Source organism: Strongylocentrotus purpuratus, unplaced genomic scaffold, assembly GCF_000002235.5.
Source record: "Strongylocentrotus purpuratus isolate Spur 01 unplaced genomic scaffold, Spur_5.0 spur5_scaffold_17, whole genome shotgun sequence".
NCBI lineage: Eukaryota > Metazoa > Echinodermata > Echinoidea > Camarodonta > Strongylocentrotidae > Strongylocentrotus > Strongylocentrotus purpuratus.
Window position 1 is genome coordinate 25,679,393 of NW_022145602.1, and position 144,179 is coordinate 25,823,571.

The 144,179-nt window shown below is 37.1% G+C and overlaps 5 protein-coding genes across 7 annotated transcripts in view; 2 read left to right on the forward strand and 3 right to left on the reverse strand.

Annotated features, from left to right (window-relative positions):
• Nucleotides 1-8,925: 8,925 nt before the first annotated feature.
• On the forward strand, nucleotides 8,926-28,915 carry LOC115924959. Of its 3 annotated transcripts, none has more exons than XM_030987969.1 (11): nucleotides 8,926-9,647; nucleotides 10,171-10,228; nucleotides 16,341-16,741; nucleotides 18,410-18,457; nucleotides 19,265-19,476; nucleotides 21,390-21,479; nucleotides 22,097-22,247; nucleotides 24,198-24,380; nucleotides 25,659-25,955; nucleotides 26,642-26,838; nucleotides 28,573-28,915. In XM_030987969.1, exons 3-11 carry the CDS (start codon nucleotides 16,360-16,362, stop codon nucleotides 28,813-28,815), a joined length of 1,803 nt encoding a protein of 600 aa, XP_030843829.1. In that variant the 5' UTR covers nucleotides 8,926-9,647; nucleotides 10,171-10,228; nucleotides 16,341-16,359; the 3' UTR covers nucleotides 28,816-28,915. The 3 variants fall into 3 exon arrangements, with proteins under 3 accessions (XP_030843829.1, XP_030843830.1, XP_030843828.1); XM_030987968.1 differs by lacking the exon at nucleotides 8,926-9,647 and adding an exon at nucleotides 9,675-9,974; XM_030987970.1 differs by lacking the exons at nucleotides 8,926-9,647; nucleotides 25,659-25,955 and adding an exon at nucleotides 9,671-9,974.
• A 19,479-nt stretch (nucleotides 28,916-48,394) lies between these two features.
• LOC115924960 (glutamine-dependent NAD(+) synthetase-like) lies at nucleotides 48,395-92,642 on the reverse strand. Its single transcript, XM_030987971.1, has 19 exons — nucleotides 92,490-92,642; nucleotides 87,985-88,045; nucleotides 86,950-87,066; nucleotides 86,275-86,328; nucleotides 76,710-76,851; nucleotides 75,790-75,878; nucleotides 74,871-74,988; nucleotides 73,980-74,111; nucleotides 70,862-70,936; nucleotides 69,948-70,121; nucleotides 67,768-67,870; nucleotides 63,572-63,740; nucleotides 61,290-61,425; nucleotides 59,856-59,962; nucleotides 58,418-58,549; nucleotides 56,174-56,243; nucleotides 54,718-54,846; nucleotides 51,646-51,822; nucleotides 48,395-48,924 (listed from the first exon to the last, which is right to left on the reverse strand). Exons 1-19 carry the CDS (start codon nucleotides 92,572-92,574, stop codon nucleotides 48,562-48,564), a joined length of 2,433 nt encoding a protein of 810 aa, XP_030843831.1. The 5' UTR covers nucleotides 92,575-92,642; the 3' UTR covers nucleotides 48,395-48,561.
• Nucleotides 92,643-92,726: 84 nt separating this feature from the next.
• Nucleotides 92,727-102,105, forward strand: LOC752659. Its single transcript, XM_030987972.1, has 8 exons — nucleotides 92,727-92,831; nucleotides 94,248-94,390; nucleotides 95,135-95,300; nucleotides 95,872-96,092; nucleotides 96,613-96,723; nucleotides 97,411-97,537; nucleotides 98,423-98,531; nucleotides 100,809-102,105. Exons 2-8 carry the CDS (start codon nucleotides 94,269-94,271, stop codon nucleotides 100,946-100,948), a joined length of 996 nt encoding a protein of 331 aa, XP_030843832.1. The 5' UTR covers nucleotides 92,727-92,831; nucleotides 94,248-94,268; the 3' UTR covers nucleotides 100,949-102,105.
• Nucleotides 102,106-108,655: 6,550 nt separating this feature from the next.
• On the reverse strand, nucleotides 108,656-121,348 carry LOC115918724 (GSK3B-interacting protein-like). The gene is made up of 2 exons (XM_030987973.1): nucleotides 121,138-121,348; nucleotides 108,656-109,011 (listed from the first exon to the last, which is right to left on the reverse strand). The coding sequence occupies exons 1-2, from the start codon at nucleotides 121,297-121,299 to the stop codon at nucleotides 108,829-108,831; spliced, it is 345 nt and encodes a 114-aa protein (XP_030843833.1). The 5' UTR covers nucleotides 121,300-121,348; the 3' UTR covers nucleotides 108,656-108,828.
• A 21,594-nt stretch (nucleotides 121,349-142,942) lies between these two features.
• LOC100891684 (indole-3-acetic acid-amido synthetase GH3.3) overlaps nucleotides 142,943-144,179 on the reverse strand; it is a 13,065-nt gene continuing 11,828 nt past the window's right edge. Inside the window, exon 7 of the mRNA XM_003728196.3 lies at nucleotides 142,943-143,192. Within this exon, the coding sequence (XP_003728244.2) occupies nucleotides 142,971-143,192 (222 nt within the window). The 3' untranslated portion in view covers nucleotides 142,943-142,970. The remainder of the gene's footprint in view (nucleotides 143,193-144,179) is intronic.

Consider the following 144,179-nt stretch of genomic DNA (forward strand, 5'->3'; position numbering starts at 1 on the left):
TTTGTTGTGACCCACACATAATTAGTAATTTTGAACCAGCTGTTGAAAAACGAGCGCGTGATACGTTTTATTCAAGTCAATGCTAATATTGACTTTTGTTGGCCTTTTCGTGTTGGTTATAAAACGCCCAACTAGCTGGCCCGTGTATTGTTATTATTATTTAAGTAAGTAAGTAACGGTCACCGAATTTTGTTTAAAGTGGAGCTGAATTAGTATAATCGTTTTTAATCTAAATCCTTACATTTTGGAGTCTAAAAATCCCTTCATAGCAATGTTAGGTTCTAAACGGACACTAGAAATGTCATGAATAAGAATAAGAGCAATAACCATGCATTCGTAAGGCATTACGGCCTTAAACAAGAACTCAACTATTCCTTTAAACATGTGGTTAAGCGCATGCTTACCTAAAAAATGTAATATACAATCGTTTTATTTTGTTATGTACAATCACCATAATATTCCTCCTATCTCAACGTAAATCATTTCCATTTGATGCATACTTGTGGAAAATTGTGGGTATGAATATAGCATTGTATGCTACGCATATATATCAGCCAGATAACATGGATAACGGCTACTCTATTCCTTAACTTTCATTGTATCTTTAAGAAATGTTATATATATGTTGCTAGTATCACATGTTAGTTAATTTGTTAGTTTTTTCCGTTTTTCGACATCCGTAAACTTGTTAAATGTTAAACTTCTTCTCAAAAAAGAATAGTCGGAGATTAATCATACTTGGTGTGAATCATCGTTAGGGAAGGGAAATCTGAAGATGTTCAAATGGGACACATATCCCCCAGCGGGGCCTCGGGGCACTACCACCAAAGTTCTTCAGTGGCAGTAATTGCACATTTTTTTCTTCTTGAAAACTCACGACTAGATTATTACCAAAACTAGTAGGAATCACCTAAAGAAAAGGTAAGCAAAAAGCTCTTCAAATGGGGTATATGCCTTTTAGGGGGCTTGGGGCAACATCCTGCCAAGTGCCCCGATGGCAATAATTAGACATTTTTAAAACATTTTCTTTCGAATAAATGTATAGATTTTGACTTAACTTTATAAGAAGCATTCCTCAGGCAAGGGGATATATAACCGTTCTGAAGGACTACTAACCACTCAATGAGTAGTGGGTTTTCGAGTAGCACCCCCCCCCCCCTCAAAAAAAAAAGCCCTGTGGTTTACATTATTGACTTCTTCTAAAAAAAAAAATACATGGTCAGATTTAAACAAAACATGGTAGGAATCATCTTTAGCCGAGCGGGCTTTCAGAGCAACACCCCTAGATTGCCCTACTTTTCTAATTAATTCCATGTTCCTGGTGCTAAGGGGATGGGAGCTAGGTCCTGTATTGCAAGGCCCCTACTTTCATCGGCTCAGGTGAGTGTGAGGTCAGAGGAGACACTACATACATGTACATGCCGATCATCATTATGGGAAAGGGTGTGGGATAGATAAAAGTAGTTATGTATTTGTTTGTATTTCCAAAAGAGTTTAGGATGCACAATTTCTTTCTCACTCTGGATACTTTCACTTTTGAATTTATGGTGTTAGATATTTTAGGAATGGATGTGGGGAAAGGAGTCCTTTCCCATCTTATGAAAAAGTCTGAGGTTTTAATCTCCGAAACCTAATTATAATCGAAGAAATTGATGAATAAACTAAGAAAATGCATATATTTTGAGGATGGTCGTAGACAAATTTGGAGTTATTAAGTCCCTAGAATGCTTCACAGTGTGAATTGCAGGAATCATTATTTTTTACAAGACATACAAATAATACCTCCTGGCTGCGTTTGAGAGCGAGTCCTCCATCCCTCAACAATTTGAAAGAAAAAAGTGAGATTCGAAACTATTCAGGTACATTTAGAATGAAGAAACAACCTGCACATCTGAATTTTTAGAGGGCATTGCTTATTGTAGAAATGAACGTACGATAAGTATTTCATATTTGAATCGCCTGGCTCGTGACAGGTCCCTATAAATCTGCCGACAAGTTCGAGGGCATGTAGGGTAAAGCGGTTATCAAATTTAATTTCAGTAAACGTGGTGTCAGCCCCTCATCCCCTCTCCCCTTCCCCTCTCCCCTTTCCCCTCTCTCCTTCCCCCTCTCTCTCCCTCTCTTTTCTCTTTCTCTCTCTCTCTGTCTCTCTGACGACGATTGTGCAATCACTTGTTTTAAAATAACAAAAGAGTTTCGGGTAGGCGAACTCGTCGCAAATTTTGAATGGAGTGCGCGCGCACATAGTGGTTGTGAATATTGCCACGTTACAAAATTCTTACACATACCAGGAGATGTACGAGCGTCTGTAAAAAGCCAGCTGAATATTTGTTTTACTTTAAAGGGATAGTTGGGTTTTGTTGCAGAGGGCGCTACACAAAATAATTGTTTGTGAGATAATGAAAAACCGAGCGTCAAATCTTTGTTTGGTCAAAATCGGTTCAGAGAAGGCTAAAATTTCCATAAATGTAGCCATTTATAATATTTGTTGTGACCCACACATAATTAGAAATTTTGAACCAGCTGTTGAAAAACGAGCGCCTGATACGTTTTATTCTAGTCAATGCTAATATTGACTTTTGTTGGCCTTTCCGTGTTGGTTATAATACGCCCAACTAGCCGGCCCGTCTATTGTTATTTTTAATTAAGTAAGTAAGTAACGGTCACCGAATTTTGTTTGAAGTGGAGCTGAATTGGTATACTCGTTTTTAATCTAAATCCTTACATTAATTTTGGGGTCTAAAATCCCTTCATAGCAATGTTAGGTTCTAAACGGACACTAGAAATGTCATGAATAAGAATAAGAGCAATAACCATGCATTCGTCACACTGTATGAACACGTTCACAACACGCTTATAACCCGTTACAGAACGGTGATGAAAAATGGAGAGCGGACTGACCGTTGCCGTTCAAATCGGGGTATTTATGGCAGTCGTGTCATGACGTCAGCAGTCCGGGGACTCGCTCACAGGACGCTCCGAGCGGTGAGGGGACGCTAAGTGACTGGTAGGTGGCTGCTACAAACCCGGTGCACACGTTCGAGACCCGGTATGGGCCCGGTATGGAAACGGCCAAAATTTTCAACAAAAGTCAATCGGGGCGGTGAAGACGGTAGAAGCACGTACAACACCCGGTATGCGCCCGGTGAGAACGGTCAGAAGATGGCAACGAAACGGTGAAAAGATTAATTTTATGAATTTTTTTTGCGGCCGGGGACAAGTTCGCTCAAAACCCAACGTTCTGGACTCTGTTGTTTTGTTAATAGCCCGGCAGGGAGACGGTAGGCCTACACGGCAGAGTGTGAGAGCTCCATTAGGGAAGGGAAATCTGAAGATGTTCAAATGGGACACATATTTTTGTCTTCTTGAAAACTCACGACTAGATTATTACCAAAATTAGTAGGTATCTCCTGATATTTTCTTTTTGTTGGCCTTTTCGTGTTGGTCATAATACCCACAAGTTGCCGGCCCGTGTATTATTATAAATAATTAATTAGTTAACTAACGGTCACCGTATTTTTTTTAAAGTGGATTTGAATTGGTATGATCAAATTTAATCTAAATTCACACATTTTGGGGTCTAAAATTACCTTCATAGCAATTTTAGGTTCTGAAAGGGCACTAGAAACGTCATAAAACGGGCACTAGAAATGTCCAAAAAAAAGCAACGCAAAGAAACCTTTTAAATTTCACTTTTTACCGCTATATTCGAGATTTAATTGTGCCGTACCTACCTGTGCTGGTGATATGTGTTACATTGTGCACCATTATTTGAGCTGTGGACTTCTAAGGAACACGAATTTTTGAAAATATTGAGTAAAAAGGACAGGAAGGAGGGAAGAAATAGAGAGTGTATACAGACACGGAGTAGAGCTGAAGATCTAGCCGAACTCTCAGGCGACGAAACTCACGATAGAGACGGTCAAGTCGACGCCAGTCCAGATGGTCAGTCTGCTGGTAGTCCGGCAGCCAAATCCAGATTATTGGCCTAACCTTGTTTTAGGGTCTATAGTTTTTTTTTCAATGGATTTTGATTGCCTAGACCTTCTATTTCAAGAATCCGATTGCTGACACTCTGTCAGCCTTGAGCAATTTAAGATATATGACGTCATACAAAATGGCCGCCAAAGTACATGATTTTCCTTTAAAAATGAATAATAAATATATAATAAGGATTTTTTCTACAATTTTTGGCAGCCAAATGTCTGTATCTCTCTTGGACCATCACTAAAAAAATGTTTCGTGATGTTGCATGGCCAAAGATGACCAGCTTATTTGCATATTTTGAAATAGCGCCCTCTATAAACATATTAATTTGAATAAAATATGTGTGCCAGCCAAATGCCAATTTCTTAAATCTATGTCACGTTGAAAACATATTAAATGTTTTTTGGGCAACAATTGCAGTTGTGCTGCATTAATCTTTCATCGTGTTTGGTACAAATTTAGATAGGGTAGGTGTGGGGAATGGAAGACCCTTAAGCACATTTGCATAATTTACATAAACATGAACAATGTTACACATACAGACATTGTATTCACTTTAGTATTTTTTCTCTGTATTTGGTAACGAAATTGTGGTCATGATGTAACTGATTAATAAGATAACAATGATTAATGACGTCATCGCCAAAGGCCTCTCATTACCTACATGTGTAGGTAATAAGGGACAGTTACAAATCAAGGCATTTTAAATACAATTTGAATGAAAATGGGATTGTTATAGTTCAAACACTTTTTGAAAGAGATACATGCAGACAATGAACTTACTGTAATGTTGAAACGGTTTTAAAACAATGTGGCACAAAATATTTCTGTAGTTTTTTGTTTACAGTAATAAAGGTGCTCTCAATTATGTTAAAATACTTTCAGAATAATGTTCTGGCAATATGACTTTTACATCGATCAAACTCCCAGCATAGAAACAACTTCTTAAAATTAAATGCATTCAAATTAGAATGGTGTCACGTACAACCAAATATGTTTCATGATAGTGCCTTTCAACATGAAATGGACAACTGGGGAGAAGTAGGCCCCCATCTTGGACCTGGTGTCCCCCATTACCTACACACATTTCTGATCAGACACCATTCATGGTTGGCACATTTCATAAACTTCGTTTTAAAACTGATTTTTAGGAGCCACCCCTAAATATCTGCATACACCACAGCATTCAGTGAAAATTGTGTTTTTATATCAGAACAACATTTTACGATCAAAATTGCTTATCTTGGTCAATTTTGCCAATTTTCTCGTTGAGAGAACGCATAGTAGTCTTCGAAATGAATTGGATATATGCAGTAGTGTTGTTGAAGACCACATATGTCGCTATACCAATATTGGAGCCAACACGGACAGACAGTGATGGGTTCAGGCTTGGTGGTCTCCAATTCCCTAAACCTACCCTACATATGTCAAGAAAAAAAAATGACTATGAAAGAATTCATTTTTCATCAAATCGGTGAGAAGTGGTTTTACGGCACACATCATTATTCAATTGATAGGCTTTATTTAGACCAGCATTGCTCCAACGTCAGTAAATGTGGATAAAGCAGTTGACATCTATACTAGACAGATGCACGATTTTCAAAAGAAATTACCTGGTGGATTCTATGACACAATTTCCAAGAAAGTTCAAACCGTGGCAGCCATGAAGAAGTCAATGTTGGGGGTACGAAAGTCTATGAAAAGTTAATCTACTCCAGAGTGATATGACTGCAGACAAGTTCAAGAGAGGTCAATGTCAAGGACATTTTGTCATAAGAGCTTTCACCAGTCCCAACAGCACTTTTTGATGATTCTGGAAACGAGCACTCCCATGTCAAAGACGGACTTATAGAATTTGACAAAAGTTGAGATGTCAGCCAGGCATGAGACACTGGAACAACCATGTACAGTTATTGATGGTTGTGCTCTGCTGTGGATGAAAATCTGATGATGTTTGCTTGGTGTTTGACAGATCCGACAGTATCTAGAGGTCATAACGGGTCGAGAGTCTTCCAACTGAGTCCCGCGTCACTGCTGCCCTCCAAGAAATATCTTACTGTTCGTCGTCGTTGTCATATAGATCATGGCTCACCCTTGTGACCCGTTTGATGAGACCTTTTGATCGGCATCTGTCTCCTGCAATCTGGTAGAGTGTCTTTAGTATTTAGAGGGTGGCTAGTGATTTCCCTAAGGTCGTCAGTCCATCTGAGCTTGAGTCTTCCTTTGTTACGTGTTCCTTCAAAGGTACCTTGAATGATAATTTGTCAAGGTTGTCTCATGATCTTCTGCTAACTTGACCAAACTATTTGTAGCTTGTACTTGTCAATCCTGGTCGCAAGTGGCGATTGATCTCCGATGATGGACATTAATTGTGTCCATTGGTGTTGTAATCTCTTCATGATATCCCAAGTAGCTTCGATCTAACACCACATTTCAAAGGCAGATATTTGCCGAGCTTCCACCCTCCTTGACAATCATTGACCCAGGAACATTATATAAACTTGTCCACTTGATCAACTTCTTCTTCATAAACCACCATGCTCTGTTGCATGTAGTTAATTTCCACCAATCATGATCTTGGTCTTTTTCACATTGAGGTAGGGTCCAAATTATTCACTTGCACCCTTCACTCTTTTTTAAGGAGTTCTAGTAGTTCTTCTGATGTTCTTGTTATAAGTGTTGTCAGTGGCATACTGAGCAAAAACACTTAGAGGGGCTGAAAAACAATCTGCATCACCACCACTCATACATGTTACATGCAGGCCCCGCGGATCTTTTTTTAAAGCGGGGGTGGGGGGGGTGAAGTATTTATGATCAGGAAGAGAGGAGCGCAAATTGGCATGGTGTTCAAGGGGCACAGCCCCCGGAAGCTTAAGAGTTTCAGGTATTTATTAACTGTAAGATGAACATATTTTGATACCTCATTTCACCTCGGGTCACTTTCTTTCTTTCTAGTTCTCTTTAACATACTTTATACAAAAAGTGAGGGGGGCTTGAGTCCCCTGAGCCCCGCTGTTCTGCGGACCCTGACATGTAGGCTTTTAAATAAGCATATTTTTTGCTTGACTGTGAATTTAGGATTTGTCATTTTCCAACATACGCTTAACAAATAATAATTTACTAAAAAGTGAGAAAAAACCCAGGAAAATCATGTCATTTCAGCAACATTTGTAAATTACTGGTATCGAATATGTAGACAAAACAGTTTGAATTCTGTTTGGGGGTCAACTGTCCCCCCCCCCCTAACCCTTCCCCATCAATACGCCAGAGAGTGTTGTATTGTCGGCGTATCTTAGGTTGGTGATCGTTCGTCCACCAACAGAAATTTGACCAGGGAGAGAAGTTGTTGAAACGTGTCTCTAGTGTTGCTAACCTCACTATCTTTTCATGACAACAAACGACAGTTGATCGACATCATAATTATATGCGCGAGTCTGCAGGATGATTGGGTGCTCAGAAATAGACAAAAGCACGAGCAGGCCTTTACCGTCAAGATGAGGTTCCTGTTCAAGTGATTCCAGACAGTGATGTCATGCCAAGGAAAGGTCTGTCCACAACATAGTTATGATGAAGCAGGCAACATCAAAGTACAGCAAGCGATTTGAATTGATGCTAATGAGAAGATGTATGTTAGGGTCTTAGTGGATGACACAGACGTCTACGTACTACTTTTGCATCATTATCTACATGACGGACTTATAAAACGCCAATGACCATGGAGACGCCCCTTCACAAATCGAACTGTTACTGATGTTCCTGCCAATGTAGACAAGTTAGGAGATATCATTCCATCGATGTTGGCAGGACATGCGTTGACGGGATGCGACACTCTTGGGGCATACTTTGGCATTGGATAGGGTACAATGCTGAAGTGATGAAGCAGAAGATTCGACTCCCTTAGGACTCAGTTGGCAATGTTGATGCAGCATGGTCATATGTCATCACTCAACCTACTCAATGCTTTTCTTCATGTTATGGACAGTCAACAATCAACTGAATGTCAGAGGCTCGTATCAGCGTGTGGCTATCAAGGGTCCGAAGACTAGGAGCTCCAGATACCCCCAAACCTTGCCTCACTACCTCAAACTACTGAAGCGTTTGTAGAAAATGTTAAGAGAGCTCATTTGCAAACATGCGTGTGGAAGCACGTATAACAGTCACGACCTGACTGTGCAGAATTAAGTGTTAAATGACATCCTCTTCGGCATGGAATATTTTAGGGTTCCCAACACTTTAGAGGGTTTTTAAACAAATTTCAAGATTTTGAAGCAAACATATAAACGGATATAGTCCTGTATCGTATTGGTAGTTTGTAATTTTTAGGTTAATTTAAAAGAATCTAGTACCTTAGAAAACAAATCTAGTTTCTTAACGCTGTCACTGAAAATGGGCATTTATCACCTTATGCCACCTCATATCTATGGGACAGAGAGCATAAAATTCAACCGTGTTTTCTTTGAGTATTAAATTACGAAATAAAAAAAATGTGCAGCATAATTTTTACTCACTGTATCCAGTGCATCTGACTCATGACATATGATAATCTCATGTTAGAAATTGGTATTTGGCCATCATTTAGAACTATGCAAGTTAATGTGTCTATAGAGGGCGCCATTCCGAATTATGCAAATTTGCATATCATTTGTGATCATACAGTATCGCAATTTTTATTTAGTGATGATTCTAGAAAAAAATCAAGATATGTCACTGCAATTTAATGTAGTAAAATGCTGTTAAAACTTTTTATATCATTAATTTTGGTTAAAAAGGGGATTTTGGCGGCCATTTTGTATGACGTCACATATTTCAAATTGCTCAATGCTGACAGAGTGTCAGCAATCGAATTCTTCAAATTGATGGTCTAAGGAACTATAATCCGAAGAAAAAAAAACTATAGACCCTAAAACAAGGTATATCGAGATGGCTGCCGGACTATGGTCACTCAGCCGTGGAAGAAGAATGCGTGAGTAGTGAACTAAAAGACGTGATATGCAAGGAAATTACAAAGGTACTACTGTCGGGCCCTGTAATTGATCAGATTGTTGACTCTGTATATGAAACTGTGTGTAAGAGATTCGAAGAAAAAATCTCACAAAATGTGCATGATGGAATGCTACTTGAACTTGAAAGCAAGAAAAGAGAGGTGAAAGACGTGAAAGATAAAATGGATGCCTCGACAGGGAAAGGGCAGCAATCGAATACCTTGAACAATATACTAGACGCAACTCGTTGCGGATATACGGAATACCAGAATCTCAAAACGAAAATACTGATAACATTGCCCTCAATTTGTTCAAAGATAAGTGGGATCTTGACCTCATTCCTACAGATCTGGGCAAAAGTCATCAAGTGACACCTCGCCCACGAACAGATAATGGCCAATTCCGTGGCTCAGAAAATCGTCCGAGAGCTGTGATAGTGAAGTTTGTCCGCTACAACATGAGGATGTTGGTCTACCAAGCCAAGTCGAAACTTCGAGGATCCAAAATATACATCAAAGAGGATCTAACTTCATCAAGACAGGAGATAGTCGGTGCCTGTGTCAACAAAATCAAAGAGAAGCGTGTAAAACGTGTCTGGACACAGGACGGCCGCGTTCTTGTCTTGTCAACTAACGACAAGTTAATCACCATCAGAGATCTCCGTCCTGTTGAATCTTTGTAAGTGTTCTGCAGTTTGGTTTATTTCTTCATACCATAATTAATGATGACCAGTCGTGCTAACATGAAATATCGTTGCTTGATATGTAATACTTCAGTCAGGAGCAACCAGAATGAGTGCATTGTCAACAATGGTGCCATGTTAATGTGGAGTCCCAATATCCGACTATGAGCGAGACATTGATTGGACTTGTAATAAATGTATATTTCAAGAACTACCGTTCCATGATCATTGTGAATCTGAAACATTCACACCACAACTAGATGACATAGATGATATGCCTGCTACATCTCGTGACTTGGACGAAGCCCGGTTAAATACTACATGTAATTCCTGTTCTATATGTGAAAAACCTGTAAAGAGAAATCAGAAAGCAGTGCTGTGTACTAATTGTTCAAAATGGGTTCATATTAAATGTGCAAATGTTCGACGTGCTAATAGTAATGATCCTAGCGAGAAATTTGTTAATTGGCAGTGTACAAGATGTTTATTTTCCCAATTATCTTTTTCTATTTGATACAGATTATGAACAAGAGACGAACAAAGATTCGTCTGATAGTAATGTCAAGTCAAGATGTGGGTGAGTGGAACCATGCTGATTTTACATTTTCCAGTGAAAAGGGGCTTAAAGTTGCTCATTTAAACGTAAGAAGCCTTCGATATAAAACGGCTGACCATAAAGTGTTTTGTAAAACGCTATCATTACGATTTTATATCGATCGTTATCTCATGGACCTATTATGGATGGACATTCATCGTTTTCTTAACGAATTCATTGTGATTGTCTCCGTCAATGTCGTCTCAATAACATTCCCTACATGTTTCTTCACTTTGATCTCATGATGGTCACCGCCAAAAAGCCGGGACAGAATCAAGATAGTGATTTTACACATGTTAATATACATGCCCAGAAAAAAAATACTCGCCTAAATCATGGAAAATCGATGTGCAGTTCTGGCTTATAATCGGAAATTGTTGTTCCGTGTACTGTATTTTCTTTTGAAAAACATCTTGACATACTAAATAGAGGTTATATTTGGATTGGTTGTGATTTAAAATCCAGTTTCCCCCTATTTCCTCATAATATTCCAGAGTTACAACGCACAGGGCTTATAAAGATCATGGCCTTCTAATTGTTTTATAAGGTCATGGGTGTGTGCGAAAATGTGCTAATCAGTAATTATACATTTCGTATCACCAAAATCGTCTGCTTTTCAACTTTGCTGCTGGGATGTTTTTATTTAAGACACACTCTTACAGAGCACACCATCCAAACAAAACCCAAGAGAGGGAAACTGCTCCTTTGTCAATAGGGACTTTTAGCTTTGCGTGGACTGATACGTGTGACGTCCATTCAAGGCAGTGCATTAAAAGGACGTCGACCGTAGCAATCCCCATTGTCTTCGTGCGAATCTAAAAGTCCCTAGTGACCGAAAATGCTTACGCAGTCGTTATTGTTAAAACAGCTGAATGTTTTCATTAAGATGCACATAATCAGAAGGCAGTGACTATCATTGGATCAATGAAACTTAGTGCTCAATTGGTTGCCATTCCTATTGTTCGTATTTTCAATCAGTCAATACAATCTGGGCGTATCCCAAATGACTTTAAGATGGCTAACAAAGTCCCTATTCCCAAAACAAAGACTAGTCACGAACTAAGTAACTTTCGTCCTATCCCCCTCTTGTCCACTGTTTCCAAAGGGCAGTCCACTCTCAATTGATAGAATATCGTCATAATGAAGAATTGATGTCCGATCGAAAGTCCGGTTTTAGGAGTAAACATTCTACCTCAACATGCTTAACATAGATTTGTGAATTGTTATACGATAACCTTGACCAAGGGCGATTTACTGGTGCTGTTTTCTTAGACTTGGGAAAGGCGTTTGATATCATCCCCCATGATCTTCTTATTAAAAAATTGGAATAGATGAATGAAAATGGACTAGTTGTTTACACAGACAAAACTAAAGTTATGTTATTTTCAAGTCGAAGGAAGAAGAATCCAGTCAAATTACAGATAAAAATTGATTGTAAACTGATAGAAAATGTATCGAAATTTAAATATCTGGGTGTTATTGTAAATCAGAACTTAGATAGGTCTCCCCATGTCAATGATGTTGTTAAAAGGATTATGAACTCGCTCATATGTATGCGGAGGGTTAAACACTGTTCGACCAGGGAGGTGAAAGAAAAGGAGGCGAAACTCTTGTAATTTATTCAAACGCATTCTTGAGTTCTTAAGCGTAACAATGGGATGTGTAACATTCCACTTGGCTTTGAAGTTCCATGCTCCGAACCGCGCTTCCACTGCGGGACTTTCGGAAGCCAGGCACCAGTTTTACATTTATTACAAAATATTAAATTACCGGCAAAATTTCAGTGTAAATCAAAGCCTTTATATGGGGATTTTATTGGGAATAGTGCATCAAACAAATTTTCAAATTTAGAACTCGTCCTTCCTTTAATTTGTGTGCCAGAGTTGGTAAAAGAAAATTACATCCTGCAAAAACTCAATATTTTAGGATGATGCGCTAATTTGTGCATGCTTAATGTCCCGTTATTTGATCCATGATTTACAATCTTCAATAACATTAAGTTTGCTAATGCGTGTTTTCGCGTGTTTTTTGTATTTTTCAAGTTTAAAAAAGGATGAAAGTACACAGTTTGTGTTCGCTTGTTCTACTCTTTACACATTCAACAATGGATGAGAAATCATGGAAGGGACAGCGAACAGTTGCAGTGATACCATTTTCTGATGTAGGAATTCTAAATCCTGAAATTTCATGCGCTCTTTTATCTCACCACCTGGTCAACAGTGCAGATTAGCGCATAACTTTTCGGCGGCTTGGAGCATGGGGTCAAAGGAGAGCGGCTTGATTCCTGTCCTTCTCTATCACGTCCCTGGTTCGACAAAACGTGTATTTACTAATTTATACTATATTTTAATTCTTCCTCACATTGATTATTGTTCAACTCTTTGGGGATCACTGAAAATGAAAGATTTAAGCGACTACAGACATGTCAAAACAAACTTTGTCGTTTAGTATTAGATACAGATTATTATACGCCTGTACAATCTATGTTAAATTCTTTAAAGTTGCAATCCATCAAACACAGATTGGAATGCAATTATCAAGTACTTATGTATAAAATCCTGAATAGTCTTGCTCCTGTTTATCTAAAACAAGGTCTACCTCAAAGTGCTAACCCGTATCCCACGAGATCAGTTTCAATGCATCAATTGTACCTTGCCAAACCCAGAACCGATTTACAAAAACAGACCTTCTCGTACACAGCAGCAAAGTTATTCAACTCACTACCCATACTTACCAAATGTTCTGCCTCACTAATTTTTAAACGAAATGTCCCTGAAATTCAAGTGAGTTAATTTTGCGATCGCTTACATGAAGTATTCCTACCATCCTCTCTCTCTTTCTCTCTTTCGTTTACTCCTCTTCAATTTTCATCTAATTTCCTATTTGTATGAAATGTTTTATAGTTTGTTTATATTATGTTGTTTTTTATTGTATATTTATGTGTATTGTAAGATATATGAAATGTAATTTGTTTGTTACAGCAGGGCTCCCTTGTAAAGCAGCCTTGCGGCTTGAATGGGACCACCCTGCTTTTATAAAGAAGACATGAATAACAATACAAAAATAAGAATAAATAAGAATAAGAGCAATAACCATGCACTTTGAAGGCATTACGGTCTTAAACAAGAACTCAACTATTCCTTTAAACATGTGGTTAAGCGCGTGCCTACCTCAATCATTTTGTTTTGTTATGTACAACCACCATAATATTCCTCCTATCTCAACGTAAATCATTTCTATTTGAAGCATACACTAGGGAAATTGTGGGTATGAATATAGCATTGTATGCTATGCATATATATCAGCCAGATAACATGGATAACGGCTACTCTGTTCCTTTAATTGTATTGTATTTTTAAGAATTTATATATATGTTTATAGTGTCACATGTTTAGCTAGTTAATTGTTAGTTTTACTAACAAGTGTCAGTAGTTTTTTTACTCACCTGAGCAAGAGGCTCAAGTGGCCTATTGCGATCGCTTTTTGTCCGTCGTTCGACATCCGTAAGCTAGTTAATTATTGTCAACCTATTCTCAAAAAGGAATGATCGGATGTTAATCAAACTTGGTGTGAATCATCCTTAGGCAAGGGAGATCTTAAATTGTTTAAATGGGGTACATATCCCCAAGCGGGGCTGGGGGCAGCACCACCATAGTTCTTTAGTGGCAGTAATTGCACTTTTTATTTTCCTTCTTGAATACCCATGACTAGATTATAAATTAAATTGTAGGAATCACATGCAGGAAAAGTATTGTTATGTAGTGGTAGTACTAGTCTACACCCCCTCTCAGTAATAGTTTATGATATCACCCAGTATGCCCTTAAAAGAAGAATAGAAATAGCTCGGAATACATTTCTGGCAATGAAAATACTTTATATTCACAGATAGAAAGGTGAAATTTGTGCTTTGGTTAAGACTAGTATACTGTAATGTATGGTCTGTCATATTGTATGGAGCAGAAACATGGACAATAAGCATGGCCATAGAAAATAAAATAACATCTTTTGAAATGTGGATTTACAGCAGAATGATGGAAATATCCTGGAAAAACAAATGAAAACCAACAAAGATATATTTCACATGGCAGGCCGTGAAACAAATTGCACTGGTAGGATTAGTTAATGAGAGAAAATTCAAATATGTTGGTCATGTTAAAAGGCACCAAAGCCTCTTAAAGGATGTGTTGGAGGGAAGAGTGTAAGGAACTAGACTGAGAGGGAGACCCAGAATAAACTGGGAAGATAATGTCAAGAACTGGAGTGGACTAAAACTGCAAGAGTGCACCAGAAAGGCAGAACATGGAAATATGTTGCAACCAACCTCCGAACCGGGAGGAGATACATAGATAGATTATGTGTATAGCAAAAACAAGTAATAAATCATACTCCCAAATTTACATAAAATTTATTTCATCTTGTTTTATATAGGAAAGTGCATGAATCCCGAAACCAAAAACCAAGAACCATATGGTGTGGTTTGCTTTTTTCAGATTTAATATTGTGGTCATGATAGATATTAATCTCATCGACCTGTAATTTCATTTTCGGTTTAGCTTAATCAAATTTGGAGTTGACTTTGAAAGATTATTATTATTATTATTAATTGTTCCACAGAGAAGTTACCGGCTTGGCAATAGCGATCAAAGTGATCTGGTAGGCAAGATCAAAACCCAAAACCAAGAACCATATGGTGTGGTTTGCTTTTTCAGATTTAATATTGTGGTCATGATAGATATTAATCTCATCGGCCTGTAAGTTACGGGCTTGGCAATAGTGATCAAAGTGATCTGGCAGGCAGTCCAATCATCTCAATAAATACAGAGAAATCGGTTGGTGTAGAATCACTTTTAGGCAGTATCCCCGCCAACTATAGCTGTAACGTCGTTTAATACGTCGAGACAGATGCCTCTTTCCTGTCGTGCCTTAGAAGAAAGAATCAGTTACCAAGATTTCTCCAAAGTCTATGGTAAGCAAACTTAACATCCATTAAATGTTCAGTGTAATATAAATCGTGTAGAGTTGACTATAAGTGGAGGGCCAAAGTCAGAAAATAGAGGTTTGCCTGTCACTACCACACAAACCAAGCACACCTTGTTTATTCGAAAGATTTTACAATGATACACAACATTTCAGAGGTGTTTTATTTTATTGTATCGAACACCCCTGAATCGAAGGGAGCGTTCTAAAAAGCTGCCCTTTTGATGAAAAAAGGTGTTTTATAAAGGATATCTTTGAACCACCCTGAGTTTGGTGTCACATCAAGGAAAATTTAATTATCTTAATATTTATTGAATAGCGATCAATTAACATCTTAAAAATTGTAAGTAAAAAAACATGATAATTTGTTTTTCCTCGGATAATTGAATGTTATCAAAAACTGTTATTTTTTCCATAATTATATCAAAATCGGAGACATGCATTTTTTCCAAACTTTCTAGAAATTTACCCATGTACAAGAAAAATATCATGTGCTAAGGCGAGGCTTATATCTATTTTTTTTTTAAAGTGTTATAGCAACCCAAAGTTACTGATTTGATTTCCACACAAACTAAATTTTTGCCCACATGTTTATTAACTGTATGTATATAGATTACGTGTATTATTGCATTGATGACGTGTTTGGTGTGTTTACATCGAGTTTTAAAGATAACTTTGAAGTAAAACCTGTAATCACCATGTATTTGGTGCCAAGAGATGAACATATTCTGAACCGACAGCACCGACCTTTAGGGTTGAGTTTGTATTTAGCTCAAACAATACCGCATTTCACAGCGATTACCAGACATTTGCCCCTGCTACAATTGCTCGGTTTTATTTCGTCGAAGTTACTATATATGGTAAGGGTTAGGGTTACATTTTGGTTAAAGGTTACGTTTAAGGTTAGGGTTTAAGGGTTAGGGCAAGTAGAGCGTTGAATTTAGAGTCAAACAGAATGTGCTTAGTGTAGGAGAGTAACGCAGAGATGTTGTCACAGGAGCAAGTGCCGTACAACCTTCCAATCATTCATTTTGAACAACCCATTTTTAGATGCGCAGGCCGGCTACTCGTAACACTCTCAGTTATTTTTTTCTTGTTTTGTTGATATCTCTTGTAGTATTCGAGGACCATCAAGAATGTTTGGCGGAAAACATGTTTTTCTTCTTATCATCTCGACACTGGTAATAATTCAAGATGTCAAACGCTGTTGGGTTACGGCAGATGAGCTTCCGATCCAGCACGGCGTCCTCTTTGTCGGTGTCGGCTATAACATGATAGATGGTAACCCTGAAGGGGGTGACTTAACAACTGGAGGCGTAGATCCAGGTATATTGATCAGTCGACGGATCTTCAAATTCACTTATGACCAAGGGCAAACAACTTCTGACCTGACGAGTCGCATTCCCGACGAGATATCGTTCGTACGGCGAGACAGTGCCTTTTCAGAATCATCACTGTCAACGTTTCATGGTACAAAAAGTTACGCTTCCAAACTCGCCGCTCAAGTTGAAGTAACAGGTGAGTGTTATCTAAACTTGGGAAATCAGTACTGACGGAAGGGAAATTTTTACAATTATACGACTTCCAAGCAACAATGGACCTTTGCAGACAGGGGAGTCGCTTAAAGAGGGGGAGGACGTGACACCCCCACACTAAAAAGGAAAAAAGGGAAAGAGAAAAGGAGAAAAGATGAAAAGAGAAACAAAGAAAAGGGAGAAGAAGAAAAGAGAAAGGAAATGGGAAAGGAATGAAAGAAAAGGGGGAAAGAAAAAAAAGGAAAGAAGGAAAAAAGAAGCTAAGAGAGAAAGAGAAGAAGAGAAGAAAAAACGGAAGGGAAATATGAACAGGTATATGATTGAGAGATATAGATGAGAGATGACGAGGAAATACTAAGAAGAACGATAACGGCAAAACAAAAATAACGAGGCCGCCGAAGTAAAAGTATTACAGGAAAAAAAATCAGAAAATCCTGACCAGAAATGTGTTTTAAATTTTTTCCTCTTTCACATTATGATACAATTTAAGCGAAATTTTGCCATCAAAATTGTTGGGGCTCCCAACACTTTACAAGAGCTTTAACGTTTGCAAAAGTGAAACGATATTGTATGAGGCCTTACGAATCACAAACTGCAAGAACAAATAGTGTGTAACTACATTTTTTCAAAGATTTTGATACGAGATGGATGACATGAATTTTACTGACTTCAGTCTTTAGAAATATCGAATAATGTATTTTTGTTAGGCACGCACAAATAAATGAGTCTATTCAAGTAGCTGCCTGTAGCCCGGAGGATTACCCTATTGAGCCATATTGCAGGGCAATCGCTCATCTGTATGAAAGCAGAACAAATAAGAAAGACAGAATGGAGAAAGTACGGAATAAATAGGACTCATAATAAGCATATTGCTCCGATTGTCTCATTTTCGCTCGCGTGAACATTGCCAGCACAAACCACTGACCTCTACCTCCTGAACGGATCATCGCCCATTCCCATTCACTATACGTTACGTACTAAAAGGCTGTATTGTCTGACCGTTCATGAATATTCATGTTTTTGCTAAACTCAGCAAAATGTTTGCTTTTACTAAATGGAAAAATTACGGTGGGGGGGGGGGGTTGGATGAAATAGACATAATGAAATAGGCAGAAGTGATCTATGATAATTCATGCTTTTGATGTTTCGTGTGCTCGACCTATAATTTTCAAATCGCTTGGTAAACTGAGTCCAAAGTTAGACTTGTTTCACATGTGTATTAAAGGCAATGACGAGCTTGCAACCTATTTTGAAAAATTACGGTGGGTGAACTTTCAAAAGTCAATGAGACATAAGGGCTCCAATGAAAGAGCTAGTGAAAACGTACGTCGGGGTAGATGTGCTTTTCGTTTAAACAAAAAATGAATTTTTTACGATTTTTTAAAACAACGTCCATAGGCTAACATGTTAGGCTGCTGACTCTGATCATGCTCTGACGATAGGGGGCGTTGTGAAATGAGACTAAACGGAGCCATATGAGAGTTATGCATGTTTGAAATATAAGATTACTAAATGTATGTGAATCTGAAATAGTAAATTTGGTGGATCAAATGTTTCGTAGACGCGGACAACTCTTCCGTTCAACGTGTAATACATATCACTAATCATGTTTTTCTCGCACACCAATCTCCTTCGATCTATTTCTTTGCAGGTGGATACGAAGGTGTCATGGCCGAGGTCCAATTCGCTGCAAGTGCCCGTAAGTCGTCTGCTTCCACTTAATACCACAGTCACGCTAACGAGTTCGACCCCACACGGACAGCATAACGAAAAATACATTACATTCATCTACATGGTTGCAAGATTCGTTAGATCTCCTCATCTCCATCTATCCTATCTTATTTTTCTCTCTATCTCCCCCACTCACTTTCTCTCTCTCTTTCTCCGTTCCAATTTCTATAATTATTCAGAATTTTGTTTACTGTAACTCAATCTCTTAATGTTCTTTCATTTCTTGTTCTATTATAGGCCTATATACTTTCCCCTCTCTACCTATAAATCTCTATTCGAGGTGGATCAATAATTCTCGGGCAGGAGGTGGGGGCGCAAGTGTGACATTTCTGTGACAGGCAATACAACAAGGACCAAACATTAATCAGGCCTCTTCTTACCCCTTTTTCGAACTCTATTTTGGGACTGAGGTCATGTTTGAAGTCCATTTGAAGTCTGGCGGTGTGACTGAGGTTTGAAGAGAGGGAAATTCGTATGTTGTTCAATATACAGATATATCATATTTGGTGACCTAGCTGTTGCAGTATCTTTTGTGATGAATGTTAGATTGGTGTGACACTGAAGTGTAAAGAACAGTATATTTTCTTCAAAATGAAATCATGGTAAATTATATTATTATTAATATGTACCAATCACCTTTAAAAAATGTGTATAGCTAGAATGTAGTATAATGTATGAATTAAATGTAAAAAAAAATTGCATGGCATTATGTAGGTTAACCATGTTAACGGTTAAAGAGTATAAAGAAAATGATTAATGGAAATAATTCCTGTAGGTTACCAACAAGTGGCTGACAAAACGTCAGGTGAAGGATCTGTGTTTCTAAGTAACGAGACAATCACAAACCTTGGACAAGCACGTTACCGGACGGAACTTGCGCTCACCGGGGAGCATTTACTCTCACCCGGCTTTGTGGCTGCCGCCTGCCGCCTTCCACAGACCTACACGGAAGCAGATTATATGGAATTCATGGAAGACTGGGGAACGGTAAAAATACACCCCTAAATAGATCTCATCAGCATTAATGATGTTCTTCCAGAGGCCCCACAATTATTACAACTATATTTGTTTTCCGTGCAGTATCTATCATATTTTTCGGAATGGTATGTGAAATGTTACATGTGAGGCGAAAGGGAAGAATTTCGAATTCGTGAACCCCAGCCCACATGCCATTAATTCTCATTTCACTCTGTATATTTTTACATATTACTTCGAATTTATCAGGTGGGCTGTTTATCGTACAGACCACCTTATAATTTCGTTAGAATTGCCTTTATCAGGTGGGCTGTATATCGTACAGACCACCTTATAATTTCGTTAGAATTGCCTTTATTATCAGGTGGGCTGTATAACGTACAGACCACCTTATAATTTCGTTAGAATTGCCTTTATTTATTCTTTATTTTTCTTATTTCGAACCACTTTTTTGTAAGCACGATTACTTGAAAATGGCTTGATCAAATGCCTTGAAATTTGGCGCACATATGTATAGGCATATGTACAAAGCACAATATTGTTTTCAACGTTGATCTTTACTGATGACGTCATCTAGGCGCCATTTTGTAAAATTTTACGAAAATCAACTCATGATCATATCTTCATAACCAAAAGCTATTTCTCATTCATATTTATTATGATCAAGGTCAATATCCGTCCGGTCAATTTCAGGTCAAAGAACGCGCGCGTCAATACGCGCGCAAAGTTTTATAATGCTCAAAATCGTCTCAAAATCATTTTGCATACGTTTTAGGCCATTCTAAGCATTTTATGAAAAATCGCGCACAGGCGCATGCGCGCGCGTTTTCGCGCGTTACACCATTACACAACGTAGAATCGCCATTTTCTTTTCTTTCATGATGTTTCACATATTTTTACAAACAAATTGATAACATGTTTATCTCTTTATGACTATTAATAACGTAATGAGCGTCCGTTTAACATAAATTTCCGTGCGCGCAAGCTCTTGTATTACATAGCATATATGGGCAAAAACATGCCTATACAAAATCCATTGTAGCTCTTTAGGAGTCAAGGTGACCCCAATTTTTTTATTCATATTGTGATAGAATATGAATTGGAGATATGATTTCATGTCTCATTTGACTCTCAATTTTCTCATGACGTCATCATAATTGTCTCCGAACCCATAATTTCAATTTGCATATTATGATGTCAGCATATTTTTTGAAAATTGATTTTATCGCTGTAAATATTGATTGATTTTCTTCCAAATTTTGATATGTTCTAGCTGAGACAATTTTCTACAAATGCAGTTGCTACTATCCTTCATTTTTACAAAGGCATCATGGCGTATTTTTGCAATTAAAGGAGGCATGTCAATTTTTTCACATTTTGCGTGTATTCTCTGTGGGACATGTCTTTTTCTCAAAACTCGATTCTACATTCCCGTCTTTCGCCAGCAATATCTACAACGTTTTAGCTTCGTTTACGCTGAACTTCGAGTATTTTGTAGCTGAGACAAAAAGCTATCTCAAATGTACCCTTTATTTTGTCTCAATTTTTTGTTGGATCACCCCACCTATACTTGTTCCAAACAAGTATTACAAATGTAGTTATTCTTAAATTTGTTTATGGTCAAACGAATAAATGAATATTGGATAGATTTTTATATAATATCTTTCGGGAAAGGCCATATATGAATAGAAATATTATTATCTTCATGAGTATTATCATTAGTATTATAATTAATAATAATAGTAGTAGTAGTAGTAGAGTAGTAGTAGTAGTAGTAGTAGTTATATCAGGAATAAGTGAGTAAGTAAATATACGAATGAATAGGCCTATACTAATTATAATACTACTAATAATACTAAAAGTAATACTAATTAACAATAATACAAACGAAAATAACAACCTTACTATTATTTTTTATTCAATAGCATGTCATCGAAGAGGCTAATTTGGGAATTAGGGAAGGTCAAAACTTGGAAGAAAAACGATCATCCTTCGTCAATTACGCAGCTCAAAATGTAAGAATGTTCACCAGAAATGCATTTTCGTATATTTGTGCGTGTGGGTAAGTACGTGTGTGTGTGTGTGTTTGTGTTTGTGATTGGTAATGGATGATTGCATGACAATGTCTTTAAATTATGTTGTGTTTTGAACATTCTGCTTACACGTCAGCCGAACACACTTGCTTCGAACTATATCGAACGATAGTGGGGTTTTAGCAATTTGTGTTTTGACCCCAAAAGGCATTATATTCTGACCCAACAATCAAATCTTACAGTTGTAATGCCAAATATGGCTAATCCCATATTTAGCATTTTTTCCATGAACAACACAACTGCAGCTTTTAATAATTAAAAGAGATAATCAAATTTGGTTAGGATTAAGGGGAATTTTACATTAACATTCAAACAGTGCAAACAAAAGAATTCGAGGATCAACCGCAAAATTAATACGTTACTTGATTCCCCACCCCCTCCCCCCCCCCCCCAAACATGTTGTAGACAGACCACCACAGGGTACACTCCAGATCAATACGGGCATATTTTCTTTTTTTAGATTAAAAGTGAAATTCAAAATCATTATTATTACCATTGTTATTATTTTTATAATTATTAATATCATTATCATTGTACAGGTTGAAGGAAGCATCTCAGCTTCAGGAGCCTATGCTGGCTTCAGTGCTTCCTTATCGGTTGATATGGAATCATTCAATAGCGCAATGGACAGTGAAACTAAGTTTGGCAGCAGTTCTTCAAAGTACAGAATCGGAACCAATGAATTAAACGGTAGGGTATTTTACTACACTGAGGCCGTAGTCGATCACATTCTAGTTCCTAAACATGCTATGTCCAAATTTTTAAAAGTAATTCAATATAGCATTATTGCATATTTCACAATCAACTTTTACGATTACTAAAATGGCACAGTCACATCACATTAGTTCTTAAAGCACTCCTTCGGCTTCATATGAGTGAACGCATTGTTTTTAAAATTATTTTGCTTTTATTTTCGTTTTGTCCAAGGCTCTGCTCAAAAGTACAACATGACTTTGATAATAATCATGTTCTGTCTAGAATCTCGACGTTTCCTAAACTCTGGATGACTCGTTCTTCCTGAGCTAAATGCAAAGTTGGGAGGGGTGATTAGCAGTGTGTTGGGGGGAGGGGGCACATACGTGTAATCGATCGAGGTAAAAAAGGGGTCTAAAAAAGTTCAACCGATCTTGGAAATTTTAGGGGGCACATCCCCCCCCCCGTGCCCCCCCCCCCCCCCCCCCCCCTCCTCCCGTGGCTACGTGCCTGGTGATTAGGCTTTTAACTACTATAATAAAGTACCTTTTCTTTCTTTCTTTTTTCCTCGTTAATATGTTGTATCTTACTTGGTTGTTTTGTGTATGTGTATCGCGTTTGCTGCTAGAATGCGTTGACGTAAAAATAGCGCCACTTAAATGAAAAATTGAATTTGATTCGATTAGGTAATATTTGCCGTTGTTGTTTTGAATATATCTCATCTTTACTAATACTCTGATTTATCCCGTATTTCATTATGTTGAAGCTGAGATTGCACTCTACAAATGAACTGTGATTCAATTTTAGATCAGAAGATGGGATCGTGGTTAAAACTCTGTTTTAAAATTAAGGACAGGGAAGACTGCAAAATCTGCCATTGTGGTTTTTACTTGTACGTGTTTTTTAATGGAGGCTGGGATTTTTTTGTCAGAGTCCGATTTTCTCATTGACTCGGTGCTATTACGTGATCGGCCGATTAACGCGGCTCCTACTCGTTATTCTTATCACCCACCCTCCCAACAGGCACGTAGCCAGAGTTTGATGTTTGGGGGGGACGTATATGTAATCGATCGAGGTAAAAAAAGGGGTCTAAAAAGTTCAACCGATCCTGGAAATTTTGGGGGGCACGTGCCCCCCCCCTCCTCCGTGGCTACGTGCCTGCCTCCCAAGCCTTCGTCAAAACATGATACTTGGCTGGGTCGTAAATCTAAACACGCAGTCTAGCCTTTTGATTTCATGGTCAGATTTGGTGAACGCCTCTTAGTTCTTACTATTCTTCATCGATACTTTATCTCTCTTACAATTCTCATCTGCACATTTTCTCCTAACGATTCTCGACTGTCAACATCGCTTTCCTAGCTGCTCTGTCTGCTCTGTATGTACCGAACAATAGTCAGAACAATAATTTCTACTGTTTCTACATCATTGCTTGCTAAATGAGCTAGTACATAGGCGTGTTATATAAGTGGATGGTGGATTTTCTTTTATTAAAGACCAAATCTCCCATTGAGATTTGTATATGTATTATGTCTCGATCAAAACGGCAGATCACCTTATTCATCTCCGTGACGAATCCCAAGTCTAGTCCCAATCATTGTTGTTATTAATATTATTATTATAATTATTAATATTCAAATAGTCAATTTAAGACAAATAGATATTTTTAAAAGGCACCTTATTCCTAAAAAGTGATTAAACATTTTAGCTTAATATTCAGTAGTATTTCAGAGCGATTCTAAATTATAACATTGATAATAAACTGTAGATAAGAATGACCAATCGTTGTTTTCTCAAACTGAACTATATAGGTGCAGCATGTTTTGGGACCGAACTCTCCATATATGTAGAGCTTTTTTTTCTAAAAATGTTTTGTCGTTAAAACCCCATTTCGGATCAGAACATGGGTTTTAATTCAACTTTTGTCTTATTTCGTCTTCTTTTCTATAGAGCCCATCAGCCTAAAACTGATTGCCATGCCAGAGATCTTCGTAAACGACTACTGGACGGGATTAGATGACTATATATCTGAAGGCCACTGCACCGCCTCTTTTGATCTGGAGAGCGTGAAACAAAATATGGACCAGGCTTTATCGAACTACGGCGAATGGCGTGAAATAGATAGGAGCACAAGTATGAAAAAAGAAATCTTGACTTTTTAATTTGTCTTTTGATAGGGATAGAGTGACAGAAATTATGAACAATGTTTTACGGGAAAACGGCGCATGGAAAAAAAAAGCCAAAAGCAGAAGAATGAAAAAAAAGTCCTTACTTTCAATTTGTTCTTTTAAGGTACCAAGTAACTAAAAATATCTAACAGGCTTTACCGACATATCAGGAGTCAAATAACAGACTTGTAGTTATGCTGTTTTATTTGTAATTCAGGTATATTGAAAGAGATAACTTTAAAAAATAGCTCGACCAGTTTTTTTTTGTTGAATGAAAATGTAGTGAATCTGAGTCAAAAGAAAATTTTCAACACTCATATTTGAGAGATTGGTCTGCCGTCCTAGCCATTGAGGGTGTGCACTTTCTATGTGTCTTATTTTTCTATATTTTTTTTTAAAGAATTACAATTTTCGTTTCAGAGCAATACTAGTCGTTCAAAAGGTTGTGAAAACCGGACATAGGCAATTTATTAAAGCCTTTGCGTTGGCCAGATTTGTCCATATAATAATAATATTAATAATAATAATAGCTAGTTCTTATTTAGCGCTTTTCAGGACCGAAGGCCCTATCAAAGCGCTTTACAGATATATATATTATTACCCCGGCCAAGGGATTCAGGCTTACCCGCACACAATGTATGTACATTCTCCACTCCCAGGGGAGTATTCCAGCCATATGGCAAACGAGCTACTTTGCAAATTGACACTGGTGACTAATGAAAGGTTAAACATAACTAAGAGATGGTGTCCTCCTTGTTTTTTGTTTTTTTTTATTAACCACAGTTTTATCTTTATAGGGCAGCACTTTTATTAGAAACTTCTTCTTCTTGATTTGTTTTTGTTTGGCAATCAGTCACAGTTGACTATTTTTGCCACACACTATTTAATGAATTATTTATATATATACATATGTACAATTTCATGTCATAAATGACTATTTTTAGGATTCTTTCTCTTTCCATCCTCTATCTGCTTTCCACAATGGCCTTGTTGGTGTAGATAACAAATTATTTTGTTATACAATAATATTGAAGACAGAAATTACAGAAACCAATTATTGCTTAGTTCTATAAACATGAACCAAATATTGACTTTAACAAAAAGAGTAATTTATTAAAAAGAAGGCGAATTCAAAGACTTTCGTTGAAAACTACAAAACAGCGATGTTGAAGAAGAACAAAATCACAAGTAGCAACAAATTTTAGGATGTGATCATGTCTCAACTTGTCGTTTTATCGGTTAGATCCAGTCATCCAAATACCTCTAACGTGGCCGGATGGGGTCTACGGTCTTCCCAAGCCCTACAACGGTTGCCCTACTACTGATTGGGACGAGGGATCTCGCATTCGAATTTATGGCCCAAAAGATGAACGAGAAAACAAATGGAGCAACGTTAATCTTTTTGCGGGTTATAGCATATCATCGGTTTATTCGAGACAAGAGTTTTGCATAAAGACTGTATCTAGCATTCCTGGTTCTAGATGGCAATGGCAACCTGGATCTTATTGCATCTACCAATTTGATTCGACATGCCCACAAAGTATGAATTAGTTTTATAATTATACTGGACCACACGCATCAAATCCACTATAAAACCTTGTTAAGATATGCAGTGGCAATGTTGGCGAAGCGGGTGTTTATTTCTTGTATTACTTTTAAAAAAAATATATATGATGTTGTACAGTGTATATAAATTATACGGTACACATTTCCTTTTTTAGAATAGATAGGTTTATTTAGGCTATTTAATTCCTAAATTCGGAAGCACAAACCGGTCTAATCCGGTACTCTAAGCTTGTAGACCTACATGTATAATTGTGTGATCTACAGGCTGTTGTATATATTTTCGGTTTTTATTTTTGTACGACAGTAGTTACTCGTATCATTTGTGGCTAATAACCCTCAGTAAGCTGTTTTACTTAAAGAATGTGCTTAATTATAATTTTTCAAGTTTAGGGGTGATCTGACTATTCCTTCACACAGCTTTCTATTGAGTTGAGAATTCTATTAATTTCATGCAGCTCATAGTTTGCTGACAGTGACCGTGTGTTTTCGGGTTTCTTTTTCATTTTCTGGATCGCACTAAATAGCAGCCTGCCTTGTAGAGTATCTGATGAAATGTTCATATATGGGTGTGTGTTTGTCCCATTTATCCCTCCATGGTGCAAGACTGGATATTTACAATCTTTCTCATGTGTTTTCATTTTTGTCCGGCCCCTTTCTTAGGCTTCACATCTAGTAGCATAGATTGGGGTTACCCAGATAATGACGCCACATTTGGCATGACTGAGGGCGTTCAACCTTCTGGGACAGACACTGCAATCAACTTTTGCTGCCGGAATGATAACGTTGTTTCACAGAAAATACACCTCCCCGTTGATTCCAACTTCATGCTTTTATCACGCTTTGGTAAATGTCAAATGGTGAGTAGATGACCGTCAATGTCCAACAAAGATACGTTTTCTCTTCACACTGACATCCATTTATTTTGGGAGGTGTGATGCCCCCCACCCGACATAATTTCATCCAGGAACACAAATTGTGAATGACTTGTCAATCACTTTGAAGAAATCATTCCAAGACAAATTAAAATCAAATTATTTAACCTCACAAAGTTAGGATTTCACTTAAAATATTCACACAAAAAAGGAATATGGCTCGATCAAAAGGCGACAAAGCAAAGGGAGAACCGGGTTTAACTATTAAAGTGACTCGGTAACATTGTTGAAGGGTGATGAAAAAACTCCGTAATTTGTGTATGAAATGTTACTTATTATATTCCTTCTACTGTTCTAACCCTCTAACATGCAAACAAATCCTGAAACAATTCTCAAACCACAAAGATATGTATGGCTTTCTTTGAAGGCGTCACTGTGCGACACCTTCTAACCTTTTTTGAATTTTTCTAACCGTTTTTCCATGAAAAAAAGACATGACAGGCTTTTAAAAATCTGTAAACACTTTAATATCTGGAATGGTATATATAGAGCCAATTCATTGCTTTGTGACAATTTGCATTTACCTAAAATGTAATCAAATTGTAATAATAAAGATGGGAGAAGTAAGGAATCGATCAGATCAACGTTTCCCCATTTTTATCGTTAATAATGGTCCGTTTTCACTCAACTTTCAGATTATCTTTAATTGTACATTTAGCATTGAAGTCACTACCTTAGCACCATTTTCTCTCATCTGAACAATGTTACTAAATCCCTTTAAGCCCAAAATAGCAGATTTGAACGCCAGTATCATGCTTTAACATTATCTGAAAACGTAGAAATTAATAGCTCATGTTGTATTATAACCCATTCAACCTGACCTAAAACTTAATCCAAAAAACATCAGGCCAACAAATCTGTTGAATTGCTTTGCTTTAAGGAGGCGTGATGGCTCAGTGGTAGAGCAGAGATATTGTATTCGGGAGGTCCCAGTTTCAAAACCAAGTCGAAGAATTAGTGCCCTTTGTTACAGCATTAATCCTCATTTGTAAATCCCAAGGAGAGGATTTAAAGCCGTAGGTTTTTGTACACTAGAGCCGGTTAGCAATTCAAGTGCAACATTAATTATAAGTTTCATTGTAGCAATATAGAGCTATACTGAAGTGATGGCCTTGTTGCAAAGATTTTGAACTTTAGATTGTTGTTGCTGCCCATCAATTAGTCTGAAATCGGGACATCATTTATCAATTTGAGATAATTTATAGCAGAGTTACTTTATTCCTCCATCTGTCCGTTGAAATAAAAATAGGTCAATCAGAAATGTCTGATTTCGTGCCGACGTATCCATTTTACTCTTTTAATCTGTTGAACGATGTCTTTTATCAGTTTCTATTAACTTCCCTAAGTATGTAATTACTTTGTAGACATCTCATAACTTGAATTGTATATTGTTAACTTTTAGGTGCCTATTTATTATGTTATGTCTTAATATGGAGGTTTAACAAATGCAATACATGTAGTTTTATGTAAACTTTTGTATAATCTTCCTTACTATAATTTGTTTTATATTGCTTACTCCTTCCTTTGTAAATTTAATTCATGAATCGTTATTAATTTTTATTACAAATATACCTTTGATGATTTGTACAAATCGATGTAAAGCGCTTAGAAACATTAATAATAAAGTGCTATACCAAAATATATTATCTTTTGGTATAGGTTCATGGTATGTCGGTGAAGAAGGAATCGATCTACTGGCCGACTGATGGCAAGTCCATAGTATCTGGAGATAATCCTAGCGACGGTTTGTATAACCAGGGCGTGCGACTGATCTACTGCTACTACTACCATAGTGACTCAGATATCCAATTCTCACCTGTAGCACAGACGGATCGATTCACATCTGAGCATAATCGATTCGTCGAACTTATTTTTAAGATTGTTGCTGGCGAAGTTAATTAATTAACCAAGTTTACTTAAGTTAAGTTTTGTTTTGGTTTCTATTGTTTTTTCTGTTTTGTTTTAGTCTAGGTTTAGCATGATTGTAGCTACTTTCGAAAAATCAATTCAAGAGCAATTTCAATACCCTATTGTTTATCCCATAAAAACTTTTTCGGATTACTCAATCCGTCATTGTCATGTTTGCAAATTTCAATAGGCGAAGCAAAAGAATATTTAATTTAGGTGGGTTTTTTTAGGTTCAATCGAATGTAGTTGCGAACGTGTTATTTATTTTGTTAAACTTCAACACAATCTTAAAGAGAAGGTTGAGTTCTGGGAAGAGGTGACAAATAATTTGTGAGCGTTGTCATTGTTATTACGCAAGTGTGGAAGAACATCATATCAAACACGTTCCCTGAAAAGCACGGCTCCCTAAATGCCTTCATATTCTAAATATGTCATGTTACATCGTAAAAATCCAGGGTAGGATTTTTACGCCACGTGTTCGTGTAGTCCCATATACATCTTTCTGTGTACAGTGTTTGTAATTTTACCAAGACTTGGCCTAATGTATTATCATTTTGATGATTCCAGAACCGTGCAATACACACAAATACTTATATGCTAGATGATCAACCTTTTCTGATCGATTCCACACCGTTCCTTTCACAATGTAATCGCATGACCAGAACTCAACTTCATCTTTAAACAAAAAAGGAGTTGGTGAAGATTTTTAAAACGTTTTTTTGAAGGTTTCTACAGTGAGTGTTAATGAACTAAAGATGACTAATTAAACATTACAGTTGATAAGATTAATTAGTTGAAAATTAGTTCATTGTGCCATAACCCTATTTTAACTGGGCTATTTCAGACCAGGTTTCTACTGGGGGGGGGGGGGGGGTCAATTTGACCCCCCCCCCTAAGATCTCGGCCGTTTCACCGCCGAACGCCGCGAAAATTTGCATGCATGTCACGTGAAGTGTATAGAATACTATGGTAATTTCAAATTTTTGAAAAATTCACTCATTTGCATATTTATGGTAATTTATTCAAATAAGGTCATCAAATTCACATTTCTGCCCATAAATCATAGATTATTCATGTTTACATATTCTTTTTCATTACATATATTTATTAGACCATAAGGAATAATAATACAACACAAAAAATTGGAAGAGCCAGGTTATTCCTTATGTTATCTCTTGTTTTTTATAATTTCTTATGTATTTCATTGTTTTTTTAACTTATGTATTTTATTGTTTTTGTTGTTTTATTTCATTTATAACTACAATTCAACTATTTTGACTCCAAAACAAACATCTAAACTTTAAACAAGACTGAATAACCAATGTTTTATCTATTTTTAGGAAAAATGACTTTTACATATGTTTTGTACACAAATCACGAAAATGAGCGATTTTCGGGCTGACATGCAAAGACAAAAGGTCACGTGACCTTGTAACCGTAAGTCCGATTTTCAAAAAAATCGTTTTAAAAGATGCGTAAGACTCTAAAGTAAAAAGTCATGAAAGGAAAATTTTATATCTGCCGCGGTTTCGGAGTAGTCGCGAAATTTCTACAGGGGGGGGGTCAAATTGACCCACCCCCCCCCCCCAGTTAACATAGGGATAACATTTATTTATACACTTTTCTTTCAATTTATCATGCATAATTTAAAGGGGAAAACACAAAAAATGATCTTGACTTGCTCCTGGTCAATTTATTGGAAACTCGTTAAGTTACCTTTCCTACAATGTAATGATTATCTTACCACTTGGCATGAATTATATATAACGAATCCACGAGTTCAGTTTAAAATTATTTTTATTGCATATTTAATTGAAAATATATGTTTCCTTTTTAAATTGTTGATATTGATTCCAATATTTTTCTTGACGATTCTGAACAAAAATCTATAGGTCCAGTTTATCATCTAATTATTCAGTTTTAAAGTCGTTCATTACTTTTTTGATTTATTCTTGAATAATTGCACACAAGTTTGCAGACTTGAATTTAAAACTGTAATTTGAAATTTTCTTCAAATTTTGTTACTTCATTGTTATACTTAATCCATTTGAATATGTTACATTACTTTTCAAAACATATTTTCAAATGTTTCTATCAACAATTTTGCAGAGATATAATGAAAATTCCAGTTGCTTGTCTAATTTCAGATATTTTTGTGAATGGTGGTGGTTAATTCGTTCGAAAATCAGTATAATATTTCTTTCATTAAAAGCAAATGGTAAAAAGGGTACTAATTATGCAGTAACATGGTTTCATATTTTCGAACTCTAACCCCCTAAAGTTTTTGGTTTATTTAGCCCCAAACCTTGGGGTAACATAGCATATTTATAAAGCAAACTGGTGTGTGTGTGTGTGTGTGTGTGAGAGAGAGAGAGAGAGAGAGAGAGAGAGGCAGACGGAGACAGAGACACATAGAGAAAGAGAGAGAAAGAGGGGGAGACATACAGACAGAGAGGCAGAGAGATAGAGAGGGGCTGATAGATAGAGGCAGAGGCACATCAATAGACAGACAGAGGAAAGGAAGAGACACAGGAAGAGAGAGAGAGAGGAAGACTAAGGCACAGAAAGGTCGAGAGGGAAAGATTGTCCATTAATGTACATATTTCAAATGTCATTTAGTAATTAGAATATACAAATAATTAATTCTGCAGCCCTTAACTGACGATTGTCCAAGCATTACAGTTTCCAAATTATCTAACAAAGGGGAGGAGGCTAACCTTCCCCCATCCCTACCCGTCACATTAAAAAAAGTAATTGTTACTGCAGTAAATCGATATACTGTCTCTTACAAATCAAAATGAATGAACTTGAATCTTTATTCGTTTCGAGACAGGGAAATTTTAAGGGCTGAATTGATCACATATTTTTCTTTAAATTGGCAACAGAAATATCTTTTTCCTTTGAATGCTACATTCATATAATAAAATTCAATGTCTCAGAAAAATATACTTAGGTAATAATTTCGTCGAAAAGTAGATATCATTGTCAAGTTTGGTCGAAAAAAAACAATGATTTTGAATCTTTAAGGTGTTGCCAATTTTTTTCAATTTCAATTTTATTAATTTGTATAAAATACAAAGATACAATGTATAATAAAATTATGCCTGGGAAATCGCATTAAAATGCCAGTGGCTTGCAGTAAAACTCAGCGATTCCACTTACATTCTTTGTAATAAAAACAGCAAATACAACATACAACCAAAGCACAAAACGTAACGAAAATCATTGGCGCTACACATTACGAAATATATATATATATATATATATACATTGTCAACGATGAAGAAGAAAAGGGAATTATGAAGCTAGTAGATATTTTTAAAGATTTGTTTAAACTCAGATTGAAAGGCATTTTTGGAGTGTATGGTTTTAAAAAGAGATTCAAGAGCATTCCATAGTTTAGTACATTTATAATTACAGAGTTACATTGTGTTGAGTTTAAAAGGGCAGTATGGCAAGATTTAGTTGTTCTTATCCTCCTACCGAGGTGTCTTATATAACATACTGATCATCAAATATATTTTTTTTAAATTTACATTTTAAACATAATATAAAGGACAACAATACAACAGTAATTAAATGAATGGTTTTAACTTTAACATTTCTTGAATAATTTCGTTGTGTTTCGTCAATAAAACACGCTGCTTATTTGCAGTATAATATCTTAGTTTTGATATGAAATTAACAAACAGACTTGTAATAATGATAACATGAACACTTAAAATGCGCCGGTATCAATCACAATAATGATGCTTATGACGCCGTAGAAAATAGAGTAGAAATAGTCACATGAACATGAGTACAAACATTAAAAAGTGAATTCGTATACAACACCTACGTGGATCCTTGTCATTTGATTGGAGGATTGTTGGTCACATGATATTCAATAGATGTTATATTTCACGGGCTTGCATATTTGGTTATATGCGCCGTGCATTCTTGGTTATATGGCAGACTGCATACCTCTCTGCCGCGCGCGTATCCCTGCGTGTATCTGACGCGAAGGCAATCTGAATGTAATCGAGAAGGCTTGACTCCAACTTTAATTTATCTTTAATATAAGGAGTAAAGCATAATTTGTTGATTAACGTTCTATTAGCTCTTCCTTGGTGTTGTATAAAACAAATATTGAATGTTTTTCATTCGTTTAATAGTGAAAATATTTTCATTCGTTGACAGATTAACGTTAATTCTATTCAACTCGGCTGACGCCTCGTTGAATAGAATGTTAATCTTTCAGCTCATGAAAATATTCGCACTATTGAACTCATAACCATTTATTATTTGTATAATATAATACACTAAACTTAATACTTAGCAGCATGCGACAACTTAACAATATGAGACATTGAACAAGTATGTCTTGAGTGCGGTTTTCAACTCATTGACAGATGACAAATTACGAATAGATTGTGGCGGTTTGTTCCAAAGTAATGGACCGGCAAGAGAAAAAGCCCTATCCCCCCAATAATTTCGAGTTTTGTGGTACAACCAACGAAGATGAATTTGATGATCTCAGATATCTAGAAGGATTGTATAGGGTAATTAAACTACGATTGTGCAGCGTTTTACTATTATACTGGCTTTTACTACAATTATACTCTTTACCATCATAGAGAATTTGGATATGCATTATGAATATTACGTATTGGCATAAAGTTAACTTGGAGTTTATCTCAAGGTTTTCTTTTTCTTCAATATAATAACCTATAACTAATGTCTTTTCATTAATATCTTTTTGCTCATGAAAGTAATTATAAAATAAGTTTTCAATAATTTTCCAAAAAACGCGAACCTTATTACATTTTTTTTTTAATGAAAAGTTGTTTTGTTTCTTTACGTATACCACACTGGTCATTGTTCATTTAACGCCATCTGCATAGATTATGTTTTGATGGAAAGATGTTAACATGCTTTATCCAGTTATCTCCTATTTGTTACAAAAATTAAAATTTACTTCTTTCTGCCAATTAAAAGAAAAAGGTAAATTCAAATAATCTTCCGGTAACGTGTAACAAGTGGTTTCTGAAGTTTTTGTATAAGGAGGATTAAATAATAATGTTTCGCCTTCAAACTAACGAACAAAATCTCATGTAGCTACTTCTATCAAATTTGAACTGTTTTGTTTACTACTCAAGGGAACATTCTTTCGAATACATATTTTATTTAACCAGTAGCTTAAAAAGTTTTTCTTCAATTTCGCGTATTCGAACTCATATAATAATTAATTAATTCTTTTTGGTGTATGTCTTTCTTTTTTTTTTTGTTCTTCCTCCGTTTCTTGTTTTCTTCTTACTTTCCATTCTCGTTAATCATCTTTTCTTACGTACCTGTTCTCTTTTTGGTTTCCTTGAAATTATTCTTTCTTTTCACACAAAAGTGTGCACTGATCCTTTTATTTATTTATATATATTTAGTTATGCTAAGGAAAGCAGATAACTCTTCCCCCTTTTTTCTCCATTGTTTACGCTATGTTTAGTAACGTGTGTCACTTAAAGATAACTCTCGTATAATCACATGCTTTTGTAAATGTCTTATGTTTATCCAGATACCCTAATGTATATACAAACCTATTAACTGAGACCTACATAATACAGCTTTGCTTTTCAGTAGATCCCCACTTTATTTAGCGTTTTGCAATGTAAACTTCATATACCCTGATGCATTGAAAAATATGAATATTATTGAATGTATTTATGAATCCGTTAGCTGATATTGATCCAGATTTCAATTTATATAATTTATTGAATACAAATTCTTGCTTTTACACACCGAATGAGTTTAACATAAAGTTTCATAAACATAATGGTCTCAGTATATTACATGTCAATGCTCATAGCCTTCAGAAAGATTTCGAAAGAATTTCTGAATTTACATCATCAATTCAAATTTCATTTTCAATTATTGCAGTGTTTGAAACGTGGATTACTGATGTACCACATTTACCATTTGAGCTAGAAGGTTATACATTTTTGAATTCCAACAGACTTGTTGGTCGAGAAGGAGGTGTAGCTTTTTTTTGTATCAAATCAGTTGAAATATCGAGTAAGAAATGATCATATTATTTATAATGAGAATGAGATAAATGCTTATGAATATATGTTACTTTATTGATATCATAAATCATTGTCACACCAAAACTACAGTTGGTGTTGTACAGTGCGTCCCAGATAAAACGAAACTGGGAATTATCGATGTTTTATCATAACTTAATCTCAATTATAATTAATAAATGACACATATTTGGAAAGCTTAGATCCTCTTCTTTCATTTGATGCAACTCATTATAATGCATATTTCAGGTATGAGTGATTAAAATCAATTTGAAGAGAGGAAAACAAAAAGTCATTTGGCGGACGATATCTAAATTCCTAACAGAAAATCACATTTCTAGAAAGTTGAGTTTCTGCCCTTTCATATGACACCTCAATCAGGAGAAATGAGCTAGGAATAACAAAGTTCTGTTTGTTTAAAGTAGTGCTTGCATTTCCAAAATTTGATTAAACTAATTCGTTTGCAATGGCTGCCTGCCGTATCAACAAACGAAATTAACAAAAGACTTAACTCCGTTTTATTGACAATCAGCCGTAGACGAAAGACTTCATGCACGGCTGATTGTCAACGAAACGGAGTTAAGTCTTTTGTCAATTCTACTTTTTGCTACGGCAGGCAGCAAGGGAAAACGAATTTGTTTGCTAAAATTATGAAAATGTAAGGGCTACTTTAAACAAACAGAACTTTGTCGTTCCTTGCTCATTTTTTCCTGATTGAGGTGTCATATGAAAGGGCAGAAACCCAACTTTCTATAAATGTCTTATCTATAATGATTTTCTCTTTGGAATTCAGATACCGCCCGCCAAACGACTTTTCGGTTTCCTCTTTTCAAATTGATTTTAATCAGTCATGCGTGAAATATGCATCATAATGAGTTGCATCAAATGAAAGAGGAGGATCTAAGCTTTCCAAATATGTGTCATTTATTAATTATAAATGTGATTAAGTTATGATAAAACATCGATAATTCTCGGTTTCGTTTTTTCTAGGACGCACTGTATACAGAAAGCCAAGTGGTAATATTAATGATTTCCTGGATTTTTATGATTATATGTTATGTTAGCTCAAATGTGAACATTCGAACTTATATATTACGGGGATTTTAATATTGATATCCCTAAACATTTAAGCAGTTCTGATGCTGCCAATTTTTTAAGTATCAATTCCTCGTATGGCCTCGTACCCCTCATAAAAAATCCTACTCGTATTACTGTAAATACTGCTTCCTTAATTGATAATATATTTACCAATGTTATTAATTCTACAGTTGATAGTGGAAGTTTGTGTGTGGACATTTCAGACCACCTGCCTATTTTTCATCTTTCTTAGATTGAATGTAATGTAAATAATGTATCAAATACTCAAAAATTATCTCGCAAAATTACAAATGACGGCATTAATGCATTGATTGCGGAACTGTATGTTACAGATTGGTTCTCAATGTATTTTTGCTCTGATGTGAACGAGTCTTATGAATTGTTTTATCGAAGTTACTTAATGCATTCGATAAACACTTACCATATATTAAACGTAAAATAAAGAAACCACTTATCCGTAAACCCTGGATTACGCCAGAAATGTTACGTTGTCTTAGAAGAAAAAAATAAGCTTCATAAAGTTTTTTTGAATGATCGTTCTTTTTCTCATGAGAAAAAATACAAGGCTTATAGGAACAAAGTGAACCAGATTCTACGACATGCTAAAAAATTGTATTATTCTAACAAATTGAAGGATATATGTATGCATAATAATGTTAAGGGCACATGGTCTGTTTTGAATAATTTACTGAGAAAATCAACAAGTTCTCTTTCCAAGTATTTTATACATAATGCTAAATGTGTAGATGATTCACAACAAATTGCAAATGAATTTAATAATCATTTCATTAACTCATGTACCAAAGCAATTACTTCACTGCTCGAAGATGATAGTTTTTTATCCTCAGATTTTCAAGATTATCTGAAAAATCCTAATGCTGTCTCTTTATATCTAACATCTATAAATGAAAGTGAAATTATATAATTGTAAAAAACTGAAAAATACCAACTCATGTGGATTTGATTATATTAGCTCTGTCATTTTAAAAAGAATTATCAATGCAATTGTCAAACCAGTAACAAATATTTTTAATCAATCCTTGGCTACTGGAATTGTTCCAGATAAAATAAAGATCGCTAGAATTGTTCCTGTTTGTAAAAAAAAAGATGATCGTCATGCTTTTGAAAATTACAGGCCTATTTCAATCTTACCTTCTCTGTCTAAAATACTTGAAAAATGTATGCACAAACGTCTTTATTCTTATCTGAGTAGCAATAATTATATTATCAACAATCAATATGAATTCCGCTCAAATCATGCAACTGTGCATGCTTTGATAGATTTACAGGACAAAATAATTACAGCCATAACAAATAATAATTTTGGAATAGGCATATTTATGGATCTTTCCAAAAGCTTTTGATATTGTGGATCATGACATACTTTTATATAAGCTTAATTACTATGGTGTTAGGGGTATACCACTTCACTGGTTTCAGAGTTATTTACGTAATCGCTATCAATATACTGTATTTAATGAATATTCTTCGGGTCGTTTCCTAGTTAAAAATGGTGTGCCCCAAGGATCTATCTTAGGCCCCTTGTTATTGTTATTATACGTCAATGATATAATTAAATCCTCTGACAAATTTGAATTTACAATGTATGCAGATGATACATTACTCTACACGCAACCCAATGTTTTAGATTTAGAACTCAATGCTCATTCGGATTTGTGTAAAGTTTCTGAATGGTTTAAAGCTAATAGATTTCTTATAAACAAAAAGAAGACTAATTTCATGACATTTTGTTTGAATAGTACGTTTGAAACTTCTAATTCATTGAGTGGCATTACCATTTGCATTGATTCCATTCCTTTAAAAAAGGTGAATGCTGTAAATTTTCTTGGAGTATATATTGACTGTAATTTAAAATGGGATACTAATGTGAACAATATTATTTGTAAAGTATCTAGATGTATATTTATACTGAAATACTATCTGTCAGATGATGCTCTGTTCTCATTATATAATGCACTTGTATTACCACATTTATCATATTGTGTCAGTGTCTGGGGTAACTTTGGCAAACTAAAAATGAACATCTTATTTAAATTACAGAAAAAAAGTGCTGCGTATTTGTACCAGTAGCCATTATCTTGTTCATTCAGCTCCTCTTTTATCAAGCTCAAAACCTTGGATATATTTATTTTATACCAGTATCATACATTAGTGCTAGGGTTCCTTTATTTTCATAATCTTCTACCCACTCGAACATGTTCCCTACGAATCTCGGTATTCATAATTATAACACAAGAAATCGAACCAATTTTCATCGTTGGAAAATTATGTTTATGTATGAAGAAAAATCTCCTCGGTGTAATCTCCCGGTGATTTGGAATTCATTACCAAAATATATTCCCCTTTGCAATAACCAAAGATTATTCAAAAAATATCTTAAAATGTATTATTTGTCCAAAATTTAATACTGACATAAAACATAACTATGTTTTAGACTTTGTTGTTCCTCTGGCTTTTTGTTGTTGTTGTTTTGTTTTTTATTCACTGGTAGTTTTTAATTTGTTTACATGTCTTTAAGTAACAGAATAAGATGAAAAACCAAATGATAATTTATACTTTTGGGGAACTTATTTTACAAGGCCCTTTGGCCTTATTTTTAGTTCCCCTTTTCTCATTTTTCGTCTTGTAAATGTGGTGTCCTTGATACTGTTAACTTGTATGATTGCATGTAATTTTTTTTATATAATGTATATTGTTGTAATGATCTATTGTTTTTATATGAAGATGGAAAATAAATGAACAAATGATTTATCATACTTATGATTGTATCTTTTGTTATAACTATTACCATGTACATTATGTTTCTATATTGTATGTTTAGCTATAATTATTACCATGTTCATTATGTTCAATTATGTTATCTTCGATAAAGTGGAAATAAATAAACTTGAAATTTGAATACCAACTTCACTATTCAACAGAATCGAATTTTTTCAACTTCAATTTTTAATCACGTACTTTACTTTTAAAATTCCAGCTACATACCACTTCGAAAAAAATAATGTATAATTTTTAAATCTAATATGACTTTTTTTCCATAATATTTCTTCTATTTCCGTTACCTCAACTAAACCTCGATATTTAAATTCTGACCATGCAATAAGAAGATTTTGATAAAACTCTTGCAGTCTATTTTGTTTAAACAAGATTTTCATATCTTTCTTATTTCAATTATTTTTCAGATATCTGGGAAAATTATAATCATTTCAATCCAATATTTTAATAGTGATTTCCATCTATGAATCTCTTCATCCAATAATTTGCTTATCCAAGATAGGTACAAATAATTTATTTTCGATTCAATGTCTACCATATCAAGACCACCATCTAAATTGTTGTTTATATATGAATTTTTGTTCACTCTTTCTTTGAAGTCCAAAGAAAAGAAAAAACAGTTGTATTCAATGATTTAATAACATATTTTGGAGCAGGTACTGCAGTTGCCGTATAAACAATTTGTGAAACGACTGAGGCTTTGGTAACAACCACTTTGACTTGGTGAAAAACACTGTTTACTATATCCGTAATTCAACCAATCTATTAATAAATATTTTATCTCTGACCACAAACATATGTAGAACTTAACAATTAAGCGGTCGCTTCCATGTGCTTTGTTATTATGCATAGAAGACAGTGCTTCTGCACATTCCTTTTCCGTAAGGTCACCTTTACAGCTTAGTGCCCCATCTTCTTGTGCTGTGAACTAAAAATTTCGAACAAACAAAATTATTAATATATTCTTCTTTTTCAGTACTACCATCTCTTACACTTTACAAATCTTTGTAATGATTATTAATTTCTAATAATGTATTTTCCTGTTTTACAATTTTCTTTCGAGACTTTTCTTTACCATTAATTTCCTTTTTTATACCAATTTGCTTTTCAAGCTGAAAGAAATAACGAGTTGATTTTTCCCTTCTTTTAACCACTTTCCCCTGGAACGGATGAAAGCTCCTTTATATTTTCCCATTATAACCTGATCAACCAGATCTTGAACGTCTTTTAACTCTTGCATTTTTTCTTCAGCTGGGTTCTCATTTACTACCTTTTGCAATGAACAGTATTTCTTTTCTAAATCTTTAAAAATCAATCTTCTTTTCTTACTAATTTCTTTTGATTATTTCATAGAAAAAAAATTAATTTTCACTCAACACATTTCCCATTTCCTTTTTACACAAAAATGAATCATTTAATTTGACCTTTCCAATTCTTTATTAAAGATATTTTCTGTATACACTGCATCATTAAACAATTGATTAATAATTTTCCAATAACCCCTCTCACGTTCTTCCTCTGAAGTTTTTTATTTTCAAAGAGACCGCATTATGGTCACATTTGATAGCAGGTCTAATATCTGTTGGGTAAAGAGAATCACATACTTGACGAGAGACGAGCAAACAATCTAGATGGGAGAATAATTTTAAGGATACTTGCCTCGAAGTGAAATGCCTCTCATTCAGATTAACCTTTCTCCATATTTTTATATTCTTCCTATTTTTTCATAAACAAAGTAAAGTACTTTTGGGTAAATAAGCACTAGACAAACATTCACAATCTAGAAATTTGTTTTGAATACAGTTCCAATATCATCCAGCAATTACTTGATCATTTTGCCCTTTAAAATTTAATAGCCAATTTAATAGACCTTTAAAAAAAAATCCTTTTCAGCCTGTCTGGTATGAGCGTATACATTAAGCCCTAAAAGTGAATCACCTTTGTATACGAATCCCGAAGCGATTGCTCTTCCATCACTTTTAGAATGTTTTTGCTTAGCAAAATAGCAACACCCTTTGCGTGTTTTGATCCATGATTAAACAAAAATGTACCATTCCATTCAGAAACTATAGTTGACTCTAGATCAGTTGACCAAAATGTCTCCTGTAGAAATACAACATCACACTTTTGGTAATTAAACCATTAAAAAATATCTTATTTCGTTTCATTTTGTCCCTTACATTTAGGGACAGAAAATGGAGGAAAAAAACTTTTCCATAAGTCAATTCGTGAAAAGAAATTTGGTTCATATATCACTTCTCTCATAATTTTTTCTCAGTATTTTTGTTTCTTCTCGCTTTGGCAGTATTCCCGTAACTATGATGAATGAATATTTTTGGACACTTACTTCTTCCGAGCTTTCGTTTGCAGATTTTTGGTTGTTTTTCTGTTTGCGGATTGTTGTTGCACACTTTGCGAACTGCCGTCGTCAGGACCTGGAATCTTAGTTCTTGCTCGTTATAGATCGACTCAACAGTTACAAAAATTCCTTGAAAAATGAAATAGTTGAAGGTCTTTCCCCTATACCTAAGAAAAAGTAGCATATTTTTTTTCTTGAAAACATGAACAACTCCAGAAAGAAATATATTGCTCTCGTTGCAATGTTCCTTAATATATATCTTTATATGTAATTTCGCACCCGCACTGTACGATAAAAAAAAGCAATCAATAAATAAGTAATCATCCCGATTGCCTTCTTATAAGTTATACTAGAATGGCGAGCTAGCGACCTATTTTGACCAAATTACCGTGGGTGAACTTTCAAAAGTCAATGGGACATGAGGGTTCCAATGAAAGAGCTAGTGTCAACGTACGTCGGGGTGGATGTGCTTTTCGTTTAAACAAAAAATGAATTTTTAACAATTTTGGAGGGGGGGGGGGGGGTAAAAGTCCATAGGCTAACATGTTTGGCTGCTGGACTCTGACGATAGGGGGCGTTGTCCAATGAGACTATTCGGAGCCATATGTTCATATCAAGTTCAGATCGGGTAAGTTTGCCATTTCCAGGCAGTCCAAGCCAGTCCGTTGTCAGTTTAAACCAATTATTAACTAGTTGTACCTCGTTCCCAAAACGTCCAAATCAGTTTTAACTAGTTCGCCACTTGTTTTAACTTGTTTGAAACCCAACCACTCCGTTCAGAGACAGTTCAACCCGTCCTTATCTCGTTCTTAGTGCGTTCAAACGCGCTCCTAGAGCGTGTGCAATCCCGTCCTGGCTCGGGGAATACATACATGTCCTGAGTTTGATGGTAGCCAGTCCATCGGTTATAATGATGTGATCACGAGTTATTTGTGCATACATAATGAGCCTTCCTGACCTTTAACCTCATGACCTTTTGATCTTATGACCCTAAGATCTTATCACTTCATTGGGTCTACAAGATACAAACATGACCCAAGTTTGGGAATTCATCCATCGGTTCTTGAGATAACGCGATCACGAGAACACGACGTACGTACGTAGTAACGTAGTACAGACGGACGGATAACCCGAAAACAAATTGTTGCGGAGGGATACAAATCAACTCAGTTTTCAGAAGACCACCCCTGACGTAAAAATATGCTAAAAATAACGATTCTCGCAGTCGATGTCACATGACGAGATTTGGTCCAATCACAACTTTGTATTAGTAAGAGCTACATGTATCTACCTTCTACCATACACACGCCAAATTATATTATTGTTATTATTTTTAGAAACTTGAAGAAAGAATACAAAACCAGGAACATCAAATATATGTGAGTTAATTGCTTTAATACAATTGATTATGAATGTGACCATGTAACATTGTTGTAGTAGTTGCAAATACCGATTCATCTAAGAATAAAACTTAAGCTATGGTCACAAATCAGAGCAGCGACCGACCGATCAGTAGCCTGCTCGGTCGCTGCTGGAATTAGGCATCGCCCAGCGATTAGGTCGGTGCCCGGGCGGCGACTGCCCAGGCACCGGGCGTATTTTGGGCGGCGAGTGAAAAGTGAGCAGGCGCCGCCCAAATTTTAACTCCGCGCTAAATCTTCAGCGGCGACCGCCCTAAAAACGAGCGGTGCCTGGGCGGCCGCCGGGCAGAATTGGTTAAAAACTCGCCGCTCGGCCGCCGAGCAGGCAACTTTTGGCTAATGTGACCATAGCATTAATGATGTGTATAGCTACAAAACAGTATATACATAACAATCTTTCATAAGTATAAGCCTAAACCATATTACATTTATATGAATATCAATAGGGCAGTCAATAGCTGAAAAAAGAATCACACAAAATTCCATTTCCTGTAACAAAACCCAAAAATATACATAAGGTAGTAAATAAAATCTCTGTCCAAACGATGCAAATTATATACAAAAATTCCGTAAGCAACTATACAAAGGCACAATCGACTTATATAACTTCTATTTCTTTTTTGGCATGTCAAACACAAACAAACATAGTCATTTGCTAGGAAAATAGTGATGATAATTATGAAAGTGGAGTTTAGCATAACGGTCATGTCTGGCACATTGCCACTCCCGGTGCTCCATTATTATTACCCTTGCTTTAGTACAGCAGCCAGTACAGCACTCAAGCATTTTAAGGAATTAATTCATGCTGGGTACTCATTTACTTCACCTGGGTGGAGTGCTGCATATGTAATGCATTGCCACATGAAATTAGTGCTGCGACAGGGATTTATACCCTATAACGTTTGAAGACTATCCACTGCACCATGCCACCTCTACACGTATTAAAGTGTCTAGGTTTTTCAAAAATATAGAGTACTGATGCAAATCAGCATTTATTAATCAATGGTCAATGAATGATACCATAGCTACGTGATCCCTTTTGTATATAATACCCTGAAATCTGCACTCAGAACAACAATTTGCGGTATAGGAAACAATTTGTCCATTAATAAAATTAAAGTAAAATTATGTATCACACAATTGCATTGTCTCACAAAGGGTATTCTGGCACTTCACTGCCTAAAATTAAACCATTTCTAAATATTGCAAGAGAGGCAAGGCGAGCGAGGAAAACAGACACTTAATTGTCTTTACATAGTTTTTCTTCATGACAACAAATACACAGCAATTGACGTTTATTTCATTGAGTATCCAAAATGAGACGTTTGCTTTATTTCTCTCCAAGCAACCCGGTTGAAAAACGCTGGATTAAAGGACTCCTCTAACACCAGTCTTAGAAGGTAATAGTATGATGTCATGAACAATCTCTATAAACCATGTTATCTTTTAAATAGTTCAAACATTTTCCCCAAAAATGAAAGAACTACATGTAGATGGCAAGATGAATAAACATGGAAAGCAGGAAAAAAATCATTAAAACAATTTCGTGGGCTACTTTTCAACCTTGCTTGCATGTAAACAACACTCTACATTTGTTTTGCATTGAACTCTATGCAAATTTTTGGGGGGCTCTTTAATGACTTTCTGGGGCTTTTTTGGGGCATTTCGGGGTCTACACCACCCAGAGCCCTCATATATTTTTTTCACTGATTGAAAGAAAAATTAAGCACATGATTATGCTCCATGAAGATCAATGATTGTTCTGAGCCTTATGTCAAACACAAGACGTACTCAGACAATGGATCCCATTGTACTGAAATACAATATATTCATATCTAAGCCAATGCTCTGAAGCAAATTTTTTATCACAGCCCAGAGGCTATGTTGAATTACACAGTCAAACATCCTTTAATAGTGACCGCCTGTCTACAAAGACATTTTTGTTTCCCTTAAAAATGGTTTCTCATTGAAACATGTAATATAATGAACTTGTCTACAAAGACAACCTGTCTACAAAGGCCACTCTTTGTGTTTTCATTGGGCTATCACTATTGACAGGTTTGACTGCATCATGAATTTAAGTCACCTCGAAAGCAGTGTGCATAAAGAAAATACTTGTTAATACATTTCAAAACGAACTTGCATCAAAGCCTGCTTCATCTTTATATATATATACTGCAGTCAGACAGAATATCATAAAGTGTCAAAATCTGCTCTTTTTTTTAATCAAGGAAATGTTTTTATCGAATTGGAAACATTAGTTGTGCATTTATCTTTTCAATCATTCATGCAGTGTGTATCCATGCACCTAATAACAGGGTCTAAAAACTTTTTTTTTTCTTTTTCCGAAGAACTTTTAAATGGAACTTAATGGTGATTGATGAATTTGTACATCTAGGGTCATGTGACTCTGTAACTCTAAACTTAAACGTTGTCAACTTAATAAAGAACAGGATTTGTCTGAAAAACAGTAAAGAATTTCCACACAAACCGAATAAATGATGCATTTTCAAGCATTATGCTACTCTGCGATGTATTGCTTTCAACATACATCAGGGCTGGTATTCAATTCAAAACTTATGTCAGAAAAAATTATGAGTATTTTGTTTTGGGCCTAGAAAAAAGGGTTAGGCCAACTTTGGTATTCAGTTCACGCTTTTGGCTAAGTATTTTACCTTAAATTTAAGACAGGTTTTTGGCAGACTTAAGCCAATTATGCTGGAGGCCTTGATTGGGAGGCATACGATTGTGATACAAAGTCATAATTAGCTGCACACATTTATATTAGCGTGCATTTAATGTGACATGTTAATTGTTCCTTATTTTGGATTTCCAATGTGATGTCACAACGATTATCAGTTAGTATTTTACCTTAAAAACGGTAATGAGTAAAATGCACAGATGTGATCTGAATACAAGTTCAGACATATTACTTAGCCAAGTAAAATACTGATTTATAAAAAACACACATACTGAATAAAATACGGATTCCGATACAAATAAGCAGCTGATTGCATTATTACTGAATACAAGAGAAGGAGGTCAACACAGAAGGCTTGTACATGTATCACTTCATCATATTTTACAGAAAAAAATATCAATTAAATTAAATAATAATAGTAATAATAATTTATAGTAGTAATAATAATGTATATTTGTAACGCGCACTTATATCCACCACGCAAGGTGCTCAAGGGCGCTACATTACTAACCTGGCTCTGCTAAGCAACCATTTTAGGTGCTCACACCATTCAAGGAATACCTTCCAAACTCCTGGGTGGACTCAGTGGAGACTGACATATTAAAGGTACTATGTCCCATTTGTAGGCCAAAAAAATGAAAAGGTTAAATTCCAACGGCATTTGAAAGATAATACTAATTAAGAACTTGACTAGTCCAAAAAGAACTATTAGGATGTAGTAAAGAGGTACAGACGTACAGCGAGAGCAGGCGCGGTTCCAGGATTTCTTAGGGGAGGAGGCCCAACTTTTTTTTTTTTTTGCTCCCGAAAATTTGAAAATCGCGCCGGCCGAAAAGTCGCTCAGTGGGGGGGGGGGGGGGGGGGGGGGGGGGGGGATAGTGAGCACATTTTTTTTTTTTTGATCCTCAAAAAAATTCCAATTTGCACCCCCCCCCCCCCCAAAGGTAAAAATCACGTGATTTTACATGATTTTTTTCTCAAGGGGGGGGGCCGGGCCACCCCCCCCCCTGGATCCGCCACTGAGCGAGAGAACAGGGTGGAAGAACATTTAAAGTGACTCGGTAACATTGTTGAAGGTTGAGGAAAAACTTCATAATTTTTGTATGAAATGTTAGTTATTATATTCCTTCTACTGTACTAACCCTCAAACATGCAACAAAATCCTGAAAACATCTCAAACCAGAAAGATATTGATGGTTTTCTTTGAAGGCGTCACTATGCAACATCTTCTAACAGTAAATTCTCACAACCATTTTTGAATTTTCCCAACCGTTTTTCCATGACAATAAGATGTAATACATTTTAAAAATCTGTAACACTTAAAGAGGCATGTTCCCCGTATTCCAGAGGGCGTTCAAAATACGTACCCGCTGGCGGACGGTGCTAGCTGCCTATTGGCACCAACAGAATACGGCTCTTATGCAGATGACATGTTCCGAATGCCCGCACAATGCCGATTATCGCATACATGTGCCGAAGTAATACCAATCGCAGTTCGGTTCTAAGATTCGGCTGCTGTTTCCGCCCACTTTCGTGACGTCAGGATCGGCAGCGATCAGCTGGCTTGGCAAAGGCAGGCCAGGACGCGCGTACTTTGATTGACAGCTGTATGCAAATTAGAAGTCGATCTTCGGAACCAAGATGGCGATGACTAGAGCAGCGATAACTACAATGGCGGGAACGTGCACCTTTAAATGATTAAAAAGCTATATAGAGCCATTTCGTTGCTAAGTGACGATTTACATTCACCTAAAATGTAATTAAATTGTAATGATATAGATGGGAAAATTTTCCCAATCTTTATCATTAATAATGGTTTGTTTTCACTCAACCTTGCATTGAAGTCACTACCTTAGCATCATTTTCTCTCATCTGCACAATGTTACCAAGTCCCTTTAAGACATTCCAAATATGAATTACAAAAGTCTTACACATATCACTACTCGATACAACATTTGGAATATAACAAATATTGAAGCACCTTTAAACATACTTTTCAATGAAAGGTTATACATACCTTATACATGCCTTTCAATAAAACCATTCATGCATTCCACAAAAATATTACGGGTTAAAGTAAAGGCCATCTCAAACTACCATTCCTCTTGTAAAAAATGAGTACAATGATGAGAAGTAACATCAATTATTATATATATATATAAGGCTTCCAAGTGGAACAATAAATCAGTGTATTCAATATCTTTGGCGCAGTACGGATGACCGACCAATATTGTTTAGTATTGCTCAGTCATCCGAGAACTTCAACTATTGATATTGATATTATATCGATATTAAACAACAAAACAAAGCTATATTTACCGAGGTAAGTCAAATCTTGTTATTTTGCTAGTCAGATAATATAGATAATAATAATTTTGTATGGCTTTGTTTTCATGTGATACAAGAATATGATTGCTCTCTCTAGGACAATATTAGACTCGTCTTTGACTCTTCCAATATTGTCATAGTTCGAGCAATATATTCTTGTATCACACTCAAAGCCATCAAATATTTTATGTGTATTTTTGCACCTGAATTGGTCACTGACGGGTGCTTATCTCCTCAAATCAGCTCTCAATTAACATAAGAAAAAGGGAACCATGGCGGACCAACGGTCACCAATTAGGCATTGTTTGCTATATCGAGGGCCCAGTGCAGCAGGGCTTTTACATTTGATGTTAGTACATGATTGTAGCAATACTGCATCTCAATAAATCAGTTCAACTTTCCTCTTCACTTGATAAAATTGGCAGATATAACACTGTCTTTCATTATTTATAATCAATCACTCAACAGTTTGTGATTGTAACTTGCAAACTTCCAATATCATGCATGAAAATTGAGAGAATTGTCAAGTTTGGATTAAACATGTATAGGTACACCAATTAGATATGTCCGAAAATAAGAAAGCAACTTGAACATATAGGAAAAATTCAGACTTATGTTGTTAGAGTACAGAGAAGCATTTCCATTCTGTTAAAAGGCATGGTGTATCTTTCATTAAAGAGAAGGTTGAGTTCTGGGAAGAGGTAAAAAATAATTGGTGAGCGTTATCATTGTTATTATGTACAGTGCTTGTAACTTTGCCAAGATTTGGCAAAATTTCTTATCATTTTGATGATTCCAGAACCTTGCAATACACACGAATACTTATATACTAGATGATCAACCTTTTCTGATAGATTCCACACCGTTTCTTTCACAATGCAATCACATGACTAGAACTCAACTTTATCTTTAATATCATGCACAAGTTTGTTAATTTCTATACATTTTACACACTTTGTTTAACACAATGGACGTAGATCAGCTTTACACAGATCCAACACTCTCTCTTATCCAATTTCCAATGTGTTTCAATGGTGAGGGTTTACCCCCATTTGAGTTATTTGAGTTGGCGTTTGGCGACCTGGCCCGCTTATTCTGGCTGACCCCAACCGTGACCTCACCTGACCTCTTGCGTGTCAATCTCAATGGAGGGCTGACCTCTGTCAGCTTGTCAGGTGAAGATTGGCCGTCCATGGGTTTCTGGGCGTCGTCGCTGGAGCGCCGCTGGGTTGCGACACTGGTGATGGTGGTCACATGGGTGGCAGAGAGTGCGCTCTGATTGGTTGATGAGGTTGTGACATCATGAGATGAATTCTTGGCGTCTAGTTTCTCTTGAAGACGCGCCGCCTATTGTTAAACATACAAAACAGTATATTGATGAGGTCCAGAGAAGAACATGTTTTCATTCTACATTAAAGGTAATGCAAAGTTTCAGGAAATTTAGAAAATTGGCTGGATAGTGATTCTTTACAATTTTGATATATATTTGGATGCCCATGTAGATGTTTTATAAGCACTACAAAATTTAGCCTCTAAAACACTCCTGCTTTCGAGAAAATTTTTGATTAATTTCAAATAGCACCTACGGCAGTACAATGGAAGCTGCGACCATGAAAATCTTAGAATATGTAGTTGTGATATACATGTATAAATTCCAAACAGGAATGGCCAATCGGTCAATTTTAGTCAAGAAACATCGTTTTATAAACTTGGCCAATATCTTGACCTTTAGAGGGAGCTATACAACATAAAGCCCTTATTATTTACAATTTTATCACTTTACACTCGATTTCAATCACGACAACGATCACTGAATATTGTAGGATCGCATATGCTTCCAATATGTTCATTTGAACCATATTCATGACCCCATACCAAAACTTTGTAATACCTTAAAACCTCTTCTCCTTAAAATATCTTTAACAAAGTGGTTGTGCTGCAAACTAAAACAAGTTGAAGTGCAAGTTGCTAATTTTGGTTGTTCATACACTGTAAACCACTTGCAATATTTTTTTTCCAAATGCATATTAAGAAAAGGTTTGTTTAGATCACATTCATTGAAAGCAAGGATAGTATCTCCTTTTGCTTACTCAGCTGTGTGGATTGATTCGGGTATAACACATGTTTTTTCATATTCCCTAGCTAGACAAATCAGATTGCTAAATATGACTCTGCAATTCATGGAAAATGTACATGTAGCAATATATCTGGTATTCTTACATTCTTAGGGATGGGACCTCCCAATTGCGCAAGTTGTTGATTCTGCAATCTGGTAATTCTCAAAGCTACACTATCCTTGGTGTCGATCATGATATACACATAACATACTTTTGTTAGATAATGTTTTTTATTGCATTCACAGGGCTGACAAAATTAAACTTCCCAGATTATTATCATTATCCTTTCTCAGAAGTTTGATCGCTCTAGAATGTATATAAATAATATTTATTTATTTCGACCCGATTCATTACATGGCATTATCAACATGTGAATACATCAACAATAGCAGCAAACTAAAACAAGAGGTCCGGCGCTAAGAGACTTCGGTGGTAAGCGCCTTATAAGTAACGTTTTTATTATTATTATTATGGACCTTACGCTCACTTGAGCTGTTGGAAGTAGAAACCTTGCAGTAATGGAACCTAGCTCCCATCCCCTTTGCACCAGGAACATAAGAGTAGGTCAAGTTAGGGGCGCTGAAAAAAAATTCCTACAAAGTTTAGCCAGAAACCATACATTACTTAACCCTATTTAGCCAGGGCTATTTTGAAACTGCATAGCCCGGGGGGGCTTCTAAGGCCCCCCCTATGATCTCGACCGTGAAAAGCCTGATTGCCGCGAAATTTTGCATACATGTCAAGTGAAGTGTATAGAATGCTATGATAATTTCAATTTTTTGAAAAAAATATTTATGGTAATTTATGCAAATAAGGTCATAAAATTCACATTTTTGCCCATAAATCAGACATTATTCATATTTAAGCATTCTTTCTCACTACATATATTTGTTAGACCATTTGGAATAATAATACAACACAAAAAATTGAAAAACCAGGGTTATTCCTTATGTTATCTATTGTTTTGATAATTTCTTATGTATTTCTCTGTTTTTTAAACTTATGTATTTTATTGTTTTTGCTGTTTTATTTCATTTCCAACTATAATTCAACTATTTTGACCTCCAAAATAAACACCAAAACTATAAACAAGACCAAATAACCAATGTTTTATCTCTTTATTTGAAAAAGGAGATTTCCATATGTTTTGTACACAAATCACAAATTGAGCAATTTTCGGGCTGACATGCAAAGACAAAAGGACACGTGACTTTGTAATGGTAGGTCCGATTTTCGAAATATTTCCCATTAACCAGGCGTTTTGAAAAGGTATCCTTAATTCAAATGGAACAAATTCTTTTTTTTTGTAGATACCTCATTTAAACAATTTTAGATCTCCTTTGACTAAAGATGATTCCTACAAAGTTTGGTTAAAATCATGCATTTTTAAGAAAAGTCATCAATGTACACCAGATGGCTTTTTTTTTCTTGGGGATGGGGTGTGCTACTCCCAAGCCTCCTACCCCTGGAGGGGTCAGAACAATTCCATATCCCCCTGCCTAAGGAATGCTTCCTATCAAGTTTAGTCCAAGTCTATACATCAATTTCAAAGAAAAGGTTTTAAAAATGTATAATTACTGCTATAGGAGCACTTTGCGGGAATGCTGCCCTAAGCCCCCTCATAGTATACCCATTTGAAGAGCTTTAGGTATACCTTTCCTGCAGGTGATTCCTTTAAAAATTGGTAAAAATCTAGTTATGAGTTTTCAGGAAGAAGAAGAAAATGAATAATTAATGCCACTTAAGAATTTTGGTGGTGCTCCCCCTAGACCCGCATGGGGATATGTATCCCACTTGAACAACTTTTGATCTCCTTTGCCTAAGGATGGTTCACACCAAGTTTAGAGGGGGGGTGTTGAGTAAAAAACAAAATTGTGCTTCATACATTTAAAAGTATAAGAGCATGCACAGGTGACGCCAATACTCCAAAATAATTATAATGAATACACACCTCCTGATCGATGAACTTGAATTGCCAGGGCCATTTAGCATTGTAGAGGAACTGTCTAAGATCAAAGCGATTGTCATCTGGGCTGTAGGACTCAGCATGGCACGAGGGTGTCAGGGTAGTCATCTTGTGGCGGTTGATAGAGTAGGAACGGAAGAAGTGCTTAACTTTGTCAGCAACCTAAAAACAACAATCATGTTGATGAAAATTATTACATCCCGCATAATAAGAATCTTGCAATCTGATTGGTCTAAACGAGGTCACATGATCAGTACTCTCTGCGATAGGACTTTTGTACCGTAATTTTTTGCTGCTGCCCCACTTGCCCACCCTTGCCCACTGAATAAGCATAGCAACGTAGGTTACGCGAAATGTCAATGTCAATGTCAAATGAGCGTGCATCGACTTTATTACATGTATGCATCTTGTGCTTTGTAAATTCTAGCTTAAGCTAAACTGTCTGCAGAATCAGTTCCTTTAATTATGTAAAATTCACTTTAAATAGATCTTATTGGGATGTGGGATATAAACCAAATATTAACCTCCTTTACTCCGGCAATGGATACAAACTATCATCGCCTCAGAGATCTCGGGCTACCATCATCCCTCGCCGCAACGATTAATATTTGCTTATTGATAATATTGACAATTCTAAGCCTACAAATGATCAACAATTAAAAGTTGAATTACAGTAATAGATTTAGATCAAATTATTGTAATGTGTTCAATTATAGGAGTTTTATTGTCATAATTATTGTCATTTGTAATTATTGATTTTAAATAGTTCTAAATTGAGCGGTTGATAGAGTAGGAACGGAAGAAGTGCTTCACTCTGTCAGCAACCTAACAACAAATTTGATGATCATTTTGTTATTATTTCACTGTTTACATGGCTCTGCTCCGCAATACAACATTGGCTTGATCAAGCATTACATTCCCTCTAGACAGCTACGCTCTCAAAACTCTGGCTTACTTGTTATTCCTAGGGTTAAAACTGATCTTCATTATGGAATACACTACCTCAATGGATTAAAAATAGCAGTTCTGGTGAAGTGTTAAAAAATAATCTGCAGAAATATCTGTTTAATTTAACCTATAATTGATTACCATTACCTTTCATGTCCGCACCTTTTTGTATCGCACTTTTGTATATATATTTATGATGCATTGCATCTTTCGCAAAAGCTCCGCCTTGAGCATTTGATTTTCAAGTGGATTTGGCGCCTGACAAATCTTAACTATTAATATTATTATTATTATAATAATTATTACTAATGACAATTCTAACCTCACAAATGATCAACAATTTAAAACGATTATTGCTAATAATAATCACAATGACCATTACTATGACAATACTGCTCCTATGATATGCAATAGTGTGACTGCTACCTTCAAATTTGTTGCGTATTGCTGGGTACAGCTGCGTATTGATATACCCAGCATACCATAACAATACGCAGCAATATACGCAAAGGTGTGAAGTAGCACTGATCCCCTTTTGCAAGGTACAAATGGCCTATATATGTCAGAACAAGCTACCTCCATTGGACTATACTATTATATTACTAGGCAAGGAAGTTAACCACATTTTCACATATATAATAAGATGTTTTTGCATATTTAATGAGCTATGACCTTTCACCTTTGATCTATATACTCAGAAATCGAACTTAGGCTGTACATGTATTTTTGATACCAGGCACCTTCATATTAAAATTTTGTCAAACGTTACTCAAGTTATCGAATGGAAACCAGATTTGCATATTTAATGAGCTATGACCTTTGACCTACATACTCCGCAATCAAACTTAGGTTGTGTTTCGATACCATGAACCTTCATATCAAATTTCATTAAAATCCGTCAAACATTACTAAAGTTATCAATAGGAAACCAGATTGTGTATTTTTTCGCATATTAAATGAGCTATGACCTTTGACAATTGACTGATGTACTCCAACATGGAACTTAGCCTGTATTTTGATGTCATGTACCTTCATATCAAATTTCAATAAAATCCGTCCAACATTACTGAAGTTATCGATCAGAAACCAAATTTGTTACGCACGCACGGAAGGACGGACGGCAGCATTACTATATCCCCTCCGACTTCGTCGGCGAGGGGATAATAAAGGGTATAGACCAGTTTTGGAAACGCCCCCCCCCCCCCTCTTATTACCAATCATGTGAAAGAATATGATTTGAATAATACGTGATGATACAAATTTTGCAGGGAAACCGCCTACTAATTGATATATATGGTAAATTATCATATCGATCCAGCTTGGATAGATATCGCGATGCACTTCAACATTGAAGATTTGGGCATATATTTCTGCTTTTTTTGTTGTTGCGAATTTAGGTTGAAATATTGCCATCTAAACCTCTGAAGGCAATATTTAAACAATATTGAATGGACATTTTGCACCCAAAACTCGCAATTTTACCAATACCGGTCTACATGTATATCTTTAAGTTAAATTGCAAAAGAAATTAACCTTACAAAGTATATATAAATGTATGTTCTGAAGGAAGAAAAAGACTGACCATTAACTACAGAAGGTATCAACCGCCTATATGAACATATACACAATCACACACAAACGCACAAGAGCAATACAAAGAAAGAGGAGAGGTAAGAAAGAGAAGAAAGGGTCTACTAAATCAAAGATGACATCGTTTTAGAAATGTAGCGTTTTAATTGAGTTCTAAAAACGAGAAAGTAGGTAGTCTCAAACACAATTTTCCTGATCCATCTTCAATCACGTAGATAATTCACTTACGTAGCCGACAGACAGGTGACACAGAAATTTTCCTGCGAAAAATCATGTAATAAAGGAGAATTTTCTTGGTTCGTTGTAGGATTTTCCGGGGTTTGTAGAACAGGTGTCACCTGTATATTTACCTGTGCTACTTATGTTTACATAATAGCAGTGAAGGGATGTTCCTTTATCTACCACAGCAATCGTTGAGGGTAGAATGAGGAACTGTATATTTGTCCGCTTTCTTTGTCCGTCATGTTCATAGTGATAAGCACAAATAGAATAATTCCATTATCATAAATATCAACTTACCTGTGTCGGGGAACAAGACTCCTTCCATTCGTTGACTAGCTTCATGAACATGCTGTACGGTCCACAGAGACTGATCTTCCTCAGACGTCCAAAGATGGATAACTCGCTGTACGTCATTCCCATGTCAACCTGAAAATGTTGTAATAAATGTATTAAACGTTTAGACTAGGTTTTGAAATGCCCCCCTTTTAAAAAAAGAAATGGAAGCTCTTATTATTTAACCTGTATTAGTGTAGTCATCAAAATTTAATTAGATTACTGTACTTTTACATAATTTGCCTTCATTTCTCTGTAATTGAGGTTTATGATTGATTATTATTAATCTTGTCTTTATTTTGATATTTCTTTAGTTCATGAATTAGTACACTGTACTTAAATGTAATTTTGTTGTTTTCATATTGTAAAGCGCATCGTTATTTTCTTTGAAGATGAAATGCGCTATAGAAGCCTAGATTATTATTTTTGTTATTATTACCAATCGTGTGAAAGAATATATGTTTTGACGAATATGTGATGATACAAATTTTGCCCTCAAACCGCCTACTAATTGATATATCTGGTAAATTATCATATCGATCTGGCCTGGATAGATATTGTGTAGTCCCATATACAGCTTTCTGTGTACAGTGCTTGTAACTTTACCAAGACTGGGCCAAATTTCTTATCATTTTGATGGTTCCAGAATCTTGCAGTACACACCAATACTTATATGCTAGATGATCAACCTTTTCTAATCGATTCCACAACGTTTCTATCACAATGCAATCGCATGACTAGAACTGGTCTATACCTTTAAAGACACACAGAAGTGGGCTCTCATGGGGAATTCAACACCATTCGGGTGATTACCAAATAGCTAACAGGTGTTGTCAATCACCAGAATAAGCCGTCAGTTTTATGTAATTCTATGCCTTTTCCCTATATAAAGGTAAAGTCATTATCTGCCATTTGCATCATTTGAAGACTACCTTCTAGGCATATTTTTTACAACGTGTTTTGAAAATTTGTAACTGTCGATACAATTCCACATAAAGGCAATTACCTGTTCTAATCTTTTAAGAGGAGTTTTTAGTTGATATTATCTCTTATTTACCATAAGATTTACATAATTTAATATTTCCAGCCAGCAAATTGAACAGATTACCTTTAATGTACACATGGTCTACTCTGTTTTGTCGGGGGGAGGGTTCTCTCTCTCTCTCGCTCTCGCTCTCGATCTCGCAATAGCAAAATCAGAATTCAAAATCATCTTAAAGGCCGTCTGTACAAGTGTGGACAGGAAGGATTAGACCACCCAGCGAGGTCACTGACAAGTGGCTATCTCATCAACTCAGCTCTCAATTAACATAAGAAAAAGAGGATCATGGGGGACCAACAGCCACCGAGTAGGGATTGTTTTCTATATAGAGGGCGCAAGTAGCTATAAGTAGTGCAGTGGAGCTTAAAAGATTCTGACCTCGTCTGTTTGTGACACTTTGCCGGCCTCTAATGGCTCCAGTTCCGCAGTGGGTGGAGCATCCATTATCCTGTAGATAAATGAATTGAAATAAAGAGGCTCATTTATATAACAAATAACAAGATGCAACCTTTCATATTCTTTTTCATTTTTTAGATGTTTCTGCATTCATTGATAAATCAAATATAAAACATTCAATTAACAATAATAGTATATAATATAATTGATTTACATAAAGAGTGACAACTGAAATACACAAACATAAAAAAATGCATATTTATATAAATATATATATATATATATATATATATAATTGAAAACTTGAAAGTATGGAGGTAAGTAAAAGGATCAAGATAAATGCAGAGGCCAACTATCATAAGCATGAATGCTTGAGTCGATATACAGTTGACAACTAAATTATTCACACCATTACCAAGTCTGGTAATTGCCCGGTGGGGTCACTCAATGTGACTTCCGGACCGCATGATCGTTACCAAAATCATGGAAAAAGGGGCCAATTTCAAGCAATGTCCGCGGACAAAATATTCCTCGAAATAACGAAAATAGGGGTGCACAGGTGTCCTCGAAATTGATAAATAGGGGTCAGGAAAAGGGAAAAGAGAAAAACGGGAAGAAAAATTCTCGGAGCTGAGGCTTGTCCTTGAAATATGGTAAAAATAGGGGTAAATTTGCGAAAGTGTCCTTACAATCTTATAAATAGGGGCATTCCAAAGAACGATTTTGTGCTTGTTTTGACGTAAAAAAGGGCGTTAAATTTCACAAAATGTCCTTGAAATTGACCGCAAAAGGGGGTTATTTGCATGTGTGGTAACGGTCATACGTGTCACCCTCTGCGGGGGAGTGACCCCACCGGGGGTAATTGTATTAGTATGTACAAAAATGATTTCTCCTGATTCATGTTTCTCGAGATGCCACATATTGAAGCTTGCATGTAAAAGTATTCAACAAACGCCCTACTTCAACCACCCCTTCTTTCATCCTTGAGTTACGAAAAACACACACAAAAAAATCAAATTTAAAGGGGTATGAATAATGCAGATGTGAACTTTATAATGGCAATGAACGTCATTTCTAAACGTGGTTTGTCATTCACAGTTCTGTCAATTAGTATAACAATACCAACCCATAAGGCATCAGATTATGATATGACACAAAATAGAACTGGATGATTCTGTTATGCGTGTGTGTGTATTGGGTTTTTACAGACGTGTATCCATCAAATATGATTATTTACGTCTGGGGATCGACCTTTAAACGTCACCATCCAAAAGACGTGACTCAGTTTCAAACCTGCATCCTCGGCTGAATCAGTTTGTAACTTCCACTGTTAGCTGGATTACAGGCGCACGCAACGACGCCTAGTTATACATTCCCTGTCTTCATTTAAAACAAGGCAAACGCAAACAGCTGTCTCGCCTGCATCTTGCAATGCGAGTGAGAACGCAATACGCATTTAAAAGGGAACCAAAACCTTCATACTAAGTTACTTTTATTGTAAAGTTTAAGATATTCGAATAAAATCAGTGAAAATTTGAAAAAAATCAGGCAAGGAACAAGGACGTTAAAGCTTTCTGAAATGACTAGTCACTAGAGGGCAATATTCCATTTGATGACATAATTTGTGGACAACTCTCCATGCCTTTTGTACATTTCACAATTCCTTCGTTTTCTTTGTATTTACTTGTGTTCTTGATCCGACTTTATGACATGTGAAGTAGAATATCATTTTGCATTCTATACCTTGCTTTAAGGGGAATAGATTATCTCAATCACAAGAAAGAAGGAAAAACATGAAATTTGATGTACAAAAGGCATTCTTCTGCTACTTCTCTATTACTAAAAAATGGGCAGGGGAAAGTTCAATTTGCACCCATCACACACACCCACTCCTGGTTGTCCTCAATTTCTGAAGCAACTAGGCTTTAATAGTAAATAAACAATATCTGGGGGGTGTTTCACAAAGATCCTAAGTTGAACTTATCTCTAAGTTGGACTTAACAATTATGGAAAGCCGTTCGGATCTATGAAAATATTTTATAAAAAATGTTGATTCAAATCATTCATATTTTCTTTCATCAAGGAGATTTCATATTCTTGATGTGAAATTTATGAAAAGTCTAAAATACTTCAATTTTTGCTTTTAAATAAACTTCATTTCAAGGCTACCAATGGCTCTCCATAATTTTAAGTTCAACTTTGATCTGGCAATCTCATCATAATTACCCTTGCAGTGCAGGCAAGTTGAATTTCTTCATGGCATAGATGATGAAACTCCTCAGATCAGTCTTGCTTATACCACCTATGGGGTTGAGGTCAGCACTGGAACAGTCGTATTTTGTGAAGTACCCTCTCAGACTGCAAAAAGGAAGATAAAATGAAATAATTGTAACCGACGGCAACAGAGCCATTTCTATATTCATTCATATTTTTGGTAATTATGTTTTATATGGAGTTTGAAACCAATCAGACACTTCCCAACTACATGTAGTGTTTAAAATGAAAGTCATATCAACTATCCCTACTGACAACCCATACAACTGTATGTAATATAGCTGTATATTAATTTATGAATACATTTAATGATTCAAGAACATAACTAAAACAATATAGTCAAAACAACTGTAACAACTAACAAATTTCTCACAATACAATATTTCCCAATGTGTTCTCAAGCAATAGAGATCTCCATATTGGACCTACATGTACATATCCACCACTCAAGCCCCTCATCTATTAGGCTTTAGACCTATTTTTGGAATTAGTTTGTACCTCTCGTAAGATAAGCTGTTCACAAGACCAACAAGTCCCAGGTCTATTCTAGACCTTCATGGCAATATCCACCATTACATTCAATCATCTATTAGGCCTCAGTTCCCTCTTTCAAAAACAATGAGTCACATATGGATGGACCTACCTCTCATCGACATTAACTGTTCCCAGAACCAGCAAACCAACTATTCTACATAGGACTCATAGACTACGCCATCCATTCCAACTCATCTACATGTACATGCAGGTCTTACCGGTAGTCCTAGACCCATACAGTGATATTTGGACCTACCTCTCATCTACATTACCTGTTCCCAGAACCAGCAAACCACCGATTCTACATAGGACTCATAGACTGCGCCATCCATTCCAACTCATCTACATGTACATGTAGGTCTTACCGGTAGTCCTAGACCCATACAGTGATATTTGGACCTACCTCTCATCAACATTAGCTGATCCCAGGACCAGCAAGCCACCAATTCTGCATAGGACTCATAGACTACGCCATCCATTCCAACTCATCTACATGTACATGTAGGTCTTACCGGTAGTCCTAGACCCATACAGTGATATTTGGACCTACCTCTCATCAACATTAGCTGATCCCAGGACCAGCAAGCCACCAATTCTGCATAGGACTCATAGACTACGCCATCCATTCCAACTCATCTACATGTACATGTACAGTAGGTCTTACTGGTAGTCCTAGACCCATACAGTGATATTTGGACCTACCTCTCATCTACATTAGCTGATCCCAGGACCAGCAAGCCACCAATTCTGCATAGGACTCATAGACTACGCCATCCATTCCAACTCATCTACATGTACATGTACAATGTAGGTCTTACCGGTAGTCCTAGACCCATACAGTGATATTTGGACCTACCTCTCATCTACATTAGCTGAAGCCAGGACCAGCAAGCCACCGGGTCTATCCAGGCTCCAAAGTGAGAGCTGAGCAAACAGGTAGGACAGGACCATCCGAGTTCTGGCCTGTCATGTTGGAAAAAGGGAAGTACCAGAATGGAAATCACTTCATGCGAAATCAAATTAAATCATTTCCTCTTCTTCTTCTTCCATTTTGAGTACATACCTCTTTACAGAGTATTATCGTACTTTATAAAATGATGACATACATGCAGATCCTTATCAAATGATTGGTTGAAAGCGTACACGTGACCATGCATTTATTTAGCTTAACACAAAATTTGGATAACTACCGGGATAATGACCGGTCACTGGCGATCACGTTTTGCGATCGAACCATTGAGACTTATTGTTTTACTTTTACTCGCGAAGATGGCTGCCGCAGAATTTAAAACGCATCTAGATCAGTCAACGATGTAGACCTAGAATTATTAATGTACGGACTTTGAGATGATGCAGTGATTTATCAATTAACAAAGGATCCACGTCATAATTTTATAAAACAAATAAAACACAGCATTTTGTTCGGGCATGAGTAAAATTACCCACACAAGGTATCTTTGATACAGTCTAAACACCCTCGGCTATTGCCTCGGGTGTGTTAGACTGTTCCAAAGGTACCTTGTGTGGGTAATTCTTACTATGACCTCACTGCAGTGCATTATTTGTATAATACTGGGGTGTGTGTAGGTGGACCCCTACTCTTATACGAATAGTGCAGTGGGTTCTAAATGTGCAAAGGTAGTGACTCTTCTCTACAAGGGGCCTCCATTTAACGTCCTATCCAAGGGGCAGAGTGTTTTCCACTTAACATAGCCTGCGTCTATGAGGATGGGGAGGGGCACGTTAACACACAACGCAGGCTTCAGTCATCTGTCTGGGTGGGATTCGAACCCGGGATCTTTGGTTCGACAGACAGACGCTTTACCAACTGAGCCAACTCACCTCCTCCCAGGAACTGGAAGTTCCATGTGTGGTAGAGTGACCACAGTTTGTGCATGACCTAAATTTGAGCACAGTTCCATATCTCCAAAAACAATGTAAGATTTCGAAAAATCTGATAACACTAGTAGACAAAGGAACTGAAGATTACCAAGAGTGAAAGTTTTCTTTACAATTGGGTGTGAAAATATGAAAATATTGAGAAAAGATCCATGCAACCTAAATGCTGCTTGTAAGTGTTGGCTTGCATGGTGATGTAGATATACAGTAGGCTTGCGGGTGCACCATGTGAGAGAGAGAGAGAAGGGTTGAGGAGTCTTAAAAAGGACTCTGACTCGGTGATCACCCCCAGAAAAGATTACCGAGTCAGAGTCCTTTTCAGGACTCCTCAACTTTCTCTCTCTCTCTCTCTCTCACATGGTGCACCCGCAAGCCTACTGTGTATGATTACCTGAATGTTCTGTAAAGCAAGGTTTTCTCGTTGAGAGCCTCCCGAAGCTTTGAATTTAGGTTGCGTACCAGATGCCTTCTCAAAGATACCTACGGAGGCCGTAACAGCATCGTCTATGTTGATAGACTTATGGTGGCTACAAATGTAAAATGCAAAACAATATCTCTTAATACATATACAGTAATAGTTATACTTAATATATACTTAAATACTAATACCCTTATCAGGTTTTGTGATTATTTAAGTTTGTAAAACATTGCTTTGTCCTGATGTATGTTTCTTGTGAATATGACATATAAAAGCTTACTTCTATAAGTATTCAATAAAGGACCTAATTCAACCAGTCCACCTTTAATTCTTGATTTACAAAAAAAAAAAAATACAAGGGGTATGAATAATTGAGTTGTTTTGAACTGGTCAAATAATAAAAATTTGATGCCCTGGAATTTTATTTCATTTGCATAAAGTACCATAAATAATCAATGGAGCAAAATCTCACAATTCTGTGTAGAATTTTAGTGTCCCAAATTTAGCTCGCCCAGATAAGGCAAACCAAATCAAAATCGGTCAAGAAATGAAGGAAAAGAAGCAATTTGGGGTATTTTTGGAATAAATTTGCATAAATTACCATAATTAGTTAATGGAGAACAATTTCAAAATTCTGTGTAGAAGTTTCGTGTACCAAAGTTAGCTCTACGATATAAAGCAAACCAAATCAAAATCGGTCGAGAAATGAAGGAGAAGAAGCTTTTTTGTGATTTCAAATAAATTTGCATAAATTGGCATAGATAATGAATTTCACAATTCTGTGTAGAAATTTTAAATCCCCCTCCTAGCCCTATCATATGAAACAATCAGAATCAAAATCGGTTGAAAAATAACGAAGAAGAAGCATTTTGAAAATCTTGATGTTGATGCCACAACAAAGTCTAAGTTTGTTGACCTTAAATGACCTTTGACCTTAACTTAGTGACCTGAAATTCTACTCACATGATTGGGGAGACTTGATAACCCTATAGTCCAAGTTTCATTGACTAAGAACTTATACTTTCAAAATTATATCAAAAATTCAAAAACTTAACCTTAGGTTAAGTTTTCGATGATGATGCTACAACATAGTCCAAGTCTGTTGACCTGAAATGACCTTTGACCTTGACTTTGTGATCTGAAATTCTGCTCACATGATTTGGGGATACTTGATTACCCTATAGTCAAAGTTTCATTGACAAAGAACTTATACTTTAAAAATTATATCAAAAATTCAAAAACTTAACCTGAGGTTAAGTTTTTGATGTTGACGCCGCCGTCGCCGTCACCGGAAAAGCAGCGCCTATGTCTCGCTTTTTGCTACGCAGGCGAGACAAAAACAATATCTTTTAGTACACATATTATCATCTATGGGAATAACACTTACCGGTATAGTGGCCAGAAAGGTAAAAAGCAAAAATTATTTTTGTTATATCTTAATTCATGTACATCACAAATGTTGATAAGACTTATGGTGGCTATAAAGGTGAAAAGCAAAATCAATATCTGTTATTACATCAAGTAAATCATCTTTGTACATTGTTTGTCAATGAGACACAATAAGATAATAAATGAGAAATTTGTCGGATTTATTATCCGGCTCATTGTGACTGGACATAGTGCAGTGCACAAGTTTCAAAGCAAGAATTATTCATTTTACAAAATAGGTCTCTAAATTTAATATAAAGTCAAGAAACAAGCAAAAACCCTCATCAACATGCCAAGAATAGCAGTCATTGCCAGTGGGGGCTATCATTTGAACAACACCACAGTAAAGCAGCCTCACAGTGCAATGCATGTTTCAATGCGCATATTCAAGTCCATGCCATTTGAAATCGCCTCCTAATTTGTTACTTTCCAGAGATACGCGTATGCACATCTTAGCATTGCATTATCCTTCTTTTGATGGGACTTTGCTTGCACTGCAGGCGTGGTAGGAAAGAATGATGCATGGTCACATGGTGCCATTTGACCACTTAGATTGCCTCCATGCTAGAACCTGTTTTTCATAAAAATCCATAATGTTTTTCCAAACTGGCAAACTTTATATATTGAGTGGAGGTGCTTGACATTGATCTACATTTGCCACTCTCCACCCAGTTGTTAAATGGTTACCGGTAGGTAGGAATTCCTTTAAATGCTGTGAGCGTCGAAATTGGCAGCCTAGCAGAGCCGGGTAATGTTGGAGCGCCTTGAGGACCTTGCAAGGTCGATACGTGCGATATATAAGAATCCAATATTTCTATTATTATTACCTTCCGATCTGACGGGCAAGGTCTTCGGCCCTCTGTCGCGTCTCGGTCGAGGAGTTGACCGTTCCCATGTAACAGGTCACCAGGACTCGACCGCATAGCTCCCTAGGGTCAGAGGGCGTGTACTCAGGGTCACGGGTCAATGACCTCACATCTGCAAGCACCTTTTCATCTGTCAAAATATTATTTGGTTATGATTTTCAATCTGCTAGAATATTTTCCGTCTCAAATAATGCTGCCTGATTTTGAATGGCAGCTCCATGCACTTGGCAATGCTAGGATACTGTATAAATCGAAGATTTCGTGAAAAAAGAAGGTTTTAGATTTTCAAGCTTCAAGCAAGTCATGGAAAGACGGCACCTCAACCCAACCCCCCCCCCCCCCCCCCCAATCTAAAAAATGGATTGACATCAATTTCAGGGACTGTCTTTTTTAGGAGAAAGAAAAAATTATGATAAAAAATAAAATATATAAAATAATAATTTAAGAATAAATAAAAAAATTAGGAAAAAATAATAATAATAATGTAACTTATATCGCGCCAAATCCACTCTGTGGAGTGCTCAAGGCGCGTGTAAACAGGAAAAAAGATCAAGACTTGAAAAGAAATGTTTTGAGATGAGTTTTGAAAGAATCAGAGGATAAACATTTTTTGATGTCTTCAGGAAGGCCATTCCATAATTGAGGACTAGAGTATGCAAAAGATCTTTCCCCCCACGTTTTGGTAATTTTGGGGGTTACAAGAAAATTGGAAGTGGATGAGCGTAGAGGTCTTGCAGGAGTGTAGTTTTGGATTAGAGAGATAAGGTATTGAGGAGCAGAGCCGTGAACGCAATGAAAGGTGAGCAACAAAATTTTGAAAACAATGCGATCTTTTACTGCAAAACTGGGGAAATGTGGGTACGCTTGGTGGTCAGAGAAACAATACGAGCTGCAGCGTTTTGAAGCTTCTGAAGCTTGGACACTAGATTCTGGGGTAGATTGATTAGGAGGGCATTGGCAAAATCAAGACGGGAGGAAATCAGAGCATGAACTAATTTTTCGGTGGCAGACTTGGACAAATATTTACGAATAAAACCGATATTACGCAAGTGGTACATGTACCATACAGATCTACAAATATTAAGAACTTGGTTAGACATTGTCATATGTGAGTCAAACATAACACCGAGATTGCGACACGTTTGTGACAAGTGAATTATGTGGCCAGAAAATGAAATGCAATTGATATTAACTTTACTAAGCTGTACTTTGGAACCAAATATAAGGAATTCACATTTGTCTAAATTTAATTTCAAGGAATGTGCGAGCAACCAATCAAGAACATCAGCCATGCAAGATTCAAGGCGATGAACGGCTCGTTCTGCAGCGGCTTGATCTGAATTGAAGGAAATCATAAGTTGAATATCGTCTGCATAAATATGATAATCTATGCCATGTTGTAACAAAACTTGTCGCAATCCAATTAAATAAATTGAGAAAAGAGTGGGCCCGCCCACAGAACCTTGTGGTACTCCACAAGAGAGAGGCAAAGCAACTGATTTGCAACCATTAATACAAACGATCTGAGAGTGGTATGACAGATAAGACTCGAACCATTTGTATGCCTCACCCTTGACACCAAGTGAACTAAGTGTGTTCAAAAGGATAGTGTGATTAACGGTGTCGAAGGCGGAGGACAAGTCTAGCAGCAGGAGAGCAGTTGAGTTACCCCTATCCATCCCTTGCAGGATATAGTTGGACACATTCACAAGCAGTGTTTCCACACTATGATGGGTTCTGTAACCTGACTGGAAAGGGTCGAACAAATCATTGTCCAGAAAATAATCCGAAAGACGAGAAAACACAACCCTTTCAAGAATTTTGAACAAAAACGGTAGGTTTGAAACTGGTCGATAATTTTGGAGGGAATTTCGGTCCAGAGAAGGTTTCTTCAACAACGGAGTAACATGAGCTATTTTCAATGAGGAAGGAACATGTGCCTGCTCTAAACTCAAGTTAATCAAGTAAGAAAGGATGGGAGCGAATGTGGAGGAACAGTCCATTAATAATTTAGTGGGAACAGGGTCTAACTGACATGATTTGGGGGGTAGTTTACGTAAGAGTGACATAATCTCATTGGGGGTAGTAGGTTGTATTACTTCAAAGGAAGAGGAAGTAAGGGGATGGTGTGGTGTTTTGTCAGGTGATAAACTGTCGCAGATGGTCTTGACTTTCGTCTGGAAGAAGTGGATGAATGTAGAGGCCATTTGCTGGCTATCCGTGTGGGCTGGAAGTGGTGGTAACTGTCGACGATTCAGAAGTCGGTTTGCTACTGAGAAGAGCTTTCTTGAATCATTCCGACAGTCTTCAATAAGATCTACAAAGTATGAGCGCTTCGCCTTTTTCACAAGTGAATTTACGAGGTCACGCTGGGCACAGTACAGTTATTTGTCAGTCTGAAGTCGGCCATTGGCCCTCCATTTCCTCTCCAGTTGTCTACGTAACCTCTTCTGAGTACGAATGTCATTGGTATACCACGGACAGTCTGCATGATTCCTCACTTTCCGTGATCTCTGAGGGGCATGAGCATCTAGAACCCTCCCGAGTTCTAACTTGTATTGATGAACAGCTTCTTCAACACTACATGTAGCAGGAGCAGTGATGTTGCAGTCAGTAATGCTGTTCGCGAAGGTCTCTCTGTCAATATCTCTGATGTTGCGACTGACATATGTAGAGTGGGTCCGACTAGGCTTAGCGAAGTTTAGCTTCCATAAGATCGCAGAATGGTCGGAGATGCCAGGTATGACCTGAGGTTTCGAACACAGGATTTGATCATCAGCGTTCCGCACCATGACAACGTCCAGGATGTGACCCTTGTCATGGGTAGGAGATTTGACTAGCTGGGAGATGCCGTGACTAGTGAGAAGATCATTAAACTTTTGTGTGTTCGGTGCAGAGTTATTGTCGAAGTGAATGTTCAAGTCGCCGGTGATGACAAAAGGTGGAGTTCTGTACATTCTACCATCAAGAAAGTCAGAGAACTCTTCCAGAAATTTGGAGAAGCTATGTCCACAAGGCGGCCTGTAGATTACCGAGATGTCCATACAGCTTGAGTCACTGGAGATAGTTGCAGACATACATTCAAAACTGTTGTAGTTTTCTGATGACATAATAACCTGGAGGCTGTCTTTATAAAGAAAAGCCACCCCACCACCCCGCCCAGAGACTCGTGGACAGTGTTTGAAAATGTAAGAGCCTGGGCAAAGGTCAGCCACGACTGCATCATCATCGGATGATAGCCATGTTTCACAAATACAGACAAAATCTAATTTGTGATCAACGACAAAGTCTTGAAATATGGTTGATTTATTGCGCAGAGAGCGGGAGTTGAGAGTACAAAATTTAAGATGGTCCTTAAAGCGATCACGCCCACCCCTCTTACCCCGATGTGTCCTCCGCCTTCGACACGATCTACTGATCCCGAGAGACACCAGCCGATCCCAAACAAAGTGATTCTCCTCTCGCCATTTTCCAGAGGAACTACCATCCCAAATATTAAGGGCATGAAGAGTCTGACTATCATAGGTATGATCTATAGTCAAGGAATCATCAGAACAGTTAGGTCCTTGAGAGGAAGGCCCAGGGTTGGGGCTGATGTCTCCCGAGATCAGTAGTAAAATGCGGAATCTTGAAACAGAATTAGCATACCGCTGAATGGGAGTACCAATGTACTTGTACTTCCCCTTATGATGTACAGCTACATTACATGAATCAGTGGTATAATGCACAAGTACAGTACAAGAATCAGTAGTGTAACATACAATGCATACAATAGATACAAAGGCTATTAGGATAGCCACCTTCATTGTGTAAACTCGCACAACCGTGCAGACTGTGCACTAACATGTGGAGTAAAGGTATGACAGGCAAGTGAATATGGCTACTTACAACACAAGTAAGGCAGTGGTGAATGCAAAACCAGTAGATGTAAAATGTATGACAAATATCACATGAAATATGGCCAAAATAGTCTAGTAGCCTCCTGGACACATACAGAATCAGATGATATAGATACAGTAATTGAATAACAGATTAAACAAGAAAAATTTACAGTAAAGTGCAGAGCTCTGTGGGCGGGCAACCACCAGGCGCGCACAACCCTAAAAAATAATAATCAGGGGAAAAACAAAAAAGAATCTGGAATTGACTGTTCTTACCTCCTTCCAAAACAGCCTGGCAAACGAGTCTACACATAGAATGAACGATGCAAGCAACGGATGAGCTGTCTATACCACCACTCAGAGGAATGAAGAAACCGCCCTGTCAACAGAAAAAAGGTACATGAATGTAAGACAAAAAAATTTTGATCTTGTTTTTTTTTAAAGGAAATACATAGTTTACCAAAGTTGAAGGAATTTAAATCAAATAATTAGTTACGGGATGGTCTAGTGTTATGAAATATTGTAGAGGTGTTTGTGTAGTATATAAGTCACAGGACTGTAGATCACAAAGTATATGGTTCAAATCCCCAGCCAGCCTGGCACTAACATTCTTTGGCGAGAGGTTAATCTACATTTGCCACTCTCCACCCAGGTGTAAAAATGGGTACCTGGTAGTACGCGAAACATTAAAGGTAAAGACCAGTTATGGTCATGCGATTGCATTGTGAAAGAAACGTTGTGGAATCAATCAGAAAAGGTTGATCATCTAGCATCTAGCATCTGCAAGGTTCTGGAATCATCAAAATGATAAGAAATTTGGCCCATGCTTTGTAAAGTTACAAGCACTATACACAGAAAGAGGTATATGGGACTACCCTATATCTCTCACAGACCATGAGAGAAACAAATTTACCAAATATATGAATTAGTAGGCGGTTTCCCGGCAAATTTTGTATCATCATGTATTAGTCAAAACATATTCTTTCACATGATTGGTAATGAGAGCTTCCATTTCATTTTTTGAAATTGGGGCATTTCCAATACTGGTCTTTACCTTTAATGTAGTTTGTTCAGCATTGTGAGCATTCGTAAAACGGTGCCTGACTGGAATGCACCCAGGGAATAAAAATGTGCATACATGATGCGGAGAAAAACCTGAATCCAATGACCAGGATAATAATATATCTGTAAAGTGCTTCTAAGAGACATCGCGATGTATTAAGCGCTATATTATTATCACTATATTTCTACTTTAAAGATTTTTTTTTCAGGGGGGATGGTCTTTTGTTATGAAAAGTACATGTGCGGCCATTCCATAAAGTTAGGGCAAAAAAAATGATGATTTCCATGTAACATAGTATGAGATCTTCTACTACACATGGAAGATGAAATAATCTGTTGAAGACTTTTATGCAATGAATATACATAGTAGTGCCCTGCCAGAATCATTCCTGTTTCAGTTGATTTTCATCAAAATCTTTGCTTTATAAACATTTCTCTTTTTACCAGCGTTACATGGACAACATATTTCATATAACGTTACATAAACTTTGGGTCCAGAATATTGATTCACCATGAGGCTTGAGTACTTCTGAAGATAGTCGTCTATACTTTTGATGCAAAACTCAATTTGAGCAAACATTGTTACAGTTGAAAGGAGACATAGTTTCTCACTTCTGATATGCCACAAAAATTGCCCCAACTTCGTGGAATGACATCACACCTTGACAATCAAGGGGTTACCTTCGTCTTCTTCTTCTTCAAGATAATCTGCCTCATTCAATACTGAAGATTCTTGCAGATGCCGTATATACTCGGCCTGATTAGGGTGTGCAGGTGGACCACTCCACCGGGGTTCGACAGGCAGAGGCTTTACCGACTGAGCCAACTCGCCTCCTTGTCACATTGTCACATTGTCACATTTCAGAGGAATTATTTTGACATGGTGCAATGAAAAGTTTTGCCCGGTTCATGTTTTTATGACCACAGAACAGCAAAGGTGTACCAATGATCTAATCACCTCTTCCGCAGGTGACAGGAGGGTACATCTATTCAAAATATATTTGCCCCCTATTTTCTTTGATTGTTTGGTAACTCAACATTATTATTGTCTGTTTATCTGCTAATATTACCATATATTATTTTAGTAATTTGACGATCTTGACCACTACTTTCTCTTAGTTTATTTTGGTATTGTATTGATGGAAATGTATTATTTTTGTCATCTTTATTACCATCTTGTACTTGTCATACCTGTCCGTTTGGCTCACTGTTGTATATTTACTGTATTTATAACTGTATGGTATAATTTGTAAACATGATCAGTTTTGGTCCTTGGACCTTTGAATCATGTATATTTAGATGTCTTTTTAAACCGAAATAAATAAATAAAAAACTAAAAAACTACAAATCTTCAATCTCAGTCACAGACAAAGTCATACAATGAATGGCCTCACCTGCCTACTTCTTCTAAGGTAATCCCATAACCAGCAGGCTGGAGACAAGGCTATCTCCTCTTCCGCTGTATACATCTTGAGAGTGTCCCGGACTGGAGGAGTCGCTTCAGCGTCTCGGTCGTTGGAGATCGAAAAGTCGACTTGAATACGAGGGAAAGCCTCCGACCGTGTAGCCTGCATTTGTAGAATAAAAACATCATCACAACTTTTCAAAGTAAATAACAAGAATGATGATTAATACTAGAATAAATAATCATTTTAATATTATCAAAGATGATAAATTAACTGCATAATTTTTTTGTTATATTAAATAAGTGATTGCCTAACAACAATACAAGAATACAGTATGTTTCTTTTGACATGTATCTAACGGGAGTTGGGCTAACTCATACCAGGGGACAACTCTGCCCAACTGCAAAAACTGTCAGCTTTTGCATGTTTAGGGTTAGGAGTAAGTTTGGTTTAGGGTTAGGGTGAGGGTGAGGGTTAGAGTTAGGGTTAGGGTAAAATGACAAAAAATGATAATTTTTGCAGCTGGGCGAGTTGTCCCCTGGTCCGAGTTAGCCCGGATCCATCTTAAGATATATAAGCACCAAAGAAAGTGTTGTTGTCATTAAATTACTGCATGGGAAAGTTTTTCTAAATGTTACACAGCACTTTCATTTTGAAACACATGTACAGTACATCTAGTAGATCAATGGTATTATACCCATTATAGCCACTCGTAACCCATCTCGCAATCCTTAAAGTGCAATAAGAATCTAAAGGCAGTGCAATTCTCAGGTTACTTTAGTATATGTTTCCATGAGAAACCACCTTCAAGGGAAACCAAAAAGTGTGGTGTTTATAGACAGGTGGTCTTTCTATACAGGTGGTTCGACTGTGCTTGCAACAATTCAATCAAATAGACTCACGGCCATGGACGAACTGGATGCCTGCGCTCTGTACGACCTTACATCTTCGAGGTCAAGGGTCGCCGTCGTCACTTCCTGTATGTAAAATAATAACATTTGTTCAGACCTACATGTGTACATCCCTAAGTAGCCAGAAGAGCTCATTTAGGCATACCCCTCGATTATTTGTCTTCCTTGATACAATCTTCCCATCACTCCACATATAATCTTCGCTCAACTACAGACACAACGGGCTCTCCACGTGCCTAGAATAAAATTGAAGATAGGTGAGCTAAATTTCCATTACAGTGGTCAGGTTACATGGAATAGGTTAAATTGTGAATTACACTGTAGTATGTCAGTTGAATTATTTAAGAAGCATCTCAAAACACACCTATTTAATACATTGTAATCAACTGCATTAAATTTTCTATCATATTATTGATGAGTTTTAATTCATTGATTTATTTGTTTTGTAAAGCGCTTTGATCAGTTCTAAATTGGATATAGCACAATAAAAGAAACAATTTATCATTATTATTATACCAATTTACATGAAATCTTTGTTCCTCAACTAGAAATCTCTTAGTTCTGAGAAGTTTGTGCATTCTAGCATGCACAGACTTTAAATAAGAAGCATTAACATTAGAACAATTTAAGGGCATTTTGAAACCTCTTTTACACTATAATTATAATTACTGTAAACTGTTTTTTTTTCATTTTCTGGTTGCCTCACATCTATTGAATCTTCTGGGGTGGGTGGCTATTTTGTTGTTGTTGTTTTTTGGTGTTTTTTTTTTTTTTGGGGGGGGGTCTTTTTTTAGAGAAAGAGAGTTTTGAGACAAAATCTTGTGTGCAATATACTCAACAAGAATTCACCAGTTTACGGTTAGGGGCGCCATTTTAATTACGCGAGTTTAAGCGTAAATTAAGATTGCGCCCATGCAAATTATGATGACATCACTGCCTGCGCACTGTGTTGTCCGCGCACATCATCATTTGCATGGGCGCAATCTTAATTTACGCATAAATACCACTGACCTCTAGGTCATTGGCTTTGTCTACTCGCCGAATTAAAATGGCGCCCATGTCTGTGCATGCGCACTAATGGATCTGTAATCTGGTGTATTACAGATCATTATTTATCATCATTATATATACATTATATAACTTCATAGCTCAAATAGAAGTTTAATTTATGTTGACACACTTCCTAAGCAGTAACTCACTTTAACATTTTGTTGAACATAATAAATATTCATTCCCTAATGTCTCAATGCTTAATGTTTAAGGCTACCAGCTTATGCAAATTTACATAAACATAAGAGTTACTGCAAAACCAGAAATGTTCATAACATTACATTTTCACTAATTTTAAATAATTTCTTTGAATTGAGACTTCATGACTTTTTGCAAGACATTTCATGAACGCCAACATTTCTAGTTTTAGAGAAATCTTGAGTATCTCCTATTCAATAATAGATAGGTCAAATGTAGTATAGAAGACAAGCCAACAACATGTGCTCATGCATATTCATGTTTGTCTCGCCTTGGCCTGCATGACAAACATGAATTCTGGTGTGGTCGTGTCTCCTCCTTACAGCCTGGGTTTGTTTTAAAGTGACTCGGTAACATTGCCTCAGATTCCTGGAGTCAGCTCATGCTGAAATCGTAATTATAAACCTTTAGGTCAGTCAGGAATCCCATAGGGTCTGATTATCAAGAATTTTATGATTGGATTTTTTTTTTTTTTAATTCGATAAACGCCCACAACAGAAAGGCCGCTCATGCATATTCATGAACATTTCGCCTTGGCCCCTAATTTTGGTGGTGTCGTGTCTCCTTTCGACGTGGGTTTGTTTAAACTGTAGTATGGAAGACACGCCCACAACAGGGAGGGCGCTCATGCATATTCATGATCGTTTCGCCTTTGCCCCTTATTTTGGTGTGGTCTGGTCTCCTTACAACGTGGGTTTTTTTTTTTAAGTGACTCTGTAACATTGCCTCAGATTCTGAAACAAAATCCTGGATTTAGCTCATGCTGCAATCACAATTATAAACTTTTAGGTCAGTCAGAATTCCCATGACTTTTACAAACCGATTGGCCTGTCTGATTATCAAGATATTTATGATTGGAAATCAACATTTCATTTTTCGTTTTCCCAACAGTTTTTATAATACTACAGTCTACTGGGGAAAATGAGTACTGTATTTGCCGGCGATAAGGCCACAGCGCCGTATAGGCCGCACCCCCGATTTCGACATTTAAAAAAAAAAAAAATAAAAAAAAATAGTCGAAGTCGGGATTTGATCTCTTGCGTACAAATGTTGATGTGACTAAAATCACTGCCTAAGACCGCTCGAAAATAAAGACAAAAAAAAAGGGAAAAAATATTTTTGTCGAAGTCGGGATTTGATCTCTTGCGTTCAAATGTTGATGTGACTAAAATCAGCGCCTTAGACCACTCCGCCATGCCGCACTAATGATAGCATATGGAGTTTTCTGTGATGTATACATTGCGCCTCTCTCTTGTGTATTGAAATGGATTCAAAATAGCGACTTCGCGTGCTAGATGCTTCGCGGCAGCTCCGTTAAATGGGCCCTTCTTTTACTTTTGCAATGCATTGGCACGAACTTAGATCAAGATCTATCGGCAGATGTTGTTTTTGGAAGTTTATTTTCGTCTTCATGTCAACAATGCAAGATAAAATTGTTGGTAAGATGTGTGGAAATGTATAGTTATTGTACCGTTCGTAGATCTAGTCCCATATGTGCAAATTCGTGTTGGTTTTGACTTACTTTTATAAATTTTTTTTACTCTTTCGCCGCATAGGCCGCACCCCGAATTTTTGATATTTTCTCTTCCAAAAATACTGCGGCCGTTATGCAGGCAAATACGGTATGGTAAAGCCGGTCACTCAAAGATTTTTACTTTTTTGAGGCACTTCAAGATTTTGTTAGGGCTTCAACATTACACCATATCACAGACACTGATAACACATAGGGCCATGCATCTCAGATTTAACATTGTTAAACAATGCTTTTAAAGTGTAGTATGGGAGACACGCCCACAACAGGGAAATAAACATGAATATGCATGAGTGCCCTTGCATGCATACATTAAAAAGGTCAACATACAACATCAGCGAGTGCAAACTCCTCCCCCCTGACGACCACGTCTCCGTTTACAGCTATCATAGAACCCCCGTAGTAGTAGACTCTTTCTCCGTCACAGCCCCGCAGGTTGGAATACATGTAGATACCACCACACTGTCAAGAGGAAAATAGATAGTAATTAAATGATAATTGGAAGGTTTTAAAGGCGATAACGATAGAAGGTAGATTTGTACTAAATTCCATTTCTGTAATACCTTTGCAGCTTGGTATAACTGCAGATGCAACCATATTGTTAAGAAAAGAAAAAACATACTAAGAAAAGTGGATAAAACAGGGATCATAGAACCCCAGAGATGCCAACCTTGTGTAACCAAAAGAAGGAACCATGATGGCGAAAAAAAGGAACTTCAAGAAAAAAAAAGGAATTGTCACAACCACGTGCGACACACTTCCAATGCAGAAATATCCATACCTCATGCTGTTATTTTCATGTTAGGACCTATACTTAATTTACAAGTAGGTGGTTTCCTTTGTTTTTTTGTTGGTATTATCAGCGTTTCATTCTTTTTGAGAATACATGTATTTACGCCTTTCTCTTTACTTTTTTTTTCTTTTTTGCAAATTAGTACTTTTCATAAATCTCTACTGAAGTTTTCTATTGAAGCAATGATCAACATTTTAGGGTATTTGGTTGATGTGCAACAAAAAAAAAGGGGGAAAAAGGATTTTATGAAGAAAAAACGTACTACCGTAGTTTGGAGAAAAAAAACGGAATAATTCCCAGAAAAACAAAGTGGTTGGCAGCTCTGGAACCCCCATTGTGTAATCAATAATTGTTTAAATTACAAAAATCAATATGTATTTCACAACCTCTGAATATTTCACAAAAAATGTGAATGTGTTATCTCTCACCTTCAAGGTAGCATTCTTAATGAGATCGACAAGGCGATGCCCTTTCCTGAGGTGATGTAAGCTGCCGCTGCCGTTAGTAACGATCTCTACACCATCCAGACTCATCGCTATATGAGGGCTAGGTGGGTGGGAGAAGGAAAACAATAAATCAGGTCATTATCATCTATATCATCAGCATTTTGAGTAATAGCAGTAGTAGTAGTAGTAGAAGCAGTATTAGTGGTAGTATTAGTAGAAGTAGTAGTAGTAGTAGCAGCGGTAGTAGTAATTAGTAGTAGTAGCAGTGAAGTAGTAGGAGTGGGAGTGGTGGTGGTGGAGGTGGGTAACACTATGAATATGACTGACAAAGAAAGCGGACAAAATATACAGTTCCTCAGGTACACAAAGGAACATCCCTTCACTGCTATTATGTAAAAATGTGCAGAACAGGTGAATATGCATGCGACACCTGTTCTACACATTTTTTACATAATAGCAGTGAAGGGATGTTTCTTTGTCTACCTGAGGAACTGTATATTTTGTTCGTTTTCTTTGTCCGTCATGTTCATAGTGAAAAGTAGTACAAGGAGGAGGAAGAAGAAGAAAATGACGAGAAGTAGTAGTGGTTGTTCATATTTTTCTTACTATTATTATTGCCCCCCCCCCAAATAATAATTTTTTTTTAAATAGGGTAAATAAAATAAAATAAAATAAATAAATAAATAAATAAATAAATAAATAAATAAATAAATAAACAAATTAATTAATTAATTAATTAATTAATTAATTAATTAATTAATAAATGAATTTAAAAAAAATAATAAATAATTTTTAAAAATAAAAAATAAATAAAAAAAATTAAAAATAGATAAATTAAACATTTAAATTTTAAAAAAGCAGACCGGTTGTAAACAAGATTGTCTTCTTCACATCGTCTTACCTGTTTGCAGTCCATAACCCCTCACACACCTCAGTCCCAATACATGTATCACGTGTTGCTATCACAGCATCTCCTATGGGAACCGTTATCTAATGCATACAAAACAAGCGGAAGACGGAGATCAAATGAGAATTTATAAAGCGTTGTTCCATTTTAATTAGCAAAATGCCAAATGCACTGGAAATAATAAATGAACAAAGTCATGTGGTACATGTATATTAAATACAGAATACATGAAGGATACGATCTTATAAGTGTAATACTTACAATAAAATCAGCAAACAAGAATTTTAGAGAAAAATGCACTATAGAAATATCCATGTATGGTACAAATACAATATGGACATTGCCATCAAATCAAGCAAATGAAGTTTGGAAAAAATGAGTTGCCAGTGAAGACTTGATATGTTTTACCGTATTTGCCGGCGATAAGGCCGCACCGCCGCATAGGCCGCACCCCCAACTTTGACATTTCAAAGAGGGAAAAAAAAAAAAAAACAGACAAAACAAGATAATCATAATTTTCATAGTTTTCAACAGGGCCCGGGGGGGGGGGGGGGGGGTGTTTTACAAAGACTAAGATCGACTTTAAGTTGGACTTAACTATGGCAGGCCTTTCATGCCACTGGTTGTTCTCACCATTATGATCTTTATATAATATTTATTCCTTCAATAATGAATTATCAACAAATATAAATTCTGTAGATTTGTGACCATGATTTGTACGTCCCTTGAGAGACCAATGCCAGTAAACGATGAGAGCAAACAGTGGCATGAATGGCCTGCCATAGTTAAGTCCAACTTAAAGTCGATATTAGTCTTTGTGAAACACCCCCCTGGTATATCAAATTTAGGGCTCTAAAACAGAGGCTATTGAATCAAACCACAAAATGTTGAATGATGATCACACTAGTCCGTACCTGGTCTGTGATATCTGAGATCATCCTTGGTAAGAAGTGCTGCTCCACAGTCCTTAGCTTAGCCCAACCAGTAAACCATCTCAGCTCTCTGTAGTTGCCATTATTAGCCATGTCAGTCTTGGGCTTGATCAAGATAATTTTCCTTTAAAAATGAAAGGATTTGTATTAAGTGGAGAACTCGCTGACATCCAGCCATTAAAGCCCCACTGCACTACTTACAGCTACTTGCGCCCTCTATACAGCAAACAATGCCAAAGCGGTACCCATTGGTCCCCCATGATAACCTTTTTCTTATGTTAATTGAGAGCTGGTTTGATGAGATAACCACCTGTCAGTGACCGTGCAGGGAGGTCTAATCTCTCCTGGTCAAACCAGAGATGCCAACTTTTGGAAAACAGAAATACACTGTAGGGAGGATTTGTAACCAACACCAAATAATGTGGCATAGCGCACATCTTGAGCGCATAGCGCCAGACCCTCTGGTGCAATCAGAGCCTTATTTTGCAGCATTTTACATGTGTATTTAGTTAAATAATTCCCACTTTTTTATAAGGTAACATACAAATTGTACAAAATGCATGATGAATACCTTTCAGACTTCCGAATACACGGGTACTTGATACTGTATTCGGTCTTATACTTTTGAGACCATTTCTTGGTCTTCTTTTACTGATTTTCCGTCATTTGGATTCTGTGTCAATATCCACGCATTGGTTACGGCGATTCATATGCTGAAACAATCTTTCGCTACTTTTAATTTGTCTTTAAACATAGTGGAATTACTACATGCTAAAGTTAACAGACGATATTTCTCATTCAATTCACAGATATATATATAGTGCAGGGGCTTAGCAAGAAAATTGTGCACTTTTTGAGAAAAGCATGAAACTTCTAGCATAGTTTGCTTTCACCATAAGATTTATTTTCAGATGTGGAGGGAAGTCAGATTTGACCTCTGATGACCCTGAGAGGTCAAATCCAAAATGGCCGCTTGTCCGCATGGTCTAATGTACAAACACACTTAACTTTTGAACCAAATACACCAGAAAAACGTTTAAGGTGTCATTTCCAACTAACTTGGGGATGCCAATTCATTTGGTAATACTTTTGAGATCACCTGAACTCAGGGTTTTGCATTTAGGTCAAGGTCAAGGTCAAAATTGACTAAAAATAGCAAGTTTTGAATAGTTACAAAAGGTTAAATCTCATTTATTTGTCATTTGTTCTCAAATTTATTTAGGAATGGTTCACCTGCCGAGTCCTCCACCTTAATCCTTTTCAGTTAGTTTATTTCACAGTTTGATGTGACCTCTGATGACCCTGACAGGTCAAATCCAAAATGGCAGCCAGTCCGCATGATCTAATGTATAAACGTGAACTTGAACCAAATAATCTAGAAAAACGTTTAAGGTGTCATTTCCAACTAACTTGGGGATGCCAATTCATTACGTAATACTAAGAGATCGCCAGAACAAAGAGCCCCCGTGAGAAGGCTCACGGGGGCTCTTTTATTACTGACGGGGGCCCTTTTTTATACAAATATCCATTGAATTGGTACCTATGATACTCCTCAATTATTTGCTATTTTTTCATTATCATTTCAATCAGCATTTTCCCTCTTACAAATTTACAAGCTACATAGCTGTTACTGGTCTGTGTATATAATATATACGCATACAACACTGATCTTTATGATGTCTTTAACGTGACATATCTTCTTCTCCCCTTGCAAACGAAAAAGAAAACAAGGTCATTAAAAGGGATTAAGCGACAAATAATGATTGTGATTCAAATTGATGCGAATATTTGTTTGAATAAGCACTGCTATTCAATCGAATCTTCTTTGTAAAAACAACTTTTACAAATCTCAGCCATGCTCACTGAGTTGAGACGTTCCATTCAATTTGAAATACCCATTACATAATACACTTCTCCTAATCTCAAAGTGATCTTACAGCACAGTGGCAGAATTGCATGGCTGAGATTTGTAAAAGTCGTTTTTACAAAGAAGATTCTGGTGAAAAGCATTGCTTATTCAAAAAAATCCTTGCATCAATTTGAATCACAATGATTATTTGTCGCATGGTCCTTTTATTAAATAACCTTGTTTTCTGTTTTGTTTGCAGAGGGAGAAGAAGCTATGTCACGTTAAGAAATCATAAAGATCAGTTGTATTATGCGTATGTACATTATGATACCAGAACAAATGTTGATTATCAGAATGTCATTTTGGAATACCTCTATACAAATACCACATTGTCTTTAGCCCGTATCAGTATTAGTATGATCCAATATAAAGCTATTATTCTTTATTTAATTCAGTATAATGCTTTTCCTCAAAAATAGTTTTGCTATTTTTTTAGGGTTGAGACGCTAAGAAATGGTTTCAAATGTACATTACACGAACCCTGAACCATTGCAAAATGATGGTCGTTCTCTCTCTCTCTTTATTTTAATCATCCATTATCAACTACATATAAAGCAGCAACCAAAAACTTAGGATTATCTGAGATAGGTGAAAGTAAGAGTTAAAAAGAAAGTCATGCTAAAACGGCGCTTCACTTCCCCCCGCCCCCTGAAAAAAATTAAATAGATTAGTAGTCCTCCTCTCCAGCATCCCCCTCCCCCCCCCCCCCCCCCCCCCCCCCGCTTTAATATCACATTTTCACTTGGCAGCACAAGGGGGCCGGGGGTGGGAGGAGGGGGTTAAAAACCCCCCCCCCCCCCCCCCCCCCCCCCCCCCCCCCCCCGTAGATCTGCCCATGTTACCATATCATTCCACGACATTTTGGTCTTCCTCTTCTCCTCAAAAGGGATTTTTAGATTTGCGTGGACGTGGACGTGGACGTGGACGTGGACGTGGACGTGTTACGTCCTTTTAAGGCACTGGCAGTCACATTATGTGACGTCCTTTTAAGCACTGACCGTGCCTTAAAAGGAGGTCACACGTTGCAGTCCACGTTCTCATCGTGCAAATCTAAAAGTCCCTATTGATTTACTGGTCGAGGTTCATTATTTGCTGACAACGAAAAACTTCTCCAGGCCATGACCATGTTTCTGCCCTTGCGCGATCGCCTCCAGCTCCAGCAGACATGGCGCGGCAGCGTGCACACGCACCGCTACTAAAGGCGCAGTAGGCCTATAACCACTGCTGACGGCGGCACTGCACTGCGAGCTGAATCGGTAATAATAGGCCTACTCATGGAACGAGAAATCTTGCACGCTAATCTTAGTTCCATTTCATTGGTTTAAGGTTTGAAAATTGAAACTCAATATTGTGTTAAAGTTATAAAAGAAAAGATAATCTTTATTTTATAATTCCACCGGGGCGATTTTTAATTTTGCAATCGCCCCCGTGAGCAACCTGATGGGGGCGATTATGTAGCTCACGGGGGCGAATCGCCCACCGCCCCCGTGTATTTTGAGCGCTGCAGTAGCTGCCCACTGACCATGCTATATGCAAATGGTCAGTTACAAGACAAATAATGGTTTGGTGCTATAATTAGTGAAATAAACTAACTGATTACGATGGAGACTATGCAGGGGAACCACTCCTAAAGAAATTTGAGAACATAAGGGGACAAAAAAATGGGAAAACTTTTTGTAAACATTCAAAACTTGCTATGTTTTAATCAATTTTGACCTTGACCTTGACCTAAATGCAAAGCCTCGAGTTCTGGCGATCTCAAAATTATTACCAAAATAAATTGGCATCCCCAGGTTAGTTGAAAATGACACCTTAAACGCTTTTCTGGACTATTTGGTTCATGAGTTAAGCGTGTTTGTACAATTATTAGACCATGCGGCGGACTGGCGGCCATTTTTTATTTGACCTCTCAGGGTCATCAGAGGTCAAATCAAAATGTGACATAAACTCACTGAAAGGGATTAAGGTGCTTAAATTCCTAAAGAAATTTGAGAACATAGGAGAAAACAAATGACAAATAAATGGGAAAACTTTTTGTAACCATTCAAAACTTGCTATTTTTTAGTCAATTTTGACCATGACCTTGACCTAAATGCAAAACCCTAAGTTCAAGCGATCTCAAAAGTATTACGTAATGAATTGGCATCCCCAAGTTAGTTGGAAATGACACCTCAAATGTTTTTCTGGACTATTTGGTTCAAAAGTTAAGTGTGTTTGTACATTAGACCATGAGGAATAGCGGCCATTTTGGATTTGACCTCTCAGGGTCATCAGAGGTCAAATCTGACTTCCCTCCACATCTGAAAATAAATCTTATGGTCTAAACTAACTATGCTAGAAGTTTCATGCTTTTCTCAAAAAGTGCACAATTTTCATTATATTGGGAGCTTATCCGCTGTTAGGCCAAGAGTATTAGTTTTAACATGGACATTTTCCATAACAAGCTGATTTTTTCAGGATAGGTCCAGGAATATGTCTAGAATAACATACTAAAAGTCCTCATGAACCCTCCTTGAGCGTTTTCCGCAATCCAAGATGGCGTCCAAAATGGCCGCCATTTCCTGAATTTCTTATAGCTTTGCAACTAGATAACCCAAATACAAAATTTAAATGTCTAAATATATGTTTTCTAGCATAAGGAACTCATTAAAATACATGTTGATAAATTTTGAAACACACAAGTAGCTTTAAACCACTTTAGCCCATCCCGAAATCCAAAATGGCGCCCAAAATTGCCGCCATTTCCTGTATTTCTTATAACTGTGCAACTAGATAACCCAAATACCAAATTTAATTGTCTAAATATATGTTTTTCAGCATAAGGAACTCAACCAAATACTTATTAACACAATTTAAAACACACAAGTAGCAGTAAAACCACTTGAGCCCTTCCCGAAATCTAAATTGGCACCCCTAATGGCCACCATTTCAAATTTTATCTCATTGTATTAAAGTAGATATTTTATGAATGCAATCAAATGTCTATACTAGAAAAGCACCATTGTAATACATATCAGTACAAAAAACCTTTCAATAACTAAATACTTCTTATGCATAAAGTATACACACACACACCCACCCACACCCACCCACATACACATATGGCTGCTTCCACCATCCTCAACAATAGGGACTTTTAGATTGAGTGGACGAGAACACGACGAACGCCGACTGATCATGCGTGTCAACGTACTTAACTGCCCCTGTTGACTACAATTAGAAATCTTTTAGATTGCACTCAATGATATACATGCATGCAGGAAGTAACACTATGAAAATCACAGACAAAGAAAGAGGACAAAATATCCAGTTCCTCATTCTACCCTCAACAAAAGAACATCCCTTCACTGCTATTATGTAAAAATGTGTAGAACAGGTGATTATGCATGTGACACCTGTTCTACACATTTTTTACATAATAGCAGGGAAGGGATGTTCCTTTGTCTACCGCGCACGCGGCATAGCTAGTACCTTGAGCATGTAAAGGCGCTATATAAATATCAATATGTACTAGATTTAGGAAAAATCAAGGTTGACGCATTCTCGATCATCGACTGAGACGACGTAACGCATGCGCAGTGCCTTAAAATGACGTCACACGTTGCAGTCAAAGCTGTTGACGTGCAAATCTAAAAGTCCCTAATATCAGACTGACAGTGTGCAATCATGAAGAGTATTCAACATTAGATGGAATTGAAAATGGAGACACATTAGTACCAAGGTCGCTAAAGCATTTTATACATAATGACTGTAGATAGGTGCGGTATGGATGTTGCTTTGCTGCAGCACTAGTTGGAGATAGACTTTCTAACTGAAAGGATGAACTCAGAGAACTGCGACCAATTGCCCGTTTGTATGCAGTGTGACGGTAGTCATCAAGATATTCAAAACTGCTGGCCGCATAAAGGCTTCCCCAGCTCTTTTTTTAACCTCGTCATGGTGCTTCCACTGCGAATGTATCAAGCAAGTCATAGTCAATTTTCTTGTGGACCATATTGCCGAAACCGTATTACACCCTGTCACAGCATAAAGACACATCAGGCAATTTCTAATGACATAACCTGCGCCTATGAACAAGGGAAGGGGCACCTTAATACACAATGCAGGCTTCAGTCATCCGCCTGGGTGGGAGTCGAACCCGGGATCTTTGGTTCGACAGACGGACGCGTTACCGACTGAGTCAACTCGCCTCCTGCATAGGTTGACAGTTGTGGCCAAACAACTGATTGCAGCAAGCGACCACCATCTTAAACAAAGAGACCATTTCTGGCAGGTTGGATTGCTTGGTGAACGAATTCAGCAGGAGACCTAGAGAACTCTTTGTTGGCTTTCGCATCACCCCACCTCTGAAAGGAAAAGTGCCTGTGTGCAAAGAACTAATCCATCTCAGTGTTGTTATTCAGGAAACATGTGTTTCTGTTGAACAGTAGTGTTGGGTTGACTTTTTAATATGTGCTTTGTCCCCTGATTTTCTCTCTCTTACTCTTGGCACCAATGGTCTTTACCTTGTCCTTACGATGTACGTAGCTTGATATCTGTAAACTTCCTTCCATGCATTTGTTTCGGATGCCGCTACTAGGCCGATTCGTACAGGTTAATGACAATTAACAGATGAGCCAGAGACGATGCCAGTTGACAAGGAGACCAGGCAATTAGTATCAAATCCAGCAAATGATGATGTGCCTGCAACCATCAAACAAAGATACATCTATCTTTATTGTCTCTTGACCTGGTACTTTGCTGTATGTCTTTATGCTGCTCTGATGTACCAGTGTGTACTCCGGTGAACTGTTCCAGTTCATCACAGGTATGAACACAGCGAGGAAGAGCATTAACCCACTTAGCCAATGTACTGTCTGTGATTCCACGTCCACGAGTCATTTCTCTAGATGTTTTCAGCTGCCGCATCAGGAACTTTTCAATGGTCTGATCAGAGGAGTTTCCACCCCAGAATGAATCCACATGGCGGATGGTGAATTATCACTTTTCTGCGACTTGTGTATATTCATTTCCTGGCATGGTTTGCTCTAGAGCTTCCATCTGTTGTAAATATAACCTGGCAGATTTGACATAGGGAAGATGTCCAGCCTGCAGCATGGAAATGTTGTATCATTTCCCTCACACAGCTGAGATGGAGCTTTCAGTCCCCTGTCCTTTCAGCCGGAATGAAACATTGCAGAAGAGACACATAATTGTCGGATATACTGCAACCAAAGTTATCCTATCCTACTTTGTCCTGCTGCCCGGCAATGAGTTGTGAAATGATCTGACTTTAACTGTTTGACACACTCCTTCTCAGGTACATCAGTCACCTTCGTGTCCTGGTTGAGGAGTGCACCATACATATTTGCTAAATGGTCCTTATCTATGCTGTCTAAGATGCCAGGTTTACCCATCAACAGGCCAATGAGGGCAGCTGAAGTAAGAATTTGAGCACGAAGAGAAGGGGAAAATGCATGACCAGATTGCATATGTATGACAGACCCTTTGGCGTACACTGTCTCCCATAGCTCTGCAAGCACACTTCTGCCCATGACGTGGCCTATATGCTGCCAAGATATGACATGAGGAGGTGAAATCCACCAAGACGGACAATTACTTTTCCTAGGTCTTGAGAAGAAGCTACAATCTCTGCTGCCGTGATGTACGAGGGCTGGTTAAATGTTACTGCACATATTCTTAAGTTATGTTTTTCACATTGTGAATGTGCAAAGTATAGTGCCGTGTAGATGGTACTCGGATAAAAGGGGTCTAAATTTATGAAGGGCAGAGTTTCAATTCTCGTACTAGTCACTCTGCATGGCCACTTTCATGAAACCACTCCATGAAGGACATGTTGCTCAAGATTTCTATCTTTTCACGTGAGCCACACTTCCGGTGTTTATACACAGCTATTCCAACAATATTGGCGACAGAAATGACCTGGTCTACTAGCAGTGATGATACGGCATGTGCTATTGAGGTGCATTTCCTGTTTGAAACAGTGTGACTTTTGCCTTTGCGAATGTGTCTCCATTTTCAGTTCCATCTAACCCGGGCATCTGACGTTGAGTACTCTTCACGGTTGCACACTGTCAGTCTGATGTTGTTGAGGATGGTGGAAGCAGCCATATGTGTGCATGTGTGTGTGTGTGTATGTGGGTGGGTGTGTGTATACTTTATGTATAAGAAGTATTTAGTTATTTATTGAAAGGTTTATTTGTACTGATATGTATTTCAATGGTGCTTTTCTAGTATAGACATTTGATTGCATTCATAACTTATCTACTTTAATACAATGAGATAAAATTGGAAATGGTGGCCATTTGGGGTGCCAATTTAGATTTCGGGAAGGGCTCAAGTGGTTTTACTGCTACTTGTGTGTTTTAAATTGTGTTAATAAGTATTTGGTTGAGTTCCTTATGCTGAAAAACATATATTTAGACAATTAAATTTGGTATTTGGGTTATCTAGTTGCACAGTAGAAATACAGGAAATGGCGGCAATTTTGGGCGCCATTTTGGATTTCGGGATGGGCTAAAGTGGTTTAAAGCTACTTGTGTGTTTCAAAATTTATCAACATGTATTTTAATGAGTTCCTTATGCTAGAAAATATATATTTAGACATTTACATTTTGTATTTGGGTTATCTAGTTGCAAAGCTATAAGAAATTTAGGAAATGGCGGCCATTTTGGACGCCATCTTGGATTGCGGAAAACGCTCAAGGAGGATTCATGAGGACTTTTAGTATGTTATTCTAGACATATTCCCGGAGCTATCCTGAAAAAATCAGCTTGTTATGGAAAATGTCCAGGTTGAGGCCTATTTTGACCTAATGCTCTTGGCCTATGTACTAATACCGATAAGCGCCAAAAAAAAAAATCATAATTTTTAAAAAAAAAAAAAATTAAAAAAATTAAATCGGGAGGATAAGGATGGCGATCGTAAGGTCGGGAGTTGGGGTGAATTTTTGGGAGCCTCCCGATGAAATCGGGAGGGTTGGCATCTCTGTCAAACTAGTGCAGTTGAGCTTTAACAAAAGAATGGCAAAAAACATGGACCACATGATTAAAAGATATCAGAGTCTCTTGAAGGTTTATTGGAAGGAAAAGTAGACCAAGAAGCAAACCAAGAACTAACTGGGAGAGGAATATTGAAACATGGAGTGGAATATGATACTGCAATAGTGTGCTAGGGTGGCAGGAAACAGAGAGATTTGTGGGAAAATTGTTGTAATCAACCACCAAGCTGGGAGAAGATAAATTGATAGATCTATAAATTGCAATAAGCCCGTCTTCATCAGCTCAAGATTGCCAAATAACCCACTATTTTAACCATCCCGATCGCAAATTATCAAGCTAATTTGTATGTTCATCAGATCGCAGTTGCAATTAGCGAGATATTTGGTCGAGATAATCATCCCAAGATATCTTGGGCTAGTTTGCAAAATATCCAGCTATTTGTCTGGTGCGTCTTCACCAGCCCAAAGACTTGCACTATGCGCGTAGGCTGAGCAAAATATCTCGAACTAATTTCTCGAGCTCGAGTTTCGAGCTGATCAAGAAGCGACTTTTAACTTTGGGCTTATTTCCGAAATCAGGAATAGCGGGCTAGTTGGCAATCTCGAGCTGATGAAGACATAAGTAATGAGATCTTACCTGTTGAGGAAGATGACTCTGCAATTATAGCGGACATTCTTGTGCATCACCGGCCTGTAATAGACAGAAACATGTCATAAAACATTGCGTACTTATATCTTAAAAACAGAATTGGCCCTAATACTGATCCTTGTGGAACACCACATCTTATGAAATAATGATGAAAACAAGTTATTTGTGTATATTTTTTAACCTACCTTTACCTTTAGCCAGTCGTTGTTCTATTTTACATGATAAATTTTTAGTTGGATCATTTTCAGTCTAAAACTTTGCTGTCTATTTGGTAGTAATTGAACTGAAGAAATTTGTGTAGAATATGAGAAATCGTGGATCGAATATCACATTCCTAATTCCTTTTTTCAACTCTGCGCAAACTTTGGTCACCCCATCAGGCCTAAAAAAAAGATTTCCTATTGCCCTTTGCGACCGACCCTAAAATCTTGAAATCTACGGCCGGATTTTTTTTTTTTTTTTTTTTTTTTTTTTACCGTTTTTCAGAAAAACAATTGTATTAAAGTATTCAAAACTGAGAAATATCAGCCCAAAGAGGGAGTTGTTTATTTTTAAAGTAAAAAAAAAAGAAAAGATATCTGACCAACCGACCCATGTTTTGGCACCTAAAGGGCAATACAACATCTTTCTTTTTTTGTAGGCCTCATAGTGTACAGTACTTACATTCCTACATCGCAGATCATATCCTGAGTCTCTGGTGCTTCCAGTAGCTTAGCCAAGACCTGCCATGAATGTAGGTTTGTGTCTGATTCATAGAAATGATCATTACATCCATAACCTCTGTAAAACACAAGCAAACAGTCTGATTTAAAATAGCAGTTCTGAGTTTTTGTATTTTCTAAATTAAATTTTTTTTTCCCTCAACCATGCCCCCCTTAAGTAAAAAAAAAAAGAAGAGGATTCGGGGGGGGGGGGGGGGGAATGGCAACTTACAACATTCCCCCCCCCCCTTTTGAGTAAGACAAATTGGGAAATAATAGGGGAAAATAGGGAAGAATAGAGAAATAAGGAAAAATCTGGAAAATTGGGATAAAATCAGGAAGAAGAAACAAAAATAAAAATCAGGTAAAAAAGGAAAAATTAAAAAAAATCAGGTAAAAAAAATAAAAAATCAGGAAACCGATTTAAATCGGGTTTTTATCAGACCTGAAAATGGCAAGTATTCATCTTATTTTCCGCTCCTTCATAGTATAGAGAAAACAAAATATTTGCATTTTCAAACTTTGAATAATGAAATAAACCAATGTGAAAGAAAAATTGCCAATTTGTACATGAAATTAGTGAGTTACATATATTAAACCACTCATATTCAAACATTTTCTGCTCATGTATACTATGGGATTCCTACCATTCTGAATCAAAACAAATTCACTAAATAATAATGTACTGTGGGCAGAGGAATACACACCATATATTCATCATCATCATTTTTTAAAATCAGCATTTACGTACTGTACTGACATCTAAAGCATCATACAAGAACCCAAGTTAATATCATTATTATGTAAGAATAAAGAGAAGAGGGAAATGCATTAAAAAAAGGAAGATATTGTCATAAAATAATAATCCAAATTCATCTTAATAATGTCAAAAAAATTATACATCAAAGTCTTCTAATCTGTTTTATGTGATGATTGTGCTGCAACTGTAACACATTTCTGTTCAGTGTTTTGTTTTGTTTTTTAATATTCTACTTACGTGATTTCTAGCTCAGGACCTAATCTGTATCTGGCTCCCTTTTCCTTGGCAATAGCCATACCTGAAGGAAGACAAGAAATAAACATCACAAGTTCAGAACCTTCATTTTTTTAAATATCAACCTTAAAATCACTATTTTAAAACAGTATAGAAGTTTACAATCATGCAGTAAAGAAAGTATGCACAAACATGTAGGTATCACTCTAGCCATTCAATAGATTATTCAATCTTTTCAGAAAAAAGGTACAGAATGTTAAAGATAAACTTGAGTTCTGGTAAAAAAAGAAAATGAATTCTGACAGAATCTAACAAAACTTACACTGAATGTTCAAGATTACAAATAAATGTCATGTGCCAAACAATTTTGGAATAAAATGTTTACTGGCTGAGTAATGAGCATAGAAAGATAAGGAAATCAGGGTAGTACTAGCCCCGACACCATGTGTGTTGTCCCATATACATCTATCTGTGTAAGTGATTGTTACTTTACCAAGACTCTGCCAAATTTATGATGATTTTGATGACTCTAGAACCTTGCATTACACACCATTACTTACATGCTATGATCAACTTTTCTGATCCATTCCACACCTTTTCTTTCACAATGCAATCGCATTACCAGTACTCAAGTTTATCTTTAAAGTGAGAGGGTCGTCAATTTCCATGTGCAAAAGGCCATAATTCGCTAATACCAGACTTGGTGGAAATACCATCAATGGGTGAAGCACACAGCAATTAACCCATAGTCCTATCACTCAATCCTGTGTCCACACACAACATTTTCTGTGATTAGGCGTGATTAGTTATACAGTTTCGGGATAGTTATACGATGAAATTGTGTGTGTGGACGCTTACTAACGATACATCGTATAACGAAACACAGGTTTGGGCATCGTTTCGAACTAGAACTCAATAAAGAATCATGCCTAATCACGGAATGTGTTGTGTGTGGACGTACATAACTAGTCGAACTAGAATGGTATAACTGGGCGGGGCTTAACGTGACTTCGCGCGAAAGGAGACCTGACCTCTCATTTCCGCTTCTATTTCATGACCGCACATATACGACTTTCGTTGTAGAGTTTCGGGATTACTTTCTTGTGTGTGGACACCCTGGAATTTATACAATGACTCTTTATACAACGTTTCATTATAGAGTTTCGGGATAAATTGTTTTGTGTGTGGACATGCTGATAGAGTCTTCAGGTGAGGAAGAAGTAAGATAATTAATTTACCATATGGGGGAATGAATGTAAACATAAGCAACTGAAGGGTAATTGTTTCAGTGAAAATGTCATTTTTTCATTTGTGATTTGTCTAGTAAGAATTTAGACGATTTTTCATGTATTAAGAAGTTTTCTTATTTTCCTTTGAGAAGATCACATGTGTTTCTTTAAGGACACCTTAGAATATCTGGGACCGGTACGTGGCAAAAGTAAGTCACGGCTAAGTTCAGAGCCACATCATCAAGTCAGAGAACGGACGTGTTTGTCCACCATTTTTGATGTAACAGTTTTGTCACAAATGTCTCCGCGAGGGGTAATTTGTGTTCCACGGTTTCGAGTAGATCCTGCCAAAGATGTACGTATTAATTATCAATTGGTTTAGAGGCAATTAAGCAAATATATAATGTAGACATGTAGAGTTAAATGAAATGTAACTAACGAGCGTGGAATGTACGCAACTTGTATGGCCAGGTTTGGCGAGAGTATTTTCGGTCAGTTAGGTTAATACCATATTTGTCTAAATATGTGTGTTGATGTGCTTGTATAAATAATGCATCAAATAATAGAGTTATTTGGTGGCATTAACAGTAACATTTGAGAAGTTTTTATTCTGGTTTTTGTTGTAAGAAACACTTCAATTTAGAAAGTGGGTAAATGAAACAGATGTTGGTTTTGTATCAATTTTACATTGATAGATGTTACAGTGTGAGAATATTTGGACTGAAGAGGTCATGATTGTATTTCTTTGATTGTAGTCGAAATATATAAGGACAGGTTTTTTGGAACAAATTAATAAACAGGCATTACTCAAGTTGAGATTAGAATGGATATTCAATCTTTATTGCAAATATTCATTTAACATTTAAAGTGAATTATAAGAAGTACATTTACATGAGGGCTAGGTATGTTTACAATTGGTAAATACAAAAAGAGGATTTTGATGCCAAGTGGTAAACTAAGGATATACCTGTTTCACAAAGTCAATATTTAATGGTTTAACAGAACGATGTATTGGTGATTAGCAATCGCAAGGCAATGATGCTAAGGATTTCTTCATCTTTTATTTTTCATACAGATTGAATAAACACTCGATTTATCGAGGACTATCCGATTCAACAGGACAAACTCGACTGAGCATTCCTTCTTTCCGTGATCCAGTAATCTTGATGATTGACAACACATGTTATTGAGTAATTGCCCATGAGAAATATTCTTTTTTGAATAGTTAATATTTGTTTTTGAGACAGTTCTTGACAGCTGCCATAGTATGGCAATTTCGGGTATGGAGTTCCAGGTTTTAGGGGCGATAACTAAAAAAGCCTATAAACTATTTGTTTACTAGTTCTAGTAATAGATCACCTAGATATGCTAGGGTTTGAATATTGTGACTTTTTTAATGAGGTTTAAGATTTGTGTAATATACGATTATGAACACAAAGCTGGTGAAGATGAGAGCTACATGTATATAAGGAGGACAAATTTTAGTTTACAATTATGTAGTGGTGCTGCTTATATTTTGGAGGAGTTGAAAGGAGATGACATCATCTTGAGCGTACCAGTATTGAAATCTTGTATTTTGTACATGTGCTGCACACACACACAAACAGTACATGTACATGTATGTAGGCGGATCATGCACACCGCACTGTGCGAAAATGACATCATTTCCTTTAACATGACCAAGCATAGCAAGCACAGATCTTGTTTTCAAGCCAAGGCACGCAAATTCCAGGGAAACTCTCGCATAGTACACGCCTGGAAGTTCTAATTTCTAGTTGTGTACATGTACAGTTTGTACTCTGCTTCATCGAAAGCGTTTATCCATCACCTGCAAGCTCTGCTTACATCCTCTTCTAATTTAATTACAAAAACGGTGCAAAACACAGCCATCCAATGAATCTTTAATGTTCTTGCAAGCCAAAAAACATGTGGAGAGAAAGAAAATAGTTCAAAAACTATCAGACCTGATGAACAAAAGGTACAGGTGTACATGAGTCATACAGCTAGGAAGTGGCCCATTACATAATCATCGTCCTTTCCTCCCGTGACAGAGACAATTATCTCCTACCCATACACATATGATTTTGTTTGAAGAACCAAACAAAAAAATGTAGTGCCTTTAAAAAAATGCTGATCTCTCTTTTATCTTTTATTTATCGATGAGGTTTAAATTCCCCTTTAGATTTTTCTCTCCTTCCACTACTAGTACTATTGGTAGGAATCTACAATGTTAATTTAAATTCAGTCCCCCCCCCCCTCCTTCAGCTCTCTCTTCCTCCCTTCTCTCGGTCTCAGTCTCTTCCTCTGTCTCCCTCTCTCTCCTTCCTCCCTCCCTCCCTCTCTCCCTCCCCCCCCCCCCCCCCTCCCTCCCTCCCTCCCTCCCTCCCTCCCTCCCTCCCCCCTCCCTCCCTCCCTCCCTCCCTCCCTCCCTCCCTCCCTCCCTCCCTCCCTCCCTCCCTCCCTCCCTCCCTCCCCCTCCCTCCCTCCCTCCCTACCTTTGATGACAAACAACATGCAAGAAGCAAATATCACAAAACTTATCATAAGCATCATCATCATCAATAATAATAATAATAATAGTGGGTTCTTGTATATCGCTCATGTCTGTCAGACATCACCTGGGTTGAGTGTAGCAAATAATCAATTCTTGCCAAAGGACATTAGTTCCGCGGCGGGATTCGAAGAACGGAACCTTGTGATCGACATATCACCATCAATCATCTTCACACATCATCATCATCATCACCATCATCGTCATCATCATCACCATCAAGGCATCATCATCATCGTCATTGTCATCGTCTACATCATCATCACACATCATCATCACCAATCATCAACATCAACATCATCATCATCATCATCATCATCATCATTGCCATCGTCATCGACATCACATTCACACATCTGTTCATCATCATCATCATCATCATCATCCTCATCATCATCATCACCAATCATCATACATCATCATCATCGTCGTCATCGTCATCCTCATGGTCATCGTCATCATCCTCACAATCTCCATTCATTTGTCATGAACTGCCCTGTCTGTCCTGATCGAGCTCCAAGCGAGTTCAAGGGATCGTGGGAATTTTACCGACCGGTCAATTAATAACAAAAGTGCTAGGCCGACACGCCGGGCGGCTTGCTCATTGATGATCATGATGATAGCCCGAGGCTTAGGCTGAGCTGAGCTGAGGCTAGGCGGCCCGGGGGCTAGGCAGCTTGAACAAGTTGAAATAAAAATGAAAATGATCCATGAATAGAAACACTTACTTTTCAGGATTCTTTCGTAGTTTCCTTCGAAGTCCATTGCCCACTGGTTCAGGGTACAGGTCGCTAAAACAACTTTTCTTCCCATTTTAAAAATATTTGTTCCTACTTCACGGAGACGAAATCACACGACTGAGCAAAGAGCTGAGCTGTGATGTGACAACCTGCGCTGCATGCATGCGAAGCATAGGAAGAACCAAATTAAATAATGATGTAAAAGATTGTTGCCCTTTCTTTGTAAAGTTTACTTCAGGTGATTCACGATTGCGATATGAGCTAGCGCGCGGTATGCTGGATATGTTCTTGCTACAGAAAGTAGTCCAGTCTGTTTGTGCATAAAAAGAGGTATGTTTCTATTTTCGGACAATTAATCACATTTTCTGAGGATTCTTGTGAAATCTGCATTATTATTTTGCCGCAATAAATGTTATAATGATCATTCTCACAGTATAAGATAAAAATGTTTACTAGTAATCGTTGTGAGAGCAGAAAATCAGTATTAAATGATTACGTTACTTTTTTTTTTTTATAGCTTGCATCAGTCCCATTTGTTTCGATTTGTGTTTGTAAAATGTTGGTGTAATCTGTGCATTATTTTATAACATACGCGTAGCCGTAGAGAAGAGGTATGATCATGATGGGGTGACCAAAGTTCACAGAGATTTTTGAAAATATTAGGAAATGTCGTATTGCTACTGTTAACCTATTGGAAGACCTTATCGACAGAGTTAGCAGACTCCAGCATGTCCTCGACTCTGAACCAACTACACCACTGCTCAACAGCCAGGACCCTGCCCATCTGACTAACTCTAAGTAACTAACCGGCGCCGGTGTTGGAGCTTCCTGGAGTTACATCTGACTTGCTCTATTCTCTTGCCATATGATCCATCCCTTCCCTACACTGTCAATGATTTTATTTTAAACACTATGACTTATGACACTTCACTATCTTTACAAAATTCATGCCCATCACCTGCACTCCATTCCCTTCAACTAAGGATTATATAGCATATTTACAGCAGCCTACTACTTTGAACGCGATGAACTCGCTGATCTCCGAAAAGCAGAGGGACAACAACAGAGAGATAGAGATATCCCTTACTCTACACAAATTTTGTTAGTTCAGTTATAAACAAATGGATGGCAAAGTTTTTTACTACGAACAAATTGGGTGCAACTAGAAAATGTATATAGACTTAATAATTTATATATAATATAGACCCTAGATCCCCTAGATCTAGCATAAAAATCGAATCGACGGGGTCAAAGTCAACTCAAACTTCAAAGAATTCCAGAGATTGCGATCTGAAGATTTGATGTCGGATCGGCATGCGCTGCAACTGATGAAATAACCAAGGCCGGTACTACTGAAGTGTACGACTGATTTATCAAATATAGCGATATCCATGAAATAAAAGATAATTGCATAATTTGCAAGGCAAAAAAACACCCAATCACTTTTTATTCAGAATTTTGATGACATCTTCTCTCGATATAAAAATTCCTAAAACCTTATCGGTAAGATTAAAATATTCTAAACGGACGGGTAAAGACAGCAAAATTTGCTGATCTTTTAATTGTCACTATTTTCATAATTTCTAAACTAATTCCAAAGAAACTTTAGTCTCTGGGCCTGGGGTAAACAAGGTTGGTTTTTTCTTTTCTTTCTGTTCTTTCTTTTCTTTATCTTTCAGTAATCTTACTTCAAATATGGATAACAAAACCGAGGTTTTTTTTTTTTTTTTTTTTTTTTCTTTTCAGTTTCTTTCACTCACAGTGACTATGCTGTCAAATATGGATTTCATAAACAAGGAATTGGAGGATGTTAGAAAACGATGCATTGATGACATTCCTGGGTCTGAGATTGTGGCTTGTCATCCTGCCGCTGTTAGGATAAGGATTGTGTAAGTTGATGATGATGTTGTTGTTTCCGTTGTTGCCAATCTCATTGATGTCATTCATTGTAACTTTGCTGTTGAGATTATCACTGTTGTTGTCATTCATTGTTGTTGTTGTTTTCATTGTTGTTTTCATTGTCGTTGTTGTCATTTTAATTTTTGTTGTTGTTTGCGATGGGTCTGTTTGACACCCAAATGGCCTCATTGTTCTCTCAGCATCTACAATATATGTTAGAACTTGAATGATCTGCTAGCTACATGTATATTCATGTACATGTTGGCCAGTACAGGTTTAGAGGGGGGGGGGGGTAATTTTCAGGGGTGTGGGAAATTGTCCGCAGGGGGGATGGTTGTAATTGGGGGGTAGTTTTCCAGGACGATGGTTGTTCTGATATGGCAACCAGGAAATCCATGAAGTTTTAGAGCTGATTTTCCTTGTCCTCTACATTAATTATCATTATAGGAAGTAGCATTTCTTTTTAATATTTACATGTACACTAAATTGTACAGTTGATAACTTAATTATTCACACTCCTTGGAAACGTTACGTTTTTTTGTGTTTTTCGCAACTCAAGAATGAGGGCTACTTTTGAATACTTTTCGATGTCAGCTTTTTATATGTCACATTCTCAAGAAACATAAATAGAGACAAATCAATTTTTCACCTACTTATAAACAAAACTTGGTATGGTTGTATTGGTATGAATAATATATTTTTTAACTGTATGTTTGCTTTTTACTGTGGTTTAGGAGAACTAAATACAAGAGGTTGGAAGTTTGCATGCAGTTTCAAAACAAGTACCCTGATGAACCGATTATCATTGAGATAAAGAGTAAGACTGTCCCAGACAAACTGAAGGAAGGCTTGACCAAGATCTGTGATGAACAAGCCAAGACTCTACTGGGAAAACCACAGGTAAACAGGACGTTTTAAAGTGACTCGGTAACATTGCATCAGATTCTGAAACAAAATCATGGCAGAAATTTTCTATCATAACGAATAATTTCCTTGAGGATTTCCTGCTTCTCTTCTTTCATTTGATGCCCAAGTATTATTCATAATTCATGCATGACTATATTCAAGCAATGAGTTTTTAGGGTAATTACAAAAGTAAACATAATTGCTTTAAAAAAAGAAAACATGAAAATTCATGATTTCTCTTTCAATTGATACTCTTATGCCGGATAACAAGTAAAAATTAAAAATATGCTGGATTTCTGCCCAAATGAGTGAAATTGAGCTTTCCTTGGACACCCTGTATTTGTGTTTGATAGGAAGAGGGTGAATAATTTCCTTAACTAGAAATCCAAACACGCTATCTCCTGAAATTGAGTTTATAAAAGCAAGTGCACGATTAAGGATTTTCTGAGAGGAGGGAGGGAGTGTCATCATGGCGCAAAATACAAGTATGAAATGAGTCTAATTTTAACTCTTACACTACTTATAATGTGTTTTTTTTCTTTCTGCACTATTAAAAAAAAAACAGATCCTTCACATTGCAAAGTTTGTTCAGCAGTTCTTGGCAGACAACCCATTCAGTGTATGCAGTGAAGAGGTGTCTTTCATTAAACGTGAACTGATCACGGAGAAAGATGAGATTAAGATGAAGCAGAAGTCAGGAGTCATCGTGATCACGATACGGGAAACAGAATACTTCATGAAATTCAGATTAAAGGTCCCCGATCTCTATCCAGAGCAACAAATAGTGTGAGTTTATATATTTTTTTATTTTGTTCACATTAATAAATATTTCTCTTTTCTTATCATACAACTTTGATTCCCCTTTCAGTCATATACAAGTAGTCAATAATAGTGCCACGTGCAACACTTAAAACACAAAGAATAACCAAAACATTTTACAACAGTATGGACGGTTTAAAAGCAAGTTGACTCAATTCTCAAACAATTCTCAGAAACTTGGCACAATGCTTGATGGCATCCCTCCTCTCTTGTTAACATAAATTATGCTGTTGTTGGACAACATAATCCGTTGACTACTGAATTATCTAACTCCCATAGGCTTAACACAGGGACCACCAGGTTCCCGTAAGCAAAGGGTTAAATGTGCACATTGAATGAAACTCTTGTATTTGTTCCTTTTCTCAACTAAACCTTCCTCTTCCTCTCTCTTCTCCCCATCATCTTCCCCCAGCTCGCCCCCTTTTTCTCTTTTCTTTGTAATTGGTTTCTTATTTCCGTAAATCTTTATTATAATTTTGATTTCTAGGATAGAGAATGTAGAAAACAACTTTCCTGATTTATTTCACAAGATGTTCTTGGCTCAGACGGAAGAGATGGCCAGACGATGTGTTCAACCACCACTCAGAAAGAAACCAAAGTAAGACATATTCAGAGATGCCAACCAGTATGATTAAATCATATTTAGTACGATAATAAAAGTGAAATACGATAATACGATATCACCTTTTAAAATACAACTTTTTAAAATACAACAACAAAAACAAAAACACACTTTTTTTTTTTTTTTTTTTTTTTTTTTTTTACCCATATAAACATAGAAAAATATACAAGTAACCCCACACAACCCCCAAAAAAACTTTGCTTTACAATTTTCTCATTAAATTTTAATGAAAGAACAAACATTTTACCAGTAAAACATTTTACAGGTGGGGCCAGTGGTAGTGTCAAGTTTTCGTGAAAATTTGACTTTGCATATGAGATAATCATTGTTGAAGATAATGAACAATAGAGCAGAGATGCCAACCAGTATGATTTATAGATTCACTCAGGCATGAATCAGGCCTGATACTTACCCGATTTAAATAGTAAACAACCAGCCTGCCATACATCAATCCAACTTAAAATGGATCTTAGTCTTTGTGAAACATCCCCTGATATGGTAGTTCAGGATTTCCTCATCAATTCTGTGTGGCTGGCCAAAAACATTTGTGTAATTGTGGAATATGTGAAAATGTAATACCTGATATAGTTATCATTATTGTTTTTCATATGAAACCTGAAGACACTAAGATTCATAATGTGTGTTATATTTTTGTCGTTGCAGAGATCCTCCGTTTGAGCCTGCTCCATCCCTGAAGAAAGTAGCAAGTTATCTGATTGATTGTTTACGCAACTACCCAGGATCAATCTGTCCAGTCTGTAGAGAGAGAGCTTTCACACCTAATCCGGAAGTTAGTTGATTTATACCTCTTTACAAACACTAATACTACTACTACTACTACTACTACTACTACTACTACTACTACTACTACTACTAAATGATAATAATAGTAATAACAATAATAATAATGATGATAGTGATTATAATGATAAAAAGAAGAAGAAGAACAAGAATAGAATAATAAGAATAATAGAAACAATACTACTACTTAATAATAATAACCATTTCTTATAAAAGGTACTATGTCCCTTTTGCAGCCAACATCATATTCTGTAGAACTTTGCAGGAATTATGAATATGTCATGTACTGTACATGTATGTCCTACCTGTGGAATTTAAATATAAGCAGTGTCCTAGTTTTCAAATTATGCAAGGAAACCTATTTACCTTCTAGACTTCACTGTCAGACACTATTGAGAGACTGACTGACATCTTTTTTATCTTTGGTAATGACATATATAAAATGCACTGTAAAAGGTACATGAGTAAATGTCTACATCAATAACCCATTACTTGAAATGGCCAAAATTGGACTGATTGAATCTTTGTGCAGCACAAAACAAGGTGGTTTACTCTTTCATCTTGGAAATGAAGCTTAAATTTGATTTTTTTTTTCTTTTCTTTTCTTTTCTTTTCTTTTCTTTTCTTTTCTTTTCTTTTCTTTTCTTCATCTTCTTCTTTTCTTTCCTTTTCTTTTCTTTTCTTTTTTTTTTTTTTTCTTTCTTTTTCCTTTTTATTTTTTTGTCTTTTTTTTTTTTGTCTTTTTTTCTTTTGATTTTTTTTTTTCCTTTTCTTTTCTTTCCTTATTTCTTTCTATGTTTTTTTCTTTGTTTTTCTTCTTTTTTTCTTTATTTTTTTACTTTTTTTCATATGCTTTTTCTTCTTCTTTTCACAGCACACTGTCAAAGATGATACACATGGTCGATACGTAGTGTGGGTCTACTGTGGACATTTATTCCATAAAGGTTGTCTAGATGAATTCTTCAAAACACCGCCCTTTACAGGTAAGTTTTAAAATAAAAGAAGATGTGCCAACGTATTCTGTGGTGATCACCCTCCCAGATTAAAATTTATCTATTTAGACGTTAAAGCCCAAGTCCACTCCAAAAATAACTTACTTTCAATAGAAGCAGAAAAATCAGACTAACCAATCAAAACAAGTCTGAGCAAAATCGGACAACTGATAAGAAAGTTATGAATTTTTAGTGACATTAAAAACTTTGAAAATCACTAGACAAATTGGCATCTCACTCATGAGTCTGTGACGTCATGTCCTCACTATCCACTAATTATTTTCTTTAAATTGATGATATAATTTTCCCATTTTCTCCTTAGGAATCTTATTTCTTCACACCAGCATCCAAGTTAGATTAAAAGTAATATGTTTTTGTGTGGATGCACTAATATAGAGTAATTTTTTCCAGTTAAATCATGAAAAATGTGAATTTTGATAAACTATTTAATATAAAAGTCAATAATATAGTATTAATGACTGCTTTGAGAGAAATAGTTGTTTTTATACGCTCAAGGGAAGGTTAGAATTGTGCTATCACCCGAGGCGTGCCGAGGGGAATAGCCCAATTGTAACCTTCCCGAGAGCGTATAAAAACAACTATTTCTCGAATATTAAAGCAGTCATTAATACTTTTATATGCCAAAAAAAAAAAAAAAACTTTTGTCGAAGATGGGATTCGAACTCTTGCGTACCAAAGGTGATGTTTCTTTAGTCAGCGCCTCAAACCGCTCGGCCAGCGTGCTATGTCACAATGTACAGTAGTTTTCTTTAATATATACATTAAAATGAATTGAAAACGGCTTCGCGTGGTCGATGCTTCGCCGCTGCTCCATTAAACGGGCTTAGATCAAGATCTATCAGCAGATGTTGTTTTTTTGCTTTTGGAAGTTTATTTTCGTCTTCATGTCAACAATGCAAGATAAAATTGTCGGTAAGATCAATTGTATTGAAATTACCGACCAATTCTTCGCACACGTACGGTATCCTCGATCGCTCAGACCATTTTTTAACATGTAAACCTATGGGGTAACCATGGAGACTGACCTATTTTCCCAATAACCATGGTTATTGGGATTTTGAACTGTTTTTTAACCATGGTTACCGGGAATTTTCGGGAACAGTTAAAGTTTATGAATGCAATTTCGACCAATCAGATTGCTGGATTACTTAAGTGAGGTATATAATTATGAATATACAATATTCAGAAAATAGTATAAATTCTTCAAAGTTCATAAAAGATTTTGTGAAATGTCATGCACGCAATATGATACAAATCATATAACCTGTCAAAGGCATGGGGAATTCAAGTTTTGGGGAGTAAAAAGGGGAATTAATGGGATTAAACCAAATACCGGTAGAGCAATTGATAAATAGTGAGGACATGACGTCACAAACTGATAACCATCTTGGCAATGTGTGTTGTGATTCTCATTGTTCCATAGTTTTACATACTTTTCCAAAAATTCATAACTTTCTTATTAGTTATCTGATTTTGCTTAAACTTTTTTTGATTGGTTTGTCTGATTTTTCTGCTTTTATTGAAAGTAAGTAATTTTCCAAGTGGACTTGTCCTAGGTACTATGTCCCATTTGCAGGCCCAAAAAATGAAAAGGTTTAGTTTGAACAACATTTGAAAGAACTAATTTAGAATTTCACTTTTCTTTTTTTTTCCTCAAATGCCGGTGATTTCGGCATTCTTTTTCTTCATTCATTTCTTTCTTTCCGTTTGCTTTAATACTTTTTGTCATAAAAACCTGGAACGCCAACGATTCTAACAGAGTTTGTTTTTGTTTTTTTCCCCCGGCGTAAAAGGAGGGTGTGGTTCATACACCAGGGCAATTTATTACGGTATGTGTTATGCGCTATGCACAAAACGTTTAATTATTATTATTATTATTACAGTTAAACCTGTCTATAAAGACCACCCAAGGGAGACAAGAAAAGTTGTCTTTGCAGACAGGTTCCTTTAGTACGTCTTTCAACAAGGGAAACAAAAAAAAGTGGTCTTCATAGACAGGTGGTCTTTGAAGACAGGTGGTCTTTGTAGACAGGTGGTCTTTGTAGACAGGTGGTCTTTGAAGACAGGTGGTCTTTGAAGACAGGTGGTCTTTGAAGACAGGTGGTCTTCGTAGACAGGTGGTCTTTGTAGACAGGTGGTCTTTGTAGACAGGTGGTCTTTGTAGACAGGTAGTCTTTGTAGACAGGTGGTTGTTAAAACAGGTTTGACTGTATCATGTTTTCCCCTCTTTTTGTCCGTATTAAACAGGAGGCAAGAAGTGTCCATCGTGCCAGAAGAGGATCTATCATGACAAATGGAACATCACCCCAAAGGTCGCTGAGGATAGATGGGCACACCAGGAGGCAAGGAGGAGAGAGCTGGATGAGGTGGTGGACTTTCTTCAATGACACCATCTCAATTTGTATTTAATATCTAGGCCTGTACTTGTCATGCAATATTTAGAAAAGGTACACAGATATGATTGGTCCATAGCTTGTCACGTGATAGAGATGGCGAGGATCAGAATTGACATATTTCACTCCCGGTCATTTTTTCCAAGGCTGTGTTTTCACTACTTGTCAAAAGAGTTTATTTTTGCATCACACGGTATCCACACAACTGTGTCCATAGTACCACGCGCACGTTGTTTGCATTGTCTTAGCAATGGGCATTTGACGTGGAAGGCTGGACGGCTCAAGCAAAAAACAAGGCATAAGATCGCAGTTAACAAATATTTTGTTTAACAAAGAGTAATGAAGGTTATCCAATATAACAGATATTAACTGGCTGGAAGGGGTTGTAATATATCTTATGTGTTTGAATACTAAAGATGTTTAATATATTATTGTTCCAATACCTGGGTTTAGGTGTCACAATTGAAATATAGTCCCAAAATAGGTCTTTATAGTAAGATTTTTTAAATAATTTGTTGTTGTTGTTTTTTTATTTCATATGACCCTGTGCATATTATTAGGATAGCAAAAGGACACTGTCTATAAAGCAGATATCTGAATTGACACATGATGAATTTGTTAACATTTAAGTATAATTTGGTATTAAAAACTACATGTATGCTTAATACGTTTCATGAAAACTCACCACCACCAACAGTGTGTACCGGTATGTTTTCATTTGGTGCTTGTGAAATAGAGCAGTTTGATACAGCAACTCATGATTGACATTTATGCAATAGTGATAGCTTCACATCAGTTTAACCCCTTAGCAACTAAACGGCCCAAAACCACCTGTCCATTTTCATCCCATGGGGTCTATCGTACGTGATAATGTTACAAGTGTGTAATCCTTATGATGTCTTTAGTGGGATTCTGCATAGAAAAGTAGTGCATGTTTCATATTGTTCAGAACAATGTCAAAATGAGAGCATTATTGCAACATCTTCCAGTGAGTAACAGGACATTTTTATTTAATGCAAAGGCTGTACTAGCAAGTTAATGATGTCATCCCCTCCTTCTTTGGGCTGATATTTCTCAGTTTTGAATGCTTTAATACATGTTTTGTTATTAATTCAACTTTTTTTTTTCTTGTACTGTACATGTACTATAGGCACCTGTACCCATGAAGACCACTTTTCTTGTATCCCTTGGGTGGTCTTTAGGCCTTTAAAAAAAATGTTGTATTGACCTTTAGGTGCCAAAACATGGGTCAGTCGGTCGGTCAGAAATCTTTTCTTCTATTTTTTTTACTCTCTTTTTTTTCCCCTCCCTCTTTGGGCTGATATTTCTCAGTTTTAAATGCTTTAATACATATTTTGTTATTAATTCAACTTTTTTTTCTAGAAAAAAAACTGTTTTAAAAAAGAAATCTTTTTTTTAATCTGACTGTAGAATTCAAGAATTTTGGGGCTGGTCACAAAGGGCAATACAACACCTTTTTTTTAATGCCTTATAGACAGGTTTCACTGTATTTTTGTGAGTCAGAATGCACATGTTTTTAAATATTAATACCAAATATTTTCTTCTCCCAATGTTGGATGTTTCCCAGTGTCGTGATTACATGGAAATGTTTTTAACTCTTTTATGCACCATGAGTAATCTCCCTGTACCACTTTGTATTACCACATTGTATTTATCAAGAGATAGATACACTATTGGCTTCAAGATGATTTAACTGTCAGTTCTGTCAGTTGTTGCACATGTTTGTGCGAAACTGCAGATGTGGCGAACGAGAAACCGTGTAGAGAGACGCAGAAAGCAAGCAAAGTGTTTAATAATGCTCAGCAGTCACTATTTGTCATTATTACCCGTATCAGACATCTGAGCTTGTCATTTACAAAACCGTATTGCCCTAGTTTTCACTGGCAGTGGGAACGGAGGGGTATATTCTTTGTATTTTCCTTGGTCTCCCTGCGCGTATTGACTTTGCGTGTAGAGACGAGTGAAAATATACCTTGGTATTTTCCACGGTCTCGCATTTTCATTGCGCATCTATTAATATTATGCGTACGAGAACCTGCGCACTTTGCGCGCACTCTATTGTGACGTAATAATCACACCAAATACACACTGTTTGTAGTGTATCGAAAATTTTGTCAAGCACTTGATGCACAGTGTTGGTTTGACAAAGTTTGTTCAGTTCTTGAGATTGTCATGGTGGATGTCTGTATTTGCTCTAGATGTCTGATTTGGATAACAATAAAAATATTGAGTGGCTTTACTTTCGGGGGATATCAGAAATATTGACCGCGCTAAGATCTGAGCTTGGTCAATATTTCTGATATACCCCTCAAGGCCAGTCAATATTATATAATTATTTGGCATGAAATATTATGGGAAAGTTATTTTGGGTTCTATTAATGATTTTTACTTCATAATAAACACTGGTCAATATCAGAACTCAAGAACATAGTTAAAATATTGAGTGCTGTCCGCAGAATCACATTCATGGCCACTGCCATATACTTCAACATAGCCCAATTAGGATATATTCAAGAAAAAATGATTATTTTATTTGCGTATTTTAGTCCGTTTTAAGCAATTATTTTGTCATGTGAATCATAATTATCTCAACAAATATATTATAACTATTTATAGTCGTAATTGACATAGATTAAAATGCATTGTAAGAAAAGGGAAAATGTAAAGTAAAAATATTTTATGAATAATGAATTGTATATACTTATAATATGCAATTACATGTACAGTTTTAAGTGCATATTCGTTCGTTTCAAAAGGAAATAAAATAAATACTGTATGTATAAAGAGGACATTTTATCAAGTGTACTGTATTCTTTCACATTTCATAGGGAAAGTATTAACTATTTACTATAAAAATAATTCATGTTCGCGATCAAGTGCATAAGTGAATGTGCATTTCACACAGGTTAAATCACAATCAGAAAATGAAGTCTTGTGGAGTTCATTATCCGGCTTTTGAGTTAACCGAGTGCAATGCATGTCACTATAATGCAAAAGCTTCAAATCATAAATTATTCAATTTATAAAATGGGTTTTCAATATGAATACAATCTCTACATCTCTCTCTCTTCCTCTCTCTCTCTCTTCCTCTCTCTTTCTCTATTTCTCTCTATTTCCTTCTATCTCTCTCTCTTCTCTCTCTCTTCTCTCTCTCTCTCTCTCTCTTTCACTCTCTTCTCTTCTCTCACTCTCTCTCACACTCTCTTCTCTTCTCTCTCTCTCTCTCTCTCTCTATTTTCTTCTTTTTCCTTCTTTTCTCTCTCTATTTCTCTCTCTCTCTCTTCTCGTTCTTCCTTCTCTCTCTATTTCCTTCTATCTCTCTCTCTCTCTCACTCTCTTCTCTCACACTCTCTTCTCTTCTCTCTCTCTCTCTCTCCCTCTCTATTTTCTTCTTTTTCCTTCTTTTCTCTCTCTCTCTCCCTCCTCTCTCTATTTCCTTCTCTCTCTCTCTCTCTCTCTCTCTCTCTCTTATCTCTCTCCCTGTCTCTCTCTCTCTCTCTCCATCTCACGTTCAGTCTACCAGTAATTCACTCCTATACAAATTAGGCATTTTGTAGACCAATGTCAATTTTGCTTGAAAGAGTACTTTTTTATTGAATGTTCCTGTACCGGAAGTGAAAACGAGTGCATATATGATAATATTCCCTGTTCATATGTTCATCAGAGTACTGAGCTTTCTTTTACAAGATATGAAGACAAAAGAAGACACATTTCATCCATTTTTTCTGTCCTTTTACATTTTCATCCCTTTGCCATCACATTAAAATAAGATAATCTTGGTACAAATTTGCAATAGTTTTTGACATGAACATTCAAACATGACATATTTAATAATTGAGGTTCAAAATTCTTAAAGGAATAATGAAATAATTATTGCAGGGGACTACAAGCTTCCTTGAGGTAAGTAAAATTCATGTCGGCTCAGAATTGCAGGGACATTATTTCAGTCGTTTGAGTGTCTACGTTTTAAGCCGATCTGGCATTTTTACGGCAACTAAAACATTGATTGTTGGTTATCATATCGGAACTCCAATCAGGAAGATATTTTATGTTTAACTTTCCAAATCCAATTCTACTGCGATTGATTTAATTATGAATTGCAGAAGGATCATATAGTGTGTGTTGAACTTAACCTGACACAGCTGACACGTGTACACTAATGTATTGATATGTTAAATTGAAATGGAATATCACATGATTGTTTGAGTAATTTTGTCCACATGTCAGAAAGTGAAATTGTCATCTTTAGAAATTGGTTATTTGAAATCTTAAAGTATATGTAGATGGATTTCTCTCCAGAGTAAATATCGTCCTTGTTTTCACGAAGTGACGGTAGTGAGGAAAATCGTAACGCAAAGTGAATGCAATTTTTTTTCACTACCGTCACTTCATGAAAACAGCGACGATATATAAGGGAATCACAATATTTTACATAGTACCAGCTCATTTACATTGTGTACTGTACATTGATTACAAGCAGGAACGTCATGTATACACCATGGTATATATGCAGCTTAAAGGATTTTTGGCATTCATACACCATTTGAAGCTTCTTAAAGGCTTAATCCAGATTTTATAACTTATCATCTCACAATAAGAAACATTTTTAGTATTATTTGACACTGCTTTTGAGATACTGGTAGGTGAATCAAACATCACTTGCCAACCAGAGCGTATTCTGGTTGCCATCTAGAATAAGTACTTTTCATCTTTCTCCCCTCCCTTCCTCCCCCCCCCCCCCCCCCCCCCCCCCCCCGTCTCTCCCTCTCTCTCCCCTTCCCTCTCCCTATTTCTCTCCCTCCTACATCCCTCTCTCTCTCTCGCTCCCTCCTCCAATTCCTACAACTCCCCTCCCCCTATCTCTCTTTCTCCCTCCCTCTACTTCCTCTCTCTCTCTCTCTCTCTCTCCCTCTCTCTCTCTCCCTCCTCTCTCTCTCCCTCCCTCTCTCCCTTCCTCCCTCCTTTATTACCTCTCTCTCTCTCTCTCTCTCTCTCTCTCTTTCTCTCTCTTTCTACACCCCCTATATATTTTACGTGTACTGCTATACCTCTCTAGTACACTTTAAAAATAGATGTTCTTTACTGTCTCCTAAATCCTATCAGTGCGGTACATTCCCTTTGATATTTGCATGTACACAAGCTGAAAATTATTTTAAAAAATGAAAAATTCCGGGAAAAAAACAGGAAGAAAATCAACAAATAGCAAATTTGTTGTCTACAAAGTATACATTTCAAACTACATTGTAAATACAATCTACAGATATATTTAGCAAAATATAAATAATTGAAACAAACATCCTGTACCTTGCACTGCCAAAGCATTTTTTTTTCTGTTTCCAAAAGGCCAAAACAACGTTTGCAGGCAAGAAATGGGTTTGAAAAGAAGAAAAAAGCATATTCAGCCTATTAAAGATATACATGTACATTGTATGTCTTTAGCCACATACACTGTACATGACCACATGTCCATGTGTATGTAACTCACAGATTCAACAAGTTTAGGAAGATCTTGTATAACCTCTATTCACAAGAAAACTTATTTTGCTCATAAGTGAGTGACAATGTTTTACATGATCTTCTTACTATGTATTGTAATATGAACCACCTTTTAGAAAACTAGCCCAATTCTCACTTCAAAACTGTCAGCTTTACAATGCAGAACGTGTTAATATTTACTTACTTTTTACATTCAACAATATCCCCCTCAAATTTCTCTGAAACAATAACAAAAAAATCTGAATTAATGAAAAGGTAATTCATGAACTGGAATTCTCTCTTTTCTTCTCACTATATGTGGATGATTCTTATTTAAACAAGTACAAAAGTGTCTCAATCCATCGAAAGAGTTTCTTTTTCTTCTTCTTCTTCTTCCAGTATAGTATAGTACAGTTTGAATGAATGCTTAGTAGCATTGTGAACATGCTGAAAGCTTGGTTGAAAAGTTTGTTAAAACGTGAACTAAAATCAAAATACACTTTTCAATACCAGGCCCGTTGCACAAAAACAATACAAATTTTAGGGTAACTTTGCTATCAATGGTAACTACCATGGAAACCTTGATTTTGATTGGCTGTTGAGCCCGGCCTGTTACCATTGAAGTTGCCATTGATGGCAGAGTTTGATACCGTCAATGGTAAGTTTTATACCACGAGCCCATACATGTATGTCACTAGAATTTTAATATGAAGCAAAATCATACACAAACAGTAGACCACCAAACTATTTCTTTGTATATAAATTGGCCAATACTGAAAAAGAAATTGCATAATTTGTACAATTACTCAATGAGTATGTGTTGCTAGTCATGGAAGATCAATACATTTAGACAAAACCGACTACATAAATACATCAATATTATTAATTACTACAATCTTTTATGAAATGTTTCAATATCAATGCAGCATAGAGATGTAGTTACAGAAGACAATTCAAGACATGATCATGCATGAAATATTACGACGAGTCGTTTTAATTTAAAGGCTTAGTAGAATGTCAACTATAATAGATTTATAGGTAGGTAAAACACGCTCACTCCTCATTCACCACAGCATTTGTTCAGTTGTAGATTTAATTTCCTTCATCTCCACTTGTAAATTATACCATTATAATGTTAGTATATATCAGTTTAAACTTGTGAAAACTGATATTGAATTTATTTTTTCATTGTTACATCAATGCCATCATCAACATCCATTATCATCATCCATTATCATCATCACCATGATCATCATCATCATCATCGTCCATCATCCATCATCATCATCATTCTCATCTTCAGTACTCACAGCAATAACTAATTATTAACTTCATAATACAAAGACTGATAGTACTTGGGAAGGCAGACTCATGGTAAACTGATTTTGAGAAGAACACATCTCTGGATATTCATTTTTAGGTCCTCCAGCATCCACAGATGACGAGGACAAATCAGGGGGACGTTTCACAAAACTTGTCATCAGTGACAAATGACAATTTGTGTTATAAGCTACTGAAATCCTCGCTTCTGATTGGTTTTCAGCAGATTTGTCACTGATTTTTGTTATTTGTCATTGAAAAAAGGCTTTGTGAAATGCCCCCGTTCCCTTCCTTTCCTTCCAACTGTCCTCCTTCTCCATAACATCTTCCGTCTGTCATCCTTTCTCTTTTCCTCAAGCCATAACTTCTCGATCACATTTTGCCACAATCATGGAAAGTTCCAAAGTCCTATAAAACCGTCTCATTATTCCTTTAAGTATTCTTTTGTTCAATCGGATGCTGAAGAAGCAGGCATTTCTCTCTCCAGTAATCCTCATCCTCATCTAATTTTTGCTACCTCTGTCACCTGAAGGTTGCAGGGTTTGACAATCACTTTCTACTTTTCAAGGTTCTTCTCCAATAGAAAACAGGAGAATGAAAGACAACTTCCCCTCTTATTTTTCCATCTCGATATTTTCATTCCTTGCTGGGGTTTGCAGAATGTGCCTTTCATTCATCCGCTCTCTCTCCTCTCTTTCCAATATTCTTCTATTTCGGTGGGAAACTTGATAAGGAGACGACGAAATTATCTCTGCTCTTTTTCCTCAAGGGTGCAGATTCTACTCATCACATACATCTCTCCGTGTTCTAAATGTAAAGCCTCTTTTCAGTCTTGAGAGTTGTAGAGCACTTCCCCGCCTACTTTTCCTCATTGTCGCTGTTTTCTATCTCCGTCTCTTGGAGTAAATTGCAGTTTATCCGCGAGAGCCTGGCCGACACTGGAATTAATTCTGTTCCTTTTCCTCAAGGGGGCAGATTCTACTTATCACCTACAGCTCTCCATGTTCTAAACGTAAAGCTATTTTTCAGTCTCGAGAGTTGTAGAGCACTTTCCCCGCCTACTTTTCCTCATCCTCGCTGTTTCCTATCTCAGTCTCTTGGAGTTCCTGCAGTTTATCAGCGAGAGCCTGGCCGAATGTCAGCCTATACTTAGGACTGTAATGATCAAGGAGGGAGTAAATGGTTTCGAAGTAGGGTGTAGACATGTCCTTGGTGATGGTATCGTATTCATGTCCGATAACCTGAAAGGGAAGATCAGACCAAAAATGTTAAAAAACAATATGGAGGGGGAAAAGAGATATCATATGATTGTATTAAAGGTAAAGACCAGTTTTGGAAATGCCCCACTCTCAAAAAATGAAATTGAAGCTCTTATTACCAATCATGTGAAAGAATATGTTTTGACTAATACGTGATGATAAAAATGTTGCCAGGAAACCGCCTACTACATGTAGCTGATATAATTGGTAAATTATCATAATCTATCAGGACTGGATAGATATCGCGTAGTCCCATATACATCTTTCTGTGTACAGAGCTTGTAACTACAGTAAACCAAAACTGGGCCAAATTTCTTATCATTTTGATGATTCCAGAACCTTGTAGTACACACCAATACTTATATGCTACATGTACATGTAGATGATCAACCTGTTCTGATCGATTCCACAACATTTATTTCCCAATGCAATCGAATGACTAGAACTGGTCTATACCTTTAAAGCGACTTTATTAAACATTGCCTCAGATTCTGAAACAAAATCTTGGATTTAGCTCATGCTACAATCACAATTATTAACCTTTAGGTCAGTCAGGAATCTTATGACTTTTACAAGCCGATCGCCTGTCTGATTTTCAAGATATTTCTGATTGGAAATAAACATTTCATTTTTTTTGTTTTCCTCACGGTTTTTATAACACTACGGTCTAGTGGAGAAAATAAGTGTGGTAAAACCGTTCACTCAAAGATTTTTTGAGACACTTCATGATCATTTTGAATCGCAATTTTTTTAGGGCTTCAATATAACACCATATCACAGACACTGATAACATGTAGGGCCATGCATCTCAAAGTTAACATTGTTAAAAGATGTCTTTAATCAACAACAAGCACATAGTAATGACGGCTTCTATAACCCTCATGTGTCTATCACTCCACAATGCTCTTGGTGCTCCTAGCCAAGCGGCCAAAAATGTAGTGCACTAGCATACTATATGGGTACCCATTAACACCTGGGTGGGGAGAGGCAAATGTGGATTAACATCTTACCAAAAACATTCAATTTTGAAGAGATATATACAGAATTATATACATGTACAACAAGTAATTTTTGCGTGCATGAACTTTTCAACAATTTTGTGAGTGGTCCAGATTCACAAGCTTCATGCCGTGATATAATTGATGTACACTGTCAAATTAAATTCTTGCAACTTGTGAAAGTTTCTTGCCGTGAAAAAGGTCATCATTAAACAAGCTGCAAAAGGTTCATGTTAACATTACCCCAATATCCCTTCCTTCTCCCTCTCTCTCTCTCTCTCTCTCCCTCCCTCTCTCTCCCTCACTCTTTCTCCCTCTCTCTCTCCCTCCCTCCCTCTCTCTCTCACTCTCTTTCTCTCTTCTCACTTGCTATATCTCTCTCCTTTCTAAACCTGTTTTTCTCTCATCTATTTCTCTCTTTCTTTCTCACTGCCAACTTTCTATCTAGTCTCTAGGGTGCATTACAGTACAGTCAACTCCTGGTCAGCTGTCATTCGATACTGCTGACATAGAATTTGAAGAATGGTGTTCAAATGATTGTCATAGTATGACACTGTGCCCTCTTATGACAAGAGTACAACTCATGTTATAAGGTTGACCAATTCTGGTCACGCGATTGCATTGCGAAAGAAACCTTGTGGAATCGATCAGAAAAGGTTGATCATTTAGCATATAAGCATTTGTGTGAACTGCAAGGTTCTGGAATCATTAAAATGATAGGAAATTTGGCCCAGTCTTGGTAAAGTTACAAGCACTGTACACAGAAAGATGTATATGGGACTACGCGACACATGCGCGATATCTACCCGGTCTGGATAGATAATTTACCAAATATATCAATTAGTAGGCAATTTCCCGGCAAAATTGTTATCATCACGTATTACGGTAGTCAAAACATATTCTCTCACATGATTGGTAAAAATCTGAGCTTCCATTTCATTTTTTGAGAGGGGGGCGTTTCCAAAACTGGTCTTTACCTTTAAAGCGATACCGTACTGATGAACTTAAGGCCCATATCGTACTGTTTATTGCACAGTGCTATCTCATGGTCAACTTGAACAGTGCTTACCAAATACTTAATTTCTACTTAGCAGAAAGCGGACTTGATGCGAGAACCACCAGAGCAGCTAGGGAAACAGCGAGTTACAGGACCATACTGCCTACAGCTGACCTGAGATGGCACTAGAGGGGATTTTGTGATTTTGTGTTCTAGTTCAGATAGCTTTCACAGATATTACCTTTATACAATGGCTATGTTTACACCGGACCATCAAATTAAAGCTTTTGAAACCTTAAAGTTAAATAAACAATTTTCCCCAGACAATGACAAGGGTTCATAGTTCATACATGTACAGGACCAAAATAACTACATGTACATATTTTATTCCACGTTTAAAACTACAAGCTGGGCAATCATTAATTTTTTATACAAGCTGGGGTAACCTCAAATTTTAATGCACCCGCATGGCATATCTACAAGTAATGACTTGTACCTTTAAAACGCTCCAAAATGCTCTGAAAAAATGGACAACTGATATTACATGTAGATCTAGTGGAAAAAATAAATTTAGAAATCACTGCAACACTTCTACTAGAGTGAATAAAAAAACAAGCTTGTGTATAAAGGTGTAGACAAGTTCTGGTCATGCGATTGCATAGTAAAAGAAACGTTGTGGAATCGATCAGAAAAGGTTGATCATCTAGCATGTACATGTACATATAAGTATTGGTGTGTACTGCAAGGTTCTGGAATCATCAAAATGATAAGAAATTTGACCCGGTCTTGGTAAGGTTACAAGCAATGTACACAGGAAGATGTACATGTACATGTACATGTACATGTGTATACAGTATAATAATTTACCAATTATATCAATTAGTAGACGGTTTCCCGGCAAAATTTGTATCATTTCGTATTAGTCAGAACATATTCTTTCACGTGATTGGTATTAAATGAGAGCTTCCATTTCATTTTTTGAGAGGGGGGGGGGGGGGCATTTCCAAAACTGGTCTATACCTTTAAAACCATAAAAAATATGTACAACTTTAAAAATGTAACTCTAGATGATAAATTATGGTGCAGGCAATAAACTGGATGGCTGTTCAGGTTACAAGATGAAGAAAGGCAGAGAAAATTCTTTTGACGTCCGATCATCTTTCATTACTAACCAGTGTGAACATGTACAGTGTGTAGTTTCCAATCTACCTTAGATATCACATGACACAGTGTAGCTAGGCTTGGTATGTACACTGCAGTGTGGAGCTACAGTAATAACGAGATACAGGTGATAAGGGATTGGAGTCATCGCCCTCTTCATATAAAAAAGTTGATCAAAGGGCGCTTTATATTTTGATACAAACTGCAGGGTGAATTTGAGTTTTGGAAATGCCCCCCTCTCAAAAAATGAAATGGAAGCTCTTATAATACCATTACCAATCATGTGAAAGAATATGTTTTGACTAATACGTGAGCATACAAATTTTGCAGAAAAACCGCCTACTAATTGATATATTTGGTAAATTATTATATCTATTTGGACCTGATAGATATAACGCACGTGTCGCGTAGTTCCATAAACATCTTTCTGTGTACAGTGCTTTGTAACTTTTCCAAAACTGGGCCAAATTTCTTATCATTTTGATGATTCCAGAACCTTGCAGTACACACCAATACTTATATGCTAGATGATCAACCTTTTCTGATTGATTCCACAAAGTTTCTTTCACAATGCAATCCCATGACCAGAACTGGTCTTTATCTTTAATAACGAGATACATGATGTACATGTACAGGTGACGAGTGATTGGAGGCGTGTGCCCTCTTCATATAAAAAGGTTGGACAAGGATTGCTTTATACTTTATTCATAGATTCAAACTGCAGTGTGAATCTAATAATGAGATAGGGACGAGTGATTGGAGTCATGTGCCCTCTTCATATAAAAAGGTTGGACAAGGATTGCTTTATACTTTATTCATAGATTCAAACTGCAGTGTGAATCTAATAATGAGATAGGGACGAGTGATTGGAGTCATGTGCCCTCTTAATATACAAAAGTTGGACAGGGAGTGCTTTATGTTTAGATACAAAACTGCAGAGTAATATAACTAATAAGATACAGACATTGAGTGATAGGAAGCATGTGCCCCCTTCATATAAAAAAGTTGACCGAAGAGTGCTTTATAATTAGATAGAAACTGCAAAGAAATTTTATTAATTTAAGATACAGGCATTGATTGATAGGAGTCATGCGCCCTCTTCATATAAAAAAAGTTGACCAAATTATATAAAATACTCTTTAAATCCTTTATCTAGATAATAACTGCAGTGTTGAGTGACTGGAATTGAGTGCCCACTTCACATAAATAATTTGATCAACATTCATAGTTTTTATGCCTCCGTTACGAAGTAGCCGGAGGCATTATGTTTTTGGGTTGTCCGTCCGTCCGTACGTACATGTACATGTACATGTACTGTACGTCCGTACTTCCCGTTCTCGTGATCGCGTTATCTGAAGAACCGATTGATGGATTCCTGCCAGACTTTGGTCATGTATGTATCTTGCAGAGCTGATGAACTGATTAGATTTGGGGGTCACGAGGTCAAAGGTCAAAGGGCTCATTATGTATGCAAAAACAGCTTGTGATCGCGTTATCTCAAGAATCGATTGATGGATTCCTGCCAGACTTTGGTCATGTATGTATCTTGCAGAGCTGATGAACTGATTAGATTTGGGGGTCACGAGGTCAAAGGTCAAAGGGCTCATTATGTATGCAAAAACAGCTTGTGATCGCGTTATCTCAAGAATCGATTGATGGATTCCTGCCAAACTTAGGTCATGTATGTATCTTGCAGAGCCAATGAACTGAGTAGATTCTTGGGTTATGAGGTCAAAGGTCAAAGGTCATGGGCTCATTATGTATGCAAAAATAGCTCGTGAACGTATTCTCATTAGAACTGACGGATGGATTACTATTTAACTCAGGACATCTTGCAGAGCCAATGAGCTGAGTAATTTTTAGGGTCATGAGGTCAAAGATCAAAGGGTCATATATGTATATGAGAAATTGCTTGTAATCACAATATTCAATTGAACTTGAATTTGAAAAATTTCTTCTGTTTTTGTTTGTAAAATTGCTTTATGACGGAGGCATCATTTTTCAAGTTCCATCTAGTTTTTTATGTAAGCTGCAGTGTGAAACCATGTAATAAACGGGATACAGGCATTGTTTTATGTGCCCTTTTCAATTTCCACATCAAAAATATATAAAGATGAACCCTCCCGAGTCAGAAAGCACACAGCCAAACTTATTTTTAATTTTTTAATTTTCATTTTGAAGCAAAAAGTAGTACTAACCTAGCTTGTAATTAAAACGTACAGATCTCAAATTCGCCCAATTATGTGACAGTGTAAAAGGTGACAACAGAGCTGGGTTTCATTATCATATAGTGTATATTTAATATCTCATAAATGATCTTGGTGTTACAAAATGTACAAGCAAGAACAACATTACATGTACTGTATGCATACAGTACACATTTACATGAACCAGGGGCGTGATAGAGAAGGACTGGAATCAAGCCGGCGAAACTCTTGTAATTTATTCAAACGCATTCGTGAGTAAAAGCGTAACAATGGGATGTGAAACATTCCACTTGGCTTTGAAGTTCCATGCTCCGAACCGCGCTTCCACTGCGGGGACTTTCGGAAGCCAGGCACCAGTTTCACATTTATTACAAAATATTGAATTACAGGCAAAATTTCAGTGTAAATCAAAAACTTTATATGGGGATTGTATTGGGAATAGTGCATTAAACACATTTTCAAATTTAGAACTCCGTCCTTCCTATAATTTTGTGCCAGAGTTGGTAAAAGAAAAATTACATCCTGACAAAAACTCAATAGTTTAGGATAATGCGCCAATTTGTGCATGCTTTAATGTCCCGTTATTTGATTCATGATTTGCAATCTTCAATAACATTAAGTTTGCTAATGCGTGTTTTTGCGTGTTTTTTGTATTTTTGAAGTTTAAAAAAGGATGAAATTACACAAGTTTGTGTTCGCTTGTTCTCCTCTTTACACATTCAACAATGGATGATAAATCATTGACAGGAACAGAGAACAGTTGCTGTGATACCATTTTCTGATGTAGGAATTCTAAATCCTGAAATTCATGCGCTCTTTTATCTCACCATCTGGTCAACAGTTGCAGATTAGCGCATACCTTTTCGGCGGCTTGGAGCTTGGGGTCAAAGGAGAGCGGCTTGATTCCAGTCCTTCTCTATCACGTCCCTGCATGAACGCATAGGCATCTATTGTTGTCAGATATCGGAATGAGTGGAATGCACTATTCCAATTAAAAATGTGATGCATGTCAAATGGAGGCTTGATAGCATGTGACTCATTACTGAATTGTGTGAAAACCCTTCACAGGGAAGGTTCACTTTAAATTACAAAGGGTGGTTGGTGTTTCGAAAGGTGAAGAATATTAGAAGGTGAACCAAACAGAAAACTCTTGGTCATTACTGTGTGTGTTATACATTTTTCATTCATTTCTTAATAATGTTTTACTGAGGTTTTTATTAACCTAATTTCTACAGTGTACTGTAGTTACTTTTAACTTCTGTAAAGTTTTGTTGACATTACATAGCATATACATTCTCTATCTCTCCCTATCTCCCTGTCTTTATCCCAATACACTGTATATTCTTCATTGCATGCACAAATTCAATATGAATACACCTCTCAAATTGTCCAACTTCATTTCTTTTTTCATCCTCCTTCTCCTCTCATTCTCACACCACCCCCCCCCCCCTCTCTCTCTCTCTCTCTCTCTCTCTCCATCTCTCCCCCTCTCTCTCTCTCTCTCTCTTTCCCTCTCTCCCACTCTCTCTCTCTCTCTCTCTCTCTCATTCTCTCTCCTCTCTCCATCTCTCTCTTTCTCTCTCTCTCTCTCTCTCTCTCTCTCTCTCTCTCTCTCTCCATCCCCCTCTCTCTCTCTCTCTCTCTCTCTCTCATTCTCTCTCCTCTCTATTTCGTAAAGCTCTGTCTTCCTGCATCATTTCCCTCCCCTTCTCCCATCATCCTCTCAGTAAGATGTCTGCCTCAGTGTACAGTATGAAAGTACATGTACAGTTGTACATGTACGTATCTTTACTGAGATAATGATTTATTTCTTGATTGCTACAGGTGATCTCATTAAAAACAACCATTACCATCTACCACTTAATTACAGAGATGCCTGCCCTTTCAATTAGGCTACCAAAATAGCATGCATTATACATGAACATCAATGCAGTGACTAAATTTCTCATGCAACCATTGACAATGATAAACGTGATGTACTACTTTCACTTTGAGGACTGTGGAAAATGCATGTGACACGGAAGTCAGAGCATGTATTTGGACTCATACAGTATGTTCCGTACTCCGTTTGTAGTTTCAAATGGAGTGAGGAGCATACGTGTGTGTGGCCGGGCCCAGGTATTGGCTTGCCATAGTTTTCCTTCCTTCTCTCCTTTACACTGATGTTCTATCCTTTACATCATTTCCAATGTGTATTTACATGTACTAGAATATGAGAATATTTCTACATTGTATCTTGTCTTATCTTTTATTTTGATGATTCTTCTATGATTATAAACACAACGATATCCTGTATGTACCGGTACGTATTTGTACAATGTGTGACCAAAACAAATTTCCATGTATTCTTGTGAATTTGGATGAATAAAAATAATTGAATTGAATTGAATTGAATATAATTTTATTCAGTAGGTCAAAGTAGAATCCGAAACCCTACAAGAGTTTGCTGTCCCTTATTTATAAACCCAACGCTTGATTGATTATCTTTTTTACATACTTCATCTTTTGCCATAGGTACATTTCGTCCCTATTTTCACGAAGTGACGGTAGTGAGGAAAATCGTCACGCAAAGTGAATGCGATTTTCATTCACTACCGTCACTTCGTGAAAATAGGGACGATTTATGTAGCAGGAGAGCGTTATAGCTTGTGATATGTCTCTATAAATCTTATTAGACTCTCCATGTTTCCATGAGGAACTACATCATGCTAAACTTAAAGAGCCACATCATTGGCCTATCAGTGTAAAGACCATAACGAATATCAGAGAAAGAACTTCCTAAAGCTTTGCAATGTTAAAGAGAAGGCTGAGTTCTGGGGAGAGGTGAAAAATAATATGCAAATGTGGAAGATCAGAGAAAAAATGTTCCCTGAAAATCATGGCTCTTTAAATGCCTTCATATTCTAAATATGACATATGTTATGATGTAACATTAAAACAGCTTTATGTGGGCCTCATTTTTATGCCACATGTTTGTGTATGCCCATACATGAACATCTTTCTGTGTACAGTGCTTGTTACCTTTAAGACTGGGCCAAATTTCTTATCATTTTGATGATTCCAGAACCTTGCAGTACACACCAATACATACAGTGTACATGATCAACTTTTTCTGATCGTTTCCACACCGTTTCTTTCACAATGCAATCGCATGACCAGAACTTTACTTTATTCATGGGCAATCCAACCCTTGTAATAAGTTGATTTGTATGAAAGCAGAAAAATACCAGAAACAGAATAGTAAAAATGTGAAATGAATCAGAGCAATAGAAAGGTAGTTATGAATGTTTCAAATATGAGATCACTATTAAAGTCTACATGTATATTCGAATCTCAAATTGGTAGTTTGGTCGGTGGATTGTGGATAACTCTCCCATTTGCCGTATACAAAAATATCATTAATTTCTGTTTTTCTTGTAATTTTCTTCTCCCTTGGGGCACTGCTCAAAATGTATTATAGATAGGTCCTCAAAAGAATGTACCCTCCTGAGCAATGAATTTTTGAAAAATGTAAATTTTAGTCATTTTATATGTTGGAACAGATGGGAAAGTAGTCCGGCACTACATCACATTGACATTACCACTTCAGCCAATGTGAAGTGCCCATACACTGTACATACATTCAGTTCAGTTTCAGTTTCAGTTTATTTTCATATTTCTCACATGTTGTATAGTACATCATTACATATAGCATGTTACATTTTGAACTCATTTTAGGATGCGTTTATACAAACAAAAAAAGAATGATACATAAGACTAAGTTGAATAAGGGAAGAAATAGGCTCCAGAAGTTACAACAATGACATAGTCTTGTACATGTACACATGTACTTACAACTTTCAAAAATTCATAACTTTTGTATACATGTAATTTAGTCAGATTTAATTGAAACTTTCATCAGTTTGCTTCTCTGATTTTTCTGCTTTCTTTCAGAGTAGTTGTCTTTTGGGGCTGGATTTCCCTTAACATGTACAGTATGTCCCATTTGCAGGCCCCAAAAAATGAAAAGGTTCAATTCCAACAGCATTTGAAAAACAATACTAAACTTAGAACTTCTTAGAACAAATGCTCATGTACAGTACCTGTTATAGCTCATTTTTGTTATTGCCAAAGGAAAAAAGAAGTCAGTCGGTCATACACTGTAGGACACTGCTAATATTTCACAGATCTTATACAATGTACATGTAGGACATACTGTACATGTACATGACATATAATTCCTGCACAGTTCTACAGAATTTGATGTTGGCTGCAAAAGGGATGTAAATGTAATGTACTTCTAGCTCCCGAGCAGACGGTCTAGTGGTGTCATGATCTCATTTCTCAGGCTGACTATGACAATGTCAACCAATACATAGAGTGGTGAAGTGTGACGTCATCAAAAATCTATTTTTAGAATTTCTCAATTTTTTCTTCATATTCCGAAAGAACATCAAAAATAATGTCCAAATGTCGAAAACGAATTGCATAAGTTAAGTATTGGCTGAGATATGACCATCTGAATGAATATATGTCCTATGGGAACTCAGTGTTATATGCTCTGGCTCATAATGGTTAGGAGCCAGAGCATATAACACTGAGTTCCTATGGGGAATATATTTATTCAGATGGTCATATCTCAGCCAATACTTAACATATTAAAGTGGTTTTCGACATTTGGACATTATTTTTGATGCTCTTTCGGAAAATGAAGAAAATATTGAGAAATTCTCAAAATAGGATTTTATGACGTCACAGCTTCGGTACTCTATACAATGATCTCATTGATCACTACAAGTGTATTAGTCATCACCAATTCTCAAGCACATAGATCACCATTACTCATCCCATCAAATGAGGGTGAAATGACTGCTACATGTCCAGTGTCAAATGTCAATGTGATGCTTTGGGTATATTGAACATAATAAATAAACATGGAGAACAAATGACATGGCAGCTCAAAACTATGAAGAAATCATGAATCCCATAGCGAAGGTAGTAATAATAATAATAATAGTAATAGTAATTAATAACAACAATAATAATCAAAATTAATTATAATAATAATAATAATAATAATAATAATAATAATACTAACAATAATAATTATAGTAATAATAATACTGATAATAATAACAATAATAATGATAATAACAACAATATCACACCATATCACAGACAATGATCACACGTAGGGCCATGCATCTCAGATTTAACATTGTTAAACGACCCATTTAAGTTTAATTTTTACTTAACTATTTTTTAAGTTTCAATTATTCTCATTTTGCGTCATATAATTTACATGTAATATACAAACTGGAAATTTATTCTAAGGTGTTCATTGATTTTTCTATTTCATGCGTTTGCGATGCCGTGCATGCGCCATTTACATGTATATGTATCACCTGTTTAAAGCAGGACGTGTCAAAATCTCTGTGGTGTGACGTTATAACTTATACGTATTGACTTTGCTATCGAACTTTAATAAGTTGTGCTCAAGTTGAGTAGGTCCTCTCTCACTTAAATTCGAAGCCACTCAAGCGGATTGGCCATTGAGAGTGCATAAACTCACTTAGACCGAATTTTCCGTCTCTTTCGTTCGTTAGCCTCTTATTGGGGTAGGGTCGGCTCTCTCTTTAGAGACCGAAACAGACTATCCCGCGAAATGTGTAGGGTTATGTGGGCAAATCAGCACACCAAACTTGCAAAACTTATCCCCGAATTACTCCTTTCACAGGATGCAAATCCGATGCATTTTATATTGTAAATTAGGTTAAAACTTAACTACTTCGGTTCCACTTACCAACTTGACTGAAATAATCCGTTTAATGGTCCATTTTTAGGAAATTATGGGTCAAAATCGATATCCATGATGAAAATCTTGCAAGCCGTGTTAAACTCTCGCTGCCGGAGTCATCTAAATCAATCTCATCCCTTCTAGTCTACGCCGAAGGCAAATTGATTATGAAGGAAAAACTGTGATAACGCCATTACGAACGTGTAGATGGCGCACAGTTTTTCCTTCATAATCATTTTGCCTTCGGCGTAGACTAGAAGGGATGAGATTGATTTAGATGACTCCGGCAGCGAGAGTTTAACACGGCTTGCAAGATTTTCATCATGGATATCGATTTTGACCCATAATTTCCTAAAATGGACCATTAAACGGATTATTTCAGTCAAGTTGGTAAGTGGAACCGAAGTAGTTAAGTTTTAACCTAATTTACAATATATAATGCATCGGATTTGCATCCTGTGAAAGGAGTAATTCGGGGATAAGTTTTGCAAGTTTGGTGTGCTGATTTGCCCACATAACCCTACACATTTCGTGGGATAGTCTGTTTCGGTCTCTAAAGAGAGAGCCGACCCTACCCCAATAAGAGGCTAACGAACGAAAGAGACGGAAAATTCGGTCTAAAACTCACTGTACAGCGGTCAATGTGCAAAGTTCTTCATGCCCCCCCCCCCCCCCCCCACTAAAATTGAAAATGGAAATTAGGCAGCCAAATATTTAATAAATTAGACTTATTCAAATCATTTGATTCAGATTTCTCCTGGAGTTTTTTCTTCTTATTTCAACATCAAGATTCACTGACAAGTTTCCCATTCACTGATCCAGGCGCATTTACACATCATCATCATGAGTCATAAAACACACGTACATGTAGATCTACATGTACATACACTGCACTGCAGAAGAATACCGGTACAGAGGCTTGCCTTTCACTACCCGGCTACGACCCCGCGACCACTCGATTCCACTCACCCGAAAGCCTTGTACTGTGAGTTCGATGCAAAAAGTATCATTTTCCTTGGTAACTATGTTGAGATACACGACATCGTCTGATGCAGGTAACTTGGAAGATATTTCCACATGTTTTACGGCAAATGCTACTTCCTGAACGGCTGCATCAGCCTCAATTTTCATCAGTTTTATATCACTTTCATTAAGCAGACTACTGTCCGTGTCAGATGCCATCTTGCAATACTAATGCATTATGGTAAGCCAAATAGGGCATGTGCAAAATAAAAGGCTAGACTCTATTTTAATAGCTATTTACCGAAACAATCATTAACCTAATCGTAAAATTATTTTCCAATTTAGCTGCGTCTTTTAGAATGGAAACTTATGAACATTGATTGTACATATTAATATATTAATCGATCCCTACATCGTCAGTTATTACCTTGGGCTTATTTTCTATGGAATGCACGTTGTGCAAAATCACAAGGTATAAAAGCAAACACCGAGCAAATATTATTTATGAACTATGATTTTAGAAGAGGACGAATTTAGTGAAAGGCGTAAATATTTTTAAAAAGAATGAAACGCCGATAATAACAAACAACAACAACAATACTCGAGTAAGCAATGATAAGCGCAGTCGATGCGCCCTTCCACCCCCCCACCCCCCCCCCCCCCCTTCCCCCCCCCCCCCCCAAAAAAAGAAGGGAAATGCAAGAAGAATAAACAATTTAAAAAAAGAGGTAAATGAAAAAATGAAGAGAAAACATGAAACACAGATAAAACTGAAATAAGCTAGGTGAGAAAATGCTTTGAGATGTACCAAGGGGCGTCGCCAAAGGGTGTGGGGGTGCGACACCCCAACCTGTCAGGATATTGTCGGTAAAATTGCGAGTGCCGTCGGGAAAAAGAGAAAAGGGGGAGGGAAAAAAGAGAGGGAGAAAAAGAGAAGGAAAAAAAGAGTGGGAAAAAAAGAGAGGGAAAAAAAGAAAAGGAAAAGAAAAGAAAGAAAGCAAAAGAAAGGAAAGAAAGCAAAAGAAAGGAAAAGGAAGGAAAGAAAAGAGAAGAAAGAAAGAGAAAAAAAGAAAAAGAGGGAGGAGAGGAAAGAAAGGAAAAGAAAGAAAGAAAGAAAAGAAAAAAAGAAGAAAAAAGAGTGAAAGGGAAACAAAAGAAACGGGGGATGAAAGAGAGGAGAGAGAGGGTAGGTAAGAGTCTGAGAGAGGAGGAAAGGGAGTAAAAGAGAGAAGGGGGTTGTTGGGTGGAGTTGTCTCGTCGAGGGAGCAGGAATTAAGACACGGGTAAATATATTGCTGTGTCGGGTCAGCTGTGTCGGTATTCTTGCTCGATCCTCGTGTACTATATCAATGCAGAAGTTTGAAGTTGGTGAGATGTATATTGTCGGCCGGCCGACAAGTTCTTTTCCCTACGAACTGTGACTTCTTATCCGCTGTGACGACTTCGAGAGTGACGACAACTACAATACTTGTATTTTCTCGAAGTTTCGCGTTCCTATAATATCAGCTAAAGAAATCAGAGGTTTAAAATTTTCGGGGAAACTAAATTCAAACAAGGTTTAAGAGTCAACAACGGTACGACGAATCGTCGTCTTTCCAATGTTACAGTTAATTGAATTCAAGTATCTGTATACATTTTATTTGTTTATATGTCAACATTTATTCATTTTTGCTAGCAATATTTCATATCTTGTATTTTTTTTTTAATCTTTTTTTGTTGTTTTGTTTTCTTGTTACTACTTTAATGTTTTAACTTAAAAATGTATTCATTGTTATATATTTGTCCTCATTTGCTATGTTATCTTTATGATTTTGAATGCTTTTTATATTGATGTAAACTTGCATTTTTAGTCTTCGGACTTGTTGACAAGTAATGAATAAAACCTTATTTGAACTTCAACTTGAACTTGAATATTGTGATGGAGCGCCAAAGATTCCGCGCTTCGCGCGGAAGGGGAAACTTCATTTAGACGAGCCGAGAACGGTACAACGAATTGTCTTCTTTCTCTAATAATTTAAGGAAACGTCAAAGCTTCCGCGCTTCGCGCGAGAGGGGAATTGAATTCAGATGAATAGGGCTTAATAAGATTCGAAAACGGTACGAGCAATCGTCTTCCTTTCTCTATATTGTGATGAAACGCCAAAAAAAGGGGAAATATTCATTTAGACGAATCAAGAACGGTACAACGAATCGTCTTCTTTCTTTAATAATTTAAGGAAACGTCAAAGCTTTTGCGCTTCGCGCAAAGGGGGGAACTGAATTCAGATGAATAGGGCTTAATAAAATTCGAAAATGGTACGAGGAATCGTCTTCCTTTATATATATCTTCTTCTCTATATTGTGATGAAACGCCGAAAATTCCGCGCTTTGCGCGGAAGGGGAAACTTCATTTAGACGAGTTGAGAACGGTACAACGAATCGTCTTCTTTCTCTAATAATTTCAGGAAACGTCAAAGCTTCCGCGAGAGGGGGAAACTGAATTCAGACAAAATTAATAGGGCTTATTTAGAGTCGAAAACGGTACAACGAATCGTACGTGTTCATGAACCCATATTCGTTCAAATACTAGCACGTTGTCTTCCTCGATACTAAACATTTCCCTTTAATACATATAAGTTATACAACGGCAGTGCGGCTGCTGATTTCCACGAAGGATGTAAGTTTTTTTCTCAAAATGCATAGAAATACATTTCTCTTGAGCAGCGTTATTTAAACTTTTTGAGTCATGGTACCCTCTTAAGAAATGAAAAGTTTCTCCCAAATCCCAAAGTCTTCACAGACTATCTATTTTGCATGACTCAGGCACCCGCCAAGTTCTATGTTCATGGGTGTCGATCCCGGGGGGGGGGGGGGGGGGAGGGATGGGGTGAGCACTAATTTTTTTTTTTTTTGCTCCCGCAAATTGAAAATAGTGCCGGCCGATAATTCGCTTAGGCCCCCCCCCCCCCCCTCCTGGATCCACCACTGGTGTCCAACAATTTTCCACAAAATAACTAAAATTATACACTCTTTCAATTCAATTAACTTGAAATTTCTCTGTGCATTAACCTGTACAACTATAATTACTTTTACCTCATTTATCTCTAATCTTTTTTTTTTTGAAGAGCACCTAAAAAGATTGTAAAATAGGTGTTTGTAGTAATATTTTAATCATGACGTTTTTATCGTTATGCACATATGGTGTTTTAATTATTATGATAATCAGAAAGATTTGATTGCCGTGCACAATTTTATAATCAAGAACCCAAGGTTACCTGTTTACGATTTTATTCCATATGGTGTTTTAATTATTATGATAATCAGAAAGGTTTGATTGTCGTGCACTAATCAAGAACCTAAGGTTACCTGCTTACAACTTTATTCCATAATGTGTTTTAATTATTATGATAATCAGAAAGGTTTGATTGTCATGCACAAATTTATAATCAAGAACCGAAGGTTACCTGTTTACGATTCTATTCCATATGGTGTTTTAATTATTATGATAATCAGAAAGGTTTGATTGTCATGCACATAATCAAGAACTCAACGTAACCTGTTTACATTTCTACTATTCCAAACGGTGTGTTTATTGTAGCTCGTTTGATATGCTAAGGAGTATAATCAATCCATCGGAGTGAAAACATAATTGGAATGGTACATACAATCCATGATTGTGCAAATCGATTTCTTGGGTAGGCAACGTTCGGTCAGATTTTAGCTTTATATTCAAACAACGTTTTGCGTAACTTTTTAAAGTTTTGTTAACAAAAAAAACCTATAGACGCCCTGTATATATTTGAAATGTTGGTTTATTTTGCTGAGAGAATATAAAAAAATTGTTGCTGAGACATGTTGAAGAAAAATGGTCTAATGGAAAAAGGAATAGATTACACTTTTCTGCTCATTATTGAATACAAGGAGGGAAGTCCACCCTGATATTAAGTTAGCTGCATTAGAAGCAGAACAATAATCTGGGTTTTCTGTTGTACGCAGAATTTGTTTGTATTTTTTCATCAATATTCGACTTTAAAAGCATTTGTTTTGAAAACCCTTGCAGAAATATGTCTTAAATTAGATCCTCTTTCACATTATGATACAATTTGAGTCAAGTTTTACCATCAAACTTTGGGGCTCCCAACGCTTGAGAAGCTCTACACCAGGCGTGGATCCAGGATTTCTTAGGGGGGGCCCAAATTTGAAATTATGCGACCCAAATATCGGTACGTAATGGTGAACTGCATTGACGTAATGGGGGGGGGGTGCAGGGAGGGGCGATTTTCCCACCCCCTCCTCCGCAAAGCGCCGAAGCTTTGACGTTTCATTAAATTATTAGACAAAGAAGACGATTCGTTGTACCGTTCTCGAAAATAATCCTCGTCTGAATTTAGTTTACCCCTCCCCCTCCCGCGCGAAGCGCCCAAACTTTTACGTTTCATTAAATCATTAGAGAAAGAAACCGATTTGTGGTACCGTTCTCGACTCTTAATCCTCGTTTGAATTTAGTTTCCCCCTCCCGCGCAGAGCGCGGAAGCTTTTACCTTTCATTAAATCATTAGAGAAAGAAGACGATTCGTATTACCATTCTCGACTCCTAATTCTTGTCTGAATTTGCCCCCCCCCCCTTCCTTCCTGCGCGAAGCGCGGAAGCTTTTACGTTTCATTAAATCATTAGAGAAAGAAGACAATTCGTATTACCATTCTTGACTATTAATTCTTGTATGAATTCAGTCCCACCCCCCCCCCCCCCTCCTGCGCGAAGCGCAGAAGCTTTGACGTTTTATTAAATTATTAGAAAAAGAAGTCAATTCGTATTACCATTCTCGACTCTTAAGCCTTGTCTGAATTCAGCCCACCCCCCCCCCTCCTGCGCGAAGCGCGGAAGCTTTGACGTTTCATTAAAATTATTTAAAAAAGAAGACGATTCATTTTAACGTTCCCGACTCTTAATCCTTGTCTGAATTTCAAAAATGTTTTTTTGTCTGCTCATTTTTCTTCCTACGTCCTCTTCTTTTTCTCCCCTCTCTTTTTTTGGCCGATGTCTCCTTTTTTTTTGGGGGGGGGGACGCGTCTGCAGTCAGATGAACATATTTTGATACCTTGTCCGCTCCCGGAGACTCAGGGGATTAAAGCAATAAATTACGGTCAGACAAGCTTTCAGGGGCCCGACTTAGGGGCCGAGGGTGCGGAAACCCCGGAATCTCAGGGGTTTTAGGCATTTGATTACGGTCAGATGAACATATTTGTATACCGTATTTGTGACACTGGCAGGACACTGATTGGCGTGAGGTCCAGCGGGCGGATCCCCCAGAAGCCTAAGGATTTTAGGCACTAAATTACGGTCAGATGAGTATCAGGGGTCCACCTTAGTGCCCTAGGCGGGGTCCAGAGGGCAGATCCCTTGGAAGCTCAGGGGTTTTAGGCGTTTAATTACGGTCAGATGAACATATGTTTATACCTTATTTGTGCCACTGGCAGGACACTGATTGGCGTGGGGTCCAGCGGGCGGAGCCCCCAGAAGCTCAAGGGTTTTAGGCACTAAATTACGGTCAAATGAGTATCAGGGGGCCCGCCTTAGGGCCGTTGGTTGAGTCCAGGGGGCAGAGCCCCCGGAAGCTCGGGAGTTTTAGGCGTTTAATTACGGTCAGATGAACATATTTTTATACCTTATTTGTGCCACTGACAGGACACTGATTGGCGTGAGGTCCAGCGGGCGGAGCCCCCAGAAGCTCAGGGGTTTTAGGCATTAAATTACAGTCATATTAGAATCCAGGGGTCCGCCTTAGGGCCCTAGGCGGGGTTCAGGGGCAGATCCCCCTGAAGCTCAGGGTTTTTAGGCATTGATTACGGTCAGATGAACATATTTTATACCTTATTTTTGACACTGGCAGAACACTGATTGGCGTGGGTCCAGCGGGCGGAGCCCCCAGAAGCCTAAGGGTTTTAGGCACTAAATTACGGTCAGATGAGTATCAGGGGGCCCGCCTTAGGGCCGTTGGTTGAGTCCAGGGGGCAGAGCCCCCGGAAGCTCAGGGGCTTTAGGCGTTTAATTACGGTCAGATGAGCATTTTTTGATACCTTATATTGTTGTGACACTGGCAGTTAACTATTCTTTCTTTCTTACTCTTTTTCTTTCTATTTCTCTTTAATATACTTTGTCAAAAAAGTGTGAGGGGGCGGGGGGGGGAGGGGTGGAATCTCCCGATCCCCGCCGTTCCGCGGGCCCTGACATGTAGGCACCTCAAGAAGCATATTTCTTGCCTGGCTGTAAATTTAGGAATTGGTCATTTTACAACAAACGCATAAAAATGTATAATTTACTAAAAATTAGGAAAAATCTCAAAAAATTATGTCATTTCAGCATTATGTGTAAACCACCGTAACGGTTATGGAATCAGAAATAAACCCCCTCCCCGATCAAGACGCTAGTGCCCCCCCCCTCCCCCTGATCTACACTTTGTTGGCGGAAAAATCGCAACTGTTCTCCCCTTCCTTTCTTCTTTCTCTTTTTTTTTTTCTTTCCCTAATTTCTCTCCACATTTTTTTTTTTTTGCCCCGGAAATTGGAAAAATTACGTTGTCAGATATTTCGTTAAGTGGCTTGGGGGGAAGTAACACTCCCCCCCCCTTTTTTTTCTTTGTTTTATTTTTCCTTTTTTTTTTCCTTCTTTTTTTCACCAGGGGGGGGGGAAGGGCCGGGCCACCGCCCCCCCCCCCCCCTGGATCCGCCACTGACCAGACCACCGTCTTTGTGCAATGTGCAGCAACGAAGCATATGCAACGTCTCGAGACGTGACAGATCACTTTTCTCTAACCTTTTCTTTTCTCTAACTAATCAGAAGGTCTCGTTTTTTTTCTCTCCAGGAAGTGCAGGTGGACATTATTGCGCCAAATGTGGTTCTCAAATTGCAAAAGATCCCTACTCTTAGAGGGGTAGGAGCAACCGGTTTTACATCATATTACTCAAGGAAGTTTGTGAAAATGCGACTTATTTGTGGTTATAAAGTTGCAAATGTTTCCTACTCTGGATATATACGTGTATATATATATATATATATATATATATATATATCTCAGCACCCCCGGTGAAAAAAAATCGTTCCTAGGGCCCTGGGGTGAACTGAATTCAGACAAGGATTAAGAGTCGAGAATGGTACAACGAATCGTCTTCTTTCTTTATAAATTTAATGAAATGTCAGAGCTTCCGCGCTACGCGCGGAGGAAGGGGAATTTCATTCATATAAGGATTAAGAGTCGAGAACGGTACAACAAATCGTCTTCTTTCTCCAATAATTTAATGAAACATCAAAGCTTCCGCGCTTCGCGTGGGACGGGAAACCCCCCTTCATGCAGCCACCCCCTATAGGGAGTGCGCTTCGCGTGCTCACCACCGCCCCCCCTAAAATAAAATCCTTGCTACGCGCTTGAGAGGATAATAACCCAAGTTGCAAGCCCACATGAGTCCCATATTCTCTGAAATGTTATCTTTATTGAGGTGACTTGAAAAAATTAATAACTTGTAAGGGAAGGGGTGCAACCTGCCACACGCTTCTACCTCTCGGTTGCTTTGATCCATTGCCGAAGATATCTTGGCACCTAATCATCCCCCCAACCACGGATAAAAATCGACACCGTTGTGACCAACAATGACGGTCGCATACTACCGGGTACCCATTTAACACCTGGGTGGAGAGTAGCAAGTGCAGGTTAATATCTTGCCAAAGGATATTAGTGCCGGTGTCGTGATTCGAACCCTCGACCTGCCCATATCATACTCCCGCATGACAACATAAATATATAGATAACAGAAATATATAGATAACGTGAAGAAAACCTTAATTTCGGATTATCGACGAGGGCCCATTATACAAAGACAAATACACGATCAGCTTATTAAAAAAGTTACAGAGGATACATAAATGAAATATTACATCTTAATTTCGTTGTTATGCCATTGTCGGTGAGAGAGGCTGTAAGGCGTATTCATCTGCGCGCAATGTATTGTTGAATTTCTTCAAAAAATGTAATTTCTGTTCTTTACTCGGTAGCAAAACTTCGGGGGAATTAGGCAACTCCCAGCCCCCCCCCCCCCCACATCGAAATAAATAATTTGAAAACACTAAAATGAACTTCACAAATAACATAGAAATTGAAAGTTTATGAAATTTTCTGTAAAGAGCAATTTGGAGAGAAGCTCGCAACATTTGTCAATGTCTTACAAATTCCTCGGGGGTGATTGTCATTGGGGGTAGTTGTCTTTGGGGATAGTTGTCCTCGGAGGAGATGGTAGTTGTACTTGGGGGTAATTGTCCTCGGGGTATGTCCTCGGGGTAATTGTCCTTGGGGGGTAATTGTCCTCGGGTGGGTAATTCTCCGGGGGGTAATTTTCTGGGGGGTAATTGTGCTTGGGGGGGGGGGGGGGGTAATTGTCCTCGGGGGGTAATTCTCCGGGGGGTAATTTTCTGGGGGGTAATTGTCCTTGGGGGGTAATTGTCCTCGGGGGGTAATTCTCCGGGGGGTAATTTTCTGGGGGGTAATTGTCCGTGGGGGGTAGTTTTCTGGGTGGTAATTTTTCGGGGGGTGATTGCCCAGGGGGGAATTGTCCTGATACGTCTTCTTCTCTATATTGTGATGAAACGCCGAAAATTCCGCGCTTTGCGCGGAAGGGGAAAACTTCATTTAGACGAGTTGAGAACGGTACAACGAATCGTCTTCTTTCTCTAATAATTTCAGGAAACGTAAAAGCTTCCGCGCTTCGCGCGAGAGGGGGAAACTGAATTCAAACATAATTAATGGGGCTTATTAAGAGTCGAAAACGGTACGACGAATCGTCTTCTTTCTCTAATAATTTAATGAAACGTCAAAACTTCCGCGCTTTGCGCGGGAGGGGGAAGCTTCATTCAGATAAGGATTAAGAGTCGAGAACAGTACACCGAATCGTCTGCTTTTTCTCATAATTTAATGAAACGTCAAACTTCCGCGTTTTGCGCGGGAGGGGGGAACCTTCATTCAGCCAAGGATTAACAGTCGAAAACGGTACAATTAATCGTCCTTTTTTCCTAATAATTTAAGGAAACGTCTAAGGCGGGAGGCCCATCACCCACACCCCCTAATGAGCGCGCTTTTAAGTGATTCTCTTGCTCACTACCGCCCCTCCCTAAAATAAGATCCTAGCTCCGCGCCTGCATTAAAATATATGCTATGATGCTGACTAACTTGAAGAATTGATTCGTATATTTATGTCGTCGAAGAAAATGACCATTTTGCGCATATGCAAGCAGTCCATAGGAAAAACAATTTAGCCTTCGGCCCCAGGTTTATAGGGTTGAATTTGTAGATAATTGGTGGCTAGTTTTGTCGGTAATCGTTGGCCTCTACACCCCCCCCCCCCCCCCCACTGAAAAAGGTCTAGCGCGCCCCTGGATGTACCACCATCTTCCTCTCAAATGACTATATTGCGAGCCCATGCATGCACACGGTGCATTATCAGTGGCGGATTCAGAGGGGGGACAGGGGCACGTGCCTCCTCGGTAAAAAAAGGGGGGAAGAAAAAAGGGAGAAAAGGAGAAATAGGAGGGGGAAAAGAGAGAAAAGGAAAGAGAGAAAAACGGAAGAAAAGAGGGAGGAGAGAAAAGGGAAGAGGAAAAAAGGGAATGGAAAGGAAGAAAGGGGAAGAGATAAGGTGAAAAAGGCGGAAAAAGAAGAAAGGGGGAAAGACGGGGGAGAGAAAAGAGAAAAGAAAGAAAACAGAATGATATTATAAGAAGGTGTTGTTGTTTTTTACCGGGAAAGGGGCGTGGGATGGCATGCAATTTTTCAGTGTGCATAATATGGGTTTTTTTTTTGCTTGTAGCCGACCCCCCCCCCCCCCCAAAAAAAAAAAAGGAAAAAAAAAAAGAAGGGACACGAAGAACACACAAAAATGATGGGGGAAAGGGTGGGGTATTTTTGTGAAAAAATGAGGAAAAAATGAAAGAAAATTAAAACAACGATAGAAGAGATGTGCGAGAGCATTATTGCCTTTCGTTTAAAAGAATAATGGGATAACAACCAGGAGCGTCGCCTAAGGGGGAGGGAGTTTGGGGTGCGACAACCCCAACCCCCCCCCCCCCCTCCCCCCACCACCTGTCAGGATATTGGCGGTGAAATTACACTGCTGTCGGGGAAAATGAGAAAAGGGGAGGGGGAAATGAGAGGGAAAGGGAAAGAAAAGAAAAAAGAAAAGGAAAAGAAAGGAAAGAAAGGAAAGAGAAGAGAAGAAAGAAAGAGAAAAAAGAAAATAGGAAGGAGAGGAAAGAAAGGAAAAGAAAGAAAAGAAAGAAATGGAGAAAAGGAAAAAAGAAGAGAAAAGGGATACAAAAGAAACGGGGGTGAAAGATAGGAGAGAGAGTAAAAAGGGGGAACTGAATTGAGACAAGGATTAAGAGTCGGGAACGATATCATACAACGAATCGTCTTCTTTCTCCAATAATGAATTGAAACGTCATAGCTTCTGCGCTTCACGCGGGAGGGGCGAAACAAGAAGTAAGAGTCGGGAATGGTACACCGAATCGTCTTCTTTCTCTAATGATTTAATGAAACGTCAAAGCTTCCGCGTTTCGCGCAGGAGGGGGAAACCGATTTCATACAAGGATTAGGAGTCGAGAACGGTACACGAATCGTCTTCTTTCTTTAATAACTTAATGAGGTGTCAAAGCTTCTGCGCTTCACGCGGGAGGGGTGAAATAGGAAGTAAGAGTCAGGAATGGTACCAGTGGCGGATCCAGGGGGGGCCCGGGGGGCCCGGCCCCCCCCCCCCCCCCATGAGAAAAAAATCATGTAAAATCACGTGATTTTTACCTTTTTGGGGGGTTGGGCCCCCCCCCCCCCTGGCGCTCAAGGGGGGGGGGGTGCAAATTGAATTTTTTTTGAGGATCAAAATAAAAAAATGTGCTCACTACCCCCCCCCCCCCCCTACCCCATACCTTTAATTTGTATTGCTCAAGGGGGGTTGAGAATAAGAAGAAAAAACGCTCACTATGCCCCAACTGAGCGAAATATCGGCCGGCGCGATTTTTACATTTTCGGGGTCGAAATAGATCTGATTGATTCCTTAATTCTCCGAACTATTAAATAACAATTCAACAAAATTTTAGGTGAATGTAAATCGTCACAAAGCAATATCTTGGCTCATACCATTCCGGACATTTAAGTGTTGACAGATTTTTTTTAAAGCCTGACCTATGTTTTAATTTCATGGAAAAACAATTGGGGAAAATTCAAAAATGGTTTGGAGAATTTACTGTTAGGGGGTGTTGCACTGTTACGCCATCTTAGAAAAACATTAATATCTTTGTGGTTTGAGAATTTGTTCAGCATTTTTGTGCAAGTTTGAGGGTTAGTACAGTAGAAGGAATATGATAAGTAACATTTCATATACACAAATTACGCAGTTTTTTAGTCAACCTTCAAAAATGTTACCGAGTCACTTTTAAGATAATCCAAATTGAGAATTGATATCAAAAATTTAACCTGATTTGGTCTGATTTATTAAAGGGGCAATATTAATGAGTCCATCTCGCTGCCCGAGTATTACTCGAGAGCTTTAAATACCAACATCTATTTTGTCTCTAGTCGCGCGTGGATATACTCGCATCAGTAAACTTTCGACGGGTCCTCATGCTCGACCATGTACATTAGTCGATAAAGAACTTAATTAGATTATAGTAATTTTTTAATAACTGTAATTAGTAGAGAACCACTCTGCCGTGCAGAATGGCGTGCATCATCATAGGTGGGTTGTATGTATAGGTACACCATGATTAGAAATATGTCGTTTAATTACCTGGACCCGACTTCTCGGGCCTCTGTCTCTGTCTCTCTCTCTCTTTCTCCCTCTCTCTCTCTCTCTCTCTCTCTCTTTCTCTCTCGCTCTCTCTCTCTCTCTCTCTCTGTCTCTTACTCTATGTTTATGTTATCTTCCCTTCTCCCACCACCACTATCTCCCCACATTATTTTCTCTCTCTCTCTCTCTCTCTCTCTCTCTTTATCCACCCTTTTCCCTCAACATAATCAAAACCCTATACCATCAACGCCCATTAGTAATTACTGTTAATGAAGCCTACACAATGCTCAGAACCACTTCCTCAAAACAGGCTAGGCGTTTGATTATGAACAAAATAATAGAAAGCGACGTCCCTGAACTAATGATTAAAGTAATAGAGCCTCAATCCGCGGCCGATTAAAATTGGCACTGTTTTTATTTTGTAAATGAGAATGGCACGTAGGAGAATTAAAACCATTAGGCCTTCCGTCAATTAAAAGATAAAAATAACAATGAGAAAAACATGAGCCCGCGCCGGCTCTGAATTGTTCAACGAATATGAGGCTCGACGTCTTTGCGGACGTGCAAATTGATGCTCTCGGGTAGAGTTGGAAATGACTTGTGTCTAGATATAAAAGAACCCGTGCATGAGCGACCGTGATGGTGTTTTGATGATGTTTCCAATGCCAACGGTTTGAGAATGAGAGTTCTCCATAAGTTTAAAGCAAACCTCAGAGAAAAGGAAACTATGTAGGGCATGAAACAGAAATTATGAGGACGAGAAGAAGCAGAAGGGACTATCAACGCGAGAAATTTCTTCGTTAATCTCTGAAAACGTCGATCATTTGTGTTATTCCGTTGCTGCAACCGTCCAGGAAAGTTCATTCCTTCGATTGGCCTTCGGTTGACCTTCGATAACGATGACGTTTTTGAAGATTTTGTGATTCAAGGAAAGACTTAATGAAAATTTAACTTTTGCGATTGCCTGTACTGACTAGAATATTGGGCTTTTTTTAAGTTCAGAAAAAAAAAATCGAGTCGGGGAGGTGTTATTATTAGCAAAATCACTACTATTAGGTATTTGTTGTCAACCTGTAAAAGCGAACTGAGTCACTGTGACCCTAGCCCCCCCCCCCCCCCCCCCCCCCTCGGTCTCTCCTCCTGATGTAAATAATTGATTGGGGATGAATGGACTGCTACACCAAGCCCCATCCCATCTCGTCATGCTATTTCGATAGTGCAGTGGGTTCTTAACGTGGAAAGGTGGTGAATTTCCTCTACATGAGACCTACATTTAACGTCATATCCGAGGTACGGCTGAGTATTTTCCATCGTAACCTAGCCTGCGTCTATAAAAACCGGCCAGGGGTCCCTCAAGGGGCACGTTAGCACATGCAGCAGGCTTCAGCAATCCGCCTGGGTTGGATTCGAACCCGCGATCATCATTTCGACAGGCGGACGCTTAAATTAATTACCGACTGAGTCAACTCGCTTGTGTGAGTTTCATCTTAACAAAATATGGATTCGGGTGCTTCGTACGACAGCCGTGTCTTCTCGATGGAGCCCGGAGATACAGGCGCCGTAGCAGGGGGAATGGGGGTGCTGGAGGATCCCACAAAGACCATGGACGTCAAGAGAAATCTTGGTGGAAGCTTCTGTCCAGGTCATTCGGGGACGCCGTTGGTGTATCTGGTATCAAATTTGTCTTCAATGGCAAAGAAATGATGCTGAGGAGGTGAGTAGACTAATAATAATTATCTTGTGCCAATAGATAAAAGCCGATGTAATATACGTCTTTATCTTGTTTAATTACACCTACGTTGTTTGTATATATGGGTAATTCCATAAATTAGTGACCCACTTTTTGACATTTTTGGTGTCCCAGTTACATAAGCAGGCATGGGTGTCGATCCTTACGTAATACCTATTGTTCAGGGGGATGAATGAATAGATCATCCCCTCCCCCCTGAACAATAGGTATCAATTACAGATCGACACCCATGTAAGCAGACCCGCATCCCCTCCCCAGGACGTCGATCAATTACATGTATGTGTGTCCCCCCCCCCCCCCAAACATCAAACTCTGGCTACGGCCCTGTACATAAGGAACCCACAATTATTAATTTGTGTGACTCTGAGTAAAGACTTATATAGTGGAGTATGATTGTTAAGTGATTCTAGGTATGATGGTACAGTATTATGCTTGAAAATCACTTTACAATCTCACTCCACTATCTAAATCTTTACTCAGAGCCTAAACTACGTAGGGGTTCCCGTTATAAAAAAATGTCACGAAGTGGGTCCCTACCTAATTTATGGAATTATCCATAAGTTACATTTTTTGTTGCATAAAGAGGTTTGTATCTTCATAATACCTACATTCTTTCTTTCTTTTTCTTTTGTTGAATGACATTTTGTTAGTTTAACATGCTTGCAAAGACTTTCGAAAAATTAACTGTAAACAATGTGCAAACATGACAATGACAGAGTACGTAATCCGAACATTATTTCTTTAAAGGGATCCGGTAACTTTGTCTCAGATTCTGAAATAAAATTCTGGATTTAGCTCATGATGCAATGATAATTATAAACCTTTAGGTCAGTCTGAAACCCCATGACTTTTACAAGCCGATCGCCTGTCTGATTATCAAGATATTTATGATTGGAATTACAAATTTTGAAAACCGTTCGCCTGACGGTTTTCATAACACTACAGTCTATTGGGGAAAACGAGTATGGTAAAACCGCTCAAAGATTTTGACTTTTTTGAGGCACTTCTTGATCATTTTGAAGCGCAATTTTTCTAGGGCTTCAATATTACACCATATCACAGACACTGATAGCACGTAGGGCCATGTATCTCAGATTTAACATTGTTAAACGATCCCTTTAAGATATAGGGTGGACCCTATTGAAATTTCCCTTGAGTTTGTTTCTCAACATTCTTTTGCGACAATGTTAAAAGAATAATTCATAAGCTTTAATTTCTTATATGTATCTACATTTGTTGTCTAACTACAAATTATTAATGACTATGAGCTTTATTATAATACTACCCAGTTCATGTTACCTATCAACATTTTTTTTATTCATACAGTTTATATCGCTACAATTTGGTGCATGGTATACTGCTTTAATAGTGAAGAATTGACCTACATATATTCCAGTCTAAAATACATTATTCAGTCATAGAAATTGTTCAGCAACATGTTGTATATTGATTTGCGGGAGGCGGTGAGCATGTAAAGTTCTTTTCTATTTCTTGTTTTAATTTCTTGTTTTAATTAATCATTATTTTGTTTTTGTTTTCATTTTGATAAAAGTTTTTCCATGTTTTGAACATTGACAGCAAAGCTAACATGAACAAAAAATATGTAATTTATTTTGTACTGACATTGTAACACCCTGCGGAAAGAGCTGTTTAAAGTCTCAAGGCTACACCAAAGGTTTTGATTTTTAAAATGTAAATTATATTTTGGCTCACGATGGTTAATAACTCAAGGGAAAAGTGTATTAGAAAATCTATCTTTCAATAAATGTTAAATATTCCATTCTTATTATATGACCCCCCCCCCCCATCCTCAAGAGAAAGAAACATTGCCATTTAACAAGAAAGTATCAGGGAGTGTTTTTTTTTTCTTCTTTCAATCTCCTAATTGCCAGTAACACAAACTTTATTACAAGAAGAAATCATCCATTCTCTTCAACGACATAAAACATAAAACATTTACACTTTTAAGCCCTGCTCACACCTGGTGCAATGATCTGCCTAACCTAACTGATGCAGCAACAAAGAAAAAAATGGGGAAAAAAAAAAAAAAAAAACAAGTGTAGCGTGTGTAAACCTGTACAATTTTAGAGAGCTTCCAATAATCTAGTTTGTAGATACAATCTGGGTTTGGGCAGATAATGGTCATTTGTACAAAATTGTAAACCCACCAGGATAAATACTGGATATGTTTTCATGAAAGTTATGTAGTCCCTATTCATTTATATCCCACGATGTGAAACGGGTCCCAGGTGAACCTAATGAAAGACTTCAAAAGGACTGTTAATTTACTATATAATGTTTTGAATTCCTATCTCTGTGAGCAGTTCACAGTTGAGATGTAACTGCAATAATAACGACATTGCTCGAGAGGAAAAATTCTGCTCTCTCGATCTATATATTTAAGAATATACATGAATAATACGTACCTGAAATGGAAAGGCAATTAAAAAAATGTCTGCAGATTCATTACAGCATCCGGGAGGCTCATTTTCACAGTATACTCATTTGCATCAAGTTTAAACTATCCAATTACAAGATTCTTTGTATTTATTCAGACAACTGATATATACCAGCTTATTTCTTCTCATTTCTTTACAAAGACCACTAAAACAACATAGGTAAAGTTTGGTTTCTCTTCGAAACTACAATTTCTAGATTTCCAACGACTCAATGGAGGCAAAACAGAAAGAGTAGTAAGATCATTTTCATTTTGTATGCAATGAATATCGGTGTGAAGATTCAATGTAGGTAATGAGATGACTAAACACGGTGGTTTTTCTGACCGGCACCACCATCCCAATCTCCTGAAAGCATTTCCTTTTTGTACATCCAACTCAGCACTACCTGTACACAACTTGACAAATTCTTGGACATTTTCCTCCAACAAAATACAACTTCTCTGCAGGAAAATACACCCAAACACTGATTTTAGTGAAGTTACAGAACAGACATAAAGGGTGCAGACATGTAGCATAACACTTACTCTGTCTTAATTCCATGTACAGTTTACAGCATAAGCTTTAGAATGTCTTTTAGCAAAAATAATGTTCACGTAGACAACAATGAATTCTTTAGTTATAATATCTTTCGGCGATTCCGTGCAATGCATCTTGTGTGACACATGACGTCTATTCACCCATTTCATCCATGAACAAACAAAATCTTCTGATACGACTATGACAAATGGTAATAGTAGCAGAAAGCACGATGTTTCGTTGGTCACACCACAATACTCGTTCATTTTTGGATGAAATATGACTGTAAACATAGACATATATACGAGACACATTGCATGGAATCGTCCCTCTGTTTACTTTGATTGAGAAGTCTTTGTATACTGGGTGCTCTAGAAAAGTTGGTGATGAAGCATAAAGCTGAATGATACGTCAAATGCGTTGTGTATAATACGATACGGCGTTGTGGCGTTACATTGCGGCGTTACGGAATGTTACGGCGCTAGACTGCGGATTTACGGCGTTACATTACGGATTTACGACGTTATCTACGGCGTTACGTATCAAATAACAAAATATATCAAATGACAAACTATAATTATAAAGATTCAATTTCCTTTGAATCAAATCCGAGTTAAACATCAACGAGTCAACACGAACACTTTCGATATGTCCAAGCGTTACGCTTGTTCACTATGCGATAAGACCTATAGTCGCAAGTTCGACATGAAGAGGCACGGACAGAATGTACATCCTGATATGAAAGATCATGGGTATGAGACTGAAGAATCCAACGCTGGTGAAGAAACTAGTGAAGATGATTTCTCCGAACCACCCTCTAAAAAGCAAAGAGTTGTAGAATCTAGCGATGAATCTGAAACAAGTGATTCAGAAAGAGAAGGAGAGGATGAATCGTCAAAGTCAGAGACACCTGACATGAAAGAACCTGAGGACAACCCTGCTTATCAAGAATGGTTAGAACAGGCCATGACAAACACCGAGGACCTCAGGGACAAAAAATATCAAAAATATATCTCCGATGGTATGGATGAAGAAGAAGCTAAAGAAAAGGCTCACGTGAAAGTTCTATGGGCTGTCAAACGCAGCTTTTTCGATCTTTACTCCAACTTCTTGCAGCAGAATGTGTACCTTGGAAGAGCTGACATCAATCATGAAATTATGTCTGACCTCACTGAAAAAGGAGAAAACGGCATGAATCTTCGGAAAGCCGTGAAAAGAGTCTTAGCGAGACACGGTTCACAATTCGAGGGCTTATTCCAGTATCAGGATGAGAATGACGATGATAGTGAAGAAGAGACGGAGGGTTCAGATGGAAGCGAAAACTAAGACTTGACATCACCTTGACAAAGAACACTTCGTCGACAACCCTAATAAGAGATGGCAAATTTACTCCATTTCAACATGTACATCGATCGATCTTTCTGCGTTTAAACGTGCATACCTGTACGGGTCCCCCCCCCCCAAAAAAAAGAGAGAAAACTTTCTTTTATGTTTTAAAGATAGTTATACCTATACACTATATGTTTACTGTATTATGTTAACAGTTTTTACATATTTACGATGAAATAATACAATAATGTGACTTGGGTTCTATTATTTTTCTCTAGTTAAAAATGTTTTGTATATTCTATCTTTGCTTCCTGGTAACATGACTACATTGCAATTCTTATCTTTGTATTCAAATCTGTTTTGCATAAAGTTGTCCACATTGAAACGGAAACAAATAAAGTAAAATAAAGTAAAATATCTGTACTACATATTGTTTTATTTCATGGATGTGTGTATTCTACGTCACAATAGTCGTACAACATATTTGATCGAATAATAGATATTGATCCAACCTACAACAGCTTTGTAAACGTTCCTTAGAAAGTCAAACACAAAGTATACCGGTAGAAAGACAGTCAAAAAGTCAAAATTACATAGACACACATGTTAAAAGTCAGTTCCAAAAAAGAAAATACCTATCATGCACTATTCAAAAGGTCAATAATTCCTAAAAAATCTTTAAGTAAAATTCAAAGTATCAAAATTCACATAGAAACACGTGTTATAATTCACTTTTTGCTTGAAAAAAATCTAAGTCCAACAGAGAAAATCACTAAGTAAAATTCATAAAGTCACAATCACATTGACACGCGTGTTAAAAGTCAGTTTTTTCGAAAAAATTTACAAGTCCAAAATGACAAATCCCTAATTAAATTCAAAAAGTCAAGACTTCGTCAAAAACCCCATAGACACGCGTGTTATAAGTCCGTTTTTTCTCGAAAATAGACTATGTCAAAGTTAATGTACACGAGTCAATTAGAAATAGTATAAGTACAAAACCTATGGCCGTCCCCATACTCACTGCTATAACTACTTCTAAGTTATTCCATTTCTTACTGTCTGATTGTCAACGAAACGGAGTTAAGTCTGTTGTCAATTCTGTTTTTTTCCTACGGCAGGTAGCCACTGGAAACGATTCCGTTTAATAAAATTATGGAAATGCAAGCATTGCTTTCAACAAACAGAACTTTATAATTCTTAGCTCATTTTTCCTGATTGAGGTGTCATATGAGAGGGCAGAAAATGAACTTTTTAGAAATGTGGTTTTCTCTTTGAAATTCAAATACCATCCGCCAAAATACTTTTTGATACCCTTTATTCAAATTGATTTTAATCATTCATGTGTGAAATATGCGTCCTATCAGTTGTATCAAATGAAAGAAGAGGATTTAAGCTTTCCAAATATGTGTCATTTATTAATTATAATTGTAATTAAGTTATGATAAAACATCGATAATTTTCGGTTGCGTTTTTTTCTGGGACGCACCGTATATGAAGCTGCAAAGTGGCTAATTTGATAAATGCTTAAATGCAATAAAATCAGAAAAAATATTCTTGTTATAACAAATATACCTTTACATATACAGGTATACATTTTACTTTGTATTTACTTCATTATGAAAGTTAATTCCCGAGGTACAATATGGCTATTAGATAAATACATATTTACAGTTTTGTTTTTTTGGTGTAAAATAAGCATTTTCTGGTCTTCTTTATTTCCTCATAATAATATAAACATATTCACACATTCAGGGGCGGATCTAGCCTTTTGCTAGGGGGGGGGGGGGTTGACCCAGTGGCGGATCCAGCCCGAATTTTAAAAATCGCGACGACCAATATTTCGCTCAATGGGGGGGGGGGCGACATTAAAAATTAGAAAGAAAAATAAATTGTCCGCCCAAGGAAGGGGTTTTAACCCCCCCCCCCCCCCGTAGATCCCCCCTGGCATTTGCCTCCATTTCTGGTAGGAAATACATGGTTTGCTAATGTTTTCTTCTATCTGTAAACGATAATTCAATAGGTAAAACAAAATATGAAGAAGTCTCTGTTTTGTTCTTTTCTTTTTAAATTCTTTTCCAATAAAGCTTTTGTAAATAGTGAAAAGTGCATAATTCAAAATGATATCAACATCTTTTTCCTCTTTTGAATTAAAAACAAAACCAAACAATGATTTATAAATGACATGGTTTGAGATTAAAATTAGACAAGAAATATATCTTTATATTCCTTTCAACTTTATTCCAAAACTTCATGACTTCGTTACAAGAAAAGAACATAAAATACAATCACCTGGTTGATTACAATAACAACATTGCTCAGTGGCATTTACTTTCCATTTAAACAAATTATTTGGTATTGCAAAAATATTGTACATGAATTTGAAATTGAAATTAATCAGTTTACTGACTTTCATACCTTTTAACTTTTATATCCAAACATCTGACCATGCAGGTATTCATTCAATTCCTAAAGTATTACTCCAAAATTCCTCCGTTCTAGATTCTTCGATTTTTGTTTTAATGTTTTAACTCATGATATATTCTTTTAACTGTCAACTGCCTTACAGAAAACATATCATCAACAAATTTTACATTGTCATATACAAAAGCTGTGGATCTAAATTTCATATACTCTCTATGTTCTACATTCGTATCTGCAAGTACTAACATATTCAAGTGATTGAATCGCTCTTCTAATACGTGCATATTGACTATACCACCTTCCATCCTTAAATAATATTTTCGCACCTAACTCATTAACTGGTAGAAAACCTTTACCATCCATCAACTCCCCAACAGACAAAATGTCAGAATTTATCTAATTCCTATTCTTTTTTTAAAGCATTTTCCCTTTATACATTACATTTGTATTCAGCTAAATCATTTCTCTACTCTACGATGGCTATAAAAAGTACCTGATTGTTCCTATTTTGAGTAGTAGTAGCTTTTAAAGAAGAAAAAGGTCATAATTGAATTATAGTAGGAATAAGGAATCTTATTTTCCAGAAAACTTGCGTTTTTAATATTATATTTACAATTCATTATAACCTCTTAAAATAATAGTCAAACTTACATTTGCATCCTGCATTTAACTCATCGCTTAGATATTTACAAAACCAATTTATATTTAACGATGCAACCTTTGTTTGAACATCTAACATATCTAAACCACCTTCTTGTATACTAATACATTACCTTTGCAGTTCTCCCTTTCCATAGGAAATTTCAAAAAATAAGTGATCGAGCTCCTTAACTATCTCTTTATAGGGCAAGACCAAACTTGTGATGTATAAATGATTTTCGACTTTATCATTATATACATAATATTATTTACAATGAACAACTAAACCAATAGTACCCTACCAAGTATTGTAATTTGTTCAGTATTTGAAGAAAAAAAAAAGATTTTTCAGGATTTGTGTATGAAAATGTGATATATTGAAGCTTATAGATCTTAAACTATTCAACAAAGGACCTAGTTTCATTCTTGAGTTACCAAAACAAATTCCATAATATGTATTGTTAATGTTGTTTGATATTTTGTATTATTATTGTTATTATCATTATTATTATCATCATCATCATCATCACTATTATTATTATTATCATTACTATTCGAGGGTTCAGTGACACAAAGACGTAACTCCGTAATTTGCCAAAATGAGTATTTGATATCAAAATGTTCTTCAAAATATGGGCTTTCCAGGAAACACAAAGACTTAACTCCATCCAACACCCCTATTGAAGTCAATGGCCAGTGAAACATAGACTTAACTCCTTAAGGCCCTAGTGTTTAGTGACACATAAACCACTTTTTCTCAAAATGGCCAAAATGGAGTTACGTCTTTGTGTCACTGACCCCTCGTATTGTTATTATTATTATTATCATTATGATTATCGCTATTCCTGAAGGAGGGGCTCGAAAAGAATTTCACAAGGTACTATTTGATAAAGAAAAAGTGAGCACACAAAAAGTGTCTCTCCTTACGAAACCAGGTTCTCTAGCATCACTTCGAGCATAGCGATTGTGCGAAGCTTTCGGGGCACTTTATACTGGTTAGCGGACGCCCCCGTGTTAGCGAGGAGATACCGTTCCAGCGCTGCAAACGCCCCTGGACGAACAACGTGAACGCGAGGGTGCGAAATAGCGCCCTCTCCTCGCAGGCGTTCGACATCGCTATTTCGATTCCGCAGCTCTGCGTCGATCTGATGGAGAGAAAATAGAGAGAGGGAGATAGAGAGATAGACAGACAGGCAAAGACGGAGACAGTCAGGGATGTTCAAGATGTTTATGTGATTTTCATTTGAGAGCATCGAATACCGTTGACCATAAAGATTGATTTTTTTCCCTTTAAGCTGTTTCCATGAAGTATATGACCATTATAGAATATTCTTTGTAGATAAAGTTTATATTTGCTCAGAATTGTATTGATCAATTAAATTAAAGAGTCACAGAGCTTGATCTCGCTACGTTATGAAGTTGTTCAACTATTTCCAATTGGCATGCAATTTATCTTGACTTGACTCTGTTGCCGTCCAGTGGATAAGTGTCTGAACTGTAAACCAAAAGCTACGGGGTTCGAATCAATCTCGTAGCAATTATGTCCGTTAGCAAGACATAAATCTATATTTGGCACATTCCACCCATGTGAGGTGTATGGGTACTTGGAAGTAATAATGTATGGTACCCGCGCTCGCTCAAACCGGATTTTAACATGTGAACCAATGGATATTTCAGCAAAACTGAACTTTTTTCCCGGTAACTGGAATTTTGCCGGGATTTTACCGATTTACTCTAGAACTATTACAAGGGTTTGGCATTTTTCGTTTATTTACGGGAATGGCTAAAACCACGACTGCAATTTCGACCAATGAGATTTCTTAAGTGAGGTATATCATTTTTATTATTGACTGATTTAATTGAATATTTAAACATTTTATCAATAGGCTAGTTCAGGCGATTGGGATCGCGATGCAAAAATTGATTTATTTTTGGGGGTGACCATTCACACACAGGGAGAATATTCGCTCGACGGCAAGAACATCCGAACTGCATATGCATAAATCTCGACGATGTATGCGCGTTTGGAATCTTGTGATTAAATAAATCAATTTTTGATTTTCAATACCATTCACCTGACACACAGCGCCCGGCAAACTATCGCGATTTTTCTGAAAAATTGCAATAATATC

Coding starts and splice junctions, on each gene's coding strand:
- LOC115918724 (XM_030987973.1), bottom strand. CDS start 121,299: ATGAAAATTGAGGCTGATGCAGCCGTTCAGGAAGTAGCATTTGCCGTA. Junction 109,012..121,137: donor TCACAGTACAAGGCTTTCGG/GTGAGTGGAATC, acceptor CTTCCCTTTCAG/GTTATCGGACATGAATACGA.
- LOC752659 (XM_030987972.1), top strand. CDS start 94,269: ATGCTGTCAAATATGGATTTCATAAACAAGGAATTGGAGGATGTTAGA. Junction 96,724..97,410: donor CCACTCAGAAAGAAACCAAA/GTAAGACATATT, acceptor TTGTCGTTGCAG/AGATCCTCCGTTTGAGCCTG. Junction 97,538..98,422: donor CTTTCACACCTAATCCGGAA/GTTAGTTGATTT, acceptor TTCTTTTCACAG/CACACTGTCAAAGATGATAC.
- LOC115924960 (XM_030987971.1), bottom strand. CDS start 92,574: ATGGGAAGAAAAGTTGTTTTAGCGACCTGTACCCTGAACCAGTGGGCA. Junction 59,963..61,289: donor TTGCTTTACAGAACATTCAG/GTAATCATACAC, acceptor CCAACATGACAG/GCCAGAACTCGGATGGTCCT. Junction 51,823..54,717: donor AGTCTTGTTCCCCGACACAG/GTAAGTTGATAT, acceptor TGTTGTTTTTAG/GTTGCTGACAAAGTTAAGCA.
- LOC115924959 (XM_030987968.1), top strand. CDS start 9,926: ATGCCTGCTACATCTCGTGACTTGGACGAAGCCCGGTTAAATACTACA. Junction 16,742..18,409: donor CGCTCAAGTTGAAGTAACAG/GTGAGTGTTATC, acceptor ATTTCTTTGCAG/GTGGATACGAAGGTGTCATG. Junction 24,381..25,658: donor TGAAATAGATAGGAGCACAA/GTATGAAAAAAG, acceptor TTTATCGGTTAG/ATCCAGTCATCCAAATACCT.